This window comes from Anabrus simplex, chromosome 10 (assembly GCF_040414725.1).
Source record: "Anabrus simplex isolate iqAnaSimp1 chromosome 10, ASM4041472v1, whole genome shotgun sequence".
Classification (NCBI taxonomy): domain Eukaryota; kingdom Metazoa; phylum Arthropoda; class Insecta; order Orthoptera; family Tettigoniidae; genus Anabrus; species Anabrus simplex.
In genome coordinates, this window is record NC_090274.1 from 89055599 (window position 1) to 89199777 (window position 144179).

The window sequence follows — 144179 nt, forward strand, 5'->3', positions numbered from 1 at the left end:
TGCAAAGCCTGGATGGCACCGCAGAAAGTATGTACAACGCTGCCAACCTGAAATTGTAGCACTCGACAGCCGAGGATATGGAAGAGAATGATGAAGACGAGGCAGAAGAAGTGGCGGAAGGAGAAAGGGAAGAAGATGCTGAAGGAGATGAAGAAGCCATGGAATCAGACATCCAAATGATCCGGTCTGCATTAATAGCAAGGCCATGTGGAAACCCAAACAGCGATGTCCTAGAATTCATAGAAATGATTCGTCGATTAGAACAGGAGAACGAGGCACTTCAAAGAGAGGATCATCAACGACCGAACGAGATTGTTAAAGCCAAAGAACTCATAAAATTTAGAGGTATGTCAGAAAACAATTGATGACGCTATGGTGATTCCAATGTTATTAAAAATTTCATGTATGCACAAAATTTTTAAAGGCAGTGTGGAAAATAATGCACGCTGGTGGGGGTGTCAGCTGCGTCATTCAACTCTAATTATTTATTAAGGAATATGTGTTTCATATTCATTAGCAAGAATATCTTACAAACATATTGTAAGTACGGGCCAGTTCGGAAGGTATTGTGAAACTTAGCACACACTGCTGTCTCCAATGGAGATTATGAAATACAATGGCCAGCAGAATTACTTTTCTCAGAAATTGTTGCGGAGTGGGAAAGAGAAATGTTCGGTTATTTCCGAGTCATTGGAATGTCCCCCGGCCGCGGACAAAGTGATAGAACAACGAAAGGATGGGGAGCGGGATTCCTGGAAATGACGTCAGGGAAGTGCCAGAGTGGCAGCCGGGAAGGGAGCGAACAGTTGGTACCCACAGGGACAAGATATGAAACTTCGTATTCCCGCGTAGCTTGCACCAATAGTAAAATTCGCCGGGGAAAACACTCACGCCAACTTCGTATTGTGGGAAGCACTATCGAAGTTAATTCCACGGATTATTTTATAGAAGGAAATGGATCTTAATTTCGAGATAAAGTGAAATTTAGAAGCCTAACAATATATTAAAAATTATTAAAAGTTATTAATTAACGAAGATTGACTGTCCTAATTCTGAGAACTCAAGGACGCTATTCGCCGCTACAAAAGGCGCAAATTTTCCCGCCCAGATAATGGGGGCTAAATTCACAATTATATTAATTACCAGCGAACGAAATTAGTTGAGATTTGGCATAGAGAATATAATAATATACATCAGTGGATCCCCAGTTTAAGCCACTGGATGGCCCGCAAATAGTTGAGGATATTGGAACTGCTCACTCTAAGGTGACCTCTCGTGAACTCGGAGAAGGGGTGAGATTCAGATAAATAGAAAGTCCGGGCAACGGAAAAGACTCACTTCTAAACTTTTATTCGAGCTGTTACCACGCCAGTACGCATAGGCACTTGTAAAATCTGTTACTATGTTAGGCAGCACAGAGGTCCAGTAAGTGAATTATTTCGCGCTACGGAATTGAACATTCAATCATCAGTAGTTCGAACATTTACGGAAATAACTAAATCTAAACCTACAGCGAGGAGTGAGATATTCTTGTTCGGTACTTGTTACGCGAGAACGCTCGCGGTTGTTCGACATAATCAGACGCATGTGGACATTCAGATTTGGGATGATACCTGGTCAGTCTCGTGGACGTTAGCATACAAGGACGCAAACAATTACGGGAGTGTCAGTTTTGAAGAACGAGTGCGCGCCGGGCCGTTGATGGTGATGTCGAGGTGTCACAATTTCCTTAGTGCCTGAAAGGAATGAAGTATATATGTGTGAATTAGGCGGGTAAGGTAAAAGGCCAAAAGTGTAAATTTTCATTTAAATATTAGTGTGTGAAAAATTGTTAAAATATTAAATTTATAAAACTTAGAAAAAATATGTGAAAATATGAAAAGTGCATTGGATTACCTCTTCAAGCTGGCAGGAAAACCAGTAGGTTGCAGTGCTAAACTGGACGCGATCTATGCTCCTCATCAGGGTAGACAAACTACAAGGCAGAGATGAGTACCCGTTCAATTGAAATTTGTAGATTGCTAACGTTAACGGAAGGGGATCATATTCTTTCATTATGGTAACTTGATTGCTAAACGAGCTGCCTCCCGGCTCGTTAAATTCAGATATAGGTAGACAAAGGGACAAATTAATATGTAAAAAATGATATCAGGCACTCATTATATTTTGGTTATTTAGTAGAGTAGATTAGGGTTGATTTCCTTTGTTCAAGTGCTTGAAGTGTTCGTGATTGTATGGGAGCACGTTTCCCGTCGTGATAAATTGATATTCATTTAGAAGTGATCCAAAATATTTGTCTGACTTAAGGTCAGTTATCGTAAACTTTGTAGATGTTAAGGCATGTAAGACTATCCAGAGGTAGAGGGTTGCCAGTATATCGAAATGTTGTGGAACCGGAATGAGGTCCGTGTGCTTTTCTGTAAATACCAATGATTATTTGTGCCGTGAAGTTTCGCCAGTCGACAGAAATATAATAATCAGTAGAATTATCGCAGTGATAAATGAACACGGGTGATGTCTAAATGAGTGAATAATTATAATGCATTTTGAATAATGGCACGGGCCTGGTGTTATAGAATGATTACAGGTTAAAGTAAATAAAGTGTGGAGGTAACATGTGGCGTGGGAGACTTTAATTCCGGTAGTAAATTTGTTTTTAACATTAATTGTTGATTTAACGTTTTTGGACTCCATAATAATCATAAATATTTGTTTAGAAGCGATAGAGGCACTTGGATGTGATGGTCACGCTATGTTGAAGGCCCAGAGTGGATAAAGCCAATTTTTTATTTTTGAATTCCTGCGGGACAAAAATCTGGCCTGAGATGAAATTGAGTCGTACTTATGTTGATGAAGAAATATATGAATCCCGACGCCTACGTCGATATATATCTCTATTCCGGTGTTATGAGTGGCAGAAGAGTCCACGCACCAAGGATTAAATAGTGGATTAAATGTTTTGTAGAGTTCCAGTGGAATGAGTGGACTTCAAATGGAAAGGAAGGAATAACTTAGCAATCGCAAGGACTGGGAGTAAATTCCCAGCCGCGAGGTGCCAGGGGATTTGAGACTTGTCTTGGGAAGGCTTGGTGCTCCCATAGACTAACGACAGTACGAAATGAATGTTGCGGTTTCGAATACCGTTATTGCGTCCCTACCGATGTGAAATCGGATCTTGGTGCTTCATGTGGGATTTAACATATGTGACTAAATTCTAAAGATTGGAACTTAAAATATAAAATTAATAAATAATAATAATATTCCAAGTAAATCGTGTCTTAATTGATTGCTTAGTGCCAAACTAGACCAGAATTGTAAAGGGTTATGCATTAAACATCTTAATAGTTCAAGTGAAACTAATTCATCATAATAATAATTTGAAGGAGAATAAGAAGAATTATTTTATTTCTGAGAATAATAATGGTGAAAAATGAAATTGAAAAATTAAATTGATGATGATTAAGAGTTACGATAATGATGATCTCCTCTAATAATATTAATAATAATATTAACAAATATTTTTAAAAAATATTTCGAATGATGATGTTGACGGATTCTAGGGAAGTCAGATGGCGAAATAACGTAATAATGTCAAGTTTTTTGTAAATAATAAGTTAAGTTCGTGATGTATAATGTGATAGCAAATCCCTACACCTGGACCATTAGGTTAGAGTCCCTTTGTCGTTTCCTTCAGTTAACGGTAGTATATCTTGGTTAGGAACCCGGGGACGGTTTTGTATTACCCCGGGTTGGACTCATCTCTATAAAAGTGGAGGTGCTGACATGGTTCATGTGATCGCGCCCAACTGGCCAACAGGTAATTGGTCTATAACCATAAATGGTTGTTGTGTTGTTTCGAGGTTCGTATTGCAACCCTCAGAAAACCACGGTTCAACCACTCAAGTGGATGGATGGTCTACAGTGTAAAAATATTAATATGTGCATTTTTCGGGAATGATTTGCAAAATTATCGGCAATATAAGGGTCAGCGAAATTTGTGTGTGTTCAGTTTTTAATTTAAATAAAATGATCTTTTAGCATTTGCAAGAAAACACTTCCAGGTTATTGTACTTGAATAATAGTAAACCGTTGGCGACCGTTTAAAATATCTGTCCCCATTCCTAGGACGGATTCTCCCATTTTCTCCCTTTGATCTGATTTAATATATTTGTGTATGTTTTTATGATGATCCTTAGAGTAAATGATTAGTGTGTCCCGTTCAGCACTGTAGTACTGATTAGATGGAGCCCAGATATTTCATTGGAGATTTCGTATCTTGATATATTTTTTGACCATTAGTAGCGATAAATTCGGACCGTGACACACCCTGAGATAAATGCTGGTTGGGACTCAGGCTTTGAGCGGTACATCATATCACATATGTATACCTTCCAGTTTAAAATATTATAAATAAATGTACAAATTAAATAATAATAAATCAAATACTGACAATATTAATATCTCCTACTTTTGAATATATTGCGAGAGTGTGATATATGTACTATCACAAGACACACTGGATGGATATTGGTCACACTCTCATGTAGAATTATGTAGTGCGTTTTCCGCCAATATATTTTTCGGAAACATCTATCGCCCAAACTGTTGTAACTAATATGGTAAAGTGTTTCGTGAAAAAAACACACCTAATGAGCACCAGCTAAAAGACCTTTAAAATCCTCTGTACTCTTGTGGTGAAAGTTTCGCCTGATGTCACTTTGGTTATCGTAGCGCGTTGCCTGCAAATGTAGTTTTCGGAAACACCTGTTGATACATATTGATTTTCGCCTAATTTCCCGTAACTAATGAGGTGAAAAGTTTCGTGAAAAGTGCACGCTTAATGAGCAACTGCTTAAAGATTTTGTAGAGCTTCCGAACTCATGTGGTGAGCGTTATCTCTGATATCTCGTCTTCAATCGCACCTGCCCTCGTATATTGCTGGGCGCCTAACATTTTGTAAAGAATGTGACATTAAGTTATTCAGGAAATCTAATTTTCGAATGCACATTGTTAATAATAACGCAGAATGTTCACATTAGTGTAACGAATGAGGTCAGAGATTTAGAGAAAAGGCAACTTGGTAAACACCCGGTAATTCATCCCGGTCTACGATCACACTGTTGTTCTCAATGTGACGGTAAATTTTCTCACGTGTGCATTACAAATGCTGACTAGTGGTGTGGAACGGGAACATTCTTCTGAAGAACTTGGTGGAACTTCCCTCACTCCTGTGGCGATTGTGATAATTATTGTTAACACCTGTTCAATCAGTCTCCAGGATAGAACCTTCCGTGTTATAAGTGCGGTAGTAGGTTTCGTAGAAGTTTTGTCTAAAGAAGAACTCACCCGCTAACACTGCAGAAAGATTTTGTTGATAAAGGCAAAGGTGACCAACGAATGTGATCCAGTTGGAACTTGTCTAAGTGTCATATACATGTTACATTTTTCTTGCCATATTGAGAATCATTGTGTTCATTTTAGGACAATACTCTTAACAGGGAGATGTATTAAGTACATATTGCTTAACACAAATTTTCATATCCGTGTGTGTTTTGAACCCTAAATATTATACTAATTTTTCGTGGATATTTTATAGCTTTTTTGAGTCGACTATTCTAAGAATGTCTTCAGGGTAATGAAATGATATTTTATTGTAAAATATTTTTGGTGCAAAATTAATCACTAAAATGATTTACCTACTTGTTTTGATATCGGGTCTATCACACCTAGCTCGACCGTTCATGTTACGATTTTCATACTATTGTTCTAGGTTTAACATGGTTTGGGCTAACGCCCATCCATAGCGATGTATACGATATTAAATTTTCTCAGTGGTAAAATCGTCGATGTTACCAGTCCACTAACACACGATTCAGGCCTCACTTTTCTCATGCATACAGTTCCACGATTTTGTAACAGGTCCTTCCTTAAACAACAGCCGGGATGTGTGGCTTAGTAACATTAATTTTATTATTACATAACATTCTTATCTCTCTCTGGAGAAGTGTTGTGGAGTTTTACTGTGCCTGAAAGTTTGTTTGTCAAATAAGTTCCCCTTAATGCCCTTCTATCTACTTACTGTGGAGTATGGCTGATTAGATGTTCGATTTGTGGAAATATCCTTAAAATTGTAATTGTGTGAACACAACAGTGGAAGTAGATCTTTGCTTTCTTGTATGAATAGAATAATATTGTTGCCTCTCAGCAACCTATAGTTCCACACTTTGAGCTCGATGAAACTCCAAAATACTGTTATTCACGTGTATTTACTCTATAATAGTGCTCCGTGCTATAGTGTACAAATTATTAAGTGGTCTAATTAAATGTGTAGTCACCTCTATTATTTGCAATTGTGATGTGTAATATCATGAGGGGCGGAACAGGGGCACAAGCAGGTGATTCTTGTTTAAAATATTATTTTAGGAAACGACATAGAAATAGTATATACCCTCGTGCTAAAGTAAACGAGAATTTGAAATATTATAGAATTGGAATTCATGTGCACAAAAGCAACACAAATGCGTTCGCAACTTGAGATAAATGAGCAATAGAAATTATATACAAGGATATCATTATTTAATTGCCACTAGTTGTACACAATTCAGGTATACTACCAGTTACCGTGGACAGACCTTTTAAATGTAATTTCATGTCACATAAAATTTACATCATTACATCTGTAATTGATGGTAACTGGGAATATCAGAAGGTAAATTGTAATTCTCCTCAAAGATATCAAACTTATTTTACAGTTTGTACTTTTTTTATAAAGAAGTCGTGCAATGGCTGTTGAGAGTTTTATTACCTCCTACCAATTTAATAATTTATTATTTCCCATGCAGTGTTACATTAATTTTAGAATCTCGAATAATTTTGTCGTTGACAATTATTTTTGCATTTCCATTCCATATAACAATTTATTAGATTTCTACCGCCATTTTTCTTCAGAAATACCCTGCTTAATTGCAAGATGATGACTGTAGCTTTTAATAGTAAATTTCTTACTGTAGTGCAATGGGTTTTTGTAACACTTTACTGTAGTTTTTCTGGATAGCGTTCCTCTGAGGAAGAGCTAAAATTATTCATAAATATTTCAGTCTTAAAACATTCGTGTGTTTCTGAGATTCTTTCTTCCACTGACATTAAATTTTTCTGCCAGATTATTACGGAATGTTTGATTCGTTTAATGAACCTTGCTGATAGTTTTCCCATGATAGTGGAATCCTGAGACGTATATGATCAGGCAATGAATAGTCTATGACAACATATAAATAAATTTTTCTACATTAGTTATAAATATTCTAAACTAAAATAATTTCGTGTCGACTGAACATTAAGAAAATACACCTGTACGCTCGTGATTACTAATTTTTACACCGCAATAATTAATACTCACTTGGGAAATCCATCAACCATAAGAGGACATGCATTAAACCAATTATATACTAGGTAAGTAGGAGAATTAAAATCGCCACAATGAATCGTAAGTGACAGATATTTACAGGTTAATGTAGATGATCGTGTGCGGTTCGGTTACTACTCTCCTAAATAAAATAATATTGATTAGTACCTACCTGGTCTCTATCTTATGATGGACATGGGCCTCGTAGTGTCTTTCATTGGTGATTAGTGATTCATGGCGATAATATTGACTTCAAGGAAGTTTATGAGTCCGTTTGTGATATCGACCACCATACTTGTGAGGCTTTAATATTCATGGGTTGGAAATGCGTCATTGCTACATAAAACACTGGGCTATTTAGTAATTGTTCGCTTACACTTCTCTGAACTAGCGGGCCGCACGAACTTTAAGGTACACGTTTACCGCGTGCACACTGGAACTCAAATGCTCCATCTTTGAAAAAGTACCTGATAATGTTTGGTGTGCTTACTTGCCTCACTGGATACAGACCGTCCACTCATAAGCAGATATTAGTCGGGTCGATTACCTTAGATGTTCAGCCCCTTTTTATAACAAACATCATCATCATCATGGTATTAGTTCGTCCAACTCTAAGTACATATTCTTTAGTACGAATTTTACAAGCTAGTTCAGCGCCCACATTAACGGTTACAATTATTATTGAATATATTTACAAATCTACTGTTCCCACCTTAGGTCATCCATATTAATTCCTGTATTCTTTTCTCTAACCGCTCTGAACGAAGTGCAAAATGTACAACTCACAAGAACTCCGACTTCTCGACAAGCGACACGCACTTATAGCAACAGCTCTGGGCAAAAGAAAAGGGAAGCATCGCACCCTCATATTTTGAAGCCATGGTCCCCTCAACAGACACTAACAGACGTTTATTTATGAAATCAGCCGACTTCCTGTTATTTGTTCGCTGTAATTTCATAGCTTCTACCAGAATGATGAATTAAAGCTTGATTGGGCATGGATGCATAATTCGATGGCCGAGAGCGAAAGAGTTCAATTCAAAATCTATGCTTTTCAAGAGAAAAGTTTGGTGTTTTAGGAGTTTACATCAAAAATGTACTTGTTTCATATTGGTGGGTACGCGAAATTACGTGTTGTTATAATGTAGAAAAGACAGACTAGCCTCTTGAATGAAGAAAAACGAAGAATTTCTGGACAATGAAAAGAGTTTGAAGTGCCTGCTAAAGTGAATGCATTAGATGTTGTGTTGTTACAATTTCGGAGGTTGTAGAGGTCGGCATATTGTAAACATTGACAGAAAAATCACTTATTGAGTTTTTACTCTTTCGTTCTCAGCCACCGTGATAATATCTTGGCTGTTTTCCTTTTTATTTCACCCATATCGGGTACCCATGCTGGATTAGAGATCAGTTCGTTGGGTTTTCGAACGTTGAAGCATGAATAACTTCATTGTCTACATCGCTTGAGAAACGGAGCCTTCCCTCGTCGTGGGATACTAGTTCACGGACTGATGAACGTAATCGGCGCGATAAGAGCAATCCGTATTAGGTCCTGGGATCGTTGTCTGTTAGGGTTCAATAAATTCTTTACACTTTTATAAATCTGACGTTATATCTGTTGGTGAATAACGAAATATGCTCTTTGCTTCCATCAAATGTTTATGTTGCTTATTAGTAAGGGAATCCGTATTGAATTGGCCGCGTGGCATGGGGCTCTGGAATTGCTGATGCAGACACAGTCTGCTTCATCACAGCCATACGCCAAATACGGAGGTTCTCCCTCTGGGTGGTGCCATGGGGACATCCGGAGACCGGCCTTCTTGCGAGATTACCTTCTCGTGACCAATGCTGCCAGCACGCCTCCATACTGGAGACAATCCTGTCTAGTCGTTCTGCAATAGCGCGGAAGGAAAATCCACCTTCACGTAGACCTCTTATACGGCCTGCTTCAACCGCAGTGAGCTGTTCATGCTGGCCTCTTCGTCGCGGTAAAGGCATTCTTGAACCACTCATAGTCACTCTGTCCAATCTCACAGGTAACTAACGCTCTCGCACAGTACAGCACCTGATGTGCAAAGTCATATGGCAGCTACTAGCGCCACGCTAATGCGACTTGCGGGGAATTTGAATCAATTTCACTTTCAGATGTATGAACACGTCTACCAACGTTCGTTGATCTAACATAACTCCTTCTTGGTCTTTGGATATTTTAATTCCACCAATGCAGTAATAATAGTTTTACGCACTATTATCTGCTTGTAGTGTTTTTGGAGATACATCGAGTGCCAAAATTTCTCAGTTCTTTACCTTGAATAAAAATCTAATAAGCGAGACTGGTCGATTTGGCCTCCAGCAGACTAAAGAAGGAATGAACCTTTCAACTCTAGCTCAGAAGACCTACACTCTACTGTCTGAAGGACTTCGCCTGGCTCATCTTAAATCCCTTGAATTTCTAACAAAACTGTAAATAAACTTTCTTCATCATCTCGGCTGTTACTATTATTTAGATTGGAGACTGAAAGTTGTGGCACACATATGCGCGTGATGAAGTGAACTAGGATAGTAAGTAAGAAGTACACCGAAGTGCTGATAGAGGGTGAGACAGCAAACACATCCCTATACTTTGTACTAGTAATCGGCGGACATAGGGTTGGTTAATTGGGCACTTGTTATTGGGTACTTTTTACGACTTATTTAGGCTACATAAGAGATATATTTTCTTCAGGTTAACAAGGTATAAATGATAAACAAAAATTTTGCGTATTTTTAATATTGGTTTTGTCGTTCATATAGTATACAGTATTTCAATATAACAAGGAGTATTACAGTATAACCACAAAATATATATTTGAATGTAGGCCCTATTTTGCCTCAGATACCGTTATTATGATTATATTTTTTCTGTAAATGCTGCTGCAAACCTCAATTAATGGTGTATACGAGACTGATAACAATACAAGTTAGAGGAAACGGGATATACTTGTATTTTAGTGGTGATTTTTGTTTCTAAGAGGAATTTCAACTATGTTATCATCCTCTCTGAACAAATTAAGTTAGAAGAATGTGGTGGTGAGAAGGCTATCCCTAGGTTATCATAGAAGAGGTTATGTACATGTTATTCATTCACTTCCAGAGACAGATCCAACGGTGAGCTGATAATGAAGTGTATTTTTTCCTGCAAAGTATAACATTTTAGGCCTACTTGTCAACGGACTCAAATTTTCCTGCATCCTGAATTTCCACCAATATGACTCGTGATACGCTTCCAAAATATTGCCATATCCCTGTAATATATTTTAATAAATGTAAAACTTACCGGTATTTTTAAACTAGGAATGCCTATTCTCAAATAGTTAGTTATTCATTCGAGGAAACTGGATGCATTTTACAGTTGATTCTCATGAGAATAATTTGGGTAGAAGAAAGTAGTTCAGTAGTGAATCAGATTCACCTCATTATAGATAATCTCTCATCCTAAACAACCATTGGTACAGTATAGCTCTGTTCCAGTTGTAAAAATATCAAATCAGATGAATTTTTGAAAGAAATGTATTTTATGTTTTTAAATACTATTAAACTACTAATCTAATATATCCTGAATATCATAAAATACAAAGTCATGGATTAAGGAAGAAAAACTTCATCCAGCTCTTTACCAGGTGATAATGTCTCAAGAATGGATGTGAAATTACCACGCATTAGAGCTATGATTTTGCGCTAAATAAGATCAGCAGTTGATCGCGTATCGCCTGATATATGAGCGTTACATTGACAATTTCTTTGATAAAATTGAAAACCTTGTACCCCAGGTAGCATTCGTTTCAATGGCTACTGGCATGAAGAAGTATTTGTCCAACAAATCGCAGTATTTTCTTCTTTCAGCATATATCCTATCGCGGGTGCACCTCCAGCACTCAGTGATGAAAGGGGAAGATTGGACTGGGCGAATTTGTCGGCACAGGTAACATAACATAAGGGAGATTTACCCCTTTTCCATGGCACAAGTGTCATTCCGTGTGGCCTTTTACCGTCTGAACGGCAGCAGCTAGTGGGGTCTCATATAGGAGGAACGTCTGCTGAAATCAAAACCCGCAATATGACATCGCTTATAGTGGAGTGGCGTATGTGTCAGCCTTTACTATTCAAACACGAAAGGCCATGAAGGCCACGTCGATCAACATAGGCACAAAAGCTGAACACCGGTGAGGTACGCAGACGTCTGCTCCCAAACGTAAAGCCACAGCGATACGGAAACTCTCATTGGAAAGATAAAGACCAAGAGAAGGCGACGGTAATGCTTGGAACAATGCAGCAGATTCAGGAGAAGAAGCAGCGAGGAGACGGGCAATATCTTGAAGACTACTAGTTGGCTGCTGCAGAGGCGAGTGGGGATGACTGATAAGAGCAGCATCCCAAGCAGCTTGAATACTTCTTTTGCCAATATCAGGGGGAATTACGCCGACTAACCTTGACCACCAAGATGCGCTCTCTTGTAGTGCAACACCTGGGTCCAGGCATCCACCAGGTAGAATATTAGCCTCGATTTCCCGATGAACGCCTAGAAAACCCACTTCGCTCATAGAAAAATTAACAGTTGGCCAATGTTGGAACCTTGTGTGCGAATGTTATCCAGAGATAAAAGGACGAAGTCAGGTTCATCAGCAATGGTACCTACATCCAAATACCAAATGTTTAACTCGGTATTAATGGAGTTGACAATCGACTGAAGAGTAACTGCGAAAGAGCAGGATCGAGTGGGTCACCTTGTTGAACTGCACATTGAGAAAATATAATTTCTTCATCAAGGAAAATGTAACTTATTTGTTTGCTGCACTGATATACATACGGATATGTGGAAGGAAACAACATAGCATCACGATGGAACTCGTTGAAATATTACGAAATTCTCAGTTAACGAATGTTTTCGGACACAGATGAGGAGACGAGTAATAGTTATATGCGGCACGGACAGCAGATTCAGCTCTATTGGGAACTCACACTCCAAGTTGGTGGGAGATAAGAAGTCGATAGCAGGTATACAGCTAGTCGACCACAAACGGTACCGCGAGCTGCAGTGAGTGAGGAACCTCGAAAGGGACTTTGCCAGAAATCAGGTCAAGAAGACCTCAAGAAGATCTTATGAGTTGCTTCTTACAATCATGCTATTAACATTGGAGAAGGCATTTCAGGGCCAACGGACGAAGGCAATCCATTCCATCAGCAGATCCAGAAGTAAAAGTAGAGATGGTCGTCACTTCAGGAACAAATGTTGATGTCTTCGGATGATCCGGAAGGACGACTGGACCTATGTTGGTAGATTCTCACGAAGGTCTTCCGATACAGATGCAGTGTCAGTGTAATCAGAAATAAGCAACAGAACTGCTCCCCGAACGTCACCGTCGGGAAGTTTGTTCTCCACGCTCTTGACGTTGACTGAACTGAGAGAATAGTGAGACTTCCGATCATGTAAAGAAGAACAGGGTATGGCATCACGGTGGACCTCATTCCAACATCGAACTCTCAGTTCAACCCACGACGTAATGTTGGTCCCCTTTCTGCTTACTCAGGAACACGGAGAGTAGCAAAAGGAATAAAGAAGATCATTCCAGGTACTAGTATCGTTGGTATCCACCAAACGACGAACAACTTCACGCAAGGCATCGGCTACGGTTGAGCGAGCTCATCTAGACACACAGCGCAGAACAGGGACACCGGATTTTTAACTGCATAAGAAGCAGACCGATTTTTTAAGTGGCAATTTTTTCAGTTCCGGGCTGTTAATCGATATACATCTTGAGGTGCCGTGTCGATTATACTTCATGAAAAAAATGAAATGGCGTATGGCTTTTAGTGCCGGGAGTGTCCGAGGACAAGTTCGGCTCGCCAGATGCAGGTCTTTTGATTTGACACCCGTAGGCGACATGCGCGTCGTGATGAGGATGAAATGATGATGAAGATGACACATACACCCAGCCCCCGTGCCAGCGAAATTAACCAATTAAGGTTAAAATTCCCGACCCTGCCGGGAATCGAACCCGGGATCCCTGTGGCCAAAGGCCAGCACGCTAACCATTTAGCCATGGAGCCGGACTATTATACTTCATGATGTGGGGTGTCTCAGAATTTCCTCTAAGTACATCAATATGTGACTTACTAATATGGTTCATAAGACACCTGTGACCTACGAAGAATTTACGGCAATGCGGACAAGGCACTTCGTTTATACATCTTGACACAGTACTAACGCTACTTGCATTCCTTGACAAGCACTGCTAAAACAACTTCATAGTCCTTCATGTTGAAGGCGTAATAACATTCTCCTTTTGATGTTCTGATGGTCTTGAAATGCGGCACGATATGTGAATGTATCCTGACACAGCGCTATTCGTGTGCTAAAACAGAAATAAAATGGCGTGTCATGGATTGTGCAAGAGATGATCGCGACGATAACGGTCAGTAGTTCGGGTTCTTGCCAACTAGCTGATGCCGTTTTCTTCACTTCGGAGCGCGGCTTTGTAGATGATTATCTTCCAAGTGCGTGATCAATGTCAAAGAAAAGTTAAACAATACCGTATGTCTGCGCATCAGGACTCGAAACAATTGGAAGTAATTAACAGAAATCCCGTCACTAATGCCACAGGTAATTTAAATAACACGAATACACGTGAAAAACTAACTTATGCACCAGGAATTGGCAAATGCCTCTAAGTGTGCAACCATTGGTTAACTATGTCGTGTATCAGAGTGATGATATCGTTTATGACATGCCATGTACACCGGCGTGTTTATTATTTCCAATTCCATGAGCTGAGTGACTGATATGTGATAATTATCTCCTTGATAGCAACTGATAATAGCTAAATGTTTTCTCAGCGTTGCCGGTTTTCAGCTTCCCTCGTGACAGTTGAAAGTACCTGTCATTAGTGTGCAATGACTCAAATGAAGAGTTATGTAACGGTTAGACCATGATCGGAAATGTTACAGAAATTTGAGGTGTATAACTGAAATCTGGTTCCAGGGAATTCCTGTGCAAAGTAAATTTTACACATTTCTACAACCATACAAACTGTACATCTTAAATATATAATAGGGGTGAAGCCTCCACGGTGTGAAGAATTATTTAGTATATTTTCCGGGTTGAACCGTGTTGTTGTTGTCTGTACATCACTTAGATTTCGCCGACGTTTCGAATACTTTGCAGTCCTCTTTGTCCAGGCGACTGAAATACCCCTACTCAATCCGAGGTTATCAGTCTCCCAGCCGCCTTGACAAAGAATACTGCAATGAGTTCGAAGCGTCGGCAAACTGTACGTGATGTACCGACAACAACAAGACGGTTCAACCCCGAAAATAAACTAAATTACTGTAATTATATATTATAATCACAGGAATAGAACCAGCTTTTGGGTGGTTAGGCCGTGTGCATAATGCAGAGTTTCGTCCAGACGTGCCATTTGGACTCATCAGCTGGATTGGCACGCCCCTCCAGGACTCTGCATTATGCACACGGCCTAACCACCCAAAAGCTGGTTGTATTCCTGTGATTATAAGATCTGCGGCCGTGAAAGCCTCTTTTGATGTAATTATTTATTGTTAAGCCTTTTAGCATTCCGTCGGCAGGCCTTGTCACCTTGGTGGCGTGTTTTAGGCCCCTCCCACTATATTTTTGGACCGGCAATATCGCTGTAGAAATTGATGTCCATGGGAATTTATTTCCGTCTTGTATTCAAATACTACCTTCTGTGCGATTTCGTGTTGCTAAATTTTATTTTTATCCTCTCCGCCCTAGGAGATGTGTTTTATCTTTAATGTCTTATGTATTTAATTAACTCGCCACGAGTAATATTGTTGGGGCGAGTCTAACTTGGTTCTCGCTTTCTTTCCGAACAAATAGTACGCTGGGGCAGGCTTGGAGAGGCTTCTGTTTGGTGTGGGGTAGCCTGCCGAGTTGAGAGGACGATCAGCCATGATGCGAGTGAGATGTGTTTGGTGGGCACATAAGTGTCTGGCGTCAGTCTACATTATGAACCCTGGATAAAATCCGTTTGAGCGAGGGTTTTATACCCTCAGAACCATTTACTTTTTGGTTAGTTGGAAGGTGTCCTCCTTTTAATTCATTCTTACTGAATTCATTTCACCGGGTGTGTATTACGTTAGAGACGCCAAGGCGTTGCTACTAATCTGAAGACATCATGTAAGTTCACCGTCATTCCAATTTTATTCTTCCTTCTGGGACTGGTCAAATGTGACTTCTGGATATTTGTTTTCTCCTCCGAACTGTTTCCATCTTTAGGATATCAAGGAAGAAATTGTAGCCTTCGTTTTATCTGTAACTAAAATGTAAAACGGTTTATTATGATTAATGTAGTTAATACCTCCTATGGAGTTTTGATTGTAAAACATATGCTGGTAATGTTGCTACATCCACCTTGGTAATAATATGTTATTATTATTATTGTGCCCGTTAACATCTCGTAGACAGTTTTCAAAATGGCGCCGAATGAAGGTATGGCCCATCCGATCTATGCGATACAAGGAATATATATGTAGTGCAATGTTATAGAAGGCCATGCATGTCTGGGAACGGACAAATATTGAAGGCACTACGGGACAGTAGAGAGTCAAGTGAATTGTTTTACAAAAAAAATAGAAGCGAAGGGATTGTTAAAAAACCTCACTTAAAAATCTGCATCGCAAGAGTCAAGACGTAACCGGTAAACGACCTATATATTGAAAGAAGATACAAGAATTTAGAGGAGATTCTTGAAGAAAAGGGAGCGTCGTTGTAAAACAAATAATATAATTCACCGGCCGACGAACCACAGTTAATTAAAATATAAAAAATAAGCAAGATACGGTGATATACGCCTAGAAGGATCCCGAGAGCAATCGCGTCGCATTCTGTAAGGAGGGGACACTTGAAACCCAAGAGAAATACTTTCATACGGCAGGAAAACTACCTTGGTCTAATTCAAGAAAGAAGAAGAATAAATTTTCGAGATTTTCCCAGAAAGAGCCGATCTAGATATATATATACGGAGAACTTAATCCCGACGAGATCAAAGTTATATCCCAGAGAGCAAGAAAAAGGAATAACAACCGGAGAATTATTATTGTCAGATGGATCATATCATGACAATTTTCTGCTCCGAAATGAATATTTTTGTTATCAGCAGAAGTAATATGATGTGTGCCTGCTAAGCATGCATGATGGACCAAACTGGGGAGCGGTACATCCTAACCAGATGACAAATCCACAATGAGGAAGGCAACGGCCAACCAGATGACCAACCCATGATGAAGAAGGCAACGGCTAACCAGATGACCAACCCACAATGAGGAAGGCAACGGCTAACCAGATGACCAACCCATGATGATGAAGGCAACGGCCAACCAGATGACTAACCCACATCCTGACCGCAGAGCTAATGACATCCGAGTGGAGGCGGAACAACTGGACCAGATTTAACAACAAGCGAGCTAAGTCTTTACATTTTTAATTACGTAGTTTTTGATTTGCGTATACATTTACTTGTGGCATGTGCTGATAAGTTGGTGATAAAAACCACTTAATTAAGAGTGCAAGTGAATAATGGAAGTGAAGTGTGAGATATTTAAGTCTATAGTAATACGATCGAGCAGTGTAGAATAAGATTCTAGTACATTACATATACGCCACCGCATTTTTTTGGTCAGAATAACTAATGAGTTACGAGAATTTCAAGGAAGTGTCTTTTATAACAGCCGATAGCAATGATTTGACACATTGTGGAATTTTGATAAATCTGGTATTTGTTACACTAAATGTTTACGTCATGTTTGGTCCGCGCGTCTGAGATGAATGTGTAGAATCACGTACTCTTTGCTCCGCGACATAAGAGTACGTGATTCTACACATTAAAAACCATTTAACTCAGTTTGGGGTTATGATATATAACGTTATTGAGATGTGTTTATAAGAAAGGCAATTGTGACATATTTGGCATGGTAATATAAGAGTAATCGCGACATGTTTTAGTGGAGGTTATGATAATGAAGTTGTTAGTTGAATGTTGAAATCATGTTACAGTATTGGTAACTCGGCGAAATAAGTCAATGTATAATGAAATGCGGATGATTATTTATGCGTTACGGAGAGGGCAAGGATTGCCTGCATCTGAGGAAATGCCATGTCACATTTATAAGAGGTAAGGATTTGTGTGAAATGATACATGTACGTGAAACTGAGAACACCGTGGGAATGACCTAAACTAAGGTATGAGTGATATACATTGAAGTAGAATTGAGATTTTGATGGGATTATATGACAATAGTAGATGCTGTATTTCAAGTACGAGAATATTATGATATATTCTATAACGCTGTTCATGGCCAAATGCATATATTATATTTATAAATGCGGTTATATATTTCCGAGCATAAATGCGTAGTATTTACATTCTGACTGCCCAAATGAATTAAGTAACTTGCGAAGATGAGAAATGTTATGGAATATGACAAAGGGAGAGCACATAGAGCCTGAAATAGATGTGTATGTGAATAAAAAATTATGTGGAAAGCTAGATAGATTACTTATTTATGCTGACACAGAGTTTATTTGAATTTGCATTCTTTAAGAGAATAATGGATAGGGAAATGATAGGCTAGGAGCCAGATTTAACAGGCATTAGGGAAATATGCCTTAGCCCGTAAGTCGTTACCGCAGCGCATCATAGAAGAAAGACCAAATTAAATGAGTTCAGATTAATGTTCAAATTTATGTTCAAACTTATGTTCAGATTTATGAGCAGATTTATATTTATATTCATATTCAAACTTAGATCTATTTGTTTATTTTACGTTTTATTCTGCTAAACTATACATTTATTCAGACCTAATTAGCCTGATTTTGATGATAATGAGCAATCAAACATCATAACGATATTTGCGTCAACTTAAAGACTTGTTTTCAATGAAGACTGTGGATGTCCAGTGATCAATTGTAAATAGTGATATTCAGTTTTGACTTCATTTCGGAATTGGTGTAAATAGCTTAACATTGCATTTATTTTTATTTTCTACGAGCCACTGGTGACTCTGAATTATTATCTGTACATAGTAACAACGCGAATACTACCCTAAATCACATTACTTTTTCCTAGGGCAATCTTTTATTCAAATAAATAAATATTATTTTTTCTAAAATTTGTGTATGATGAATTCTTTCCCTCTTACGTAGTTGATAAGCTGGTTGGTAAGCCAAGAAAGTAATTGACTGAGTTGGTGCCTGATTTTAATTTATCAAGGACTTACATCGCTGGTACTTTAGTCAGGTGGATTAATTATTTGGTATTACATCCTCGGTGAACCGGCATTCTCTTCGAACTCGCGTTAAGCGAGACCTAATGTAAAATCTTCAGATTTAATTTGAGAGATGGATACTCTGAGAAGAAATTGAGCTGCTGGGGATTATCTGCTTACCCTCTTCCTACAAGGAGGCACATTATTATTATTATTATTATTATTATTATTATTATTATTATTATTATTATTATTATTATTATTATTATTATTATTAATTGAGAATACGGTACGTGAAAATTATTTAATCATTAATGGTATTGAGCAACATAATGGGTTTAATTTATTGAAAGTAAGGTTGGGTTTTGGATTCAGAGCTATTCTTTTCCAACATGTTTAATTTCATTTATTTGTTTTATGCATTTAACTTCTTGTTGTAATTCTCTCCTTCTTAGGGTTTATCCCCTTGTTATTTCTGCTTTCGTGATTGGTCATTTCTGGGCTTTATGGGCATGTTGTCGTTTCTGTGGTAACTGCGGTGTTGGTGACAGTGACTGTTTTCTTTGTTGATTCGAGTGGGTGTGACCTAGATGACTTGATATGTATTGATCTTGCTTCATCGTGGAGATTTGATAGTGATCCCTTCTTTAATGTTACTTGTTTGATTTTGCTTCCATTTCTTGTTCACATTTTTCTGTCTTTTGTGACAGGTTATACGTATTAATTTATTTTTAGTTTTCTGAAACGTGAGTTTGGGATCTGACCTCTGTGATCGCTATTTGCATCGTTCTGGTACATGAGGAAGAAAGATTAGTGCTGAAATCTTCGAATTAAACGTAACGTCGGGGTGATCTGTAAAGTAGAAAATACGTTTCTTTTATTTTACCAAAGATTTACTACTAGTTACCTGTTAAATCTTGTTTTCCTAAGGCGGTCCTCATTAAGTCTTTAGTTTATTAATTAGTTATTTGCATTTTAATTTAGAGGACGGCGTTTCCATTAATGTACTGTGGTTCACTTGTTTCGCTAAGTTAAGTTTTTAGTTTATTAATTAATTGATTTTAATTTGTTACTTGCATTTTAATTTAGAGGGCAACTTTCCCATTAATGCACTTCAGTTCACTTATGAAGTCGATACTAAGTTTTAATTTATAAATTGATTTTAATTATTTATTTGATTTTTAATGTATAGGACATATTTTCCATTTTCACTAATTAAATAATTACTTTATTACCAAGAAAAAACGTATATCTTTACTTTCGAGATATTTCAACTATTTTATACCGTACCAATGTTTTCTAATTTATCTTCGCATCTTTGTGCTCCCATCTCATCCACTTGCGGTGAGTATCGTGCTGTTTTATTAATTTTATATTTGACTTTGTGTATTTTTGGTATTTCTTCTCTACGTTTGACTTGTGCCAGCGAGCGACCGTACGGCTGGTGCAGCCTCTGTGAATACACTAAGCACCCCCAGAATCCTCTATTTGTAAACAGCCAACGAGCTAGAGCAACACAGAGGGACTGTATGCCTGACGTCATCGCTCACGGAGATATTTTCATCAAGGGCAGCCATGTTTTCAGTTGTACGTATGGCGACAGATAATGTTCCCTCTTTCCGACTTATCATAAATGATTATTTCTTGTTAGACTTATTATTTAAAATAATTATAATTAAATTAAAAGCTTTGAAAGAATGTTTTGGACCGGTACATTTTTCTCTTACACCGCTGGCGATAGTGCAGTCTTAGTCAATGTATGTACAAAGAAACCTGTGGAAGAGGTATGAAGTAAAGTAGTATAAAAATCAAGGTATTTAAAATTTCCATAAATGTTTGGGCCATTTTAACGATATTTTCATTGCTGTACCACGGGTACCCCTTAATTTATCAAAATATCCTTCCACCAAAACTTTCAATGAACTTACATGTGCATCTGCACAAAATTTATTTTATAGTCTCTGATAGTTTCTGAGAAAAATGTGCAGGAATGTGAAACTATCACGTTCCCAGAAAAATGCTTTTAAAGTTGCACACATATCACACTCCGATTTCTTCACTATAATTCTCCACAAGCGTATTCTGGGTCTCTTTTTTCAAGTAGTGGTTTCTTTTTCTTTGATTCCCTCATTTATTGAGCAAGTCTAGACATTGTTTCCATTGATGCATCTGCAGCAGCAACACGTTTGTTACCAATGTATTTTAAAATCCACAAAGTGAATTCACCTGGAGAGAAACCGAGATTACGAATTGTGTCAACTCTTCCAGAATTAATATTATTAAAATCTACTACTGCATCAAAAACTGCAATCTTTACAACATTTGCTGATACAAATGTGGATTTTGGGCACCTTTTCTAAACGAGACTATTCAGACTCCCATTTGGATTTTACGTCTTTCCATGTAAACATTTCTTCAGCAAGTCTGGGTGTCTAAAGACTCTAAAAGTAGGCTTTATTTCATTCATCACGGCTGCATGAAGTTTGTTTTTATGCTCAAATGGTTCTTCAATGATTTGTGCTTTTTTATATTTGCACCAGGATTCCAGACACAAATATGTATTGGGTGCTCATTTGCTGACAGCAAGTGGAAGTAAATAGCCCACACAGTTTTTCCATTGCTTTCACATCCTGTATGTTCTTAATTGTCATACCTTAATAGCACTGAATATCATTTATTGTCTTGGCAGTGAGTCTATTTTTACCACCAAATGGCTTCCCAACTTGCAGAGTTTTCCTGTTGAAACAGCTACCGCCCTCCTCAGCCTACTTTCCGGCTGTGTCTGGATGAGCATTATGCATTCAATATTTCAACCATACAGTCAGCTCCATACGATTGGCTTTCACACACGGCCTTGTAAGCACTGGAGTCGCCATCTCCGATATACTTTACGTAACGAACACCGTACTTTTGTACAGAACGACTAAATATTGATTTCATTCCAGCAGCCTCCATACCGCCACTTGAACCACTATAGATTTTATCACATTTCTCTTCATGTTTCTTACTCCACTCGATTTCCTCTTGCTTGTCATTATGTTTATTCATAACAGCACTCAAAAGAGTGCGCTTGCTAACTACTTTTATGTCCGACACTTTTTTTCACAGAAACTACCGTCGATACACCATGAAGGGACTGGTGGCCTCGTCCATCCATGTCCCATCACAAGATGCACACACATCAGTAGGTACACTATTCTCATTGTCACTCACAGCCTGTGTAGCTGCAGCAGTCATAAACAACACCGAGACTCTTCCAAATGACAGTATATAGGGCAGTGAACCTTGCAGGAGGTGGTGGCATATTCATAATGCCACAAAATAAGTTTATACCCTCTCCCCCTACTCCAATACATCTCATTCCGTACACAAATCGAATGCATACTTCATATTGCCAGTTAGCAGGCCTTGAAGTTCTCACAGACTTACTACCTACCTTTGCAGTTATCGCACACTATTTGGATATTACAAGCAAGACCTATTCGCTTTCCATCATCAATAAGATGTATACTCTGACTTCCACGCTGTGTAAAACAACATGCAATATTTATAGCAGCAGAGAGAAGTTCAATGTCAACTAACCTAAAACCACCATTTAGGCCTATGTCACATTTCACACGCTATTCAAGTAGTCCAAGTTTCAGTTTCTGACGGGAGGCATTTGGTGGTTTGGTTTTCACTGGGGGAACGATATTTCCAGCATTGTCTCCTGCAAAGTCACCCTTTATTGGTGAAGTAGGATTTCTAACCTCATTTGGGAAACGCGTCTTTTTTCTTGACGTTATATTCTCTATTTGAGTCTTCTAAACTTTCTTAAAAATCCTAGAGGATCATCCCATAGCTGATTAACAAATAGACAGAAAGCAAAAGACTTTATGTGCTTTACTTGATGTTTACATGGAAACAGTTCCATCAATAACAATTCACGTAAGGACAAACACACAGCCTTCTAGATCATTGCTCCAGTCTTGCCTACAAGAATAGTACAAAAAGTAACAGTTCTTGAAAGTACCTGCAACAAATGGGAATAAAATTTACAAGCAGGCAACTACTCTTTGTCAGGTGGGCGTGGCAGAAACGCACGTACGTGAATTTTCATTGTTTCATGGCAGGTAGGTACATTTTTTCCCCACGGAGCATTGGGAATATGTTAATGAGACTCTGTGCTATAATAAAATAATTTCTTTGAAAAGTGTATTTTCGTGTCATATTTTGCCTACATCTCCCCTAAAAGGCAAATGCGACGAAGGGCACGAAAATTAAAAACTCCCTTAGTATTCGCAAACCTTAATACCGTCGTGGACAGAAAAGAACAAGAGTTGACCGACGGATGTCAGATAGGATAGATGAAAGTAAGGATCCGCGCACAAGTAAGTGAAAGTAATACGTGGACTCGGCTAAGCGCCCTGTGGTGGCCAAACCACGCCCCAAGTGAAGATCACGTGGGGCACCTTATAGGCGGCTGTTACGACCGGCAGGGGATACCGTGGTTGTTATTCTACGACCCCAACACACAAGGGGTGCTATGAGCTTGCATTCGGGAGAAGGTGTTTTCGAATCGAACCGCCGGCAGTCCTAAAGTTGGTTTCCGTGTTTTCACATTTTCACACAAGGCTATACCTTAATTAAAGCCACGGCCACCCGTTTCCAATCCTAGCCCTTTTCCATCTCTCCGTCGCCGAAAACCTTCCATGTGTTAGTGCGAAGTTAAACAAGTAGCAAGTAGTCCGATACCGTGAGGAGTGTCCAACCATTATAGTGCTACCCATGTGTTAGTGCGAAGTTAAACAAGTACCAGGTAGTCCGATACCGTGAGGAGTGTCCAACCATTATAGTGCTACTCATGTGTTAGTGCGAAGTTAAACAAGTACCAGGTAGTCCGATACCGTGAGGAGTGTCCAACCATTATAGTGCTACTCATGTGTTAGTGCGAAGTTAAACAAGTAGCAGGTAGTCCGATACCGTGAGGAGTGTCCAACCAGTATAGTGCTACTCATGTGTTAGTGCGAAGTTAAACAAGTAGCAGGTAGTCAGATATCGTGAGGAGTGTCCAACCAGTATAGTGCTACTCATGTGTTAGTGCGAAGTTAAACAAGTAGCAAGTAGTCCGATACCGTGAGGAGTGTCCAACCATTAGAGTATTACTCATGTGTTAGTGCGAAGTTAAACAAGTAGCAAGTAGTCCGATACCGTGAGGAGTGTCCAACCATTAGAGTATTACTCATGTGTTAGTGCGAAGTTAAACAAGTAGCAAGTAGTCCGATACCGTGAGGAGTGTCCAACCATTAGAGTATTACTCATGTGTTAGTGCGAAGTTCAACAAGTAGCAAGTAGTCCGATACCGTGAGGAGTGTCCAGACTTTAAAATATTAGAGTGTTACTGCAGTGGTGCTGACTAAGGGGGCGAGGGGGGCAGTTGTCCCCTACTTTGTAGAGAAAACATTACATTTTATTCCATTTTAGCCGGCTGAAACTAGGAATTATAGGAATAAAAAACAATTTATGCCAAATTATTATCGAGAATACGCACAAAATGTCGTTCGTCGCGGCAAACCGATTTGTATAGCGCCACAGCAAGTAGTGAAGACTTCACAAATGCTACGAGAAAGGTAACAGGGGTAAGTTCTTGCCAAGGTCGTGGACACTGTGGTATGATTCACCTGCTTGCCGCGTGCATTCGCCAGTCTCTTTAATATCGTCTGTTAGTTTCTTAGAGTGTAGTCAAATACTAAATGACTTTTTAACGCCGTACTTCTGTTTAATTGTAATACGTGTGTAATATTGTATCTTTGGTGAAAGTATAGTATTGAATCAAAATCTCAAAAAACTATTATTGCCGGACTTAAGTTAGTAAACTATCGAAGTTCGCTCTAAGAGCATCAATAACTTACCTTTTTGTAGCTTTTTTGTTCAGTTTTGATGTGCATAACCCCCTCCCCGCCCGCTATATCCATCAACCCGGCTACTTTCTGTCGCCGGTATACTTCCCACCCCACGCATGCTCTTATGAACACCGCCAAAGAGAATATGTACCAAATTAGTCATCAGTTTCCTTTCTCAATGGTAATCTATCACATTTTAAACTCGATAAGTAATGAAATATTTAACAAAGTCTTCACTTAGTAAACATCGCCGCTTTGATGGAGTTTGAGACATGTTCTATGGTCCCAGACGTCACAGGACATCTGAAGTGTTTTATTCAGTGCAATGTTCATGCTATTTTTATTCATTATATCATGACAAAGTCTGTGTAAGCTCACTTCTAGATTATGAAGCAAATAAATCAAGAGCAAGGAAATTGAAATAAGCCTACTGTAACCGTAAAGGTTTGTTTCGATGGCTAGCTGAACACGAAACTCGACACAGGGGGGTGACTTGTTACAGAGGAGAGGGTAGTTAAATAAATGCAAGGGAATGCTAATTTTCGTTCAAAGTTGATTCATAAAATAAAGTCAGAATTTAACATCACCTCAGCACAGCAGTAAAATGAGTACTTCTCCTGGGATTGAACTGGTCCGGGTACATTGCGGGGTCGCAATGTCCACCATCTTCCGAGCCGTTCTCTAATATCTAGAAGGTCTAGAATACCCAGGAGATCTGGATGATCTAGGAGCACTACACTGGGATACGAAATGGATTCAAACTATTGATCTGAACAAATGAGATTATTGTTAGTAGCGATCAGTTGTCTTCACAGTGGAATAAGAAGAACACAGTCATTACTCATGGATTGAAATGAACTCATAATTAAACTTGTGATGTATCAATCACGTAAAATAAATGTCACCTGTGAGAACATTGTCCGAATAACGACGTAGAAAACAAGGTATCCCGTTTTAACAATTCACGCAACATCAAAGGAAAAACAGTAAGTTCCGTGAATTTAGTCCCGTTCACTATTGAAAATGGAAAAAGAAAATACTGTCCTTCCTGGAACCGTCCTGGGCTCGACACAAGTCTTAAAGGGATAATTAAGGAATGTAAAATGCACCAGATCGTTTTAATACAGTACTGAGTTTATGCTCACTTAAGAGTCTGGTCACTTGTAAAATGAAATATAAGTTCGACGACACTGTTAAATACGATAAATTGTATCAGTCGTTCGTAAGATAGACGTACAGTTTGAAAAAAATTTCCAACACCTTTCGTAGAATAACTATGCAATGTGATGCTTCACTACCGTAAATTCAATAACCTGAACAGTCTGAAAATATTGGATTATGTTTCACTACTAGCACAGTTTATCATTTGTCAAGATTAAATATAAAATCATGGACAGTTTTGACGTTTCACTAACGATCACGTTTCAACACTTTCAGTATTCAATGTTAAATAACTCTGTGAAGTTAATCTCTGTCGTTCAAATACGAACATCAGATTATATTAGCGTAACATCGTATTGGTTAGAAAATGTAAGTTTCAGTCGCACTGTTCTCGTAAATGGTAAAACTCCTCAACTGTTCACATTTCAACTTCGGTGCAGTTTCTATCACCACACGCACGACACTGAAATTAGTCTAAGTTTTATAATGCGTCGTAGTACGCGTAGTACGCAGAGGGTCGAACTGACGACTTACATTATGCAGCAGAATACCGAACAGCCGGCCTTCCGATCTCGGCTGTGGTACAAAGTGAACTGGCTTGACAAGTTTTTGTTTTTTTTTAATACGGGGGGCCCCCGTAGCCCGCTCCCCCGCCGTGACCATCGACTCAATCTACATGGCCTCCGACATGCTATTAATTTCTAAGAAGAAAGAGATAGCAGGGAAGAGTGGGAAAGTGATACAAGGAGTATCTGCCGGTTTCCGAGTTAGACTCGCTACCACGGCAAGAGTTTGTATTGGTAAGGTAGTGTTGAGGTGTGGTATTGAGGGGTCAGGGAAAAACCACGTAGGCAGAAAGAGAAAGAGCCTACATGTAAAACCTGACATTTTGTGATAGCACATGCAAGGATGTGGACTGGGAAAGGTCCAGTGGTAGTGTTAGTTGAGAAGAGGTATCATGCACCAGCTAGCCATGAACCATAGTCTCGCCGTTCCATCTGCCAGGGGATCAGTCCGTCTGGGCACTGCTGGGACTAGCGCGGTCCTTGCCGGCTGCGGAGCCATGCGTCGAGTACCACTAGGGCCTGCCGCACGGCTCCACCTCCTTGGGGTCCCTCGTACCCAGTCTCCGATCCCGGAGAATGAGGCCAAGCCCGCCGAGGCGGGGACCTCCTGGAAGAGGGTGGGTCACGACGCCGGGCCTCCTTCCTCTCTGCCCGCGCATGGCCCGGTAGACTGGGCAACTGCGATGGGAGGCCGGGTGGACCCCGCGCAGTTGGCGCAAACCGTCGCCTCCTTAAGTGTCGCGCAGGCCGTGTAGTGGTGATCACCCCCACAACGGTTGCACTTCACTTGGAGCCCACAGCTCTCCTGCCGGTGGCTCCACCTCAGACAGCGGAAACACTACAAGAGCTGCTGAGGGGGACGTTTCCATCTCACCTGGCTGCCGCTACCCGCTGAGGTCCTCTCCTGATTTGTTCCTCGGCAGACTGCTGTCCTGGGAGCAGTCCTGGGTTGCGGCTGGGCGGCCCTCTCCTGGTGGGCCGGCGTCGCCTTCTGCTTCCTGGTCCGGCGTCGTCGTCTTCTTTCCAGGGGTTGCTTCTCGGCAGGGGAAGAGGCCTCGTCCTGGTGACCCCGGGAAGAGAAATGCCTGCCTTTTTATTCAGTATCCCCAAGAAATTGTAACTGCTAATATCTTCCGTAATTTTCAACAGATCTCTTTGAAACTTGGGAGTCATAATTATAAAAATTTAGGCTAAACGGTAAAGTAGTTCGTTTCTTCATTTCTTAATTCACTGAGAGGAAATTAATGATAGAAAAGAATCGAACATTCCATCGGCTGATGCAAAATAGCCTTGACCAAGTTCCCCAGTTTGTGACGTCACACTTCCCCGCTGCTCTCAGCTGATATGCTTGCAGGAGAAGGGTGCTTGGCGGGTAACATAACTCCACACATCAGGGACCGTGTTACCAAGCACACCTGTAATGCGAAGAGACTCTCCATCAAAACTAAAATCAGGCACTACAAGACGGTAATTAAAGCAGAATGTCTTTAAGCACCAGAGTGTATATTCTTCATGAAAAGAGCAGAAATAGAAGAGCTGGAGGAAGATGTAAGAAGGATTCTAAGAAAAATGTGGGGCGCGTTAAAGACTGAAATGAGGAGTTTAGACACAGGAAGAATGAAGCACCTCAGGAAACTCAAAAAAAGTTTGATAGGACCAGGAACAGGAGAGTTAAGTTCTTTGGTCACATAATGCGGGTGGATAATGCCAACTTCTCGAAAAATGTTTAATCCTGTTTACAAGATTAAGAACGGCAGTCAGTGGATGTAAAGGGAGCGGATATAATAGAGACAGTAATCGGGCTGAGGAACGTCTCACTGAATTACAGCTACACTTAATTTACAGAGCGCTACTGACGTTAACAGTACCAAAGTTCGCTCGGAAAATATATTATTTTTAGCATAGTGCTCATCACAAGGTGAGACTGGAACATTCAAAATTATCTTTAGCTCCCATCATTTTCAATGTCCGTTTGCTTGAATGGTCAGTGTAGTCGTCGGTTCATAGTGCGCCGAGTTCGATTCCCGGGCGGATCGGTCATTTTAAACCTTGAATGTTCAATTTCCTCCTTTCGGGGACAATGCTACTCACACAATAACACGCAGTTTCCCAAACAGTAGCCACATTACAGTATAATTGTTAATGACTTGTAACCTTTCAAGTAATTGTGCCATTTACTTTTATAGAAAATAACTGGTTCTTAAAGATTCTCATCATCATTTGTTTTCCCCCCGTTTCTGCTTCCGTGCGACGTGTATCAGTTCCTCAGTAGCGTATCCGGGATCGGCCGATGGGGTTGGCAGGCCAGGGGTCTTATGGATACAAAATGCTAATAGCATTAGCGTTGCCAGTATTTCAGTTTGGAGGGGTGCCCATTAATGTAGGTTTCCATACAGAATTTTATTTTGATAGGTGTCCAAACTTCCTGAGAATCTATGTGGTATAGAATACCTAATAAGGAAATGAGTGTCCTTGGCTCCAAGTAAGAGCGGTGGATTGGGGCGGACTTCGGATGCTCAAAGTAATAATATGCGTTATATATAAAATGTTTAATAAAATTACACGCGTTAAAACTCCTGTGGTGTCTCGACTCCCAACTCTGGACACGTGCTTGTCTTCATCTGTTATTCCCAACCCTACATAACTGCAGCACTTAAAAATCGTATAACCCCATGATGGCTTTTCTTCATTCCAAATGTTCCGGAGTAAGTCTCCCAGTTGGATCTGCGGGGGAGACAGGATTACCCCTACTTAATCCGTCAAATAAATTCTCTATGAGAGTTATTGGGAGGAGTGCAACATGGAACGTCCATGGTGCCCTACAGCCAGGGAAACTTGTAATAATAAAAAGAGAAATGAGTTCACATGATGTGGCCTTAGTGAGACTCATTGGAAAGGGCATGACATTTTGTAACTCATGGAAGGAATACTGTATACTTTTCAGGAAGCGATGATTTGAGTCGAAATGGTGTTGCAATAGTTGATCCTGAAAACTGAACAATACTGCTCTAGGCTATGAACTCATCAGTGATGGAATCGTTATCATCAAACTGAATGCTTCCCCTTGCAGGCTTAATATTATCCGGGGCTATGCTTCCACAGCTACAGCATCAGATGCTGAAAGAGGTGAGTTCTATGAACTATTAGAACATGCCATCATCTGTTTGCAAAGAGGGAAATAGTAATAATCCGAGGTGACTTCAATGCTAAGATTGGGGACACTACTGGAGGCACTGACATCAGATCCGTGATTGGTCGTTATGGCCTAGGCGAAAGGAATGAACGAGGAAAACAGCTACTGGAGTTTTGTGTTGGCAATGACATGGTAGTTTGCAACACCTCTTCCAGCATCACCCAAGGCGTTTGTATACTGGATATCGCCTGGTGATAGAGGAAGGAATCAGATTGATTTCATCCTGGTGACACAACGTTGGAAGACATCTGTTCTAGATTGTAAGACCTTTCCTGTATCGGAATGTGGCAGTGACCATAATCTGTTGTCCATGAAATTACGGCTAAAACTAAAAATCACCAGGAAGATAAGAGCAAGACAGTTTAGAATCACCAACCAGGAATCTCTTGCACGCTTAGGGCAACTTGTACGGCCAGAGCTCTCAGATTTGCTACTAAAGGAAGAAGAATCACTTTGTCAGACGTGGGACAGAATAAATGAGTTTGTCCCTTCATCTCTTTTCTATTCTCTTGCGTCTACCTCCCACCTACCCTGTATGGTTATTTGTGTCACCGAGAGGCTTCACTCGCTCTGTACGAATCGCAATCTCGATGGGTTTTGATGTGAATGCGGGACATGCTGATCCCATTGCCAAATTTATGTTTATGTATGCACGTGACCCTAATAATTGGGAACCGCCTTCTACCGACCATGGTGTCGTGTTATTGAAGAATTTGAATCCTTGGTGGACACTCAAGACCGCTCTTCGCTCTTATTGTGTTGTTGCGTGTGTGTACGGACGTGAGTGTAAGTGGGTGGGGTATCAAGAAGGAATATCTTTATTTGAATTTTATTTCGTTCTCGTTTTTAATTGTATCTCTCTACCTGATTGTTGGTGCATTTTCCTTTCGGCCTTTGCACCTATCTTTACCTCTTGTATCGTTTCTGGCCGACATGGTTTATCTTTCTTTCGTGCTCCTTTTAAATCTACTCTGGAGGTTCTACGAATAATTATTTCCTTTAGTCTGTTCTTTGATGCGCAGGAGTATAGTTTTTTGAGGGTGACAGATTGTTGTAAAAATAAGACAAATTGAAGAAGACAGGTGTGATATACGGGAGTGGAGATAAGTTGAGCAGGTGAAATTAATAACTGTAAAAATGTAGACCACCTTTAATGAGCCGTGTGGATTGCGTTGTGTTTGTGTGGGGATAATCTGAATGTAATCGCACGCTTATAAGCGGTTCCACTGATTGTAATATAATTCGATTCTCAATGATGGTATACCGTCGCAGTGACACTTTTGCTACATCTCTGTAAAAGGGGAATTTATTATGTATAATTTTCATATTAATTATCTTCCCCCTATTTTCAAATTCATTTACTTTCTCCATTTTCATTTCATTAATTCAATAAATATTTTCATGTTATTTTTAATTTCTTGGTATTTTGTTTTGAAAATTAGTCTCTTGGTATTTTTTTCCGAAAGGCTCATCTCCAGCTCAAGGCTTGTAGCTTGTGGCCTTTCCCAGTCGCGACCCGGGTCTCACTTTTAGCTAATGATATATTGAGTAGGAGTTTGTGCTTTCAGGGTGTGTCTCAAATGGTAGCAGTCACGCGGTTAGACTGCGTAATCTCTTTCGAATGAAATTCAGAAGAAGTAGAGGTGGAAATGGAAATGTATTCAGAGCATGTTAAATCACTCCCGATCAAACCAAATCTCCATGTGTGGTATTATCAGGACCTAGATTTAATTTTGGGTGTGCCTGCTGAGTTACGTAATCCCGTTATCCTTTGCGTGTCCATTGCTGCTGACATTTCGTCCTAATTATGCAAGGAGATAATGGCCTGATTATGGGCAGTGAGAGTGAAATTTTTGGTGGAGATATCTCCACCAAAGGAAAATAAATGGGTCATGAATTAGATGAAATGAACACGTCTTCAGGATCTGGTAGTGAGAGTGCTAGAGATTTTGAAGCGAGGGATACGATTGCCGGTGGTGAAAATGCCTTCGTCGAAAGAGGCGTTAACTATGATTCACAAATTACTAGTTCAATTAGTGACCGTATTCCTAACATTAACCCGTTTTTTGATAATGTCCGTAAATGGGAACTGAAATTCTCGGGGGAAGGTAATAGTTCTAGCATTATTGAGTTCTTAGGACGGGTTGAAGATATTGCCGAATGTAGCTCCTTATCCCCTGATCTGTTCGTAACGGTCAGCCCTGGAATGCTGGAAGGGCCGGCGTTGAAATGGTTCAGATTAGCAAAACCGAATATCCAGTCCTGGGAAGATTTTGCTAGGCAAATAAATCTGAGATTTGGTTTGTCCAATAAGGACTACTGCTTGAAACAGGACATTTTCAGAAGAACTCAAGCAGTAGGAGAGCCCATTGACGACTATGCCACTGGAATGTTAACGCTATTCAACCGTTTGTTTATCAAGGCCTCCGAATCAGTAGTATTTGATCAGTTTCATCGAAACCTGGGCCCCGGTTTAAAGCTTTACATAAAACAATCGCAGGTTAAGAGCGTGAAATAAATCACTAGTTTGGGTCTCTGTCTCTTTTGGTGTGATTCCGATCGTAAGTTGAACATAGTCCTCCTACTCGTCGCACTATTAATGCCGTCCAAAATTCTACTTTAATTGTTGATAAGAAGACTCATGTAGCGGAATGTTGGAATTGTGTGAAATTATGTCACGTTTCTAAGTATAGTGGGTCTAAGTCTCCCTTAAAATGTTATAAATGTGGTCTAAATGGTGCTAAGCACAATCTATGTCCTAGGTGCAATTCTCAGCAGGGAAACTAAATCCGAGCAGGCGTAATGGCCCATCGTTAGTGACTGATAGGCATGTGTGTAAAACATTTGGGGTCTTCCCTCGTCTGCAACCTGGGCCAAATATTTTTGTGTATCGCGTTGTTAGGTACTGGATATTGTAGTTCCTTCATGAACCAATCAATTGTGAGTGGCAAGAATTTGAAATACCTCCGAGATAGTGAGGACTCAGGGCAATTTATGTCAGCTAATGTTCCTTACCTTTCCTTTTCCTTGTAGTTCGAATTCGTGCTCCTTTTAAATCTACTCCGGAAGTTCTACGAATAATTGTTTCCTTTAGTCTGCACTTTGATGCGTGGGAGTATAGTTTTATTTGGTAGGGGGTGACGGATTGTTGTACAAATAAGAGATATAAAAAAGACAGGGGTGATATACGGGTGTGGAGATAAGTTGAGTAGGTGAAATTAATAACAGTTGGAAAATTAGACCACCTTTTAATGGACTGTGTATTGCGTCGTGTTTGTTTGGGGATAATCTGATTGTAATCGCACGCTTATAAGCGGTTCAACTGATTGTAATATAATTCGATTCTGAATGATGGTATACCGTCACAGTGACACTGTTGCTGCATCACTGTAAAAGGGGAATTCGTACGTATGTATAAATTTCATTTTGATAATCTTTCCCTATTTTAAAATTCATTTACTTTCCCCATTTCTTCATTTTATTAATTCAATAAATGTTTCCTTGTTATTATTTGAATTTCTTAATATTTTGTTTTGAAAATTAGTCTCTTGGTATTTCCTGCCGAGAGGCTCATCGCCAGCTCAGGGCTTGTAGCTTGAGGCCTTTCCCAGTCGCGATCCGGGCCTCAGTTTTAGCTTATGATTTTTATATTATGCACGGTGAGCAGGATTTTGTGCGTGCGGGGTGTGACTCCAAACTCACTTGTTCATGATGAAAATTACACGTTTGAAGCTCTGACAAAACAAGGTCTTGAGTCCACTCATGAGGCACCTTATCCCAGATCTTCTTTACAGCATTCGCAGCTATATTAACCAAAAATGCCTTTGGTAATGTATTCAACTCTTCTTCGGTAAAAGTGTTTAGTTTCTTCTTGCATGCATAAAACTTTACGATTGTCTTTTCAACTGCATAACACTTAGTATCGGATGGAAATGACAGGATGTCTTTACAAATGTTTCTTTCACACTGACGTCATTTCGACACTGCAATTTACATATGTTGTTCACCTCCCGACAAGCACTGCAACGCAACCAATCAAAGAGCATGCACGCAATCTGTAAAGACTGTTTAATTGTTTCTCCACTATGCTCCTTGTAAAGAGTTTTAAATGATGGACATTCTAATTTATGCATGTCGATAATTTCACACGTTGATGGTAGATACTCACGCTACCAGTCCTTCTTTCATAACCCTCAATGAAACAAAATCTGCTCTTGACAAATAGGCATTCATGATCGAGGATAGGAAGCGATATGTTATTCCTTGATTTTCCCATTGCAGACCTAAATTTGGCGCCTACAACAGAGTGCAATCCAACACAGCCACCTCTTGAAACACAAATTTGTTGCCGTTTATTTTGAAGCCTTGTACATCAACTATGAATGTTCTCGTCATGATTGAATAATGCGCTCTACTCTCTATCACAGTATCTCAGAGACTTAAAAAAATTCACACTCATACTATCTATAAATGCTTGAGTTTACTAGAGAGTGACCTTGACAAAGAGTAAGTCTAAACATGCATAACCATGTCGACGTCATCGCTGCATGTTAAAAGCAGAATAAGCTTAGTATCGCACGAGCTCAGTCCCGTAGGAGACGTAAAGCCTTAAGCGCAAGATCACGTCGTCATGGTTATACATGTCTAGACTTGGTCGTTACTGTCAGATGGAGATATAATGCAATGACCTGACCTCTTAGGCCCCTCCAAGATGGTGTCGGGAAGGGTGTATATCGAGAAGGGCAGCTAGCCTTAAAACTATAATACTCTGAGGTTAGGCCCCTCTAAGGTAGTGTCGGGGAAGGGGATGTCGCGAATGGCACTTGTTCAAACTCTGCACCAAACAAGTGCACGTGGTCACGAGTTGTCGAGACGGCAGCTGTCATCGTGACAGCTGTTACTTATTCAAATTCCGCGCCCACATGGTTAAGATGGCAGCAGTAATGTTATGATCTGTCAAGATGGCAGAAGTGAGATTAGCGACGCTCACTTGTTCAAAATCCGCGCCAAAGAAGTGCACGTTGTTAGGACTCTCATGGTGGCAGCTGTCATCTTGACAGTTGTTTAAATACCGTGCACCACGTGGTTAAGAAGGCGGCAGTGAGGTACGTTCTCTTTTCCAAATGTCAGGTTAGCTTCGGTCAAGACGACAGCTGTCATCTTGGCATCTGTTCAAATTCCGCTCCCACGTTGTTATGATAGCAGCAATGAGGTCAGGACCGGTTAGGATAGCAGCAGTGAGGTCAGGCACGTTAAAAATTCCGCACCAAACAAGTGCACGTGGTTAGGACCTGTCAAGATTGCAGCTCACATCTTGACAGCTGTTTAAACCCGCGTCTCACGTAGTTAAGATTGCAGCAGTGAGGTTAGTTCCGTTCACTTGTTCACAAAAAGTAAGGTTAGGACCTATCAAGTTGGCAGCATTGAGGTTAGCGACGTTTTCTTGTCCAAAAAAGTGGGGTTAGGGTCTGTCAAGATAACAGCTATCAAAACCATCCCTTTTGTTTTCAAACAAGGCCACGTGCTCGTGATGTCACGGTCACATGATCATGACGTCATTGGGTCACTGACCTCGGTTGTTGACCCAGCAGAAATAATGCTGGCGCCAATGATTTAGAACATACATTTGCCTACAACTGCTGAATTCGTCAAGGTAAACATGGAGATATTGATAATGCCGTCACATCACTGGGCGCAGCAATGGACAAGAATTGAGAAGTGTCACATAAATATAACACACAGGCTTCCGATACGCAACTATGTGACACCACTACCTATGGTTTGTAAGTCTGGTATCAGATGGGAGGAAGATCAGGTTCTTCAAAGAAATAAGTTTTTCAAAGGCCATCAATTATAATATCTACATGATATAGACTTTGGGGTTTATGACGTGCCAAGAAAATAAGGCATAAGAATGAGCTACGGAGGCTGCTTGGAATGACATTAGTAGACGAATAACTTTGAGTGGTGTCTTTAAAAGTAGGAAAGAGAAAGTTGGAATTCAAAAGGACAAATTGGGGCAAATATTCGTTTATAGCAAGCGGAGATAGGAATTGGAATAACTTACCAAGAGAGATGTTCAATTAATTTCCAATGTCTTTGCAATAATTTAAGAAAAGACTAAGAAAAATACAGATAGGGAATCTGCCACCTGGACGACTGCCCTAACTGCAGATCAGTACCGGTAGTGAATGATTGATTACTTTAATTGATTGATCGAAACTGCATACACAAGTTTGACATCAATAATAAAACGTAACGGCCAACTTGTATGGTAGACAACCTATGAGTATAGTGGTAATTGATGGTGTACGCTTCTGATTCCCATTCGTCTCCCGTCTCTCGGTAATTACGCACACCGTGTATATTCTGTCTTATGGTCTGAGTGTAATGGTTGGTCTTCGTTGTCCCAGATGACTTTTGATTTCTATTCATGTGCTGTAGTTAGCTGGAGATAAGTGAATTTTACCGGTTGTGTATGTATACTGTCGAGGAACGACGCACTGGTTATAAATTTGTGAGGAGACCTATTCGCCTTTTCCGGTTTACTTTCGAAGTGCTTGGCTTGTCATTATTTAATGTTAGAATTAATTTGTTTTGTACTGTGCATCTGTGATATATTGCGGCTGCTTGTGCAGGTTTATTCTGTGGATTGTGTGTTTCTCTTAAGATTTTCTACATCAGGTAATTGCAGTTTCTTACGTTTTACGAAGTGTTCCAAGGATTCTTAGTCTTATACATCTCCATAAGGAACTTTATACTGTACTTTACAAGATAGGAAATAAGGTAAGCTTTCTTGTTCAGTTCGTATTTAAATATAAAAGATCAGCGGCAGATCAATCTGTTTTTCAACGGACTGTAGGCTGTCTACATTAAATATATCTCAGCTATCAGTAGTCTTAGTGGTAATACGTGCAAATTTGTTCCAACATGGTACCGAATTGATTCGGAATAGCTTGCTCATGCGCAGTAGTATACCAAAAAGTATTGGCACACCTGTCATTATATACAAATTCCTCACAAATAAAGGTGATGCTAAGAAACCAACATATTTATTGAAATGTACAGTAGTAAATATAAGGTTCTTCGAGTATAATTGGTTTCTCACAACAAAAATAATAGTTTACGAAACAAAATCAGTTGCTCTACACATCATAAAAGTATAGGCACACCTATACACATATGAAGTTAAAGTCTCTGTAATTCACGTAACTCAAGTCTAGTAGCCTGTGTGCATACCGTTGGCACTGATGACAAATTGTAGACGTCTTGGCATGGAGGGAACCATGTTGCGAGTTATCTCTCCTGAGATCTTTGACCATTCCTCCAACAACACGGCCTGAAATTTGTGCTTCCCTATAGAATGACACTTTGAAAGTTTTGTCTCCAAGTGATTTCACTGATGCTCTATTGGGTTAAGTCAGGATTCTGTGTGGAGTGAAAACTCTTCTTGGTGCATTATAATATGTGGTTCCTGCTTGCGTAGAGCGGTATGTTCGGGTCATCTTAATGAAAGTAAAAGATTCCATCAAGACCCAGTTTCTGTGCACTGCTACATAAGTGGCCTCGCAACACATCGGTATATATATGATTATCCATGACACCTTCAATAATTGCCAAGTCACCAACACCAAAAGTTCCCATGCATCCCCAAACCACTATGCTTCTTCCCTCCATGTTTTACTGTAGGTAGGGGATGTGATTGGAGCTCTGTAATTGGTTTGCACAACACTTTTACATTTCCATCAGATCCAAACAAGTTAAACTTGGATTTGTCAGAAAATATCTCAGAATTCTGAAATTCAATTGACATAATCTTTGGCGAACTGGAGGTGTTTCCTTTGGTCAACTTCCAAAATGGTTTATTTCTGGGAGATCTCCCATGAATATCAGCTGCGTTCAAAACATTCCTAATAGTTTGAGGACGGACCTGTTTGTTGGACGTTGACTGGATATCCAATACAATTGACACTGCATTTGAAAGGACTTTCTTGCGAGATGAACTATGCTTCGACGCTCCCTACATGTAAGACCACTTGAACATAAAGATCTGCGTTTATTGTCTGCTGTACCAATCTCTTGGAACTTCTTGATGATTTCCCGCACTGTTGAACAAGTAACAGAAAGTTCTTTACCAATTTCATGGTAGCTTTTGTCCTGCGAATGCAACAAAACAGCCTTGGTTTGGAACGACATGGAATGCTCCTTCATTCTCGTATTCATCGTGATAAGTGAATGAACCATACACTGGCGTCAGGCAAGCGACTGAACTGTTTGTCAACTCCGATTTCACAAATCTAGTAGACGCGGCGCTGTCTGTAAAGCTCAATAACGAATGACATACAGTGTGCCAATACATTTTTGAGCAGGTGGAAACCTAATTTAATAGATTACATGCTTTTATGTTCTGTTTAGGAAAGAGTTTATACAAATTATTTCCTTTATTGAGTAAGGGTTAGTGGTGAAATGAAATGGCGTACGGCTTTTAGTGCCGGGAGTGTCCGAGGACAAGTTCGGCTCACCAGATGCAGGGACCCCTGTGACCAAAGGCCGGCACACTAACCATTTAGCCATGGAGCCTGACAGGGTTAGTGTTATACATACAATGTTCCTAGTATTTACACGATTGTGTTATATGCCAAAAGGTTACTGTGCCAATACTTTTTTGGCTATGAACACAATACCAACAGTCACCTAAAACCACAGACTTGACTACAAAACAGCAATAATAGTGTTCGTTGCTCATGTTTCAGTGCAAGATCTGTGGAGGCAATCTGCATTCCAAAACCATCTAAACCTTCTCACGCTACTTAAAATGGACTTGGAAGTAAAGATAAAAGAGGAACCAATTTGCTTAGAGGAAACTTCAAATACTTCATGCGTAAGTATAATTCCAGGTAACTTTATAGTGATTACCATTAAACCCTTAGCAGTCATCTGAGTTTGACTGGTTACATAACTCTACTTTTATCTGATGTTCGGGAGATGTATGAGTATCTTGCTGTCTGTTTTTAAGGCACATATATATTTGTTTACTAATCTCAGATTGACTAAGTATATTTTTTATGAATAAATTAATAAAGAATTTACTGGTACGCACCTTTTACTTGGCACAGCATGTGTGAAAGCTGAAGAAGAAGTGGGTCTCTCTTCATCTCTCTTTGCTTTGTAGCTTATGTAAAAAAAAAAAAAGGCAATCTGAGTAGCTCAGGTTGTGGATGGCTTGCCTGTTGATTTCAGCTTGGCATATTAAGTCCTTTACCACCCTGATTGTATTAAAGGTGCTCAAATACATTAGTCTCTTGCGGGAACAATTTCTGTCATCTTATTATTCGAAACATTTTAGGCTAGTTTGCATGACGTAGAATTAATAAGTGTTTGGCTGATGAGCAGGTAGTCTTTGTTCGCTTTGATAATTTACAATAAGAAGAGCAAATAATAGCCATGAATTCAAGAACATGATGGGAGGTTTGATCTGCTCTGTCTAAATTCCAGCCCAACGCCAGCATAGAAAGATTCTATCTGACATGATATAATGAATTACACATTTAGATTTTAGGAAGTGAAATAATTCAACGGTAAACCAGTTCATTCTTGAAAGTGTTCTAAGAATAAAATGCACAAATTTAAACTTTGGTAGTATAATAGTTAATTTTTTAATAGGCCTACGCTTAAGTGGGCAACAGAAAAAAACAGTAGCAAGAAACATTTTATTACTGATCGATTTTTCTAAGGAAACAATCTGACATTTCAATACATGTTTTATAGTGTTACATAACATAAGAATAACCAGTTGAACTGTCTATATAAATGTTTTAAACCAGGTGAATTGGCCCTGCGGTTAGGGGCACACGGCTGTGAACTTGCATCTGGGAGATAGTGGGTTCGAATCCCACTGTCGGCATTCCTGAAGATGGTTCTCTCTGGTTTCCCATTTTCATACCTGGAAAATGCTGGGGTTGTACCTCAATTAAGGCCTTGGCCATTTCCTTCCAACTCCTAGCCATTTCCTATCCCTTTGTCGCCATAAGACCTATCTGTGTCGGTGCAATGTGAAGCCATTATAAAAAAAAACTCTAAAATGTTCCATTATAATTTTAAGTATTCCATTACGACAAACATTATCAAGAAATGGCCATTATGTGTGTGTGTGTTAAAATAGTGGCATATATTGATGACGTCTTTTGTATAGATGAATTATGTTAGACCTTAAGATATGGGGAATATTGATTTGTGTTTTAGAAATTGCTGATGAAGTGATTTGGGTATCTGGAAACATGTACTAGTGAAATAATTGTACAAAATTAGAAAGTGATTATATATTGATGGCGCAGACCAAGCCGTCATCCATAGTGTATTATATGCTGGATGTCATTCATTGTTATTGGAAATAGTGGATAGTTGTTGGCATTGGAACCTTGTATTCATTATTTATCCCCATAGATAGTTGAATGATTGGTTATGTAACAGTAATTATTTTCAGTATAAATTAATTGAACAAGTCATATTCTGTAAAGAATACAATACCTACAAGGCCCCAGTGAGATTTCCAATGAGTTTGAGATATGAGTACCTGAAACATAGTGCTGATTGTGGATCTATCAGTGGTACATACTTTTTCTCATTAGGTAAAACTACTGCAGTGACATTTAGGTTTCTGTTCATGATAAAATTACTGATTGTGACTAGTTGCTTCTTTTTTGCCTAAATCATGAGGGGATTGAGTCCATTAATGCACCAACAGATTTAAATTAACGTTTATATGGGGACATTGCTCATTATTGATTTTTACTCATCTTTTCTCCTGATTGAAAAGATATTATAACATTGATGGTCAACGTTGATAATTGGATTTTCCAATGTCACAATACTCTTAGGGCTTCCTAAAGTGTTGCTTTTGAGATTGCACAGATGGATAAATCTAGTGGAGTAGAATAATTATTCCCTGTTAGGGTAAGGAATTTACAGGGGTCCTGTGGATAGTGGGATTTTTAGGTACTCCATTGAAATGAAAAATCGCCTTAAACTGCACTGAAAGCCAATTAATGGCAAAATAGTTGACCACCTCTTTTTCGTCCTTGATTTTACAACACTGGTATCACCTGATCTGATTGTGTGGCTGTAGGTACTGCAACAAGTTTATTTATTATATTTTTTTAAAGCTATTTGTTTGGGCCATCGACCTATAGAGATCTTCTGCCCCTACTTGAAACATGTGATATGAACCTGCGTGTAATTGGAATGGAGGAAGTGTAGTGTTCAATGTGAGGGAAAGGAATGTTATGGATGACACAAGCACCCAGTCCCCTGGCCAGGGATACTAATCATTTACAATTAAAAACACCTAACCCAGCTGGGAATCGAATCCGGGGCCGCCGGTTGACAGGCGGGCACTTTGTCCCCTAAACCACGGGGCCAGCTATGTTAATGTTCTATGAAATCTAGCACAACTGAAGCAATGTTATAACAACCTTCTGATTGTTATCATTTGAGAAACAAATTCCTGCAGGATTTTATTAATTTACTTTGGGAGCAAGTCTAGAGGTTTATGTTCATGTGATAAAAGAATCGTAGTAAATATTAGTTCAACTAGAGTGCTATCCCTAAGACCTGTTGATGGCTGAAATGCCCTGCCATGGTTACAGAGCACCCAGCTAACATAACCTAGATATGCACTAATTACATACTGAAAAACTGTTTAGTTGAATGATCAATAATCATTTTCAGTATAATTACATCGGAGTTTAAATGTTTAGTGGTTTTGAATGATGTCACAAACCCGTATGGCACTCCACAGCAATGGAATAATAATCCCCGGTGTTGAATGGTTATGAATGAGAAGTAGAACACTAGAAGTTCAAAATCCTCTGTTGTCTTGTTTAGTTTAAAAATACTAAAATAGTTCAGTATTGCAGTTACTGTTACCCATCTGTTAATATGAATGCCATGAGGGGAATAAATTAAAAAAATTTCATATCCATTTTAGTGCATAGTATTCCCCACCTTGCCACTCATTCCTGATACCTGGCTGAGAAACTTTCTAGGAAAACACTGCACTACTTAGAGAAGAAGAGGCTGGTAGGACAGGATAAACTGACATGGAAAGTCACATAATTCTAGTCCATGGGCTGATAAACCATGCATATTAGTAATGGCTGTAATAGTAATAACTGTAATCTATATGAAAAAATTGTAACAACTGTGCATCTATACATTGATTGTTTGGGCAGCATTCTCTTTTAATTATCCATTTCAAGTGTAATAATGATCCCTAAATATTTTGTTTGCTTAGGGGTCTTGACTTTCTTTTTGGTGTTGTTTGAGCTCTTGTTACTGAAAAATTACCGAATGCTTTTGAACACACATTTATATTCTTCTAATCCAAGGATAGTTTTTCAGGTTCAATATCATTTCAACATCTGCAAAATGAATGGGGATTTATGTGAAGACTGAAACAGTGATTTTACACTCCCAAAAATATACGTGGCCAACCGTATTTCAAATCTACCAACCTTACTGGAAATCTATTTGTAAAACTTTCTGCTCATGTACACTATTTTGATAGGAGGATTAATGAGGGAGATATCTTTTTAGAATGCCTTACAGTCTTAATTCCTAAAGCACAGAGCCTGTGAGAAACTTCCTTTCTATCTGAGAGGAACTTCACATTTCATGTAAATCACTTAGATTTAATCAGTTTTTATATTAACATGAAGCAGTAGATGTACTGTCATAATACCACTTTGAGGAGTGATGAGTCACACTTTTCATGAGAGTGAAAGCTACTGGGACAGTCGGCAGCATTCTCCTTCGCAGTTTCAGAAGTCACTGATGTGGACTAGTCACCTCACCTGACAATGTTTTCAACCTCACAAATTTTCAAACTCTTTCCCACGATACACTTCCAGCACCCGTGTTAATGACCTGTCAATCCAGTTTTTCCCATCAGCTGCAACTAGCACCACATCCCCTTCTCCAGTGTTTATAGACATCTTATTCTGCATCTGGATCAACTGACTTAGGTAGGGGCCTACTCTTCTCAAAATCTTGTTGCAGCTGTAGTAGAAATTAAAATCTCCTTGTTAAGTTTACAGAATCCAGTTGATCTAAATCTGGTATTACCAAGCAGACATCGTCTTGCAAAATACTGGAAGGTGAAAGTTGGTTGAGATCATCTGGCTTCTCAGGAAACTAGGTAGGAGGACGGGAATTAACAACAGCTTCACACTCGCACAGTATTGTCATCATCTCTTCACAACACAGTATAGCTGTCCCAAGGACACATCTCAAATTTCTCTTTGCTATCTGAATCAGATTTTGCCACCAACCACCCCACCAGCCTGCTGCATTGTGGATTCTCTTTCTGTGTGGTTTTACTTGACACATCAAAACAAATTATATGTACCAGTGAAATTTGTTCCATTGTTTTTGTAAACACTTTTTGGTCTTTCTCATCCAGTGATGAACCATCGAAAACTCAGTAAAAACCCATTTGTTATGAAATTGATGCTCAGTTCCAAGTGCACTGCTCTATACACAGCAAATGTAAAGAGCATAATCCACCCCTTCCTCTTTACTTTCAGTATCAAGAGTCCAGCAAGGTCTACACCTGTCGCCTCAAATACCACAGCATCTTTTATTCTGTTTTCCGATAGAGTTCCAGAATCAGTATCCACCTTCTTGCATTGTGCCATTTTTCATCTCGCACATCTTGACAGCATGGTCTGGGTGCTCCTTCGTCCTTGTATAACCAAAAATCTTTTAGGCAAGTGCAACAGTAACATGCGAGTGCCAACGTGTAATATTCTATCACCCACTGGCCTCTCTCTGAACCTGAACAGAACAGAGGGAATAAGTTCAATTAAGTTTGGACCTTTGTCATACAGTCATTCAGTGCCAACTCCCTCTTCCTTTTACTGGATACGTCGAATATGGGCCTAATTCACATCGTTGCACTGTCCTTAAATACACACCGATGAGGTAGAATGAAACTCTTACCTGTAGCCCCTTCATAATGTCTCTCTTCAACAATACCATCTTTAGCCCATTCTGGCAGTACAGCATCATACTCATGAAATAAATTCTCATGAATAATTCAGACATAGAACACAGTCTTTTTTCTGCAACATCATTGTGTCATATATTACTTGCAATCCCTATTGTTCCTCAACCCTTGTGTCAAGAAGGCAATGATGTTGGTGAAATTATTCTTAAGAAATTGGAAAGGATGGTAGATAAACTCCATTGCCATAAAGCAGCAGGAATAAATGAAATTAGACCTGGCATGGTGAAGTTTAGTGGGGAGGAAGGGTTGAAATGCCTTCATAAAATAAGATTATCATGGAGTGTTAGTAAGGTACCTTCAGATTGGATGAAAGCTGTATTTGCACCCACCTATGAGCAAGCAAAGAAGAATGATTGCAACAATTATCTAGTATCTTAATAATCAGTACACAAGGTGTTCACTGGCATCTTGGAAGGGAGGTAAGGTTAGTGGTTCAGAAGAAGTAGGATGAAAAGCAGTGTGGTATCAGACCATAACGGGACTGTCAGGATTGGATTTTCTGTATTTGCCAGAATTCTGAAAAATCTTCGTTCATCGTAGTTTACATAGATCATCTGCTATAAAGTACAAAGTGGCAGGAAGGGATTCAGTAAGGTGAAAATTTAGTAAGCCACCTGACATATGCTGACAAATTTATCTTAATATCAGGTGTTGCCTAAAGCCTGCAGTCTACTCTCTTGGAACTTGAAAATAGGTGCAGTGAGTATGGTATTAATATTAGCCTTGCTAAGACTAAATTGATGTCAGTAGGTAAGGCATCCAAGATAAATGAATGTAAGATTAGTGGTATGAAGTTGGAGCAGGTAGATAACTTCAAATATTTAGGATGTGTGCACTCCCAGACTGGTAGTATAGTAAGTGAACTTTAATCAAGCTAATTCAGTCTGGTCACAGTTGCAATCAGCAGTATTCTGGAAGATTGAAGTCAGTTCCTGGACGAAACTATCTTTACATAGGTGTTTTTTCAGGCCAACTTTGCTATACGGGAGTGAAAGCTCGGTGGGCGCAATATAACTTATTTGCAACTTAGAAGTAACAGACATGAAAGTAGCATGAATGCTTGCTGGTAAAAACAGATGGGAACAATGGCAGGAGGGTACATGTTATGAAGATATAAAGGAACTCAATGGATTTAGAGCTGTGGTCATGAGCGAATCGTGGTGGGGTCATGTGAGGCGAATGGAGCAGGATAGGTTACCTAGGAGAAGAATGATGGAGTTGGTCATGGAGAGTAAGGGGAATACAGGGAGACCAAGGCATTGATGATTAGACTAAGTTTCTAATTATTTAAAGATAAGAGATATAGAATTTGTTAGAAATAGGGGATTGTTGTGGTGATTTGTAGATTCACAGAGGCTTGCAGACTGAACAACAAAAGGAATAATGGTTTATAATGAATATGAATGTATCTATTCCCTTAACAGGACATTGCATAATGTGCTCATGGATAACAATTGCATTAGCGTGGTATCCATGTTTGCCACTATTGGCAACATGGTCTGATGTTACTGGCAGATTCCTCTGCTCTTTATGCAGTACAATTTACTAAATGCATTCTTACATACAATCATCAGTTTATTGCCTTATTACATGATATACAAAAATGCTATCTGATCTGAGTGTTGGTTCACTTTTAGTTCACCTCCTTGATGGTGATTTTTAATCAGTGAGCTCCATTAAGGAAGAGTCTTGCTAATAGAGTAAGAATGAAACAAAGTTTTCAAGGAATGGTCCTTGTACTCTTAATTTAGCCATTCGGAATATTGATAATAATAATAATAATAATAATAATAATAATAATAATAATAATAATAATTGTGACCTGTTGCAAATTTTTTGAACTGACACCTATAGAAGAACATGAATGTCTAAGCACTGAGGCAAAGAACAATAAATGTGTCATATCTTCTATGCTTTGCACTTCAACCATGATGATAGGAAAAGGATGTGCTTCATGTAGACTCATTACACTGCACCAATCCACATGTGCCAGTGCTTGTGCACTACAAAGGAATTATACCTTTATAGGACTCTATTGGATCCTCATATACAATACAAGATACGAATTGCATTAGTGCAATGTCAATGTTTGCCACTATTGGTAACATGGCCTGAAGTTATCAGTGAAGTTACCCGGAAGTTAGTGTTTATTAGGAGGATGTAGTAAAGTCTTGTAGGTGTATAATTCAGTACTGCCAGTATGGAAATGAAGCTGATAGGTATTATTTAACACTGCAAAAGATGCAAATACTGCACATATTTAATTGATTTAGTGCTATATTTGCACACTGTTAAGTTAAAAGAAGATATATAATGGTCAACCTTTCAATGCTATTAAAATATGAAATGTAATTTTTACATTCCTATTTAATTATAATTGGTACCGTTTTCGACAATTATTCCTGGTCATCGTCAGCCGATCACAAAATTAAAAGGTAATGCACAGGTAAATAAAATGTGAAATTTAAATAAGTGCAGTGCCGATCTGCACATATGTCTTGCTACTATTCAAGAACTTGCTCCGTACTACATTTACATATTTGATCTTATTTCTTATTTTAATAGTAATGGAAGGTTAAACCATCATATATCTTCTTTGAACTTAATACTGAACTCACCGGAATATGGAACACTATGAAATCCTTATCTCTTAATATTTTAGACACTGCTTGCAATATAATCAACATACTCACTATATAAAGAAAGGTCTACATAATTGGTGACTTCATCTTGATCAAGTCTGTCATAATCAATATTCGTTGAATTGTCTGTACAAGACCATGGTTCAATAAAGCAGTACCTTTCAAAAACACTTATTAGAATTACAAGATGGGTCGATCTGACCAGTGAAAGAAAATAATAGTGTATGGCTTTTAGTGTTGGAAGTGTCCAAGGACAATTTTGGCTCACCAGATGGAGATCTTTTTATTTGACTCCCGTAGGTAACCTGCGCGCCTTGACGAGGTTGAAATTATGATGAAGACGACATATACACCCAGCCCCAGTGTCAGCGAAGTTAGCAATTATGGTTAAAATTCCTGACCCTGCCAGGAATCGAACCCATGACCCCTATGACCAAATGCCAGCACACGAACAATTTAACCATGGAGCCAGACAATCTGACCATAGGGACACTTCCGTTATGCAGCTTTATGTTGACCAGAAGTTTATATCCTACTCTGTTCCTCACACATGAGAGGATGAATTCCAGGTGATCTTGGGTTAAATTGCATGTGAGGAAGTATCTTAGTACAGAATCCTTTCGCCAGGCATATATTTCTGCAAGACCTTGCACACTTTAAAAATCAGAAATGATACCATACATTGCAGGGATTTTCATAGAGTTACAGAGGGACAAACCATCAATATCAGAAGAGATTTTTGCCTCATTGGAATATCTGTTTGCAGCCTTGGTATGCTTACATGTAAGATGGCATGAATTGATTAAATCAAACGCAAGATTTAGAAACACTGCAAACTGAATGGTACTTTCACAATCAATAAACACTTCAACACCCAGATCACTGTAAAATTTAAGAGTATTAGCCACAGAATTACTGAAGGTTTATGCACGTAAAGAAATGTTTGTCTTCTGTCTCACCCACCCTAAATTCTTTCTCTTTAATCTATAACCAGTGTGCAGGCCTTTTGCTCCCTGTAATAGTACCTAGTTCTCCCAGGTATTTCACCTTAGTAATATTTTCTTGATCTGAAGCATTACCATTTCTGAGAACCTGCTTTTCTGCTAGGGAATTAATTGCAAGGTTTATATTGTGAGTAGCATCAAGGAAACTCTGGTGGATGTGGAAAAGAACACAGGGAATGCAGTCCAACAAACTTCATTCCTAAGGCTATTAGTCGCAATCCCATCACACTGCTGACTATTTGAGCTCTCCATTCACGTGTATTTTTGAGCTCCTGTTCAGTGTTGCAACCATAAAGTCTAATACTTCCATGGCCACTTCATACTCATCAGTGTCTTAATATCCTTGACCTAAGTCAACATAGACACAAAACTGTTTACTGCCCGCACCAAGTTCTTCTTAACAGCCGTTTCATTAAACATCGAAGTTCCGAGGATTGTTTGTGAAAGAGCCCTAACTTTCTCTTTCTTTTAAAAACCCTACTCTGTAAAACCTGGACTGTCATCAATGGATGTGGCCCAGTGACAAAGATTGTGAATATGTGGTGGTGTAAATATTTCTTGAGGTACCGGTAACAATAGGGATACTGGGGATATCAATGCATGGTTGGGTTGGCCTGAAGCCTGACAAGGTCTTGGTTCACTTCTTTGGAATAGCTACCCAGAACTTTTTAATAATGTTAGTTTTTTATGTCCCACTAACTACTTCTTAGGTTTTCGGAGACGCCGAGGTACCGGAATTTAGTCCCGCAGGAGTTCTTTTACGTGCCAGTAAATCTACCGACAAGAGGCTGACGTATTTGAGCACATTCAAATACCACCGGACTGAGCCTGGATCAAAACTGCCAAGTTGGGGTCAGAAGGCCAGCGCCTCAACCGTCTGAGCCACTCAGCCCGGCACCCAGAACTTTGAGACTTGAATCATTATGTTTCTTGTTAAGGCCTAGCCTGACAAGGTCTTGGATCACCTCGTGGAAATAGCTACCCAGAACTTTGAGACCTGAATCATTATGTTTCTTGTGAAGACCTTCAATGATATCTTGCTGATGGAAGACTTTCCTCCTGTTCTTCTTTATATACTTTGCTATGATTTCAGCTGATTTTTTTCCTGGTAGCCTGCACCAATTGCTGCTTCAGTTTCTTAGGGATGGGACAAAAGTTGTAGTTTTGGTCATAGGTTTGGTGATTTATAAAATAAAATTAAAACAACTTTAAAACAATGTCGCCCAGATCACTGCAGCTTTAAATAGCATGATAAATAGGAGCAGAAAATTGTTGGGGAAAGATTACTGTGACCTTTCACGCATCTCTAAATTCAGGGTTCTTGGTGATAAAGTTATGCCTCGGCCGGTGTCACGCGGAGATACAAGAGATTCCACTCTAGGGACGTGAAAGGTCATTGAGTTGGGTCACAGAATCGTATCGTTGGCTCTAAGTTGATTCAACTGACGTAGGAAGACAATTCCTAATTAATATCCTTATTTGGGCTATTATGTTGACATACCTTATACTATCAAATGAGAACACCAAAAATATAACTTTTCATGGAAAGATTTTCCGTTTAATGACAAAAGAATGTTTAAAATAACAACTACAATGCTAAGAAAATTAAAAAAGCAACACAAATGGATGTTGGAAATGATTGAGTGTTACGTTAATTATAAGGAAACAATCTTACCTTCTGACTTTGTCAATATTTCGTTCACAACATCAATGATAACTTCAAATTAATGAGAAAAATCAAAAGAAAATCCATATCACAATGCTGAAGGCTTAAATTTTAACTAAGTCCATCCTTCACCACATTCTTCTTCAAACTGATGTATATAAAGTCATTAATTCTTATTGGCTTGGCACACCTATTCACTGAATCAAATAAATGTCTCAACATCCCATTATTATGTTTAAATCATTAAAAATCTATCTAACAATTTGATTGCACCGGTAACCTATGCTCATGATTATCATTCTAAACTAAAACTAAAAACTACTCTCTACTTTTTTTTTGAACTTACATCTTAAAACATCGAATTGCCAACAATCAAACCTGGCTTTCCCTTATTCCTTCTCTTTCTTCCGCTTATTACCGTTTCTAAACAGTCCAACAGTTCCTCTTACTCACATCCCTCGTTACTTTATTATTCTTTTTTTTCTAACATTAACTACCACCTCCGTTCTCTCACACATGCAATCCTCTCCAAATATATACAAATCTTCTTTTCATCATACAATCAGATTGTACTTCTAACTCCTCTTATTGTCTTCAATTTTTATATAACCTAGCAGTTTCGTCTACCTCCTTCCTCTCCTTCCTCTGTAACCCTCTTTTACCCCTTATTCTCTTAATTTCTTTTTAAATCTCATTCGAACCATATTTAAATATTTCGAAATATTTGTTCCTCTTCCCCATTCTCTGGCCAGCCAAACCGTCATCTTTTCAATTTTTTCTACTTTTTTACTCAACGCTTTCTTTTTCAACTCTTCTAACTCCCTACATTCGATGAATATATGTAGGTCCGACCATTTTTCTCCACACAGAATACATCTACCTGCATTTTGTGTACCTATCCACCCTCTGTTTGTAGGAGTTCCAAAAATCCACCTCTCTTGCCCTTCCGGTCCTCCACTTCGATTTTCGGGTTCATGATTTCTAACCATTTATTAAATACTGATAGTGAGGCTCTTTCCCTACATTCCATTATTAAACTCTGTCTCTCTATATCGGCAACTCTCCTTATAACCCTTCTCCATACCCATTCTTTCTTCTCTCTCCACCTCTCATATCCTATATCTCCTAACCCCAGTTTTCGTAATTTATTTTTGCACTTATTTACCCAATACCTCTCGTTCTCCATATTTTTCTGGAACCTATATGTGTCTTGTACTAAATCCCCTCCCTTCCCTTCTTCCAATCTCATCCAATACTTCATCACCCTCTTGGCTATAGTAGTGTCTATCGATTCTTTACATACTAATCTAGCCCCCACATTTGCAGTACAGTTCGGGACTCCCATAATAATCTTACTAAATTTCGCCACCACCTGGTTTAGTTCTTTTCTATTTTCCTCTAATCCCCATATTTCTACCCCATATAACATTTTTCCTTTGACCATTGATTGGAACACCAATCTCTGTATTTTGTACCTTATATCCGGAAATTTATTTTCTAATATCCCCACTACTGCCAGTGCTCCCCTCCCTTTATATCTGGCTCTTCTAATCTGATTTTCCCACGTGCCGTTACTACTAATTATAACTCCTAAATACTCCATTTTTTCTGGTCTGATTTCTTGCTGCTCGACTGTCCAGAATTTCTTCTCTTTTTTGGCTTTCCTCTTCCTACATATCATTATCTGCGTCTTCCGTACATTTATCTTGAGTGCCCATCTTCTAGTATATTCCATTACCTCATTTAGTCCTTCCTGCAACCCCTTTGCTCTTAATGCCAAGATCAATAAATCGTCTGCAAATAGCAGCCCCGGTATCTCCCTCTTCCCAATCCAAGGGCATTGCCATCTCTCGCCTCCATGTCTATCCAATATATTATTTATAAACAGTAGAAATAATATGGGTGATAGCTTACAACCCTGCCTCACACCCCTTTTCGATTCCATACACTTACTCAACCCACCCCCTTTTAGTTTAATCATCACCAATGCTTTCTCTTATATTCCTTCTATTGCCAGCCTCATTTTTTCCGATAACCCAACCTCTCTTAATCTAGTAAATAACGCCTCTATTCACTGCATCGAAGGCTTTCTCTAAATCTACTGCTGCTACATATAATCTCTTCCCTGCTATTTTCACATACTTCGTAATTAAAGTATCCAAAATCCATATATTATCCACAGTATTTTTCTCTTTACGAAATCCATTTTGATAGTCCGAAATCCTTCCATATTTCTCTGCCCAATTTATAATCCTATTAGCTAAAATTCCTGTATATACCTTCGACAGCGAGTCCAGGAGTGTTATTCCTCTATAGTTGTTTGGATCACTTCGACTTCCTTTGTTCTTATATATAGGACAAAGTACTCCTTTTCTCCACTCGCTAGGGAATTTATTCGTTTCCCATATCTTGTAAAAAAAATTTACCATCACTTTCAACATTACTTCATTTGCTCCTACTTCCTTCCATATCCTGTTAGTAATACCATTTGCCCCACCCGCTGTTTTGGTTTTTACTTTAGTTAACACCCTAACTATTTCCTGACTTCTTATCTCCTCATCTAGTAACTGTACTCCTGTTTGTACTTCCTTTACAATATACGTCTTTTCCATACCCCCCTGACCTTCTCCCCTCCCACCCAAAAGCTCTGCAAAATATCCTATCCACTCATTTTCTGTTATCATTGTTCCTCCCCCTGTCGATCTAGTTCTCTTTATCTTATTTATAGTTTCCCAAACCCTATCAAATCTTTTCTCTTTGCAATACCTGTTCACTCTCTCAGCTTCCGCCTCTTTCCAGCACTTTTTTTTCTCATTTAGTAACTTCTTGTAATCTCTTCTTAATTTACAATAATCCTCTCTTTTCCCTTGTTCCCATCTTTTCTTGAAGTCCGCTAGAGCTGTCATTACAACCATTCGTTTCCTCTTACACTCTTCATCAAACCACCCCGCGCCTATGCTTCTGTCTATCTCTTCCCTTATTCTCACTTTCTTACCCACCTTCCATACTGGGCGTTCTATTAGTTTTAAAACTTCATCCACATCCCCTCCTTCCAACATCCTTTCACTTTCAACCCTTATACTTTCTTCACTCTCTTTTAACTCTGTTCTCAATCTCTCGATCGTGGTATCATTCCAAATGTACTTCCATCCCTCCTTATACCTATCTCCTTTTCCTACCCTTCTCTTCACTCCATCATACTCCCACCTTAATTTTATCTTGATGGGCATATGTTCTGTTATCACACTTTCTGTCACCTCAAAACTTATTATCTTCTTTAGAGCTATTTCCGTGCTAACTCCTATATCTACTACACTCCCGCCCTTCGATGAGATGAATGTCAGTTCACCATTACTATCTCCCTTCATCCATCCATTTAAAATATATAATTTTTCTATAGCATATAACTCTAATAATCTTACCCCATAGCTATTTATATCTTTGTCTTTACTATTTCTTCTGTACTCACTCACTTCCTTATCCTCTCTCCCATAATCGGGTACCCTATTACTCACTCTTGCATTCCAATCCCCTAACAATAACATTCCATCTTCCACATATAATCCTTTCATTTTGTTTATTTCTTCAATGAGTTCTTCAAAAAATGTTTTATTAGCATAAGTTGAGTCTTTAGGATGGTTGTATAATACAGCCAGGCAAATTGCCTCCTTCGCATCATTTCCCATTTTAATTCTCAGCCATACCACCCCTTCTACCTCATTCTGTATTCTCTCTACTCTCTCTACTAACTCATTTTTTATTAAAACTGTTATCCCACCCGGATTTCTTCCCATTCTCCCCCTTTTTTCTTTTATCACGTTGACTACTCTATACCCATCCCAATCAATTTCTATCCTTTTTCCTAACCACGTCTCTACTAGGGCAATAATCTCATACTCCTTTACTGTTTTCTCCAATTCTTTATTCCCTCTCTTCCCCATCAACCCCTCAATATTCCACAACCCTATCGCCATCTCTAGTTATTTATTCCCTCCCACTCTTTGCACCTGTGCTTCTCCATTTCCACCTCTACTCCTTGTCACTCTTCCCTGTGAGTCCTCTCCAGATCTCTCCTCGTCCTCTTTTCTCCCGTCATCCTTCCCTTTCTCCATACCTACGCCTTTTTTCTTTCCTCACAGATCTTTCAAACTTTATGATCTTTCCTTATTTAGCGCCTGTCTTTTTTCCATTTTATTTTCTGTGTTCCTTTTACTCGGAGAGGATGCATTCTTACCCTGCCTACTGTTACCTTCATTCACAATTTTCACTGTACTGCTCACCAGTTATGGCACATTACTTGCTTCCTCCATCTCTGTGTTGTGATGACTCTTCAAGGACTCTCCATTTCCGCCCACCTGGTTGCTGGCACTGCTGTTCAGCACATCCCTACTTCCCGCACCTGACGTGATGTGGACTTCGCTCACTTCCGTAATATCACTCCTTTCTACGTCACTGACCTTCCTTGCTACTTCCACTGTTGCCAAGGACACGTTCTGCTGCTGTTGGTGTTCTTCATCAAGTTTTTTCAGCCTTCCCGCCCCCCACACTCGATTTCACCTTCCGTTTCCAACCACCAGCTGCTGCCCTCTAATATATGCCTTAAGACCTTGTTTTCTTGCCTCTCTTAAATGTTTATTCAGAATTCTGTTCTTCTCTATGGCTTCCCTATCCATCTCCCGTTTTATCCACACTTTCTCTCCTTTCAGATTACTCGAATTTCTTATTACAATGTCCGCCATCAGTGTCGATAGTAATTTCACTCTAATTGGTCTCTTACCTTTCACTCTCCCCACACGCTGTACATCGTCAATATCAACTTCACTGAAGTTGATCTTCATCCTGTTCTGGATAACTTATACCACTTTGTACACTAGTTCAACTTTAGACTCTCTTCTTCTTGGACACCGTATATGAAGATATTTTTTCTTACGTTGTCTTGAAAACTCTTCTCGACTGCTCTCTTCGTTTCTCTCAGGTCCCACTCCAGGCTTCTTACCTTCTGCTTCAATAGGTCTAATTCATCTTTATTACACCCTTCCTCTTCCAAAATCTTCTTTACATCTTCTTTGACACTCTGGATAACTCTCGGAACATTTCTTTTATTTGCTCCGTCCGACAAGCCTCTCTTATCATCTCTCTAATCGCCTCGTACTCTTCCCATCCAATGGAACCTACTGGACCTGGGCCGGGATTAATCTCTACTCCTCATATTATCAGCAACACCATCACCACCGCCGCCACCAGTAACGTAGCCACCATCTTCCTTTTTTCACCCTTTAACTCCATTCTTGTTTCCATCCTGCTTCCCTTTTTACAGTTCCATCTGCCGATCGCTATCCTATATTGTGTCAACGTGATACCCATTGCTCCGCGCTCCACTCAGCACATCCGCTCAGCTCACTGTCTCACAGACGACTGAGGATTATCATTCAGGCCAAGAAAATGATCGAATAACACAAGACAACATCGTAATCCGTCAAACAATAACATTGAACAAATAAGAAATGAAATTGACCTCTTCTGAGCTCCATTGGCATCTGCACCTAAATAATGAACTTTTGATACCATGCTAATCACCAACTACACTGGTTTCAAATCTACGATGACTCTGCAGCACTCTTGTCTTCCGCGAAATCAACTTGTAAAACTACATCAACTCTAAGCGTCAAGAAATTCAGCTAGCAAGAACAATTAATCCACTCACCAAATGTAAATGAAGATCATACATTCTATTTGTGATATGCTTCTCAACTATGTAGTGTCATTAACTCGTGAAAATCTTATATCACTCCAGCATTGTGCGCAATCACATATACTGTATTAAATATATTTTAGACGATCATACTACCAGTGTTCTCGAAATGTCGTAAATATCGCCTTATACCTAAGTTATTACCATTCATTACAGCAAAATCAAATCCGTACGCATGAGTAAATCAATCTCCACTACAACAAATCTCAGCAGGACCTCTACATTGTATCATTCTATAAAATGCATAATCCCAATAACTCATCCACGACATTCCATATAACGTTGATCATTTTCATATTTCGACGACCCTGTCACAATAACCTTTCATCATATTACACACAAGTCATGCTCAACGAATTCTCATTTAATTAAAAAATTTACTCAGGCACTTCACATTACGAAGACTATACATTTTAACACCGTTATTATCACAATATCATCGCAACAACAGCATAATTACATTCGCGAACACTACGCTTAACATAAAAGTATGATCTCAGATGACTCTAAATCACGCACATTTTATTACCGATTCCTTCTAATATATATTCGAACCATATATTAAACTGAAATTTCTTCGTAATGACACTATCATAACATTTACTAGCGACTCCTTAGATTCACACGACATAGCGTACGATATATTATAATTCAGGATCATTCACGACAGAACTTACAACATTCCTACCCATCGTAAGGCAATGATTAATGAATAAAACGGTTGCCTTCAGGTTGTGTAATTTGGCATGTCACAAATTTGACATTGCAGAACATACTACTCTACTTAAAAGCAGCTACAGCTAACTTATTCTGCGTCAGCTGACTTCGTTCTATTTCACTCCGCTACTTTCGTTTTGGTTTTATTTATTTTGGTCTTGTACTCCTTCCAGAGTGATAAGGAAAATTTAGAGAACTATCGTCCCGTGATTTTGTTATCACACCTCTACAAGCTCCTGCCTAAAATTGTAACCAACCGCCTCACAAGAGAACTGGACTTTTATCAACCTGCCGAGCAAGCGGGAATTCGTAAAGGTTTCTCAACTGTTGAACACATCCAGACTATTCGTCTTCTTCTTGAGGAAACCACTGAGTACAACATCAAGATTCATCTGGCCTTCATTGATTATAAAAAACAGCCTTTGACTCAGTGGAAATTTGGGCCATCATGAAGGCACTTCAAAATGCTATGATAAACTCAAGGTATATAAAGCTCCTGGAAAACATTTATGATCAAGCAACAATGGTAGTCAGAGTGGACGAAGACCTCATCACCAATAAAATCCCAGTTGGCAAAGGAGTTCGACAAGGTGACACAATATCTCCAAAGCTGTTTACCCTTGCCTTGGAGGATGTATTCAGAACCCTTCATTGGGATAATAAAGGAATAAAAATCAACGAGTTATATTTGAACCACCTGCGTTTTGCCGATGACATTGTGCTCATAAGTGAAAATCTAGATGAGCTAGAGAGCATGATCCAAGAATTAAAAACTGCCTGTACTAAGATTGGTTTGGGAACGAACGTTAATAAAACGAAAAACTAAGCCCAGACAGTCGATCACTTAAAATGGGAAACCAATATATAGAAGCTGTCGATGAGTACATCTATCTTGGACACAAGATAAAACTTGGAAAAGACAACCAGCGTGCAGGAATTCTTCGCAGAATAGGTATGAGTTGGACAGCATTCCGAAAACTAAGATTCATCCTCACCAACAAGGATGTTCCAATTAACCTGAAGACCAAGGTCTGGAAACGATGACTCTGACGAAGGAAAGTGCTCGCAAGCTTCAGCGAACACAACGAGCCATTGAGCGACAGATACTTGGGATCAGCCTTAGGGATGAGATCCATTCAGAGGACATCAGGAGAAGAACAAATGTAACAGACATCCTAAAATGGCAATGGGTAGGACACGTAGCTCGCCAAGACTAGAACAGGTGGACCTCTAGGATTGTTCATTGGAGACCATGGGAACACAAGAGAGGCATTGGAAGACCCCAGAAGAGATGGCTCGACGACATAAAGCTGCTGGCTGGAACACGTGGTTCCAAGTGGCCCAAGACCGAAGACGATGGAAGCATATGAAAGAGGCCTATATCCAGCAGCGGATTGAAATAGGCTAGAAAAGAAGAAGACTCCTTCCAGAAGACTCTGTCAGTACCATTCAACAATTTCTCCAGATCTTCTGTAGACTGAGATAAAATAACAATATCATGAGCAAACTTCAGAGATTTGATTTCCTCTCCTTTGATTGCGATACCCTTTCCAAATTCCTCTTTGATTTTTTTTACCGCCCCTTTCTTCTGTATGAATGTTGTAAAGGAGGGGGAACCTCCAGTCCTCCCTCGTTACCTTATGGAATACTTCTGCTTTCTCAAAGTCTTCGATTCTTATCACAGCAGACTGATTTTTGTGCAGATTGTAAATTATTATTCTTTCTTGGTATCTGATAATGAATTCCTTTTGTTGTGTGTATGTGTCAATACGGAGAGGATTAATCAACATGGTGAAAATAATCACTGCTAACAATATTCTCGCCATAAAATAGAAAGACAGAAAGTATGTGCATTTACTTTCAATTGATGATAAGGACTGGACATTGACGTAAAATTCAAAGAAAATGAGGTGGAGGAGGGGAAGTAGTGAAAAACCTTAAGGGTATTGGAAGATACAACTGGAAAATGAATGCAGTATATCGTCAAGACCAAGTCCTTGTATGTTTCCTCGTAACGCGATGGATTATCAGGGGTTATAAAAAGATACCATAATGCTGTATCTATTGGATATGGCTATCATCAATTTATACATTGTGTTCATGAAGGTTACTGGCAGGTGGGTGTTGTGTGTATATGTATGTGGGCTTGTCCATTTTAAATCAATCCTCTATGAACAGACGTAAAGACAGGATTGCTTCATGTGTTCTTGCATTTCTTCTGTAGCCAAATTGATGTCCTCCAACTCAGTGTCAAATTGTCTTTCTATGCTAAACTAATGGTGCAATAGTTTTCACACTTGTCAGCACCGGCTTTCATGGGAATTCTTCTTTTCCATGCCTCTTGCACACTAAATGGAATAACCTCACCATGCTGGTTTTCCTTATGGCAGTCAGTAATTCTGAGGGTATGTCATCAATTCCTGGTGCCTTGTTTATAATTAGGTCTTTCAAAACCTCTCAAATTCTGACCACAAAATTTGGACTTCCATTCCATCAGCATCAAGAACCTGTTATTTTTTCAGAACACTTCCATCTACATATTTACCTTGATACTAGTGTTGGATATGTTCCTACCATATTTTTGCATTGTCTTTTTTTCTAGAAGTTTTTTTTTTCCATCTGAGCTCTTGTTGAGGGGATTTGTTTGGATACAGTAGGACCATAAATCCTTGAACATCCTTGCACTTTCTTTCAGCCATTCTTCCAAATATGTTTTTCTGTGGTTTCCCACTTTTAAACCAAGCAAATTTTGAAATTATACTTCAGTTAACCCATTGGAACCTGACTAATAGTCTAACCTGCAGGGACAGAAAACCGTTTATTTTCAAAAATTATAACTTAATTTGTATAATGAGGATTCTTCAAAAATTGGCGTTTTCTCAAAGCCATATACATCACTGTTCATTAATTGTTTCTCAGTCTTCAGTGTTGGATCATCATGTGATAATTTTTGAAGCAGCTCTCCAGATGGAGTGGAATACCATATTTTTCACATAGCCACCTCACTTTGCACCTTATTTTATGACCCTTGCAATCTTTGCAGGGCTTAGAAGGATGTTTCTTCCTTTCTGTTGGAGGAATAGGCACTGGAAAATGTCCCCATACATTTGCCTGAAGCCTCAGGTGGCTTTGTTGACTGGGCGTTCTTCCTTTTTTGTCCTAGGCAGGAGAGCAACAATCTGCAACAATTGCTCGGCAAATGCTGTGAGAAATTCTGTATAATGCACCCACCTGCCAGTAACCTTCATGAACACAATGTATAAATTGATGATAGCCATATCCAATAGATACAGCATTATGGTATCTTTTTATAACCCCTGATAATCCATCGCGTTACGAGGAAACATGCAAGGACTTGGTCTTGACGATATACTGAATTCATTTTCCAGTTGTATCTTCCAATACCCTTAAGGTTTTTCACTACTTCCCCTCCTCCACCTCATTTTCTTTGAATTTTACGTCAATGTCCAGTCCTTATCATCAATGGAAAGTAAATGCACATCCTTTCTGTCTTTCTATTTTATGGCGAGAATATTGTTAGCAGTGATTATTTTCACCATGTTGATTAATCCTCTCCGTATTGACTTATATTTAAATTTTTATAGAACACTTTCCCACCTTGTCAATACTTTACACATTTTATTATACTTAACTACCGTACATGTTTCGAGAGCTAACTACTCTCTTCTTCAGCGGCGCCAAAACATCAGTAATCTTTGGAATTGGTACATTGGTACAAATATACTTATCAGCAGGACAATTATCTATAAATCTTGAAATTTTAAAAATATTTGTGTTTCAACTCTATTATTACAGACTTATTATTACAGACTTTAAAATAGAAATTTTCAAATCACAAATGCGAAAAATCTATTAAATTAGTCACTGTATGCGAAATTTTCAAATCACAAATGCGAAAAATCTATTAAATTAGTCACTGTATGCTGAAATTTTAAATCTGCTCTGCTCTTGGTACTCAAGTCCTTATTTACATCTAAAAATAATAAAATGTTTCTTTGTGTCTAAATTTACATTTGCTTTGTCATTTAATAAAACACTTGAAATAGAATAATTTTTATTCGTAAATAACTAAATAGCACCTATTATAGTAGTCAGTATGTTGAACTTAAAAATATTTTCTGCTCTCTTCTTGGGAGGTAAGAAGAAATTTTCAATAAGAGAGCAGAAAATATTAGCCCAAGAACAGCTTGCATCAGACAAAAATCTCAACCAATTAAGGCTAATGCGACGAAAACCAGGTACAAAATGGGAAACAGAAAATCATAACCTTTTAAACAACTTGATTGAGAAATCTCACCATCCCGTTGTAAATTTGTCAAAAACAGTACTAACAGAGCATGGAAAACAAGATACTAGAAGAAGGCCCGAAACACAATTGGCCAAACACGAATATAATCAATGCCAATGATTATTGAGTCGGAAGTATTTGTTAATAAAATGCTCCCGGAAATACAAGATGAGGTCGGGTTCGACATTAGGAGAAAACTGAACAAAATCCATGTATCAGAAAGAAGAACATTACCTACTAGTAACAGTTGAAAGCAAGTACATTTTGTAGAACGGGAACAGGTACTAAACATCAAAAAGAAAAATTAAAGATAAGAACCTTATTATCTCTAGGGCAGATAAAGGGAACATGACTAATAATGGAAAAAACAGATTATGTCGAAAAAACAAAGAATTTTTCAAGAAGAGCTATTTTACGTTGACTAAAAAAGATCCGACCCTAAAATCAGCCCTAAAAATACGTCCTTTTTTTAAAGAACACGAGAAGGCATAACTATGAACCCCGGACTGCCAGTAATGAAAGCTTTACCTAAGATCCATAAGGCGGGCGTCCCCATACGCGGCCAAGCCCATTGTATAAATTAACACAGAAATTTCTAAAAATGAATTATAATTTTCCGTTGAAAATGTTTGTGAAAAATACCATTGAGTTAATTATAATACTAGATAACTTTGTAATACAGCCTTTCCACTTGTTGCATTCTTTCGACATAACAAATATGTATCTGGGTATCAATACTAAGAAACTTTTTCGTATTATCTAATATAATTAAAATAAATATATTAATGTCAGTAAATTCGAGATCGAAGATTTCAAGGAAATTTTGAAAGTAGTAGTTAAAAATAATTTCTTCCGTTTTAATATTTGCATATATCAGCAGGATGGTTTGGCTATCGGGTCACTGGCCTCAGGGATATTAGTAGAAATATACATTGACTATTTAGAGCATATGGCAATAAATAACAATACTGACTTTGTGAATATGAAATTTTGGGCCAAGTTTGTAGTTGACACTCTCGTTATCCTTGACGAAAGAATTACTGGTACAGGCTCCACCCTTAGCAATATAAACAATATTGATCCGTAGATAAAGTTCATTCTGGAATCTGAGTCAAATGGAAGCATACATTTTCTAGATCTCACGTTAAACTGGCTTCCTGCTTCAGTAGAATGCAATATTTACGTAAAACTGGCACAGACAGCTACTACCATCAAAAAAGATTTTTCTCCATCCCTAAGCACACAAATGTGCTACCTACAGCGGTATGGTAGACCGGGCATTCAGTATACCGCTAAATAAAGAAAACTTAAGTAAATAATTTAGTACAATTCGCTCCATACCTAAATATAAGGGGTATGATAATGCATTTATAGTGCGCATTATCAATAAACACATGTATTGTTTAAAGTCAACTTTAACTATAGAGAAAACTAAACCTGATCATTATTTAACCTTTATTTTCAATGAAGATATTTACAGCATTACGAAAATTTTGATGAAACATAACAAAAAATCGCATATCGAACTGATAATAGAAATATGGGCATCATATAAAATACCAGCTCAATTAATAAAACTGACATTTATCAAAGAAAGGTGTCTGCAGATCCCAATGTCAAAACTGTGAGTCCTCGTATATTGGGCAGACTGGGAGGAGCTTCAAAATCAGATATATGGAGCATGTAAATGCCATAAAACATAATCGATACTCGGCAGTCAGACAACATGTTCAGGATTTCAAGCATAACTTCAGTAACATAAAACAGGATTTAGAGGTTCTTATGAATGTAAACAAAGGCGCTGTTCTAGACGTCACAGAGGAATGCTTGATTCACTTGGATCAGTTCTTTAACTCCAATTTGAACCCGATCAAAATCTCAGAAAAAACTAACATCCTCTTTGATTTCTCAATTAATGTCTTTAGATGTGTCGATCTTCCCAATAGATGGTCAATATTTAGCACGATAAACAACACCCTATCACGTAACAAACCCCTACCACACTGTTCAAAGGACCCGCCTTAATGCCCTCCTCATATCGTCCCCAACCCGCTCCTCCCCCTCCCCCTCTCCCCGCCAGATATAACCTACCTCACTACACTCCACTCATCAGTATTAGTCCGTACCTTCTCACAAACTGTAGCTTCTCAACACGCTGTCCAAGGTGAGCCACATATACCGTATATTACACATAAGCTTGTCCAGGCCCATTATATGTTAATACTTATAATTCCTTTGTTTTGATTTCGCTTCAGGCTGATTCAAATCCTTCCAATTGAATGGGGACATTTTAGTTCACCTGTATTATATCGGAAGAGAAGAAGGAAGGACAATCAATTACTAATAACCATTTCTTACTTTATAATTTTATTAATACATCATTGTATAATTTTAATGAACACAACAAGCCTCTTGAGACGAGTGTAATGAGATATACTAACGCATATTTCTACAAGTTCGTTACATGAACAAGGTGTTATCAACTAAAATGACTTTTTCACTTTGACAATATTTGAATAACAAGGGTCTTAATGGATGGACAAATTATCGCCAAAGATTCAAATGCAACAGTAAATATGACGTGATGATTTGCGTATTAGCAAATTAACAGATCAACAAAAACAGTGTGTCAAGTAATTGCTATAAGTTTTTTACTATTTTATTCAGCACACATTATAATAAGCGTTTCAAGAGACTTTTGTACGTCGATAACATGTCAGGACTCTGTAATCTTTTATTGTTAAAAAGCTATATATGTATTTATGTATCATAATGTCACTTTTAATTATCATGTCTTTTCTCAATTGTGTGATTAATGTATTTTATGGCTAATGATGACATTTAAATATCAAAACAGGTGCCATTATTAAATAAATGTTGTAAATAATATCTTATACAACTGGTAATTTGTATTGAAGGGGTTGAACCTTAAAAAAACTTATCTCTGTGATATGCTCCTGCCAACCTTACTTGTTCCCTCTGTAAGGGAAAGGAGTGATGCCAGCTTTGACTAGCGGCGTAACCGCAATATAAACATAGCCAGTGCCCACGTTCCATATTCCCTCAGTCGTGTTTGCCCTTTTATAATGTGCGGAGTGTAGTCTTGTGGTGAACGTGACGACACAATGATGGCGTTTGGACCCCGTTAGCAGGCTAGAATATTCGATCGCCTGGAAGCAGGCCAGACACAGACCAAAGTCGCCGTATCCTCGAATGTGCCACAGTGTGTCATTTCCAGGCTTTGGAGACGATTTCGTGACACAGGAGATGTTAGTCGTAGGCCAGTACAAGGCCGACCAAGGGTAACCACCCCACAGCAGGACCAATATCGGGCCTTAACCGCCTGACGAAATCGGAATGTGTCTGCAAGGTGATTGTCGCCGGAGCCTTCAGCTGTGTCGGGGGTTGCCGTTTCCCGGCAATCTGTGTACCGGGGCCTCAGAACAGCAGGGTTGTTTTCCTGATGTCCAGCGGTGTGCGTCCTGCTCCCTCCAGCACGGAGATGGGCCCGTTTACTGTCGAGCAGTCAACATCGGAACTGGACCATGAATGAATGGAGGCAAGTGCTCTTTACAGATGAATCCCACTTCAGTTTGCAGAACGATTCCCGTCACACATTAATGTGGAAAGAACCGGGTAGACGATACAACCACAGGAAAATCGTGGAACAGGTCTTTTGTGGTGGTGGTGGCGTCATGGTGTGGGGCGGCATCATGTTGAATGGCCACATGGACCTTTACATCTTCGTGGGTGGTCCAGGGAACACTGTTAATGCTCGGAGAGACAAGGATGACGTACTGAGAGCACATATTCGACTCTTCAGGGTTGCGGTTGGTCCAGACCTCCTCTTAATGGACGATAATGCTCGACCGCACCGCGTTGCCTGGTGGATGAATTTCCGGCTGGGAAAGACATTCATCACATGGACTGGCCAGCAAGGTCTGCAGATCTGAATCCTATAGTACATGGCTGGTATGCATTTGGGAGGTGAATTGCATCCTGTCAGCCTCCGCCAAGGACCCTCCAAAAGCTTCGCATTGCCCTCTCGGAGGAATGGGATTGACTTCTACAAGAGCTCTTGGACCATCTGATACAGAGCATGCCACGTCGCGTAGCATGTGTGGCCATTAGGGGTGGAAGACTTTGCCAAGGTTTTTTAGTTTTTGGCAAAAGTGTATCTTAGCTATCAGAACCTCAGTTGTGTGACATAGTGTGTGATTCAGCTTCCGTTTGTTCAGTAATCTGTCTGACATTCCTATCAGGCGATATGGCTTCGTTTAGTGGTTATGCTTAACTTTCGAACACTAGGGTAGAAGTTTCACTCAACTTCAAGGAGTAATCTGCATGCGGTGCAAGACTTATCAGTTGCTAGTAATTAAAACTACAAATGTTTATAGGTTGGTACAGAACAGTTCTGTCGACCCCACTCCCGACAGCCCTGAAAATGGTTTTCCATGGTTTCCCATTTTCACACCAGGCAAATGCTGGGGCAGTACCTTAATTAAGGTCATGGCTGCTTCCTTCCCACTCCTAGTCCTTTCCTGTCCCATCGTCGCAATAAGACCTATCTGTGTCGGTGCAACGTTAAGCAACTTGCAAAAAAAGAAAGGACAGTTCCGTATGACGATGATCGGTCCAAATTGGCGGCGTAAGGAACAGTTCCGTAAGTCAGCACCAATGAATTAATGGCAAGGTTGCTTCCTTCCCACTGCTAGCCCTTTCGTATTCCATCATTGCCATAAGACCTATCTGTGCCAGAGCACCATGAAGCAAGTTTGAAAATAGAAACTTATTTTACATATTCGAGGGTTGGAACTTTAATAGTAGCAAATATTCAATTACAACTCATACAAAAGATATGAATGTGATTTACTGTCATTCAGAGTAGTCACCAGCATTGTGTACATCTTGTTACCAACGATGTGGACATCATAGGATATCTGTTGCTGCACCTGATATGTTGATAGTTCGAATGGAGCAGTTTACTGCCTGACCAATCTCTGAAACAGTTCTGGAGCAAAGGCCCAGAAGTGGATCCTTCATCTTGTGAATCAAGTCAAATTCACAATGGCTTAAACTTGTGGATTATAGTATAGGGTACAGCAGTTCCCAGCCCCATCGACCGAACAAATCAGTCATGTTTGCACTGTATGGTACCGTGCGTTGTCGTGGAAAATGATGGGTAATACACATTGAAGGTATGCTGTGGGGGAACATAGTGCATTAGGATAAATCCATCACAGTCATATTTGAGTATAACAGTAAATTTCACATGGCTGGGGTTCTCACGAACTCTCAATCTTTGTGGTTTCCCATAATGATGCCATAATTTTGATCAGCATTTCAGCTGTGGCTCATACAATTCAGCCCATGTCTCATCCAGCATAACGATACTTCATAAGAAAGCCTCTTCTTTGTACTTACAGTACTCCAAATGGTTACAAGCAGCATCGTATCATAATCATTTCTGCATTTCTGTTGAATCATGCTGAACCCATTTTGCTGAAATTTTTCCCATGCCCAAGTGTTCCTTCTAATATGAAGCACCTTCATATTCGCAAAACTCGTATCTCGGGCCAGCTCACATATGACATGACATCAACCAGTGTTAATTAACACGGCAAGAACATGCACTTCACCTTCACTGACACTAGGATGACCTGGCTGACACACGTCTGGTTTCCCTCGTTAAAGGCTTTTTCCCGCCGTGCCACTGTCCTGTAAGGCTATGCAGTTTCGCTGCAAGCTTCTTGAAGATCTCGAGGACATTCTTGTGCCGTGCGACCTCTGGCACAATGAATGTTGATCCATGATGAATTCATTTGAATATTTCTCTGTTGATGAAATAATCGACATTTTACTCAATTGAATCCTTTCACCTTTGTTAGGACAGTGGAAGGTTCACTTGTGAGGAAGCAAAGTGTAAGGTTTCTCTCTTTCAAAAAAGCCGGGAGATAACATTAATCTAACATAGTATGCAAAGACAAGTGTAGACTACTTCAGATGAATGATAATTTTTAATTTTTTTAAAAAAAGTTAGGCTTTTCTGGTCATGTCTAAGAAACATACTAGGTAGTTTTAAACTCTCTGAACGTGTCCTTTTAATTACCCTGTCAAGTGACCCCTGCTCAGCCTGATGGCCTGCAATTTATAAGTCGGTGTGTGGTGAGCAAAACAAATTTTCTGGGACATTAGTCTTGGCTTTCTAGACTAAGAACTCTACCTCTCTATCAATTAACAATTTCTTTGCTCTCATACAGCCTGACTGGACCAGCAACTAGCCATCAGAGTCTGATAATAATCTCTTACTTCTCCTAGAATCAATCTGGGGCTTCCGGGAATGCGGTGTACTTGCCATCTGTAGAAAACACGGCTAGCATTGTCCTTTAAAATCTGAATGTAAATGTTGTAAGTCTATATTAATAAAGCCTTCAGATTGTCTAGAGTCAATGAAAAGTTCAACAACTGACTATTTTTTGTATGAACTTGAACATGGTACGCGAGAGATTGACCTTTCTCAGGTTAAGATCCAGTGTATGTCTATCTGACAATCAGAGTCATCTGTGGGAACACAAGAAACAAACAAGTGACCAGTCATTCAAGAACACATAATAAGGTGAATACGATGACAGGAAGTTGTAGGAAGAAAAGAAAAAATTTGAAGTGATTATTGTTGTCCAAGTTTTTCTTCTTCTTTTGCTCCCTCATCCATTGCTGTCCTCTTTATCTTATTATGAATTCCTTTTCTTGTTCATGTTCTTCATATAGTTTTGACTTGACACTTGTTTGCTTGTTTCTTTTTTACATTGGGACAATAAATTGATATTTTTATTGTGCAACTATGCAGTTTATTTTGTCAGCTATGTTATGTCTATTTATAAACTTTTACTCTAGTTATCTGTTTACTCTACATTTCTTACTTTGTTTTGCATATTTGTTCCTTACAGCCTTCCAGCGATATTAAGAATGAAATAACTGTAGATGAACACAAAGTAGATCAGTTGGTGACTTGCTTCAAAGAAGAAAACAAGTAAGTACTCTTCAGCTTAATTAGATTCTATACCCCTAACCCTTGACAATATGGAATTTGCTATTTATATGTTGAGTAGCTCCCTCTGCAGACAAGAGGTGGAGTGAATTCCTCGATATCCCAATATCTTGGGTTCAAGGTGAGCACAGGTCCATCCAGATCATTCTCGAATTCTGTCTCTTGTACTTCACTCATGGTCCGAACTTGTTGATTTGATCATGGCTCGTGAGAAAATTCCACAAAATTAATATAAGTCAGCCTGTAGTATCTTGTGATCACCTGGCTGCCTAGTTGGCACCACTCGGTATCGGAGCCAGTACAATGATTATTAATATTACCATCCCAGTTCTTTTCTCCATATTGTAATAGGTGTTCTTGGGGTGTCTGGTTGACCACGACTTGGCCATTCATGCAACATGACATGTCCAGAGAATTAACTTGGTGTGTATTAGGCACTTGATTCTTTCCCCTTTCATGCCTCTTTACATCTTTATGATTTTTCCTTCAATACCCCTATTTCTTTCATTAGTGATACTTCGCAAATACCTTCTTTCTGTGATATCGATATATTTACTGTCGCCTTCAATGGCTTGCTAAGTTTCAAAACCATTAACTATAATGGCTCGTATGATGGCAAAGTAGATTTTTATCTTGGTGTTATTAGGTACATATTTTTTTAATGTTGTTTCAGATGAAGAATAACATCAAGAGCCTGCCTGGAATCTTTCTCATATTTTAAGGCGTGATTATTAGCAGTTGGATGACCATGTTCTGATGTACTCAATATGCTTTCCATAGTCAGAAGTTATTGTGTCCTTTGAAAATTTTATTTTGGGATCCAGTGGCTGAAAATGCAGGAATGATCCACAGTGGCTGGTGTGTTATATTCCATCATCTGTATTTTGTTTATTCTTCTTCACCTCTATCACCTCATTATAAACACTGCTCCATGCAGTTTGGAGATATTTAAGTGTCTATATGTCAATTCTATTGCTCTCCAACATTTAACTTGGCCTCCTGTTGCTCTTCCACAGTCTTTCTTCTTACATCTGACAGTGTAAGTAGGAGCCGATTTCTGCACAATCACAGGCAATGTATGATAGAAATGCAAAACCTCACACGCTCATCACAGTGTTCCAAGAACTATCAAATCAATAAAACTCAAATATGTTCATGAGTAACAGCTAAGCAGCCTGTTTGAGAAATGCAACGTGGTACGGTTAAATAAAGTGAGTAAACAAAAGCAAAATTGGGGTTGATTCAGAGCGAGAGGTTGGCTTTCGTATCCTCGGTGTTCAGGCTGGTGGAAAGATTATTCTGGGATAGGAATGTTGGCAACACTGCCTTTAGTCTGGCTGTGTAGGATGAAAGTGAATGATTGAAATGTTTAATTTTGCAAGAATGCTGTTCTTGAATATTTATATCTGCAGCTCATCACAACAAAATAACCAGAAAATAGGTCAAGATGGTGGCAAGCAGCTCTGTGGTGATACAAGTTCTCCGAGTTTGTGTTGTGTTCTTAATGGTATTGTGCCAGGAAATGTTCGTGGGTTTTGTGCATGAGAAGGACTTCAGGTAGTGTACGGTGATTTTTGGAGCTGATACAGAGAAGGATACAATCGCAGGGCAAATTCTTCAGTCCTTTTCCATCTATTATTCTTAAGAAGAAGTTGCTGAAGTGGAGCTACAGTCTCAGTATAATCTGGACAATGTTGAGAGAAAAATTGACAGAGTCCTAGGAACTGTCTCACGTTTCTAATGCGCTGAGGTCTAGGAAAGTCAATGATGCTCTTAATCTTGGCAGGGTTGGGCTGAATTCCGTCACCACTAATTACATGTCCTAGGAATAATACTGATGTTTGGAAAAGCTGACTTTTCTGGGCATTTATTTTGAAGTTCTTCTTCTCCAATTCCTGTAGGGCTAGGTTGACATCTCTCACGTGCTCTTCGAAAGTTCTCGAGGCAATCAAAATATCATCAACATAAATCGTAGTTATGTCCTTCACTTCATCTGATGAGTGTTTTTCTAAGGCTCTTATCAGCACATCTCCAGAGTTCTTAATTCCAAAAAGGCATTTTGTTAAATCATAGGTCATATTCTCAAACAAGAGATCTGTAAAAAGTCTACTTTCAGCATCCAATTTTATATGATAATATGAAGAAATTCTGTCAAGGCAACTAAAGAAATTCATGCCATGGAATCTTCTGATTATATCCTTAAGAAATGGAGGACGGTCATATTCTAAGGTCAATCGGTCGTTGAGGACGCGCGCGTCGAGGCAAATCCTGATATTGCCGTTAGGCTTACGCACTATGACCAATGGATTCAAATACTTAGTTACGCAAGGCAAAATTATCCCATCATCTGTCATTTTGTGAATTAGATCACGAACTTCTTCCCTATATTTCTCGGGAATGGGATATCCTTTTTCTGGTAAGGGGACTAGTCATTTACGTTGAGATGATACTCATAACCAACTATCTCTCCAGGTTTATCATCGAACACACATGCAAATTTTTGTAAAACTTCATTCTTAGCCTCCTCCAATTTTAATTTTATTTCCATGTCTTCAACCACACTGGCTTTTGACATTACATAATCCGGACCTATTATGGAGTTCACATTGAATAGGGACTCTACACTGTCCTCACTCTGCTTACCCCTTCTACTCTCTGCTACGGCTGGCGCTCCCTCGCTCGCAGCGGGCTCAATATTGTCACCACCGGCTTCTTCGAAATGGGTTCTGTTCTCTTGAACTTCCAGGTCGCTTCGTCCTACTAGCTGCAGTCCTATGGAATTATTCTTTAATTTCACGAGGTTGGCATCATAGTCAATGGTTCCCTTGTATTTGATCATAAAATGTGATCCAAGTGTTAGGTTGAAGTTAAGGCGTGAAACTACCAAAAATATGTGTTCGAATGACTGGCTATTTATTTCAAATTCCAAAAATGCCTGGGATTTACACTTAACTACTTTATCAGGAATTATCCCTCTTACTTTAATCTGAGCTGCAGATAATAATAAAATATTGTTCTGATTTTTAAGTGACTGACTTGTCATCCGGTACTTTAATGAGGGTGGTTGTGCAGTGTACTTCCCTCGACGAACCAGGAATTGTGACGTCAGTCGTACGATCTCTGAGTTTAATTTGATTAACCTCTTCGGATAAGTTCTCAATTTTGGAATTAATTGAGGCGTCTAAATCTTTCATTTCATTTCTCAAGTCAGTTTTGATGACTTGTACGTCCTTACAGAAAGCAGCTATCTGGGTATGAGTGCTGTCTAGCTGTCCTGTCATACGCCTGTCGAGTTCTCCTTGCGTGCTTTTAATTAATACTATCTCGCTTCGTAATTTGCCCATGTCATTTTTAATGCATCTCGAAGGTTTTTCTGAACCTGAGCTAGCTTTACTTGACCTTGCGAGATGTTACCATGGGATTCTTGAAATTCAGTTCGTAAATCTTTGAGTTTGGTGGAAAATGCTTGAACAGAAGGAAGAACATTTCTAAGATCTTTGTCTAAAGACTTGACGACCTCTGTCTTTATTTCTTCCTTCAACGAACTGGTCCCGCATGTTTTTTAATGTGGCTTCAACTTGTGCGCTTGAGTCTGTAAGTTTCTTTTCGAGGCGAGTTCCAGCTTCACGGAATCGTTGCTCGATAGGGGCACTGGATTCAGTGAGCCTTTTATTAATAACTTTATTGGTCTCTGCAAACTTGGTGTCCAAGGTCCTGTCAATTTTAGAAGTTAAGTCTTCGACCCTGCTGTTTGACTCAGTTAACTGCGCTTGCAGTTGAGTGTTTTGAGCCTGCAATTGTGACTGCAATTGGTTATTAGACTAGAACATTTGCGTATTTAACGCGGTTATTTGCGTGTTCATTTGCACATTAGACTCTACCATTTGCGTGTTAATTCGATCTATTTTTGCATTCTGATCCTTAATACTAAGCCTGAGAGCTTCGATTGCTGCAAGTAAATTATCCATGTTTGCAGAATATTCGATTAAGTCAAATACAACAAGCTCTTCGTGTTCGTAGTAGCTCCGGTCGAACCCTGTACTCAAATTGAAATTCTTATGACTCCAATCGAACCCTGAATGTTGATCGTTGTCTATTACAACTGGCGTGGCTCCAAATCGAGCCCTGAATGTTGCGCGCCATCTGTTATATTATTCTATCGTCTCTCTGCCAGGAAATGTTCGTGGGTTTTGGGCATGAGAAGGATCTCAGGCAGTGTACGGTGATTTTGGAGCTGATACAGAGAAGGATAGAATCGCAGGTCGAATAATAGATGGTTATACTTTTTCCAAACAATTTATTAATATTCATAGATTCATCACCCTGCAATCTTAATATAGGACTCAAATCTTTCATCAAAATCTGTCAAAATCAAAAGGTTTAAACAGAGATCTTCTTGAAATCAGTTCGAAAAAAAATATCACTCCTCCATGGGACATTGATATCCTATAGTATTTATAACTCTTATGAAAACACTAAGTATCAATTTTGCACCTGGAGTCTTTCTAAGTCTTAAATCATAAAATGAACACACACACTTATTATTGAAAATTTGAAATAAAGATGTTTTTTTGCTAGGGGCTTTACGTCGCACCGACACAGATAGGTCTTATGGCGACGATGGGATAGGAAAGGCCTAGGGGTTGGAAGGAAGCGGCCGTGGCCTTAATTAAGGTACAGCACCAGCATTTGCCTGGTGGGAAATGGGAAACCACGGAAAAACCCATTTTCAGGGCTGCCGATAGTAGGATTCAAACCTATTATCTCCCGGATGCAAGCTCACAGCCGCGCGCCTCTACGCGCACGGCCAACTCGCCCGGTGAAATAAAGATTTAAATTCTTGTTGAATGTCTCTCAGTTTGTTAGAATTGAAATTAAGGATCATAAAGCACTTGAAAACCCTAAAGTTCTTCTACATAATGTGAATATGAATTAGTTATTAAATTGAAAAAAGTAAATTTATCACCAAATGTGAACTTCTTAGAAATGATGAAAAATTATGAAATATTATTCACACGTAGCACTGGAATATCATTGTTCTGGATTAATAGTTTTGCAAAAAGTCGGTCAGTTTGTGACTACTCACTCAGAAAAGAAATCAGCTTATGAATGTTGAAGTGGAGAATGGAAGTCTGGAACATTCCGCGGAGTGCGGACAGAGACTCGAACTCGGCGATGTTCCATGAAGAGACCACGTTGACGTCCCACGATGGGTACCGTAGATGAAATGATGTTTGATGTAACTGGATCTTGTAGTATTTCACCAAGATTTCCGCTGCTCTTGGAAGTGATATTAGCACACGGAAAGTTCAATTGGCACGATTTATATTAGTAATCACGGATGTTATTATCACTCACTGTCGTAAAACACAGTTCAGCTCATATTCTAATTTTATGATGTCATATGAATAATTACAGTCCTTGCTGCATAAGACACAGTTTAAAATCGTCACTGATAACGTCTGAAAATACGGTCGTGAAGTAGTAAGCACAGTTCAAACACTTGAAAATGCAATGTGTAATAATTTTTATCACAGTCTCTGAGCCGCTATCATAAGCAGATTAAGATGATTTTCTGGTCATGATTAGCATGAATTATCTAATAAAAAGTTCTTAATGTTCACCGAGTTTATTACTGGAAAAACAGTAAAGTCTTGTCCTAATGTGGCATGAACACTGAGAAAATAAAGTTACACACAGTTCAAGGATGTACTGTCTTAAAAGAAATGAGTCCTAGAATAATCAAAGTTGTCGTAAATGATGGTTTCTGTTTAATACACACGATAATTTGAGGTATCGTCGTAGTTCACTATTACGCAAAATTAACAAAGTCCACAATGCCATGTGTTAGTCTGTAAATATCAAATACTTGAATTCTCACTCCAATAATTTCACAAGTGTTATATTCCAGAAATGTCTAGTATTTTATCGTCGTCGCGGCACGTTAGAATAAGTACGGTGCGACGTTCTTTACAAGTTCAACGGCGTTCGATTATGGCCATAACTACGTACTCGCGAAACGCAACGAGACTGCACTGACAGAGTGTGCTCGCCACGAGGGTCAGACTGCTCTCTCCCTCTGTCTCTCTCTGCTGGCTGGCTTTGACATAGTGGCCTATATATGACGAAGAGTGCTCATTCTTTCCAAATTTTAAATTGTTATATTTCAAAAACTTCTGGACAGATCGACTTGAAATTTGCAGGGTTTTACTTTTATAATGTCAGCTACAATTTAGCGTTGGTCCTGTTTTAATCGGTGCAGGCGTTAAAAAGTTAAAAACTTCGAGAAACGTCTATAGGGGAGGCAAGTTACAAGCGGTAGTGACGTCACTTGACCTTGCCTGGCTTGCTCGTGAAGTCTGGTAGGTACTAGAATGTTCTTTCACTCAGCTGTTCACATATCGGAATGGAATTGTGTGCTGGAAATAAAGTTTTAAATCTATATGTGCCAGGATCTAAGCCTTCCTGGTAGAGTATAAAGTGTCCGACTCGCTGACTGAATGGTCAGCATATTGGCCTTCGGTCCAGAGGGTCCGGGGTTCGATTACCGGCTGGGTCGGGAATTTAAACCTTCCTTGGTTAATTCCAGTGGCTTAGGGTCTGGGTGTTTGTGCTGTCCCCAACATACCTGCAACTCACACGCCACACTTAACACTATCCTCCATTACAATAACACGCAGCTACCTACACATGGCAGATGCCGCCCACCCTGATCGGATTGTCTGCATTACAAGGGCTGCACCCGGCTAGAAATAGCCACACGAAATTTACAAATGGTATAAAGTGTAATATCATCTGCAAAGTAGTATTAAAGTACTCCTTGACAAACCGGGAATTATATAAAGATTTAGAAATTAATAAGCACTTATTAGTTATATCTAAATGTGAGATTAATTCTTGGTCATGGTGTAGACGTGAAGGTCTACAGTTCACGTAGGAATGGGTATCGGACGTCTGGGGGGTTGGAGGGTTGCCAGAGGGGAAAAAGTGGCCAAACAGCCCGTATCATTTCACCACCTTGTGATGTGTTCAATTGCTCTTAGTGGAGATGTGGAATTGAACCCAGGACCAAACTCAGAAGTCGCATTCAAATGCCTGTGTAACATGTGTAATTCTAAACATCATGTGAATCAGCTATTTGTGATATGTACATTTTTTTACTCACCAGTCCAGAGAACATGTGCTATGATTTTATATCGCTACTGTAGAAGATTAACTCAGGGATGCAGACATGGTCATGTTGGAAATGTAGTTCTCCTCAATCTCAGTTACATTTTTTAACATGACAGCAAGCAGTGTAAATAATGATGTTACCGAGCTCGGTAGCTGTAGTCAGTTAACTGCGGCCAGTATCCAGTATTCAGGAGATAGTGAGTTCGAACCCCCACTGTCGGCAGCCCTGAAGATGGTTTTCCGTTATTTCCCTTTTTCACACCAGGCAAATGCTGGGGCTGTACATTAATTAAGGCCATGGCTGCTTCCTTCCCCTTCCTAGCCCTTTCCTGTCCCATCATCGCTATGAGACCTATCTGTGTCGGTGCAACGTAAAGCAAGTTGCAAAAAAAGGTAATTATGTTAACAACTCAGAATATTGGACTGCACATAACAGGACAGTTACTGTGTTTTTATTTAGTGCTCACAGCCTGAAATATGTGAAGTGTAAACAGGCAGTTTTGGCCACTCTTGCTGCTTTAGACCCACCAATTGTGTGCATTAGCGAATCCTGGCTAAATTCATCATTCTATGACAGAAGTGGTACCTGAGTCATACACAGAATTTAGTTAATGCCATGAAACTTGAATTCAACTGTGTGCGCTTTGAGCTGCTGGAAACAAAGGCAGAATTTGTTTGGGTGGAATTCATGTGTGCTGGAAGCAAGTTCCTTTTGGGTTCTATGTACCGAGCTCTGAACTCTACCAGTGACATCAATGAGGAATTACTACTGTCTCTAAACCGTGTACAAATTTTAGAAAATTCATTCAAAGTATCTAGAAGGTTGGTGATTTTATATTGGAAATGTTCTGGCTGCATGACCGCACTCACCTCCTGCCTCTTCCCATCATTCCATTAGCAGCAGCATTCATTGTAAAATTCTATAACGTGTTCCTTGAACAATTAATTACTGAACCAACCTGTATAATGAAAACTCTTGTCCGTACTAACCCTCCAACCTCAGTAGTGGAAACAGCAGTAATCCCCTGTTCCTCTGAACACCTAGCAGTTACAGCTACCACAAAATACAAGCAGCCACCTGTAAAAAATATAATAGAGTAGTCGATTACTACAAAAAAGCTGGCTGGGAACTGCTATCATATCTTCTAAGAAGCCATCTACCCATCGTTACCAAGAAAAACTCTCCATAGATCACAAAAGACATAGTCAAAATGATACACAAAAGGAATATGCATTACAGGAAATAGAAACAGGATAAAAGCAATCTTATGTGGGACAAATATAAATGTGTGAGTAATACCACCAAGAAACTGATCCATAAAGCATACAAAAACTACATAAACAAGATAAGTAACAACAGCAAAGACATGTGTTAATATCTTAATAGTAAACACGGCAAATCAGCACAAAGTGCATTCTACTCTAATGACAATAGTTGTCTCCCCCGAGGCCATTGCCTCAACGTTCAGTGAGAAATTTATATTTGGCAATAATGAGCCATGGAAAAGTACAAGTATATACCCAAACACAGTTAAGACATTACCAGTCTCCCTCTCCATCCTTTACTTCACAGCGATCGAGGTAATTAACAGCCTTCAAAATGCTGTTTCCGACCTTGACAACGTAACTCCAATTATCTTTTGTGCAATGTGCAGAAGCATTAGCTCCCTTGGAGCGGACCTTCGAAAAAGAATTCGGCTATATTTTATACTAATGAGAGTAGGGACATGGTGTAAGGCTTATTACGTATGCTTTACTTGTAGAGGGAAACATTGGAGGGCGATCTTCGGGACTCGGTGCTGGACTTGGAACAACATGGTGGCTACGCATTTTGCTAATGGGACTAGGGAAATGGTGTAACGTGTAATACTGATAGGGGCATAATGGATGGCAACCTGAGGGAATCGGAGTTGAACTTGTAGTTCTGTACAAGATAGTGAGTATTCATTGTTTATATGGGGCTAGGGATGTGGTGCAAGGCCGAACACATTTGAATTGCTTATATGGACGTAATGGAGGTCGATCTCAGAGCCGAGCGACCACGGAGACAATCACTTGTTGATTTTAATTTTTTGAGGTTATAGATTTGAACTTTAGAGAGTTCTAATTGTATGCCATAATGTTTACATCACTTAGATATTGGCTTCAGAATTTAAAAAATGTGTTGGAAGACAGCTATCAAGTCTGTGTAGACGAACTTAGGCGGTGAGCACTCCACTGTCATCACCCTAAACGGCTGATCTAGGGATCACTGGACAGAGGTGATGATGATACACTGCAGACGAACTTAGGCAGTGAGTGCTCCACTGTCATCAGCTTAAAGGGCTGATCTAGGGATCACTGGACAGAGGTGATGATGATACATTGGAGACTAACTTAGGCGGCGAGTGCTCCACTGTCATCAGCTTAAAGGGCTGATCTAAAGATCACTGGACAGAGGTGATGTTGATATATTGCAGACTAAATTAGGCTGAGTTGCTCAGATGGCAGGTGCCTCGGCGTTTTTGACAAGTCTTTTCCATTTCTCTCGCTCCCAAATGGTGTTTTCAGTTAACTGCTTTCTGAGTCTTGAAATTCTGTGTGGCACTGAACTAAGAATGATAGTCAGAAGTGAACTTTAAAACTTAGTTGCATTTTATTTATTTATTTATTTATTTATTTATTTATTTATTTATTTATTTATTAAATGTGCCACTAAAGAGGCACACTCCAATTAAAGGTGACTTTTACAAATTATTTGAAAAAAATCACACAGAAATACCAAAAAGAAGAAAATATGAAACTGCTGTGTAAATGAAATGATGAAATGGATGAAACAGTATCTCATATACAGAAGTCTGTTACTACATTTAAAAAATAAATTGTAACAAAATCATGTAAATATTATACATATAAACAAATCACTTTCTTCTTCTTCGTCTTTTCCCGCTCATGCGGCGTCGACGTTTTAGACAAGTCTTTTCCATTTCCCTCGCTCCCAAATGTTGTTTTCAGTCTTCTCGCACGCAGTCCATCCATCTTCTTCTAGGTCTGCCTGTCTCCCTCCTGCCCTTCACCTCCAAGTCTTCTTACTACATAGTTCTCATCCCTGCACTTAATGTGACCATACCAGAGCAACTGCCTTTCTTGAACTTTCTGTGATGCTTGAGTAACCTTAACACTGCCTCGTATGAAGCTGTTCATGATGTGGTCTTTCCTAGTAACACCACACATCCATCGCAGCATTTTCATTTCGGCTACATCCAGCCGTTTATTTTGTTATTGTACTATTGGCCAAGTTTCTGCTCCGTATATCATGGCAGGTCTCACCACAGCTCTGTAGGCTCTCCCCTTCTCTTGGATATTTAGTCTCCTGTCATAGAGGACACCAAACAGCCTTTTCCAGTTTAACCAGGCAGCCTGAATTCGGTGTGTAATTTCCAGATCTAGACTGCCATCATCAGATACAGATCTAAGGTACTTGGAACTATTACTTGTGTGGAGTCGATTTCCATCCATTTTCACACTATAATTTTCCTTTCCACCGAGGCACAAGTATTCTGTCTTATTTTGACTGATTTTAAGACCCCTATCCTCCTGTGCTTTTCTGCAGTGTTCTAGTTTAATTTCAAGTTGTTCTCTATTAGTGCTGCATAGTATGATGTCATCTGCAAAAAAGCATGCACCAAGGAGCTGGTTCTCTAAGGCTTACAGAGAGAACATCCATTATCAGATCAAAGATATGGCGACTCAGTGCAGATCCTTGATGGAGACCAACTTCAACTGGTACGGTTTCCATTAGCCCTACACTGCTTCTAACTTGCGTATTTGCCCCATGGTACATATCCTGAATGATGCGCACATACATCTCTAGTACTCCCTTGGATCTTATGCATTTCCATACTTCTTGGCGGGGAACACGATCATAAGCCTTCTCGAGATCAATGAACACCATATTTAATTCTTTCTTCTTTTCTCTGTGTCTTTCCAGCTGTCTTAGAGAAAAAATGGCACTTATAGTTCCTTTCCCTGGCATAAATCCAAACTGTTCTTCTCCTATTATTGCCTCCTGCCTAAGCCTAATTTTAAGGACTTTTTCCCAGATCTTCATAGTGTGCGACGTGAGTTTTATTCCTCTGTAATTTGCACAATCCTGAACGTCCCCCTTTTCGTTGAAAATGGGAATTATGGTACTCTTCCGCCATTCATTGGGCATTATTTCCTCTTGCAATATTTGTTGGAATAGGTTTAGCAACATATCTGTTCCCTCTTCTCCCAGGCATTTCCAGGCCTGTACAGGAATTTCATCGGGGCCCATTGCTTTTCCACTTCTAAATTTCTTCATAGCAGTTACAACCCCTATCCTGCATATGTCAGTTGTTACATTATAATTTGGAATACCATCTTCAAACACAAGCCATTCATTCTCCTCATTAAGCAGTTTTTTAAAATACTGCTCCCATCTCTTCTTAATTAGGTTCTCATCTTAAATTACCATTCCCTTGTTCATTCTTCATTTGCTTGATGTATGCAAGATCTTTTAATGCTCTGTCCCATGCCTTTGCAATTCTAAAGAGCTTTGTCTCGCCCTCTTTGGTCTCTAAATTTTTGTAGACTTCATTCCATGCCATTGCATTTGCTCTTCCAACAGCTCTTTTTGCAGTTTTATTTGCTTGTCTGTAGTGTTCTCTATCTTCGGCCATTTCAGATACTTCCCAGGCTTTCTTGGCTTGTTTTTTCATCTTCATCGCATTCTGGACCTCATCCTTCCACCACCATGTTTCTTTATCAAGTGGAGTGCCTTTCCCATATGTCATACCCAGCACTTCCATACCAACTTTCCTGATAGCTTCACCGTTTACTGACCACCATTTCTGAACACCTTTCATTAACCGTGTTTCTTGATCACCTTTTTCTTGAATTCACTTCCCAAAATTGGATCATTTATCCTCCACCATTTGATTCTTGGAGTCATTTTCCTTACTGCTCTTTTCCTCATCACTGTGCATTCATAGTCAAGCACTACCACTATGTGTTGTAGAGCCACGTCTTCCCCTAGTATGGGTCTGCACTTCTTTACCTCCCTCAGATGCATTCTTCTACACAAGAGGAAATCTATTCGGCTTTCCCGTCCTCCACTTTTGTATGTCCATAGATGCCTCTCGCTTTTCTGCAAGAAGGTGTTACAAATTGCCAGATCTGAAGCCAAGGCAAAATTTATCAATCTTTCACCCTCTTCCTCTCTCGTATCAAATCCCCTACCTCCATGCACTCTTCTCAATGCTTCTCCTTCCATACTGGTTACCACATGACCATTCAGATCTCCACCCAAGAATACTTTTTCATTTGCTGGTATGCTGTAAAGTTCTTCTTCCAGGTCTCTCCAAAAATCATGCTCTTCTTCCAGTTCACAACCAACTTGTGGAGGATAAGCAGTTATAATTGTGAACTCTTCCCCAAGGCACAGCTTCACTTCACACTCCTTATTCTATCATTTCTTCTGTTTACACTGACCAGGCAGGTTGCAAAGTCATTTGAAAGAATAATTCCAACACCATTTCTACCTCCACTGTACAGCAACTTAAAACCACGGCCAAGCACTCTTGCTTTATTACCCTTCCACCTCGTTTCTTGAACACACAGAATACCAGTCCTTCTCCTCATCATTAGGTCCACAACCTCTCTACCCTTCCCCATCATAGATCGAATATTCAGGGTTCCAATTCTCACTTGAACTTGCTTGCTTAGCCAGGCCCGCCCATGATCCGATATCCTCCGCTCATTTCTCACAAGGGGCAGTCGGAATCCTTGTGCGTCGCTTCTGGGGCACTCCCTAGCAGTTTCCGAGTCTAATCTTGTAGAACTTGTCATATTTGTATGGTTTTGGCTCTTTGGTTTTAAAGCCGGATGCCCCTCCTGTCGCCAACCCGTTTCCACTTTTCCGGGATAAATTATGTATCCTCTGTGTCCTAGGCAACACCGTGAAGAACATACAATGTGCCTGTCTTCTTCATGGTTTCCATGGCAGTCTCAACAAATCGATTATTATGTCTGACAATTTAGGTAAGATTGTAAATATGATATCAAGTGCCTTTCTTCGGACTGTTATCTATGGATAAAACGAAATGGCTGCCAGTTATGACCAAAAGTGGTGCAATGTTTGTGTCTATTAAACGATGATATACTTACGAGATAACATTAACCCTCCTTATTGTGTTGAACACTGCCAGGAAACTATAAATGAAGTAACGTTCTTTCTTAAAGATGTAAATATGGCGCACCCAAGTTACACATGATCAGATGTCAAGGAGTTCATAAAGACATTGACGAGTACAATTCCTTTAATATATTTATAAGTGTCATATTCATACACAAAGTCAAGATGTATATGATATTTATTAATGAAGTTATTGTATGTTTCACACATATTGATAAATGGAGAGTTATTAAAACATACAGTTTTGAAGACTGGAGTTATGAACAATGGCCGAAATCTTGAATTTCCTTTTCTAACATTAAAGCATAACTCGTGAAGCAAACTATTATCGTCTATTAATGCATTAACAATCTTACAGAGATAAATTCGTTGAGCTATTAAACGCCTACTGGCTAGTGATACATATTTAAATTCTTTCAACAAGAATTCATATGAAACATAATTTCTAAAAGTGAATATCTTTCATTTTCATGATAAAGATATCTTAAAAAGTGTTTCTGCACTCTTTCAACTTGATTTCAATAATATTTCTAACACGGATACTCAAGTTTAGAATGGACAATACTCTTGAACAATAAGATGAGTGCATACGTGTAAGTGAAATCTCTTGAATTTCAAATTTTAAAATCCAATTTCTTATAGGAATCATTCTTCTTCTTATGACGCCATCTCCCTTCGAAAGTTGGCGATCCAATTGATTTATGATTACACGCGAAACGGCAGCACAGAAGATTTCTATCAACTATGTCCATACCACTGCCGCAAGTCTTTCAGCCAGGATAGGAATCATTAACCATGGTATTAATATGCTCCTTGAAAATTAAATTTCTTGTAACAATTACTCCTAAGTTATGAACAGATTGAACAACTTTGAATTATTCGTTATGAATTTTATATTTATAATTCAATTTATTTTTCTTATTTGAAATCTGAAGAAAACAGCATTTATTTGTATTAAGTCGCAAACAGTTTTCAATACTCTATGCGTATAAGTAATCCAAATCATATTGTAATTTCAACATATCATCAAAATGTTTAATCTCTTTATAAATTTGACATCATCAGCATATAATAAACACCGAGGAAATCAAATTCTAGTGGGTAAATAGTTAATATATAAAGTAAAGGATAAAGGCGAATGTTAGACCCTTGTGGTACACCAGAAGTAACATTGTATGCACAAGACTCATGTTGATGATAGCAAACATTTAGTTTCCGTGCACTAAGATAAGATGCAAGCAGTTTTATCCAAGGATGGGTCAGACCAAAACACTACAATTTTCTCATTAAAATGCCATGATCTAATTTACAAAGGAAAAAATTAAATGTATCCTCCTAATACAATACAATACATAATTCCATCAGTAGATGGAGTAATAAAATTCAAACATGTTTCGGCTCATTTGAGCCATCTTCAGTGAAAGAAGGGCGGGGTTTAAGGTAATCTACATAATACAAGCTAAAATGTGCTAAAAAACGTAATGAAGGAACAAATGAAAGGCAAAGGAGACAAGACGGAAATAAAAACAATCACAATATTCCGTACAATATTTACATTTAGAAGGTGTAATAAATAACTCGCTGAGACAAATTCAGTGAAAAAAGGTTAATATAAAACATAATTGAGTACAAAAAGTGTGCTAGCCTAAGAAGAAAATAAAAGAAAACAAATCATACAGACGGAAACGAACAGTAAGTGCTTGTGGTGAGGTTGCGCCCCTCCTAGTCTAAAATTTTTAGTTTGATTTTAATCCAAAAACAGGTTGAAAACACTGTGTTGAAAATTCAGGCTGATAACTATCCTCCTTAACTAAGGGGCACTCATCTCTATATACTGTTAATGTGTTAACGTTCATAATAATAATATCAAGTGTATTTCCATTTGCATTAGTAATATTATTGACCAAAGTGCAACTGATAGAATGACATAAACTCAGCTGAGGATCTATGTGCAGGTCCAAAATTTACAAGATTACTTTGCTCACCAGTAATTAATGTCATATTAAAGTCACCAGCTATAATAAGATCTAAATTTAAAAGGATCCTTATTAACTTCAAATGATGTATGGAAGTACAAATATGTTTCCAGTTGGGTTGCATGTGGAAAATGCACTGACATTATTACATAACTGTGACCATTAAATATAATTTTTACACAAACTGCTTCACTATCACCCAAATATAACGTTATTTGTCTTGATACTATAGAACCTTTAACAGCTGCACTGCAAGGTTCTTCATGATGTTTGCTGTTTGGAAGGGTTGTAGAGCAGACTTTTACAGTGTTTGCACCAAAAAATTGCACTACACGACATCTTATGGCACTCTTGTTGTACCCACAGAGGAAGTTCTTCCACGATCTTTGCACATGTAACCCGGAGTTGGTAGGTTGTTTCATGGTAGATATTTTCCTAAAGACAGAGAGAGGCAAAGAGGGATGAACCAATCTTTTTAGTTTAATAGCTATTTCATTCTCCACACTACGGGAGCGAGCCATTAGTCTAACAAATGGACTACCGGGCGAGTTGGCCGTGCGCGTAGAGGCGCGCGGCTGTGAGCTTGCATCCGGGAGATAGTAGGTTCGAATCCCACTATCGGCAGCCCTGAAAATGGTTTTCCGTGGTTTCCCATTTTCACACCAGGCAAATGCTGGGGCTGTACCTTAATTAAGGCCACGGCCGCTTCCTTCCAACTCCTAGGCCTTTCCTATCCCATCGTCGCCATAAGACCTATCTGTGTCGGTGCGACGTAAAGCCCATAGCAAAAAAAAAAAAAAAAAAACAAATGGACTCTTTGGCCAATTACTTTACAGATATTTGTTTCATTTATGGTTGTGTGCTAATTTCACATGTTTTATGGAAGTAAATTAAAAAACTTTTCTTCTGCTTTTGTAAAACACGTTGTCAGAAATTAAAATAGTTTTCTTGTTAAAGTATTGAATCACTACAATTATAACAGAACAGAAGACATTGTTTTTCTCGAAGTGAAACAATGTTAAATATATTTATGTTATATTTTTACTGAGATACATTTATATATATTTGAAATATCAGTATACAATCAATGGCAAAGTTATTAATGGATTCTTCTCCATGTGAATAAGCCAAGTTGTCATAATATCTGAGGGAAAAAAACAAGGAGAACCTTGCCCACAGATGTGCAATCTGTATTTGACCATAATTCCATTTTGAGTTTAAATTTATCTATGTTCTGTCGCGGAAGCGGGATGTGGTGCTTGGTAGGAGGTGTGATTTGAATGGCTTTTTATCCCCAGGTTTGACCTAACAGCCAGGGAAGGAGGTGAATCCTGTGGGATGCCTTTTTATAAATTTGGTCCAAATGTACATTCCACTGAAAATTGTTTTGAAAAGTTATGCCTAGGTAGGTAAGTGTGGTCGTTACAGCAAGGGGTTGATTATTTAATGTTAGAAAGGGTTTGTTAGTGGGACGCCATCTACATATACGATTAGGAAAAAGTTATACCTTATTTTACTAACATTAAATTTGATTTGTCAGAGATTGAACCATTGTTCGGGTTCATTAAAATTTTTTGGTGACAGGATTGCAGGAATCAGTTAGTGGATTCCACAGCCAGTATTGCTGTGTTTACAGCAAACTGACAGTGAAGATGGGAGTACAGGTTGGGTAATATTGAATCAAACAGGACATACAAAAGTGGTGAGAGTGGGATTCCTTGTGATACTCCTGCTTTAATTGGAGAGGTGTAGGTAAATGTGTTTTGGATACTGATTTTGGCTAGGAAATTCATGATTTTCATTGGAACTGGAAGATGATAGATTTTATATATCAATCCGTTGAAAGGCATTCTCATCATCAAGACTGGTAAGGGCTGTGCGTATTTTTGTAGGTAAATATTTTGTGATGGATACAGAGATATGAAAGGCATGGTAATGTATGGAGTGCTGAGGACAGAAAGTGGTGTGTTACTGAGGTATGAGATGGAGGGAGCCAAGATAGGTGTATATAGAGTGAGCTAATGTGATTTCTAAGATTTTGGAACACTCTGTTATGAGATTAATGGGACAATATGAAGTTAAGTAGGATGGTAGTTTTTGGGGTTTACAAAATGACACAATTTTGGCATGTACCCAATTTTGGGGAAGGGCTGGGGAAGAATCCAGTATGCAGAATTATGTTGTTCACTTTATTTTGGAGTTGTAGGAAGAGATGTGGAGCTTCTTTTATGTGTCGGTAAGTAATTTGATCTAGTCCGGGGCAGTGTTCTTTTTAGTCCTGAGTGCATCTTTTATATCTTAGACTGCAATAGGAGTATTTAGGGGATGTTGGGAGTCAAAAGCTGGAGCAGATTCAAAGGTAAGGCAAAGAGGATTTTGTGCGACACCTGAATATTCCGATATTGCACCGTGGTCAGGATGGTAGATATTCTGATCGGAAGATGGTGACAAAATTACTTTATAATTATCTGCAAAAGTGTCAGTCATTGTTTTATCACTGAGTGCAGATTTGTTATGCATTATTAAATAATAGGGGTAGGATGGCTTTATGTTCGTCAGTGAATTAAAGGTATTTTGGGCCCTCCTTTTCAATGCTGATTTATTGATGTGAATTATATCACATGCGGTTCATAAAAGAGTGGTACTAGATTTGACACTAATTACCTGTCATCATCAGCCAGTGATACAATTAAACAAAATACAAACTTCCAAAAACAGTATCAGACACATGGCACACATACAGTAGTGATTAAAAGTAAGTTAAAATTTTGGTACAAAAATATGGAATGAGATTATGGTGCGTCAGACCATGAAGTAAAATTCTTTAATATCTAAGGTGAGAAAATCAATTGTTAAGTCCGTACACACTTGAGAGATGATCCAGTTTGAAGCATATAAGTCATAAAATGTTCATATCTTTGTCTTGTTAAACAAAATTGCAAAACATATGTCATTCATGCGAAGAATAATCCTTGTTCGTATAAGGTGTGGCATTCGACGGTTTTAACTCAGGTGGTTCTAGAGAAAATAGTATGGTCATATGAAGATCTTATTTTGAAACCATGCTTTATTACCAGTTCGATATGGGACCATGGAAATCTGATGAAAAAATTAAAAAATGATGAAAGCCAAATTATTCATGTTGGAATTACAAACGCAGAAGGAAGAGTAGAAAAAGGTTCGCACTCTTCTCTTCCTGAATATTTGGGTCACAGTTTCGAAGGTATGCCTTGTAATGTTCATGGGAATATTTTAATATTTGGAGTGCTTAGGTAGGCAGGGGAGGTTTGCATAGATGGGAGGTGTGGTGAAGAATGTGGAGTTGGTTGACAATGGTTAGTTTGGATTCTAATTTCTTAACTTTATCTTGTAATTCATGCTGTGAAGTAGGTGGTTCAGTATTGCATATTATGTCTTATAGTGTTTGTATGCTACACAGTAGGTTCGTGGGTACCGTATGACTGTTTAGGGATGTTGGTTATGTTGCTATGGGTTTGTTTGTACATTTTTATGATTAGAAAGGCAGGGACATGGTTATTTCCCATTGAAGGTAGCATGGTGATGTCACAGTTCATTGCTAGGTTAGGGCTGGGGATCAGACATTCAGGGCCCGTATTTGATGTAGGGCGGGTCGGGGGAAGGGAAGGGTAAGTATATCATGTAATAGTTGATCGTAAATAGCTTGTTGTTGTTGTGTATATGAAGAATTTTAAAATCTGTGATCGTGATGGAAGTACTGAATTTACGATCAGTATTTTCTATAACTTTCTGAGGTGGAAAATAGCCAAGAGATATATGCATTATTGCTAAAGTTATAGTTATTTGATTTCCAATAGTGATTACAATTTTTAAGTTTTCAGATAGATATTTATTTAAGGAATGATAATGTTGTTCTGAACAGATGGATTTATGAATACTAATTGCTACCCCTCCGTGACATCTATTGGGGCAGCAGTCACTTGACCCCTAAGGAACACATATCAATGTAATAAACATTTATTTACTACAGCAGTGGACTAGGATCAAGGAGAAATAATGCACAGTTCATTCACGTCCCAGAGAATGTTCCGTCAAAGTGAGTCTGTAAGATCAATCGCGGTGCTAGCTGGATCTGATACAGAACATCAGGATGTTGGAATGGGCAATATTCTGGAGCTCCATAATGATGGTTTTCGGAATGGTCTCAATGGAAGGAGGGGAAGAGTGGTAGGGGAGGGTGGGGCAGGGATGTCAATTAGTGTGATAGGTGATACTTTTTACGGCTGAGTGATAGAAGTTAATGTTTACCCCTACATTTAACAGAGAAAGGTGGATGATCTCTGCAAGTTTTGCATTTTGAGTGGTCTCTATCTCGTGCAAGCTCTTGAGGTGTGTTGACCACTACAAATGGCACATGCATATTGAAGAGAGCAATATAAGTATGATCATAGAATTGGCAGCGATAGCAGTGTCTGCGCTGTGGTCAAGATGACCAAGAGGACTCCACATGAGGTCGCTTCACGTAGATCAGCAAACCATCGCTCAGAAGCTGGTTCATGGTTGCCATAATCCGGGACAGGATACGCATCAGCTTGGTGTGCCCGTTCGAATTCCGGATCCGAATGGCCCTGAATGTTTGATGTCCCTGTTTCTGAAGATGGATAGTGATAACGTCCTCTGTGTGGCTGCTATCAACCCCATGTACCACCACTGACCAGGTGGAGGCTGGACGCAAAGGCGGTCAGTTATGCCACATTGTTGAGCCAGGTTCTGTGCTACAGCATGTGTCCAATATGTGCCAGTCCTATTTTGTTGACTAGGACTGTGTAAAAATTTCTAGAAGTTTTGATGGGGTGGCCATCTTTGCTGTACTGAATGTCTAGGAGATAATCTCGTATGGCATTGGGCAGAAGCTTGGTGATTATATTGTAGATTAGGAGCGAGTGGTTGATATCTGCATTCAGATTTCTCATCTTCACTAAGTAGAATGGGACAGGAAGACCAGTGTATGTTGTTGTGCCACTGCGTTGTACTTTGTGTGAGCAGTGCAGGTTTTTGGCTGCCTCTGCCTAGCTGCTTATATTTAATGGCATAAATACCAATGAGCGGTTCGCAGCTGGTAAATGGAACTGTGCCAGAATATCACTGATGTTGAGATGTGATGTGCCGCCTCACTGAGAGTGGAGTGTGTGTTCTGCCCGTCAATGCAAGTGGGATTTATTCCTATGGAGCAATAGCAAACTACGTGCAATGATTTGGGCTTGGAGAATCACTGTCTTCCAGGCTCCTAGCCCGCTTCCCTGCATTCTTCTCTATCGCAATTTATTTTCCTCATGGTGGTGGTGATGGTGTAAAATTTCCAGACACTGTGGAAGAAGCTTCATGGTTTTGATCCGTACTGAATTGTGATCACAATAATAATTAATCTTGCGTTTTAATGGTCCACCTTTCCAATACTATATAGTCTATACACATTGCATAATATAGGATTGAAAAGGTGGACAATTTAACAAGTTAAATTATAATAGTGATATTACTCAATAGTCGAATCTCATGATGAACCGATTCTCTGTAAAAAGATTACATCAATACCAGTTTGCTAAGTGAATACGAGTGTAGTTTTTTTGTAGTTTTTGGGGTTCAATTTTCTATATCACAACTCAGAGATTCAGCGTTTGTTTCTTAATAGTGGTGGTGAGGAAGGCATTTATTTTAATCTGAACGGATGAAGTATAAATGTTAACAGCAATTCATTTAGGTCTATTCGATAAAGGTGTTTGATTGTCTGTTAAGAGGTCCGAGAGATAAATCTTAGATTTACTCTATTTTGTAACAGAAATGAGTACTCAGTAGGTAGAGGTCATACACTACTCTGTCCATAAGGAGAAGGTCAAGCGCTACTACATCTTTGAGGGAAGGAGTTTCACACTACAGTGACGTTATGTTAACCAGCTCGGTATGAAAATGTGAAACCACTTTAAAACTATCTTCGTAACTGCGGATTCGAACTTACATCCCTCGAGTGGAAATTCTTGGCTGTAGGACCTAAAAACATGTAGCAAACTCGCTCTGTGGAGGAGGAAATCACGCAAACAGGCTGATGCAGCATTGAGCGTTGAGACTCCAGGCTAAGTTGTATGTTTTATCCTGAAGTTCTTTCCAATCCTACTCTGCATAGTGAAGTCAGTAAAGCATTGTCAATCGGATCCACTGATTGTTTTGAATTCATGCTAATTTTTCTTCGTAATTTACTTTAGATTCTTGTTTTAATTACCATTTCACTTTGTTGCACCTTGTACCAATAGTGGGTAGGCCCCTTTAAACCAGAATTATGATCATCATCAGCAGTCAGTGACTGTGTTTAGTCCCACTATGTGAGGAACACCATCGGTCTCCATTGCTTCTGAGTAGTACCCTAATGTGGGGAACACCATGGATCTAAATTACCTGTGATTAGTACCACCATGAATGGAACCCCGTGAGTACGATACCTGTGATTAGTACCACCATAGGTGGAAAACCGTGGTTCTGCTTTACCAGTAATTGCAAGGTTCATTGACATGGATTTTGGACCCTTTTGGACAACAAGCATTATATCAGAATATAAGGCATTGTTTATTGGATCCACTGATTGTCTTTTATTCATGGCCATTTGGTCATTTTCATTTGTTTTAGATTTTATTTCACAATACCAACAAGAGCATTTCCTTTAATTGTATCTGTTGATAACTTGAATATCTTAGCAATTCTGGTTGTAGAAAGTTCAACAAACATTATCACCGCAAGTTTATGAGGGAAAATGAGCTTAGGTATCTATATTTTTTGCTTCTCATTTATCTAAACAGTGTTAGCGACACAATTGCCCCCGGTACAATGGACCCCACACCTTGTTTGTTTGTAAAGATCAAACAATTCCCAATAATGATACAAATGTTAGAAGTTTTGCAATTGTGCCACACACTCAAATATTTAATTAAGCACAGCTTGTGTAGCAGTGAAAACAGTTCAGGAGAGGTTGTATTAGTTAAGGATGATTTTGGGACTGGTGGAGTCATTTATCCTTAGTGTCTTGTAGCCTTGTCACGAAGCTTGGCATTTGTACTAAGATTTGTTGGCTACCTATATTTGGTATAGGCAATACTGATGTATCGCCTGGATGATCCACATGCAACCTTGTTTCGTTCTGTAATATGTCAGATTATACAATGCCATTGGGCTGTGCAGTTGTGAATACATCCACAAGCCAACTACCTGCACAGCAAATTGATTGTTCCAGTTGGTATATTGGTCGTGAGATCATTTTAAGTTAGTATATTTAAGCATCGTTCTGTTCTTCATATCTTGCTGAGAGCTGAAGTCTACTATGATACTTTATCTTCATATACCTTGCATAAGTAAGGTCACCTCACCTTGTTAGATGACCAAATTTGCTTGGGGATTGTCAGGCACCATCCCCGAGTTTTGTGTTCAGAATAACGCCAAGGTTCGTTGTGCCAGGCTTGTAAATCTTGATTCTCTTTACACAAATTTGCGAAGGTTTTGGAAGCTTGAAGAACTCCATCAACTATTTCTTATTCCTGAAGAAAGGGCATGAGAGGAACATTTTGTTGAATAATGATCGAATGGATAATTCTGGCAGGTTTAATAGCAAATCTCCTATACGTCCTGAAGTGTCACCTGTAGCTCAGTCGAAGCATAATGCTGTTAAAATGCTCCAACACATTGAAAATAAGTTTTTTAGATGTTCAGGTTTGAAACAGCTGTATTTAATTTTCATGCTATGAATACAGTGAAATGCGACATATGGAAAATCAACCCCTTGTGACTTCTAACTCATTAAGATTTAATATGCCCCATCATTGTGTGCTTAAAGATTCTAGCATGACAACTAAGCCAAGAGTTCAGTTTGACAGATGCGAATTTTGAAATAGGATAGCTTTGAACTCTTTGTAAATGGTTGACCCTGAAATTTAGCCTGACTCCCTGTCTGTTGTTTTAAGGTTCATAACTTATCTTGTTACTTATTCAGGTGATATTCCTAAGATATACAAATTTGTGTTAATACATCCCGATCACAGGAGTCTTCAGAATATTGCGTGACATGAATCCTGTGATGAACAGAGCAAGGACTACCACCTTACAACTGTAACCCTACTGCATATTCTTGTTTTTATGTTGATGTCGTCATGAGAGGTACTAGCTCAGTTGAAGTAGCTGAGGAGCTTCAGTCAGAAGTTTCTTCCCGGCTTTATAGTACACATGTGAATCTCAGAAATTTGACGCCAAATTGTCCAAAAGCCCTTGCCAATGTCCTTGTAGAAGATAGATAAATCGTGTCAACATGTAACCTCACTAAGGATGAAACTATTAAAACATTAGGCATTATTCGGCATCCTAAATATGTTGAGTCTCAGTGAAAATAAAGATGAAGAATGTACGTAAGGAAATCACTAAGGGAAGCATTCTCACAGTAATTGCTTCCATATTGGACCCTCTTGAATTGTTTGGATGTGCTGTGGTTAAGTGCAAACTTATTATATATTCTATTTGGGAATTGGAAATTATATGGGCTTATATGTTAGAGCCTTTATTTGAAATTATTGAAATCTGGAGTGCTATGTAATGTGATATCTTGGTACATATATTGTGTTTGCTTCTGGATATTGTATTTGATTTTGTTATCTTAATCATAAAATGGAGAAACCTTTTTTTTCTATTTTGTAGTTATTGGGACGTTGCATTATTGACCGGAGGTCCAGTGGATACATGTAACAGTAGGTGCAAGATATTGAATGAAGCAAATGAGGTAATATGCATTTTGCCCACCCGTAAAGAATACAGCCTACACAACTGTCATCAAACGCCAATCCATCCCACTAGCCAGGGGGCACACTGTTGTAATGAATGCGGTTCTGTGTTTTCTCGGAAGTCTCATCTCAAGCGTCACCTGATAACACATACTGGAGAGCGACCATATTCCTGTGATCAATGTGGCTCTACGTTTACTCAGAAGTCCAATCTTAGGCAACACCTGCTTAGACATACTGGGGTGCGTCGCATTTCTTGTGCACAATGTGGAAGGAAATTTTCTCGAAAGTCTTCTCTCCAGATACACCTGGTTACACATACTAGTGACTGTCAATTTTTCTGCGAACATTGTGGGAGGAAGTTTTCTCAGAATGCGAATCTTCTGCGTCACCTGCAATTACATACTGGGGTGCGTCTATATTCTTGTGATCAATGTAGTAAGAAGTTTTCTGAAAAGTCAACACTTCGGAAACACCTGGTTACACACACTCGAGTGCGTCCGCTATACTGTGATCAAAAGTTCACTCAGAAGTCGAGTCTTCTTCGTCACCTGCTTACACATACTAGTTAGCGTCCACATTTTTTGTAAACAACAGTGATGGGGAAAATAGTTCTTTCTGGCGATCAAGTAAAAGTGATTAGTTTATTGCCACGTATAGTTCGTAATACTAGTTCGTTTAGTTCACTAGTTCTCATCTCCATATCTTCACCCAACTTCGCGCATGCGTATGTATACATATTGTAGACATGATATTGGCTTTAGGGCTTATGCCGTCTCATGTATGTACTTGATCGACTGTGTATCTTTATATATACACAGCAGTTAAAATAATTGTTTTTTCACAATACACATTGATGGCTTTCAATGCATGTAATAAGATGAACAACTAAGTGTCCATCACGTTTTTTCCACCAACCGTACCGGCATATTCTCATTTCCGTATTTCCTAGCTTTCTCGCCAGATAGTTGCACAACAAGATTGCCAACTAATGTCAGACAAACTTCAGCAAATTTCTAAATTAAGTCGAATTAATATCCATAATCCAGTTTCAGTTTATTTATATGATATGTAATAATTTAAATAATATATCCACGTGCCTAGCAAAAAATCTTACTTTTACAGCTCTCTCATATCAGATGACGAAGGTTGCACGAGATCTGCACCGGGCCGTGTATACGCTGATATTTACCAATTTTACTAACCTACAAGAATAGACAGAGATAAATCACTCACAAATAACAGTACAATGAAAAAAAATGAAAATGAAATAGCGTATGGCTTTTAGTGCCGGGAGTGTCCGAGGACATGTTCGGCTCGCCAGGTGCAGGTCTTTCGATTTGACACCCGTAGGTGACCTGCGCGTCCGGATGAGGATGAAATGATGATGAAGACGACACATACACCCAGTGCCAGTGAAATTAACCAATGATGGTTAAAATTCCCGACCCTGCCGGGAATCGAACCCGGGACCTCTGGGACCAAAGGCCAGCATGCTAACCATTTAGCCATGGAGAGTACAATGAAAGTAATTTGTGTATAACTTACGCAGTCTCATTATTCGTCTTCTGGCAGTGTCTCGATTCTCTCAATATCCGTGTAAGTGTCGTCGCTTTCACTTTATTATGTTGCATTTACATTTACCGGTCATCACAGACTCCGTATTCCCGTCTAACTCCCATAGTTATCATTTTCCTTCCACCACATGATTGAAATACGCCTACGGTGCGTTTTCTCAGCTGTTACATGAGCAAGTCCCTTAATCTAAAAGTTGTGTGTGCTTTCCTTCATAACATTTAACATGGCTCCAAACTGGTTCTATGGGATTCAACTCGCAGTGATAAGGACATAATGTCTAGTGTTCTCTGCTAAGTCATCTATAACATATTTGTCATCGTTTTTCAGTAACATGACTATTTGACTGCCCCAGGCGCTATTCGTAATAAAAGAAAAATGACTATGCTCAGTTAGATTTGGTGCAATAATTGCCATACGAAACGATTTCTCATAACGAAATATAATAATTAAGTTGACAATAAAAAGGTACGGTAATATTCTTGATTGAATTTACGTTAAGTGATGCCGGCAGTCAATCAGAACGCGAGTTAGGCACTTGTATTTTTCATAGCGTTAGCTACCCTACTTGACTCACCAAATTTATCAAACAATAAATTATAATTCGCCAGAATTGTCTCTAAATGATTACTAAAATCTCTCATCTTCGAAATTCTCTCGCTAAATGTCTTTAAAGAGTCTTGCCGCTGTCACTGGAGTTGGCAACACTGATGCACAGGTCGACTATTCTTGCAATTGTCAATTTTTTAGTAGTTCATTTCATAAAAGAAGTTCCTACAGTTCATTTAGTTCAACTAGTTCGTGTATTTCCGATCTTGTGTGAGTATATGTTTCAAGTGATATTATAACACTTATAATTATGCCGCCACGGAGAAGAAGTCAAGTGTGGAACCATTTCAGTGAAGTGGAAGAGGGTAAAAGGGCGAAGTGTGTCTATTGTTCACAAATTATAAGCGTTGTCTGTGGTTCATTAGGTAATTTACAGAGACACATAAAAATAAAACGCCCGACCGTTTTTACCTCAAGAAATGAACCATACCCACAACAAGAAAATAGTTCTGAAGCATCAGATATTTATTACAGACAATATCACTGAAATGCGACATGCTGATAAGCCTTCCTCAAGCGCAAATGCTACTCAGACAAGCATGGGTGACTATATTAGAGTAAAGAAACAGGCTACTGTACATAAATAAGAAATAATTGACAATTAATTAATGAAACTGGTAGTCAGAGGCTACCATCCTTTCAGTATGGTGGAGGAGCCCGAATTTAAGTATTTTGTAAATGTTCTGTGTCCAGGATATAATCTCCGAACTAGAAAAACTGTTTCCACCAGTTTATTACCACAATATTACTGTAACTCTGTCGAAAAGGTGCCGAAACTCATAGAAGATGTACAAGCTGTTTGTCTGACAACCGATTCTTGTACATCCATAAATAATCAAAGTTTCTTGGCCGTCACAGCCCATTATATCAATACTGATTACCAGCTGAGTACCGTTTTATTAGGATGTGTTGAATTTTGGGATGGACACACCGCTAAAAATTTGTTAGGGCGCTTGAAAGAGACAGTGCGTGAGTGGAGGTTAGAGAATAAAGTTGTTGCTGTCGTCACTGATAACGCCAGTAACATTATTGCTGCAATTAGATTATGTAACTAGCGGCACTTGTTATGTTTCGCGAACTCAGTAAACCTCGTGGTACAGACACGACTGCGCAGTAGTGAAATAAATGTTGTCATACAAAAAGTAAAGGCAATAGTAGAATATTTCAAAAGGAGCTCGCATGCCCTCGCTAAACTGCAGTCTGTTCAAAAACATATTGGACTACCCGAGCTCAGATGAAGCAAGACGTAGTGACGAGGTGGAGTTCTGCGCATGATGTGTTAAAGGGGATTGTTCAAGCAAAGGATGCTGTAGTTTCCACATTAGCTATTTTACAAAGCAGTGTGGAAGTGTTGACCCAACATGAGTGGAATATGAAACTGTAGTACTTCAGGTGTTACAAGAAATAACAGTTGAGTTAAGCTCGGAAAAGTTAAGGTGATACTGTTTCTTCGGGCAATGAACAGAAGGCTTATTGCGTACGAACAGGATAAGAGATTTCCTATTGAAGTAGTTTGTTTGGTAAAGACTTAGGAGAACAATTGTTGAAGCGTTTCAAAGACGTTGAAGACAACGAATAGACTGCACATGCGGCAATGCTGGATCCAAGATTCAAAAAGTATGGTTTCAGCAATGTGTCTATATTTACCGCAGCTAACGATTCGTTGAAGAAGAAAGTTTGTGCAGTAAATCTGCGGCTGGATCACGAGCCAGCAATTACGTTATCTGTGGAAGAACCTGCATCTTCTAGCCTCACGTCGTCACTTTGGGAAGAATTTGATTCGAGGTAAAAGAAGTGATAGCCTCTCAAAACCCGACTTCAGCAGGAATTGTTGAATTAAATACTTGCAGGAACCTCTACTGGACAGAAGGGAAGATCCCTTGAAGTAGTCGAAGTAAAGGAGAGCCGTCTTTCCCCGCTTGCACGAGCTTGTAAAAAGAAGACTGTGCGTAGGGCAACATCTGTCCCCTTGGAAAGGATCTTCTCTAAGATAGGGCAGATAATTACGTAGAAAACAAATAGACTTACCACAGCGAAGGCATCCCAAATTGTATTTTTGCACCATAATTCGTAACTTTTAGAATGCATTCAATATTCTCCAAATTAACGGTTCAGGTAATTCATTCTTGTTCATGAGTATTTTTAAATAATTGAAGTTTCTAATCGCTTAACTTTAAATAGCGTGTATATTGTATATTTCTTTACCAAATTTTCTTAAGTTTATTCATATTTTGCAAACTTTGGCTGTATATATTTGATTTATTTTTTAAACTATAATTTTTGTATGTTATATTAAAACTACCAAAAAGTGTCCTATAATATTGTGTTATACATACTGAAATAAGCATACTGTCTTATCTTATAGAAACATACCAAAGAATTAATTGTACTATACGTATGTGGTTTAGTAATTCTTTGCCATGTTTATCATAAATTTAGCTGCAATTTTTATACTTATTCTTAATTTTGTAAATATTTTCTGTATGTAATTTATAAAAACTCTTTAAAAGTGACCTTAGTATTCTTTTCCAAGTTTTTAAATAAGCATACTGTTTGATTTAATGGCAACCTATCCACATGTTAATTGTACTGCATTATTTTATTTTATGAACTAAAGTAAATAATTTGGGAAACAGGTTGGAGGACCTAAACTGCATACGAAATAGTTATTTAAGAATTGTGTCATTATAGTTCGTATACTGTACAGAAGCATCCACATAATGCATTATATTCCCAACCGGTTCAAAGACCTGAACTGCGAACAAGTTCTTTACAAACTGTATCATAACAGTTTGATTATGTCTCAACTCACGGAATTAACCGACTGCAGAGCATCCATATGTACTGCAAGTCTTTAGAAAATATATGAGCTTCTGTGTATGTAGCAAACATAATTTGTGGATTCTGGCTTTATTTCCTCTTGTCCGACTGTAGGTGTAGACGCCACATACAAACTATGATGTAATGCAGAATTGTACCATCTATTATTCTCTTGCTTTTAGCAACGAATTATGTAGACCAAGTTCCGACATTCAGCCGCTATTAGGCGCTGCAGTCACAACGTGGAATGTCGTTCGTTTGTTATTTACCTTGGAGAGAACGAGCAGTCGGCAGGAACTTAAGTTCATTTCGAACTGCTGCCAAATGTAATTGCGACCTAGTTCAATAGTTCACTTTAGGGAGTAGTTCAATTTAAACTACTCGTTCACGAACAACCCATCTCGGGTAAACAATGTGGTAAGAAGTTTTCTCCACAGTCGCATTTTCGGTGTCACCTCCTTACACGTACTGATGAGCGTCCACATTCCAGTGATCTATATAGTAATTAGTTTTTTAAGAAGTCGCATCTTCGGGAACGCCTATGTACGCATGCTGGTGAGCCTCCAGACAAGGCGACTATTCAGCAACACGTGCTTATGCGTACTACAGACGTGCCAAGTCTCCCGATTTGAGCGGGAGACTCCCGATTTTTCATCGTTCCTCCCGATCTCCCGATCGCCGGTCCCGATCTCCTGATTTTCAGAGCAATATCCGTAATATTCGTATTATTTTGAACTCCCGCGGACTTCCTCCTCCTATTGATGTATGGCTGAGTATGGCTGGTCGACAGTAGTTCTAATAATGATACCAGATGACAGTACGGGGCACGTTGGCGAGTCATGTGCTGCTCTGTGGTCTATAATACAATCATTCTCTTTGCAAGCGAGTAACATTCCCTTTGGAGGAACCTAACTGCACAAACATAGAAGTGCTCGTGTTGTGCTTTAATATTTGTTTTGGCCAAAATGTCAAAAAAAAAAGAAATATGATGCAGTGTTTAAAAGTGCTTATAGGGAAGAGTTTCCGTGTTTGAGTGAATGCTACTGGAGCTAACATTGCCAAAATTTTGCTCTCAACTTGTCAGGAATTCTGCATTCCATTAAAACTGCCTAGCTCTTGGTGCTGATAATGCTCCAGTAATGGTAGGATTAAAGAATGGTGTGGCAGGATGTTTGAAGCGGGAAAATAGTAACATAATCATCGTACGCTGCTCTTATCACCTAATTCATCTTGCTGCCGAGAAGGGTGCGGCATGCTTGCCCGTAAATGTAGATGAAAGTATAATTGATATATTTTATTATCTAGAAAGGTGTGCAAAGAGGAAAGAAAAGTTCAGAGAATTTCAGACTTTACACAACACAGGGATCAGGAAAATTCTGAAGCATGGGCCTACTCGATGGTTATCACTAAGGTGTTTAGATAGGATTTTGCTTCAGTGGGTAGTTACATTATTTAGGAGCGAAATTGTGAGTAAGGATTCTCAGATGGGAACTTCGAAGACTTACAAAATTCCTAAGCACAGTTTAAGTGCAGATGTGTCTTGTTTGTCTGAAAACATTAACGATTGTCATAACATTTCACCTCACTCCTCAGTTAAAAGGAAAACCCAGTCATCAGTTACATTTAAAAAATTAAACTACTTATGACACTAAGAGCTATGCATTGTCACGTGAAGAGCGACTTTTCATGTTCCTTTCATCAACTTTACATAAATCTTTTTGCTTTTTTCTCTCAAGTTTAATGGATATTTTTGAGAATTCAAACGTAGCTCTTCAGTTAAGTATGACGCACATCCTCTTATTGAGGTCAGTTTTGGAGGAACTATTGAAGAATGTGATGACAAGGTTTGTGAAACCTGACGTTATTAAAAGATCCTCCTCTCTCCTTGATGTAGATTACCATACTCCAGCAAATCAAAAGGATGATTGTGATCTGATGATAGGGAACTCTCCGTTTGTTTTAGTGAAGTCTGAGGAAAAGTTAATATTCTTTAAGTCTGTTAGAAAGTGTTTCTCTTCATCGTGTGACTACATGGTACACACATTTTTATTCAAAGATGAAGTTTTAATTAATGCAGAAGTTGCAAATATTTCTTCTATAAATAAGGCATAATTTTCTAGCCTTAGATTTTTCATAAACAAGTGTCCGAACATTTTGACTAGTGAAACGGAACATTTGAATAAAGAAACTGATATTCTGCACTCCCAGTTCTGTAACTTTCAGCTCGAAGAAAGAGACGTGGCAAAAGGAAGAATTGATGTTCAATGAGCATTGGTAGGTCAGATGAAATCAGCTGATGGTGTACTTAAATATGACAGATTCTCTAAGGTGATGCTTGCTATTTTATCAATTCCACATAGCAGTGCAGAATGTGAAAGGATTTTCAGCAGAGTCACAAAGACAAAGACACTGTTCAGATCCTTGCTGTCTGAACAAACTTTGGAGAAACTTTTGACCTTGAAATCAGTTCAGCAATTGCTTTGAACAAAAATTTAGTTCCGAGTTTCTGAAGAAGGCTAAGTCAGCTACTGGTGTTTTGAACAACAATTAGTCGTAATGTGATGACGTGTTGAAGAATGAGAAGTCACATGTTCCTACAGTTCAGGTATGTCCAGTATTTAGTATTCACATGTAAATGATGGAAAAAATATATATGGGCAAATAGAATTGTTAATGTATTGAATTATAATGTATTTGTACATGTTCTGCCATCAGTGATGTGTCGTAATACGTCGCGATTCGCTACGAAATTTCTCCTGATTTTTCACTTTTGAAAGTTGGCATGTCTGATACTAGTTTTAGTCCACGTTCTGGTAATGACTCTGCGAGGACGTTTTCTGAAAAGGAAGTTCTTCAACAACAGACGCTGTCCCATGCTGAGGCGCGTCTACATTCAAGTAATCAATGTCTATTGACAAGGATGTTTTGTCATCTAGCCGTTCTCTGCGGTTATAGGGACTGGTGGTACCTAAGTCGCCCAACTGTTGGAATATTGGATCTGTCTGTCGTGTTCCTTTATTCTTCATTGTTTGTGAAGATTTTGTAACGTCCTGCCATCTTTTCTGCCGTTTATATTTTATTTACCTATTTACCTTGTTTCCTGGGAGAATGGAGAAGGTACCTGTTTAACGGTATTGCGACAGAGTGAATCTGCGGATGTCACATATCTTTAATCCGGTTTATTTACCGAGGCCTTCTATAGGAAAGTGGTAGATTATGTTGGGTGGGTCACTGCTCTGAATCTCACGATGGTCATCTGGTTTGAGGTGGATTCTACCGCCTTTTCTTCCTTAATCGTGTGTCCTGTGTGAAGCCATGCTGTTGTTAATTCAATGAAGTTGGAGGTTATGTGACTTTGGATTGGTTTTCCCTCCTGAATATCTTTAATCCATTTTCTGTTCCTTTATTCCTATTGTGCTAATGAAGGAATCATTATGTATTTATTCTTTTCCATCCTAGTATTATTCTTGGCTTGGTATTGTTGTTGTTAGTTCGGTTGTTGATGACAAACCTTAAGCGCACCACTCCATCTCATTGTATTTGAGGTCTCCTACTGTAACGGCCAACGTCATCTTGTCTCGAATATCTTTGCCTCTAACCCTGGGTCATTTTCATTTTTCTAAAACTTGTAGTAGGTGTGTGATATCGTTGAATTGAGGTACCATTTCCTGTTCAAATAGGTGGTGTATTGTGATGGGGAATGTTGAACCAGAATTGATGCCTCTGATAAGATTGTGGGAAATTTTTATTTCGTTATTTGCTAACCGACCTGTAGTATTGAGATGATTTTGTTCTAAAAATTTGAAATTATGTGTACTTTCCGAATGTCGGCAAGTGTAATATGTTCTGGTCAGGAAATAGTATATTTTGATCGACTTCGGGTTATGCTATTTTCGTCGTGTTGTGGTTGGTCTTGACCTGGTTTTGTAGGTACATGTGATGAATGCCTTAACCTTGCGTGTTACCTAGTTAAGCTTTCTGCTGGGGCTGTTATTTCAATTCGTGTTTGTGGTACGTGGGAGTAGTGTTTGATGCTAACGTGCGATAGATTTCTGTTGTGTGGTGAATCTGAACTTGATTATTGCATTGCTGATTGAAACTGGAGTTAGAATTTCTGTTTTCTTAAAACCTTTGGACGTGTGCACTTATTTTTGTTCTCCATTCTGTGTTGGTGGTATATTTATGCGTTACTTATGCTTTTACTCATTGCTCTTGTAAACGCACATCCTGTTAGCCCTAACTTATTATGTGGTATGCTCTGGCCCTGGTTCAGTCGATTGCTCCTTAAAAATGTAAATTTAATTCTGATATTTGGACCTTAGTTATCCGTTGAATGTATTCACCAATTTAGCCTGTTTTTCTTTGTTTCTCTTCTTTGCTCTTTAGCGGTCTTGATTTTGCGGTTATGCCAATTTAATTTTGAGATGAAACAAGAGGCTGCATTTCTTGATACTTGAAACCCGATAAATTAGATCTGCACTGAAACTCAATGTTTAAAAGTTAATTGTACTGCCGAAGAGTATTAATTCTGTTAATCCTATTTGTCGTAAACATTCGGTAATTTGAACTCTACTGGATCTAGGGTGAATTTAACTTATGCATCTGCGTGCGTATTGTGTTAAGATGAACTAATTACAGAAAATTTAAGCTGCAGTTACAATGAATTGAGAAATTAATGTAATGTTGAAGAGACTCTGGTCTGGTATTCGGAAGTGATGTGTCAAAGGTATTGGTGGTCGTATCTAGCGTGGACTTCGTTTAATATTTAGACTGTTTCTTGACCACTAATCTAAGTGAACATGTTGGAATATATGGTCAGCTTCGAGAGGGGAGGACTGAGACAGTATTACTGATTTAGTACCTCCTTCCTAAGGAACGGTTTCGAACTAGATATTCGGCTGTGGAAGTTCGTATTTTAACTCAGTAACTGAAGTGTTTTGTCACGTACTATCTGTAATTGTTCAAGTACTCGTCCCTCATTATGTGTTCTTCCGGTCTGTGGGCAGGAAAGAACTATTTTAAAGTTCAATACATTTATTCGCTAAAGAATGTGATTTTATTTTTACAATTCCTGATATGTACTGCACTCTTGTGGCCACACGCCACGTCGAACGCTCCTCCCACCGTTGTCTCGTCCAATCAGTTTGGTTCAACAAAGCTGGAAGCCATGATGAGAGGAGTTCGTTGCAGGAGCTAATGGCGAGAGGAAGCGCTTGGATATCTACCAACATGTTTGAGCTTGGGAGGAATTTTGACCCAGGCTAAAGCCTGCTGTAGTGGGTTTTACACCCTTATGTTTTCTTCTTCAATTTGGTGACATCATTCTCGTAATATTCCTTATTTATATAGCTATGTAACCTGCAAGATAACTTCTGTGAGTATCATGCTTACTGAGATTTTGGATGTACACAAGTAAGTACTGGAAGCAATATAAGCTTCATCTTCTGTGATATTGAAAATATTCTGCGTTTCTAATGTTCTTCGTGCAACTGTAATCTGCAGCTGTAACCTTCTTGCGGCGCCTACTGTATGTTTAATCCGTTCGAAAGAAACGATAATGTGGACGAAAAAGTATCTCAGGAAATTCTAAGAATTGAGCTTCGGTGTTTGTAAAAACTGTGTGTAAATTTATGGAATTGTTTTTCACCCGTGAATAGGCTTAGCCTGTGTATCTGCCTAGTGTGGCTTTAATCTACATGGGATGAGCATGAGCATAAAATCTTAATTCAATTTAAATTTCCCCTTGATATTTCATTTTTCTTGGTATTTCTTTTCTGTCTGGATGGGTTGATTTTCTTTAGTTTCATTTTTTCCTGATCCTTCGTTGCAGCTTAATGCCGCCATTGGCCGTTTACTGTTTACTTGTGTTGTCGTTGTTGCCATGGTAATGTGAAGCGAGATATTTATTATTATTATTATTATTTCTTCTTTGGGTGTGGGCGTGGTTCGGTTGATGTAATGTTGGTGGTGTAACGAATTTTCTCTCCTCTTGCTTCTGGGAAGTTTTCGTCGAGCGCATTCTTGTGTATTTACTTATTTTCTGCCTATTTTGGGTTTCCTGATTTGAGGAAAGTATCTGTCTTACCGAAATTAAATTTATTGAACTGGATTTTCATGCTGATGTGAAATCCTACTGGCACAAGGCATAGACTTTATAGGCGTTTTTTCAAGGCTACTGTTTTATGAAATTCTTGGAGTCTTTGGGTTAATTTAATTTAGAAAATTGGATCCGCAATTTAAGTGTTAATTCTATAATTCTGATAACTTCAAACTTTAATTTTCTTGTTGGTTAATATTTCTTAAGGACGATGTTACTGAGTTACCATTTGATTTTATGAAGTTTTTATATTTTCTTAAAGTATATGTGTTTTTTCTTTCACTCATTTTACGGCATGTGTTTTGATGCCCAGTACAGTGGTTGGTTTTAAATATCCACGGTTTGTCGTGACACCTCTCCACTAGTTAAGATAAGTTCTTGTTTATTTGTTGTTTTGTGTGGAGTGAATATTGTCTGTTGTTACTTGTTACTGATGAACTGGAGCGGTAGTGTAACTGCTAGTTCATATATCTTTGGCAGCCGTTAACGTAGTTGTGATGGTTTTTGACTACGTAACGGGTCAGTTATTGGTAGCAGAGCGTGGTTATTTGACTTGTGTACTGTTTGCTCGTATCTTTCCGAAGGTCTGTTGTATCCTTCCTTAAATTTATTTTGCACTGTACTGTATCAGAATGTTAACTGAGTGAAAGAAAGACATGGTATTAGAAAGGTGTAGGACATTCCTGTAAAAGAAATGCATTCATCTTGTTTAAACGTATTACCTTCTGTTTCATGTGAATATTTTCATGGAGTTGCGTGTTTTTCGCCTTCGTGCTGTTTTGGTGTGACTGTTTCGGGTCAAGTGTATGAGGTTGGTAGCCCTCTCACCAGCTATTACGTACCTGTGTGAGCTGCGTCCTTGCTTTCCTGTTCTCAGGTGCCCTGTATTTTTCTCTCTTTTTTCTTCATAAATTGGTGAATACTGAATGTTTTCTGGTATTCGGAATTTTGTTGTAATATTGTGGATCTTGAAACTGTACTAAGTATTTATATTTGGACACAAATCGATTAGAAATCTGGCGAGAACACTGGAAATGTATGATGTGGTATATGATAGTAGGAACAGAGAGGTGGAACCTGGTGCTGGCAAATAGCATCAAGGTTTCTGCTCAAGCCTTAACATCCGTATCATTCAAAACTAATCTTGAACAAATAAATTTATAAACTCTCGGCAAATAAAACATAAGGCAACACAATTATACCTGAAGAAGTTGTCACTCTAACTTGTACCAGTACACCACATTATCCCACTGCATTGAACCTGCTGGTACATTCTGTTGTTGACTGTTTTCCATGTTTAATGTAATGTAAAAAATGAGTTGTAACATGGAAATAAGTTAATATTGATGTTTTCACAGCCTGTAAATGTAGACATGAAATAGGCTTGTGCCATGTCAAAAAGTTAACTTGAAACTCTTCACGTTTTGCAGAGAACTTTGCTCAACGTCTTCAGAAGAAAATCTCAGCTGTTTACGAGGAAGACTTCTACAATAATGAGGGTTTGAATATGAGATTGTTTTACTATCGGAGCTGCAGTTGTGCGCTCGTTCGTCACCAGGTGGCTTGCTGTACGCTGGCGCAGCGCTCCAAGAAGGAGCCGATGATGTTCATTACACCGTGTGTGTGTGTGTGAGGACTAACGGATGGAGAGGACATCAGATGAATCAGGGATGAATGTGGTAGAAGAAATAGATAGCAACTAATAAAAAATGCAACGAAAGACACCAGGAGAGAATAGAACACAGCTGAAAAATGGAAAGGAAGTTTGTGAATAAAACCTGAGGATGGTAATATTGTGAGACGGTGTGAGAGTGGGGAGCAGAACTGGTGTATACACGTTAACACATTACACATAGCTTGAAATGAACCATCTGGTGATGATTGTACGAATTTGGAAAACACCGAAACGAAATAACAATATAGAAAGGACATGGAAGAGAACTCTCTACGTAAATCCTTAATGGCTGGCAAACACGTATTACTTGAAACTGTTATGATTTTTGTGTATTTTCACAGCTTCCCGTATAATCCTAGACCTGTAGTGTTTAGTGTGGATACGGGATTGAATTTCTTGGAACAGGACATCATGACCCAACAATAGGGCATGCTCAGCTATTTGCTGACTTGCCTGGCTGGTTGAGATGGATTTTTCTTTGGTGTTGCTTGATGCGAGTCCCAATGGACTGACATGTTTAATCTCTGTATACCTTGCCACAAGTACAGGACATTTTGTACACCCCGGGTCAAACAGTGGGGACCTAAACTGAGAGCAATTTTTAGTGACGGTGCCAAACACAGTTTTTATATTGTGCTTGCGGAGGAACTTGGCAATTCAATGTGTACTCTTGTGAATGTACGGCAGGTAGGCACTTCCCCTCAATTCTTCATTCTGTGAGCTTTGCTTAGCTGTCCTTCTGGGATGCAGAGCTCTATGAATAAGTACACCGCTGCAATACGGCTTTAGCCCAAAAGCCGACATGATGGAAATAAGTGTTTCCAGATGGATGTCGATATAATATACTATAGTTCCATGTGTGAGACGAATGTCCTGGAGGTGTGGGTGCACCTTATTGTCACACAATCTCTTCTACAGACATTCATACGTTACGTTACTTAGTCGACTACTTACTCGTATACTGGAACATCACTCGTGTCACACTGCTGTTCATCCATATCCTGAAAAGTGATATTTATTTATTTATTCATGTCATCAGCAACATAATGCACAGCACAAATATTTTCGAGAGGAAATAATGCAAGAGAGAACAAAAACATGCAACTGGATATAAGAAACAGATACTGGACAAGATACTTATCACGTTTATGTAGTATGAAAGAGGCTAAGTATTACAAATAGTTCTGATATTCTGCCATCTGGTAGAAGAAAAGAGAACGTCAAAACTGATGTGCAGGCAGCCCATATGGCATACACTTAAAATACCTGCACAAATGCTGAGGCTATGAGTGATATTATTGCAGGGTCCTAAAAGCCCAAATGACTACAGTCAATCCCCAATACATTGCCGACGATGAGCAACACACAGATGTTCCTGATGAAAGTAGCATTTAATGCAAACCCCGCCACCGGTAGCACAGGTACAAAAGTGTCATGCAGTGTTAAAAGTGTACTCGACATATCACCAACTGTTGATTTTAAATCTTCAGCAGGAACCTGGACAATTTATCTTCAAATAGAAAAATTGTAGCATGATATAGTGACTGAGGTTCTCATGGCTGGGTCTACAAATCATGTCAGTGTAGGCTGTGTTCCAGGAGTTTCAGAGAGCTTTGCTGCTATCGAGGACAGTTGCAACCCGTGACAATAATGAACGTAGTCTTCGGTGAAACGTAAGGACCACGTCCACAAGCCCGAAAAACACTGGCATGATTTATAACTCTTATGGAGATGATCAGGCCAAACCTGAAAGCTCTTTCTTCAAACGGAGACTTAAGCCCAGCTCAGCTAAAACTGAGGTATCTTGTTTCCATCTGAATAAGAAGATGGCAAACAATGTAATTCAATCCTCAGTGACAGTAAATTTTCTAAATATTTGGGAAATAACCCTACATCACACCCTTTCTTTCAGAAAAAACGTGAGAATACAGCGGTAATATAAAAAGTTGCAACATCTTCGACAAACTTTGTGGTATATCTTGTAGAGCCTCTGCAAGAACACTACGAATCTGTGCTATGATTCTTGTCTTTTCCGTGGCTGAACACTGTGCTCCAGTGTAGAAATTGCTTAGGTGATTTTTTTTAGAAAGAATTATAATCTTCATTGAAAACCATCAAATAGTGTACCTTAATTATACTTAAAATACAACAAAGAAGGGAAGGAGAGGAGAACAGGTACTAAAATTTGATACTTTCATACTTATTTTTCTACATAATCACCAAAATGATTTAGGTATTTGTCATACCCTGACACCAGCTTTCCTATTTCCTCTGCAAAGAAGTTTGCCGCTAGTGAGGTAAGGTGCGTCTGGATATCCTCTGGAAGTTCTTCATTGGTGGCGAAACATTCTCCTCCCAACCATGCTTCCAATTCTAGAAAGAGGTGAAAATCGCCAGGTGCAAGGTCTGGACTATACGGTGGACGGTCGAAAACTTCCTACTTGAAACTTTTGAGAAGTTCTTTCATCATTTTGGCACAGTGCTGTCCATCATTGCCATGGATCAAAACCACGCCAGTTGAGAGTATGCCTCTTTGTTTGTTTTGAATCACTCTGCAGAGGCAACCTAAAGTTTCACAATAAATTTCCTTTGTTACTGTTGTCCCCTTCTCCATATTGTCCACCAACAGGACAGCCAAAAAACGGTAGCCATTATTTTCCTGTTGTTCAGTGTCAGTTTAATCTATTTTGGCTTTTTTGGAGAAGAAGGATGCATCCACTATTTAGACGGTTCTTTAGTTTCTGAAGTGTCATACAGGACCCAGTAACGATAGACTTCAAAAACACTTCCCCCTCACTATGGTGACACGTGATGCCATTCGCTGAGTTTTGTGACCGTCAGTCAACATTCTTGGGACCCAGCATGAACAAAGTTCCCGTTATCCTACGTGTCGAGTCACAACAGTCTATAGAGAAGACCTTGAAATGTCTGGGATTGCTGGAGAAAGTTAACTGATTGTAAACTTCCGTTGGTCGCGGACAAACTCATCAATACTCTCAACCATGGGTACGGTAGCGACAGACTTGCGTCCTTGTCCACCTTCGCCACGGATGACTGCTCACCATTCTTTAAATCTTGGACACAATTACCATATACTTCCATCCCACATACAGTTTTCACCATACATTGCACTCATTCTGTCTGCGATGGATTTCAGCAGCGCTACATTTTGGGGAAAGAATAAGGCCAAAACTCCAGCAAGTACAAGAGGAAGGATCAGCCTCCCAAACATGGGATAACCTCAAGTCGATAATTAACTCTTCTCTCCCTGAACCATTTACTAAGTCTCCCCAAGCTAAGCACCCCTCGATATCGAACAGCACTCTACTGCTGATGGAAGAGAGGAGCTTACTGAAGAAATGTGGCATTCAAACCAAGCAAGACGAAGAAGCATACAGTGAACTTTGCCGTGAAATACAGAGCAATTGCAGAACTGACAAGACATGGTATCTCACCAGTATTTGTGATGAAATAGACCAACATCATAGGCTGAATCAAACACGTGATCTTCTTAAAAAAGTCAACAGCATTACCCGGGAGTTCAAAACGCACATGAGTGATTGAAGAAGATGGCAACCTTATTACTGATAAGAACGAAGCAATAGAGAGGTGGAAACAATACTGTGAAATGCTGTATTGCAAAGGAAATAATTCTGGCGAACAGGAAATTTCTATGAGGTTTGACAAAGAACCTGATATTTTATTCACTGAAATTGTGAGTGCTGTCAATCATTTGAAGAACAACAAAGCCCCAAATATGGATGGTATTTCGGGAGAAATGCTGAAAGTGATGGGGGGGTGGAGGGCATGCGTGTTTTATATTCGGTATGTAATATGGTGTGGAAAACTGGTGAATGGCCCACGGACAGGACAACATCAATACTAATCCCTCTTCACTATCGCATTAATATCCCATGCAAGCAAAGTTCTGCTCTGCATAATAAATCAACACCTAAAACCATTCCTGCAACCTCAGATATCCGCAGAACAAGCAGGCTTTGTTGCAGGTAAAGGAACACGACAGTCTATCCTGAACATGAGACAGATAATTGAGAAATGTCGCGAGTTTTGTGTGCCTGCCTTTATTTGCTTCCTGGACTACAAAAAGGCATTTGATTGTGTTATGTGGGACAAGTTGTGGCAGGTGCTATAGGAATTTGGTGTTCCACTGCACTTAATATCGTTACTGAAAAGCCTGTAAAAAGCACGCAGCAACCATAGAGGTAGATGGTGATCTCTCAGTCATTTTCAATGTGACAAATGGAGTAAGGCATCCGACATGACGAAACATGTTGACAATTAGCATTCAGATCAGAAAACTTATAATGCAAAACATTATAAGAATCGTACTCTGTTTCCTACGTGCATAATGGAATTAATCTCTCTGTTGATACAAACGCACTTCTATGCAATCAGCGCGCACACATGGAATTGCAAATGTCGTATATCTCCATCCGTCATACTTCTTCTTAATCACTGCAGATAGAATCATTTTACTACTCAGCAGGTGATACCTATGTCCTACATCGTATTGTGTTAAGGAGAAGAATCATGGATTTAAACACTGTTCTAACACCATAGTTAGAATACAAAATAATGGGATTCAAACTTTGTTCACAATAGAGAGGAATAGAAGTGTACTTCCTCTTAAATCAATAATCACTACCACCATGCAGATGCTGACGTACAGTTGTACTTCTTCTTAATCACTGCATATAAAATTATTTTAGTTACTACTTAGCAGGGGATACCATGAAATAGCTTTGTCCTATGGAGATGGATTTTGCGGGATTCGAACACACGTAACACCTGTATACTGATTTACCGCAACAGAATAAAAAATCATACCACTGTGCAGATGAAATGATTTTACTACTTAGCAGGTGATACCTATGTCCTACATTATGACCTTCCAATGACGTGTAATTACATGTCAGGGAGTCATTGAAGGTCATAATTATGATAAATGCATATGGACGGCATAGATGTAAGATAAACTGTTGATGCACGGCAAATTTATATATATTCGTAATATATGAGCCGACACAACTCGCGAATTGATGGTAGATCTTATGGAAGAGAATCGGTAGATCAATCTCAGAACCCCGTGGTATACATCGGACCGCATGAAAACAGCGTAGTCTCAAGCGGGTATCAATAAATGTTTGCAGTAACAGCTGAGAAGAAGAAAGGCCAGACATCACATCTAGTATTACAGACGTCAAGGAGGCCATGGATTGAGCCGGAATCACATACAGTTAATCATCTAACAGGCGTGTGGTGTGACGTACTTCAAGTGGAGAAGAATAAACAATAGTAGTGTGTGTTCCTTTGTGAATCTCCGTGATAACGTTTCCTCAAATGTCAAAATCATTTGTAAAGAAGTTAGGATCATAATTAAGTGGTTCATTGAAAGCAGCCTCATTATTATTATTGTAAATAATGAAGTTAGAATTTATTTTCAATATTAATTTTTGAGTAGCAGAAAAAGATCGGAAAGCCAATAGTGAGCACGGCTCTTGTATGCGAGTTAAAGTCCTTTGAATTTAAGAAGTTGAGGCCTAAATAACGTTTGATAAACTAAATATAGCATTGAGCGACACTAATTTATACAGGCCAGTATTAATCGATAACAGTGGACTTGTAAATCTGTATGAATTCGCTCTAATTATTTTGTTCAAGTTTCAGATTGAACCCAAGATGTTGCCTATATTTGTGAATAAGAAAATCCATATAGAGGAGATGTTCGAGTAAACCAGTAGGATCCTGGTGGATCCGCACCCTGCCGAGATGAATGAGATGGCTGAAGAAATAACTTGACGACCAATACCTGTGGAGAAGCGAGGAAGTCAGATGAGTAGTTGAACCTTGCCCTTCTTGTTTACTTGTAGATGCTTGTAGTAGAAGTAGATCTTTTTAAATGTCACACAGGTGATATAAAGTGAATAACTTGAATGTTCTAACGTGCTAACGGTGTTGGTTTAACGTCATATAATGCTACTGCGTATATTAGAATAATGTTTCCCGTTGGTGTATATTAGGGTTAGGCGATATTTTTCTGCGTTGTTTTCCGTGTTAATGGAACAGCTGTGAAGCGAGTGTGGTCTTAAATGTTACAGGTAAGTTTGAAGTACCGAAGTGTGAGATATTTGATGTGGTGATCTTACAATACGTATAATTCCGTGGAGTGTTGTGATATGTTTGTGGATCGATTCAGTGATGGTTGTATGAATAGTAGTGAAGCTCTTCAAAGATATTTTAGCTCATTTATGTAGGAAATGATGAGTATTTTCGTTATGTGGTGGACATTGTGCGGCGTAAATATGTAGGGTCATCTAAAGGTATAGTTGACGGTATAATTAGAGAATGATTTATTGAGTGGAGAATTGCGGCAGTAATTTAATTTTTTGAGATGGCCAATGGTTAGGATAGTGTTATTGAGAGGTATTTCCGCCGCGTGTGTTTGAGTTTATTAGATGAGCGAGTTTCGTAGCGTTGATTGAATGCTTTTCGAAGAGTTGGTTAGACATTCAAGCAGACCTGAGTTTAATTTGGTATCACATGGATAGCGGAATGTATTTTACGAATACACGAGTAGGGTTTTCGACAAGCTACTCGAACGATAATTAGACTGTGGGAGTATTGTCACCTGTACTGTAGATCAACTTGTAGCATTGCTAGATGTAGTAAGTTGGCGCTGTAGAAGTATTTTCCAGCAGGATGGAGTGGAGCCGAGGCAACGCAGATCGTCTGCCATTTGATCGTTCACTTATTTATGACAGTAGTTAGTGCTTTATTTCAGGTGCAGCCATATGATGCCGTTGGTTGGATGGAGACATGCAGTTATTTATTTATGGAGCAATGATACTATTATTATATATTTGAATGATTTTCTGTGTTTATCATGCGCCGTTAGAAAATTCAAGTTATTATTCTAGTTAGAAGGTTATAATGAAATAATAGGAAAAGTAGAGCAGGGAGGACAGGTTACTTTATAAAATACGTTAGCAAATGAACAAACAAGATGAATGAATAGAAACTGAAATTGCTGATTTTCCATTATATTAATTTACATTTATTTAAGTGAATCAGTGTTGTATAATGATGAGATTTTAATTTAATGACTGACAATTATTTTTTCCAAGATGGACTTGATTCTTTTAATGCAGTGCGATAAGAGATGCATAAGGATAATTTTATTTTACGTTGCATATTCAGTTGTTCAATTGTAGTCAGTTAATTTCATTTTATTAAAATTATTATACTTCCAATTTCTCATTGCAACTTTCATTTATGCCTAATTTAAGTGAACTCATTATTTTGAGACTGATGTTGGATCATTGCCGGGTTAATTATTGATAGGATGTGACCGCTTTCTTTCCGAAGGGCCATGCCCTGAGTGGAGGATCTTGTAAACCACTGAATTCTAGTCGAGCACATTATGAAATTTATTATCATCTTCGAACTAGGCGTCCCACGAACGGTCACAACATCGTATTGTGTTAAGGAGAAAAATCATGGATTCAAACCCTGTTCTAACCCCATAGTTAGAATAATAAATCATGGGATTCGAACTTTATTCCAAAGGGTGAGGAATAGAAGTTTACTTCATCTTAAATCAATAATCAGTACCATCATGCTGATAAAATGAGCCGTGATAGGTATCGGAAATGTATATTATTAACTTACCTTCTGGCTCAGTGAGGAATGCAACGGCAAACTACCTCACTCCTTATTTTCCAATTAAGCCTCTTCAGTGACACCTAGGCTGTCTATGACAGCTGTTGATGGAGCTGTGGGGGATCAAACCAGCCTTTGGGCTGAATACCCAACATTCACCTTGCTCATGATTTTAGGGACGGCTACTCACGCGAAAGCCCTTTTTTTTTAGTCGACAGGTGTTTTGAATTGATGTCACCTCGAAATATTTACTTCTACGAATCGAACCTTCAGCCTCATGAAATAGCTCATAGTAGGACTGTATCGACTGGATGCCGACACTTACAAAAGGTTTGTTGTCTGATTGAAACATTTTATGATTACAGATTTCTTTTGCTACTTGCTTTACGTCGCACAGACACAGATAGGTCTTATGGCGACGATGGGATAGGAAAAGCCTAGGAATGGGAAGGAAGCGGCCACGGCCTTAATTAAGGTACAGCCCTAGCATTTGCCTTGTGTGAAAACAGGAAACCACGGAAAACCATCTTCAGGGCTGCCGACAATGGGGTTCGAACCCACTATCTCCCGATTACTGGATACTGGCCGCACTTAAGCTACTGCAGCTATTGAGCTCGGTGACTATAGATTTAAACACTAGAGTGATTTCATTATGCCTGGCGCGAAAATGAGAAACCATAGAAACACATGCCCTAACCGCGCAGCCAATTCGCTCGGTGTTGCAATACCAACGCTACCTTACAAAATATTAATACAGCTAATATAAAACTTCCATCATTTGGCTGATGCGAAAATGAGAAACCACGGAAACACTCGCCCTAACCGCGCAGACAATTCGCTCGGTGATGCAATCGCAACGCTACTTTACAAAATATGAATGCAGCTAAGATACAACTTCCATCATTTGCCTGGCATTAACCTCACTGCTGCCATCTTGACGGCGCTAAACCTCATTGTTGCCAACTTATGCATGTGGTGGTGCGGAATTTAAAATCCACGTGCATTTTTGACACCCGTCAAGATTACCGCTAACTACGTGAGCGCGGAATTTTAAACAACAGAACATCGCTAACCTTACTGCTGCCATCTTGACTTGGCTAAACCTCACTGTTGCCACCTTATGCATGTGGTGGCGGGCAATTTACAATCCACGTGCTTCTTAACAAAATTCCGTTACTATGAAAGTAGTAGGGTCGTAGCCATAGTTAAGGTACATCCCAACGTTTGCTTGTAAAACCGAGTGGGGGAGGGTGTACCTTCGTTCGAACCCGCTAACCTACAAGCTCAGCTATGTGTCCCGTTGTCGCAAGTTGCATCTTACAGTACCTGTAATCATATAATGTTAAGTAGCGTTGCCTCATTAGGACAAAGATTATTTATGGTATCCCCTGCTAAGTAGTAAGTAAAATCATTTTATCTGCAGTGATTAAGAAGAAGTACAACTGTACGTCGGCATATCTGCATGGTGGTAGTGATTATTGATTTAAGAGGAAGTACACTTCTGTTCCTCTCCATTGTGAACAAAGTTCGAATCCCATGATTTTTTCTAAATACGGTGTTAGAACAGGGTTTGAATTCATGATCATTCTCCTTAACACAATATGAAGTAGGACAAAGGTATACCCTGCTAAGAAGTAAAATAATTTTATCTGCTCAATGGTATGATTTTTATCCTGTTCAGGTAACTAAATCACTATACAGATGTTGCAAGTGCTCGAACCCCAAAATCCATCTCCTTAGGACAAAGGTATCCCCTGTTAAGTAGTAATCATTTTATCTGCAGTGATTAAGAAGAAGTATGTCGGATGGAGATATGCAACATTTGCAATTCCATGTGTGCGCGCTGATTGCATAGAAGTGCGTTTGTATCAACAGAGAGATTAATCCCATATTGCACGTAGGGAACAGAGTTCGAATCTCATAATGTTTTGCGTTATAAGTTTCTCTGTTCTGGACTCTAATTGTCAACATGTTTTGTCATGTCGGATGATGACATACAACATTAGCTGGTTCTACAATCAATTGTAGTGTATGCTAATTGTAACAGGATTGAACTTGTCTTGTACAATAGAGTCATACAGCACAGTAACTATTGTGTTTGCGTTATAAGTTTTTCTTTTCAGTAGTCTACATGTTTTCTCTTGTTGGATGAAGACATACAGCATTAGCTTGTTCTACAATCAATTCTAGTTGCGCTAATTGCAACAGGATTGAACTTGTCTTGTCGTGTAGAGACATGCAGCACAGTAACTATTGTGTTATAAGTTTTCTCCTCAATAGTCAACATGTTTTCTCTTGTTGGGTGAAGATATACAGCATTAGCTTGTTCTTCAATCATTTCTAGTGTGTGCTAATTGTAACAGGATTGAACTTGTCTTGTAGAGTAGAGACATCCAGCACAGTAACTATTGTGTTATAAGTTTTCTCTTCAATAGTCAATATGTTTTCTCTTGTTGGATGAAGATATACAGCATTAGCTTGTTCTACAATCATTTCTAGTGTATGCTAATTGTAAAAGGATTGAACTTGTCTTGTCCAATAGAAACATACAATACAGTAACTATAGTGTTTGCGTTATACGTTTTTCTGTTCTAAACACTATTATTCAACATGTTTTCTCTTGTTCTACAATCAATTCTAGTGTGTGCTAATTGTAACAGGACTGAACTTGTCTTGTCGAGTAGAGACATCCAGCACAGTAACTATTGAGTTATAAGTTTTCTCTTCAATAGTCAACATGTTTTCTCTTGTAGGATGATGACATACAGCATTTGCTTACACTACGTTCATTTCGATATTTTTGCGTGCTGATTGCAATCGAAAAAAGTATTACATTCTACTTACCCCATCCTCCTCCTACCGCTCACTACTCAACCGAAAAGTGTAAAACTTATGCGACGAGAACAAGAGGATAACGGTACACCAGTTAAATAACGTAAGTATATCTGCATTAATTTTTTGTGATGTGACGTTCAATTCTATTTGCGCAGGAAGGCATTTGTCCGTAGGAGGAGGGATTGAACTAACCTCAGTAACTGTGAGGAGGAAGAGAATGAGGAGGATGTAGGCAAATAAGGAGGAGCCATTTTGTCGTACGGTTGAGCAGGAGGATTTGCCCTTTTACTAGGAGGAGGAGGTCTTTTGCCCTTTTGCTAGGAGAATGAAGTCCTTTGCTTAATCCTCTCTCGAAAATAGTGTCGGGAAAGGCAGCTTGCCTGAAGAAGAGGAGGAGTTCGGCGGTGTGTCGTGCCCGTTTGCCCTTTTACTATACGGATGAGGAGGAAGAGGGCGGCTGTGTCCCGTCGGAGTAGAACGTGGCCATATGAGCCTATGTATAGCCGCCATCTTGCGCAGTAGCCTCTGGGCAAGCTTTCTCCGTAAGAGCTTGTGTATAGCCGCTATCCTGCGCAGGCGCCCTTAGGCCGTCTCCTAAAATCCTATGTCTCCTCTAGACCACCTTTCTCCATAAGAGTCTATGTATAGCCGCCATCTTGCGCAGTAGCCTCTGGGCTAGCTTTCTCCATAAGAGTATATGTATAGCCGCCATCTTTCGCAAGCTCCCCTAGGCCGTCTCATAAGAGCTTATGTATAGCCGCGATCTTGCACAGTAAAATCAGACCCAGGTTCTAGGAGTTACTCTCATAAGAGCCTGTGTATAGCCGCCATCTTGTGCAATCACCCATAGCTGTCATCCTTCTCCAAATGAGCCCGTATATATCCACCATCTTCTGCAAATGACCATGGCCGTCACCTTTCTCTATAAGAGTCTATGTATAGCCGCAATCTTGCGCAATCGCCCATGGCCGTCATCTTTCTCCAAAAGAGCCCATATATAGCCGCCATCATGTGCAATCGCCCATAGCCGTCATCTTTCTCCATATGAGTCTATGTATAGCGCCATATTGGAAAATCGCCCATGGCCGGCAACTTTCTCCATAAAAGGCCGTGTATAGTCGCCATCTTCTGCAATCGCTATGGCCGTCTCATAAGAGCCTATGTATAGCCGCCAACTTGCACAGTACGCCTTGAACCAGGTTCCAGAAGTTAGTCTCATAAGAGAATGTGTATAGCCGCCATCTTGTGCAATTCACGCCGGGAAGGGAATCTGGCCGTAAAACTAGAGCCCTGTGTAGTTAGGATTCCTCCATGTGGTTAGGTGTGCTCTCTTATGCGAATCCCCATTGCCCAACTACTTAAGATGACGTTGCGAGAATCCCTATTAGCTTACTACTCAAGATGGCGTCAGGAAGGGCATATAACCGTTAAAGTGAGGTTAGGACCATCCAAGAAAGCGACTGTCCACGTGCGGAATTTAAACAGCTGTCAACACGACAGCTATCATCATGACAGGTCCTAACGACGTGCACTTATTTGGCGCCGATTTTGAACATATGAACGTTGCTAACCTCAATGCTGCCATCTTGACAGGTCCTAACCTCACTGCTGCCATCTTAACCACGTGGGAGAGAAATTGAATAAGAAACAGCTGTCAAAATGACAACTGCCATCTTGACAGGTCCTAACCGCGTGCACTTTGTGGCACACCAACAATCGCAGAAGAGGGCATTCAAACAACAGGCGGCACAACACCGCAGCCCAAGTCCACGATTGCTAGCGCAACCACCAAAGAGAAAAGAGGCTCATCCCAGCGTGAATCACGTCAGCTTTTTAGAGAAGGGCCTCAATAGGACACAATCACAGGAAATGGGAAGCGATGGGAATCTGGGAGAAGCCAATAGGTTAACAACCATAACAGAGGGTGGAAGGAGTATGAGGTAGAGCAATTCACAGTAAAGACACACTTTAAGGGCCAAATTTTAATATAAACTAAGAAGAAAAGCAAAGGGGTGGGTGGACTAAGACTAGAGTACATAATTGACAGAAAATCAACTACCAATTTATCAAGTACGTCTCCAAGAAACTGCTCAAATACATGACCATTAGCTGAAGGTCCCCAAACACACTGGAAACAACATGGCTTAAAGACCGTTTTTTAAATCCACACTTGGTTGCAATTAGAAAAAAATTCTATAATGTTACCTTCCGAGCTCGGTATTAAAATAAAATTTAGAATAATGAGTACTCTTAAAATGTATAAATAAGGTGCACCATTCCTGGGTACGGCCGTCCGTAAATGTACCTAATTAAGAAAATTGTTGTTAGTTATATTACTTACAAATATTAAAATACTCCCAAATTATTTTTCAAAAAACAGTAAATTGCCAACAGGCCACTACGACCACACATACTCGGTTTCAAAAGATACCTTAGTGAACACAGAAGGGCTTTAAAGTAACAACTATCCGCGTTCCCAAATCAGAATGACAATGTCTGGAAGTAACATAAGATAGGCTCAAATAAAATTAAGGGAAAACCCACTTCAAAAGAGAATCAATAAATGTTGAAAGAAATCAATAACAGTGCGGAAATCTATAAACACTGCATACAGCTTTCCTTTCTGCAACCTGAGTGCTTCTTGTGTATCTCAAAGCAAGCGATTGATTGCCTGTATTGCTGATCTGCCTCTTCTAAATCCGAATTGTTCTTCCGGTATTTTGTCATCTACTATATCCCTCAATCGATTTTTCAGCGTTTTTGTAAGAAACTTCAGTAATATGCACTCAAGTGCGATTCCACGGCATGTGTTCGGGTCATTCGCATCTCCTTTACCCTTGTACATCATTTTTAAAGTTGATTCTCGCCATTTGTCTGGTATTTTTCCTTGTTTGAGACATTGGTTCACAAGTTCCGTGACAGATTCTTTTAGTGTTGCACAACTGTCTTTGATATGCTCTTAGAGTATGTTATCTGGACTTCTTGCTCTCCTAGTCTTACTCTCACGGACAACTTCTTCTAATTCGTCAACTGTGAAAAATTCAATTGGTGCTGTATCCCAGTCGCTATCTTCAGTCAAGTCTCGGGTTTCCTTTGCTTGTAGTAGTTTAGTGAAATGATCTTCCCAGATTTCTAGTGAGATCTGCCTCGTATATTTTGATTGTCTCTGCTTCAGGATTGAAAATGGTTCCTCTTCTGCTTTCTTGATCATATTTTCTTCTTACGTTTTCTGGAATTTTTTCTTGGCGTCTTTAATTATTGCTTTATATCCTTCTTTTGGAATATTCTGCAAGTGTTTCTGGTGTTTGAAATTCCAGGGCTTTATGACGGGCATCTAACGCTTCTTTCCTGGATTTGTAGCAGATATGGTTAAACCATGGTTTAGACTTCTTTTCTTTGTTATCTCGTTGAACTAACGTTTGCTTTATTATATCTCCTATGTGTTGAAGGGATCCATTTAAGTCACCACTGTGTATTTAGTTCAAGATCGTTTGTACTAATACAGAACAGGCCTCTAATTTATCCTCATCGACTTTCCGCAGCGGTGGCTTCTAGTGGTTGGTTTTGATTAACGAATCGAAGTTTCCTATTATGACAATTTCTACAGGTAGGTGTTTCCTTATTGCTATTTCATTTAGTACCGATGGCCTCTCTTCTTTGGGATCTATCTTATTGCTGAATATAAGATCAATAGTGTTGCTTCCATTTTGGCCTATGTATGTCTTCTCATTTTTCTTGTTTAATAATGAAAATCCTTCTGTCTCCAGGTAATTTACTACCATCTCCGTATTTTTGTCTGCAACATCTATCCGGCAGTTTAGGTCCCCAGCTATTATAAGATGATCTGTATTTCCCAGTTTACAGATAAGTAACATCAGTTCATTTATAATGTCTTATTCTTTCCATTCAGATTGAAAATAGGCACGCATCACGGATAAGGATGCTGTTTTGAACATTAAAATATTGTCTGTCTTATACACGAAACTGAAAGGTGACATTCTAGCTGATAATAGACATGATAGCCCTCCCTTTGGTCTCCCAGAGTCACCTTGAGTTGCTGACACATGGTTTGCATATATATTATTCATGCGAGGTTCCTTCAATGAGAATGTTTCTGTAAACACTCCTATATCATAATAAGATAATTTATCGCAAGGTAATGCGCCAAGTACATTTGCCAAACCTTCTACGTCCCATATTAAATATTTAATATCAGTTCCTATGTTAACTATGTTTCTTTGTTCGCAGGGTTCCTTATTAGAGTTTCGTCATGTTTATTACATACATTATCATTATAGACTGTTATGCCTTTCAGCGTTCAGTCTGCAAGCCTCTGTGAATTTACTAATCGTCGCCACAATCCTCTATTTGCAACTAGTGCTGTGGCCGCATTTAGTTCTATACCACATCTTTAAATCGTTAAAAACTGAGTCTAACCATCGTCGTCTTGATCTCACTCTACTTCTCTTACCCTCCACAGCAGAGTCCATTATTCTCCTAGGTAGTCTATCCTCCTCCATTCGCCTCACATGACCCCATCACCGAAGCCGGTTTATGCGTACAGTTTCATCCATCGACTTCATTCCTAAATTAGCCTTTATTTCCTCATTCTGAGTACCCTCCTGCCATTGTTTCCACCTGTTTGTACCAGTAATCATTCTCGCTACTTTCATGTCTGTTACTTCTAACTTATGAATAAGATATCCTGAGTCCACCCAGCTTTCTTGTTAAATCTATAGGGGCGAAAAGTCACACCTTCTGGCCAGAAGTCTTCTTTGTCAACGTTATCCCTGTCTGAATACACAATACCTATTATAAAAGCCTTTGTCAATGTGGATCTAGAGTTCAGGAGTGTCATCTGTTATTCCGTTTTCTTTTAAGTAGGCTATTAGCTCCACTTCCGTTGCAGAGGTGTTCAATTCTACAACATAAAACCACGCGAGACGTTCTGCCACACATAGTTTTCCCGCTTCTTTCTTTGTTTCTGTACAGTGTCTACTTACCCTCGACTGTCGACGCTCTGTGACAGCCTCGTTTCTTCTCTCATACTGTCGACTCTTCTATGATGTGTCACAGGTTTGTATTCTCTGTTTTTGGCGGTGTCTTCTGTATACTGTACTCGGCCGGATTCATTATTCGTTACTCCTTGGTTAACTGACATTTTACTCGTATGCGCTTCTGGCTCTTTCCTTGTATGCGCTTGTGGGTCTCTGTTTCGAAGTTGATTTTGTAGGTTAGTGGCATTTTTGTGGAGGTTATATTCGCGTAAGGTATTTCCTTTCTGTTGTTTGCCAGGCATTCGGATTGTTGTGGCTGTGCTTCAAGAATAAGTGACATGTTTTTCATTAGAACCTCACTCATTTCTTCCAATTTTCCTTTCGGAATTTCACAGGATCTCTTATTTTCTAACACAATCTGCTTCGTGTCTTGATCCGAAGGTGGGGACGTATTTACTCCGTAATTCTCGAGTTGATTTCTACATTTAATGCACATCCATAGGATGTTGGACCATTTTACCTTAAGTGCATAATATTCTGTTGTAGTCAGTTGTGTGCATTCTTTATGGAACCATTTCCTGCAGTTCCCTTCACAGCCGACCGCGTTACCTTCATTGTCAATGTCTCCATATCATTTCCCGCAGCGCAGGGTGATATCATTTCCATTTCTTTCAATGTTGTTCGTAGCCATGGTATCTGTTTGATTGAAGCTTCTTTGATGTTATTAGATGTTGTTATTCTATGCAGTTTGCTACTCGCAATGAGCTTATATCACTTGCAAACTCTTGGTGAACCTGCGTGAAGATGGCACCGAAGATTCTTACCATGTTCGATGATTATAGCACACGCAATTCGTAAAATGCACTGCACATTTAACGACATCTCTCACTAGATATAGGTGAACACTTATTAAAACAAATTTCAAATTGCGTTATTATATACTGCACTTTCTATAAGGCACTAAGCATTATTTTTTACGCGGAGCTATACTTTCTCGAATATGCTGCCGCCATGTTTTTGAATATAAATATATGCAATTTACATATTTATGTCGCCCCAAACTAAGGTATGCACGCGTAACGTTTTGATGTCCTGTTGTGACATCGTCAAAGATAATAAGAGAATTGGGAAGCACTTCATCCGGTGATGGTACTTACTCACGTGAATTAAATTGCAAATATCTTTAACTAGATCGTGTGTTACAATTTGTAGAATAGTATATAATGGTTGATAGAGAGACTTCGCGAAAACATAAATATTCTCGAAGCGTATGCCATTTAAAGAGGTAATGAGTGTAAGTAAATGATTTGTCTTTACACATCCCGATGGGCCTGATATAATACATCAAGTAGTAAAAGGAAACAACGTTCCATGGCATCTCCTTGTAATTGTACTAGAAGTAGGTAAGAGATATGGCAACTTCATGGTAACTGAATATTAAATTAGGCAATATTAATATATATATTCCAACCGAAACAACAAGTAACTGTCAGTTTATAATTTGCTCTTCACGAGTAAAGTCGTGTACAGAATGGCTTAACAACGATATACAAACGAAATGAAGAAGGAAACTAAAACTGTTGGATGGAAAGATGTTGTAAATCCTGCAGGAAAATCTATTCGTGGGGAATAAAATCCGCGTGTGGTTATTACTAAGGCACTTCGCGCAGCAAGACCGAAAATTTCTCCAAAGTGCAGAGCAATGTTTTGTGGATGTGCACGAATTATTCCTGTAACAAAACGAGGAGGATTCCTTCCTGCGGTGTTTGCTGGACCAGCAGCTTTAGGGCCTTTGCTGGGTGGTGTTAGTGCTGTAGCAAGAACTGTTAAGGCAGTAGAAGAAGCGAAGCAACAGTCGAAAGAGAGTAAACTTCATAACAAGACTATGGAGGCAATTGCGTTACGAGGCAAAGACGTACACGAGAATCTAGCGCCATACAAAAAAGGGTTTGGCGTATACTTATCTCCAAATTCATCTACTGAATGCACTGCTACATTGAGCTCTAACCCACGAAGAAGCTTTTACGTTTACTAAACAACCTAGAATTCTTTATTTTCGAGGTGTGTATATGCGCGATCAACTACCAACACGTCCACGTGAATTTGAGAGTGCTGTAATTGTTGCACAAAGCTTATTAAAAATATATTACCAGAAAACTATGTAAGAATATGCGATGATTTAGCATAGTCAAAACCAATTCTTCAGACGGTACGGGTCCTTCAAAGGGATCCTCTGAGTCCACTTCTTTTTAATATAATAACACATGATGTTACAGAAGTAATTGCTACGATTCGTGCAAAAATGTATCTATACGCGGATGACATGGTTATCGCCATATCGAGATGAACTTCAAGAAGCAGTCACCAATCTGACAAATTGGTCAAAGGAAAACAATTTAGAAATTAATGATCAGAAGACAGAAGGGAAGGAAGACGAGCAGCATCAGATATCATAAGCCACCAAGGTTCTCCTTTAAGGATTGTCAATACATTCAAGTTACTCGGAATTACTTTTCAGACAACTGGAACCACATTTGCAGGTTACATAAAGGAAAGGACTCTGGCTGCAACAATAGCAATAAATGACATAGATCACCTCAGTCAACTGTCAATCAAAACAGCCTTGAAACTCTTCCGCCCTAAAGTTACTCCAACTTCTCTTACGGCATTGAAACAATTTGGACCTTCATGAAAAAAGAACTAAAGAAACAGTAAGGGTGAAAGCAACTTTCCTTAAAAGAGCCCTATGCTTATCTAAATACACCCTCTAGACTTGTGTATGAACGAACCCGAGAAAGTTTCTTTTATGAAAACTTGCGACATACAATGACTCTACAATCAACAAAGGCATATCAGGAGCTCTTGCATGAATTGAAATTAAAGAAGACGAAAATTTGGAGTGATTCTTATATAACGGATGCAATGAAAACAGTCAATTGGTGTCAGAGTTGCAGCTGTCTATGGCTTTCATCATAAGGCATGTGTTGTGCCTAGATTTTACGATACGAACCATGACTGTGCAGGTCGATGGTGTGAGAAGTTGTGAGGTCGTTACTACGCACTGGAGTGCGCGAAGAGACCGTGTTCTCTGACGAAATTTATACACCTGCACATTGTACGCTTTTCTGTATAAATAAGTATATTTATATCACACCTATTCTCATGTGTCTAAGGAGTTGATACGCGACAACGCAAATATTACTGTGCAAGATGAGTGCAACATGCGGCATGTGTATGATGATCATGTTAAACCTGATATGACATTTAATGATTTTAAACATATGTGTACTACATGAGGGTCATCACATCGTTACGGCTTTTTAGTTATTGATAAAGAATGTGATGTTCAGTATGGACGATATCCCATAGGTTTTGATCACTTTATATGCATTAACACAGCGTTACGGTCACCACTTGATGAAAAACCATCATCATGTCTACATCCAGCAAAGTGATTACAAAACATATATTCCGTGCTCGAAACAATATTCGACGGAAATTTATAGAGCTTAAAGGTATTCAAGCAGAGACTGATTTATTTTTGAAAACGCAACTAGGTACACAACTGAAAGAAATTTTTAATTCTAATTCATTGCCCCGGTCTACTAGAGGTTTTGTTTCTCTGCTAACATCATATGATAAAGAGAAGCATTAAAAAGAAGAACATGAAGAAGAAAAGCATAAACAAGAAAAGAATAACAAATTATAGAAGCAGGATGAGGAAGAGGAGAAGCAGGATAATGAAGAAGAGGATGAGGAAGAAGAACTGAACGATATTTCACAATCTAAGCGTGTTAAATTTTTAACTACAGATGTTATTGCTGAAACACCTACTACATCATCACTATATCTACCTTCCTTGTCTGAGGAGATGATCACGCCGGTGTATCGTAATCAGTTTAAGACTTTTATTCGAAATACCTATGTTCTCTTAGAAAATCTTTTCTCACGAATACCTGACAAGGATATAATTTTACAAGATGTTTTTTAAAAGTATAAAGCTATATATTTAGCTAAAGACGCAACACGTCGTAATTGCAATAGAACAGAAGCTGTAAATGCAAATAAGAGTTACAAGTATCGAGAGTTTATTTCTAAGCTCTTTCCGTCACATCAAACAACTGCACGTGGAATTAATGTTATCCACAAACCATTCTTGCTGTATGTAGACGTAAGATACTGTAATGACCCTAACTTACTCGTTGAACGATTACAACTTCTAAGAACTTCGCAAGATGCTGGTCACACAGGTCATGAATCGGAAATTCTAGATAGAGAGAGAATTACGACATGCGGGTATTATTCAGTAATGGCTCGTCAAGATAAGATCTCGCCTGTAAAGATAAGCATCGCAAATGAGTACATAAACCAGCACCTCGCAGCTACTGTCGCAGATGCGTTATTATACATGGAAAGAATAATCTCTGGCATGCAGACTTAGTAGAAATGATTGCATATGCCTCTAGCAATAATGGGTATCTGTGTCGACTTACTATTATCCATTAGTACTCTAAATTTGCTTTTGCAAAACCGGTGCGTTATAAGACAGCACCTCAAGTCAAAGACGCATTTAAACATATTGTTGGACAATTGAAACGCTGCCCAAGGCTTTTTCAAACTGATCAAAGTAAGGAGTTTTAAAACAGGGATTTTTCTCCTTGCCTCAAGTTACTTGGCATTCATCACTACTCTACGTGCAGCAATCTCAAGGCATGTGTTGTAGAACGCTTTAATCGTACACTCAAAACAATGATGTGGAGAGAATTTACAGCTCAAGGATCATATCGTTGGACTGAACTGCTACCTAGACTCGTGTCTACTTACAACGATACACCTCATCGCACTATCAGGACAAAGCCACGTCTTGTTACAAAGGATACACTGCGCTTAGAAGCTATTCATCTTGTAATAAAAACTGCTGATCCGCGCCACAATCGCTTTAAGAAAGGTGATTTCGTTCGCATCAACAAACACAAGTCTATTTTCAAAAGTATAGACCCCTAATAGGAGCACAGATATTCTTCAAATCAGCAGTCATAAGCTTACTACTAGAGTTACATATTTATTCGCGATCTCAGAGAACAGCCTATTGAAGGAAGATTCGTCATCAAAGAACCGCAGAAAACAAAATATCCTAATCAGTATTTAATCGAACGTGTTATTCGTCGTTGTGGAAATAAACTATATGTTATATGGCTAGGTTTTAATGACAACTTTAATTCATGGATTAATAAAGAGGATGAACGTTAAAACTTGTTTTTTATTCTCGAACCTATACCTCTCCTTCTACGTACGTCATAAGAAAGGATTAAACATTCAAGTCAACATTGTCTCTACTACATAATTTAGTACATGCTGAAGGGTAGGATTAATATTAAAAAATTAAAACAGTACCTGCAAATATGTTTTAAAATTCGTATTTATTATTGGAATGTATAACATTTTTTCAAGCAAACCTGTTCTGATCTTTCGTACATAGATTATTTTAGTCTTCGCCGTTTAATGCCACTATCTAGTAATAGTTTCCCTTTTATTGCACCGGCAATGGCGAGTGCTGCTATCTTCTCAGCAGCTGAAGCACTAGGTGACGACAAACGCTGCATAGCTTTACGATACGTATTCTTATCAGCTACACGTTTTAGTTTAGGATTGTTTTGACCATAAGCAATGTCATTCTCTTTGCAGACAACATCCAACGTATTAATACCAGATCACTACGTGCCAAGTGGACGTAAATACGAGCTCCAGGGCCACAGTACTGGTAACTAGGACGATGAAGCTCAAAGGGAAGGAGATCACTCACCTTATTGATGAGTCCATGCCCAGCATGCTTATTCACCTTTTTACCAACACAGTAGTATAATACAGAGATTCGGCCGCCACCGCCACCGCGGGCTCCCAGAGGCCACCTCCACCACCACCACCACAGCCAGAGGCCTCCCAGATGCCTCCTCCACCACCACCACCACAGCCAGAGGCCTCCCAGAGGCCTCCTCCACCACCACCACAGCCAGAGGCCTCCCAGAGGTCTCCTCCACCACCCGCGGGAAATTTGAATTTGTAAACAAAGCCACGTGCTTTTTGACAGCTGTCATCGACAACAACGCATCGCTAACCTCACTGCTGCCATCTTGACGGGCCTAAACCTCAGTGGTACCAACTAAACCTAACTAGCGCGAGATAAACAAATCCACGTGTTTTTTGACAGCCACGTGCTTTTTGACAGACAACAACGCATCGCTAACCTCAGTACTGCCATCTTGACGGGCCTAAACCTCAGTAGTACCAACTTAACCTAACTAGCGCGTAGTAAACAAAGTCACGTGCTTTTTTGACAGCTGTCATCCGCCATCATTAAACTACAGAGCACTGTGCTGCCCTCTTTATTGCAGTAGCTGCAAATTCGTCACCTGTCATCGGCAGTGCTGCCATCTTGGCGGGCCTAAACCTTAGTGCTACCAACTTAACCTCACTAGCGCGAGATTTGAATCGGTAAACAAATCCACGTGCTTTTTTGACAGCTGTCATCCACCATCTTTAATCTATAGAGCACAGTGCTGCCCTCTTTAGCTACTTACCTTTGAAATGTGGTGGCGGATAATTTGAAAAATGCTTTTTGACAGCAGCCATCCTTGAGCACCGTGCTGCCCTCTTTAGCTAGATACCTTTTAAATGTGGTGGCAGACAATTCCACGTGACAGCAGCCATCTTTAATCAAGAGAGCACCGTGCTGCCGTCTATGTGGTGGCGGCAATTTGAAAAATTCCACATGCTCTTGTTTGGAAACAAAGCCATGTGCTTTTTTGACAGCTGTCATCCGCCATCTTTAATCAACAGAGCACCGTGCTGCTATCATGCGGGCAATTTCGTCAGCTGTCATCCGCCATCTTTAATCCACAGAACACCGTGCTGCCCTCTTTATGGCTACTACCTTAAGCACGCAGTAGCGGGCAATTTGAAAAGTTCTGTTAGCTATCATCCGCCATCTTTAATCAAGAGAGCACCGTGCTGCCATCTTTAGCTAGATACCTTTGAAATGTGGTGGCGGCAAATTGAAAAATTTCACGTGCTCTTGTTTGGAAATAAACTTACGTGCTTTTTTTAACATCTACCATCCGCCATCTTTAATCAACAGAGCACCGTGCTGCTATCATGCGGGTAATTTCGTCAGCTGTCATACACCATCTTTAATCTACAGAGCACCGTGCTGCACTCTTTAGTTGAAATGTGGTGGCGGAAAATTCCTTAAATTCTATGTGTTCTCCAGCTGTCATCCACCATCTTTAATCAAGAGAGCACCGTACTGCCCTCTTTGTGGTGGCGGATAATTTGAAAAATTCTTTTTGACAAGCAGCCATCTGTAATCCAGAGGGAACAGTGCTGCCCTCTTTAGCTACTTACCTTTCGGGCGGTTAATTTGAAAAATTCTATTTGACAAGCTGTCATCTTTAATTAAAAGAGCATCGTGCCGCTATCTTGCGGGTAATTTTTACGTCACAGCTGTCATCCACCATCTTGCATTGCTAACCTTAGTGTTGCCCTCATTAGCTACTTACCATTGAGGCGGACTATTTGAAAGAAAAAATGTATTTGACAAGCCGTCACCCACCATCTTGTATCGCAAATCTCAGTGCTGCACTCATTAGTTGAAATGTGGTAGCGGATAATTTGAAAAAATCTTTATTCTACAAGCACCCATCTTTGAGCACCGTGCTGCTATCTTTATCGTAGTAGCGAGCAATTTAAAATCTAGATGCTTTTTCCAACAGTTGTCATACGCCATCTTTAATCTAGAGAGCACCGTGCTGCCCTCTTTGTGGTGGTGGTAAATTCCACGTGCTTTACAAACCCACGTGATTTTTGTCATCCGCCATCTTTAAACAAGAGAGCGCAGTACCGCACTCTATGTAGTAGCGGATAATTTGAAAAAATTCTTTTTGACAAACGGCCATCTTTATTCAACACAGTTACCGCTATCTTACATCGCTTACCTCGGTGCTGCACTCTTTAGTTGAAATGTGGTGGCGGTAAATTCGAACAAGTTTAATCACGCATCGGGAAAGCTAGAGTAAGCACGTGCTGCAGTAATGACGTCATCATGCATGTTTAGACTTGTCCGTTTTCTTAAGAGTAAGTCGGTGTAAAAGAATGTCGTGGTGGTAAATTCGAACAAGTTTAAACATGCATCGGGAAAGCTAGAGTAAGCACGTGCTGTTGTGATGACGTCATTGTGCATGTTTAGACCTGATCGTTTTTCTTAAGAGTAAGTCGGTGTAAAGCAATGCAATAAGTACAACAGTTTTTGAATGCGATCAAATATTTATTTACAAATATACTACAACAGTGTTCGTTTTTGCTGCTTACAAGGTTGGTGTGCTTCTTAACAACGTATGCTTCTGAGATGCCTCCTGCAACATTCAAATTAAACAAAACATTTAGAAATATATTATACTAAGTATGTTATGCTTTACAGAGAAGATCATATACTCCTTACCTTGTTGTTATTCCTTTTCGGAATCATCATCATCATGAGGTATTAGAGAAAGTTCATTCATACACCGTGTACAGTGTTCAATCCTCGGATTTGGTCCATCCCAATCATCATCACCATTTTTTCCTCGATGCTTGTAAAGTCGTTCACAAGTTCTGCATAAAGCTACTTCGATCGGCATCTTACTGTGTAGAGGAAGGATGTCCCAAAAATTATGTACGTAAGAGGCAGCGTACGTATATAAAAATCCTGGTGGTAAGTATTGAATAAGATGTTTCGGCATCGACGATCTATGTTTATAGAACATCTTAATAGCCTCACTCACTCGTGTAAGATAAATAAGATATTGCGTATGAGCATGCAAACAGCATGCACATTTACAGTTTTGTTCCATAGCATACGATGTCGAAGCACACACTAATGAAAATGATAAAGATCTATTCTTATTTATAGTCTCGTAACAATATTCGTTAGCGGATGGTAAGTAACATCACTCATATGAATAATAAGACAATAGGCTGCTGTGTTAGCAGGAATGTTTTCAGATGTTTCAAATTCTAAACGAATATCAACTGAGATTCTTTTATAGATTCTTCATGATAAGAGCAGTCTATAACTACAATCGGTGCTTTATTTTTAAATTCTTGAGGTGTAAATAGCGGACGATCTTCTTTCTGATAATACGATGATTGAAATTTACAATACATGTCATAGAGCATCCCAAACTTATTTTTCTCAAAGTTAGTGTCTATGTTTTCGTAGGGATACGTAATTCCGTTGAGATATAGTCTAACGTGTCTTAATTTACAGTGCTCAAACAGTGAGCTATCTTTTTCGTGATTGAATTTACGATTAGTTTGAAATCCAAAAATAATGTACAAGGGCTTCTCAGTAAAACGTGATGTTTTAACAGCCCAGCTATGCTTCTTTGTAGGTGGTAACACAGGATATTCATGCAGCTCCCAACTTCTAAAACGTATAGGTAATGGTGTATCATTTTCTACAATCTTGAGCAATCGAAGTTTTTCACGATCAGATAAGGTTACATGTGGAATCCTCCACAGTATACGATGCAGCGTTATTTTCGATTCTACTGGTGTTTCTACTGCTTTAAGAGAATTGTAATCACTTCGAACACGGATTAGAATAAGCTCTTGTTTTGCGTTGATTAAAATACGTGTAAAGTCTTCTGCGAATCCAAAAATATGTTTCAGTGATAACATACCCGTAAAAGTACCATCCTCATTAATCATCCAGTTGTTAGTAGCTTTTGGACACCATCCAGCCATCCGCAAAAGATTACTTTCTTCATCACAGAAAGAAGGGTAGAGTTTCATTGCACTTGTAATACCAACATTCTTCGTTCGATCTATTTCAACATTATTTACTTCATATCGCGCTTCAGAAAAGAGAAAAGCTAGAGCATGGTTGTTTAGTTGTGAAGTGCTTGGTCCACTTACATCAGAATTTTCTAGTCGTCCTTCAATATAGAGGTAGCTTTCGTGTGGTAAGGTGTAAACATCTTGTTGATTAATAATAAAATGATTTTCATCATTGTTATTTAATCCAAACGTAAAAGGTTGATAAGAATGAAGCTGACTTTGTACTACACCTTCACGACTTTCTACTGTATTCGTAATGTCTAGCATTTCTTCCATTCTGTTGTAGTAGTGTATATCCTAAATCTTGGAGTATCTGCTTATGTGTATCTGTTAACTCGTTGAGTCTCTGCACACATGTAGTATGTCTTCGGAATGTACACCGTGTTTTATAGATAGTTTTCATACTGGTTTAAGATGTAGTTTGTAAGCTACGTACGCGTGCTGATCTAAATGAATAAACTGATTATGTTTATTTACAAGTCCAGGAGTAATGTTGCTAATGTGTTTTACAGACACAGGATGATAAAGAACTACTGCTGGTTTCTCACAAATAGTATATCCACGTTCCTCTGTAACAATAAAGTCGTGCAGGACGTGCGAAGGTTGTAGATTACTATTCAAGTCTGTATAATATTACAAGTAATGTTCACATTATAATCATCGAAGAGTTTTATAGGTTGATCAGACTCGTAACGTACGTTCGGTAGGAGCTCTCTCGATGAAAATCCAAGCAGTGGTCCAATCGAATCAGGTTGTGATTTGAAGTCAATCTTAAATGATGATTCAATAACACATTTATGTGTATTGTTGCTTATAGTGATAGAGAACTTGTAATTATGATTACTAAAATTATCTTCCCCAAACTGATCAATTAACGTACTTTCAATATAGTCGTGAATATCATCTACTGTATAACTACCTGAAGGTATTGTTAGCACATACTCATCGTAATAGAACTTGTTTAGACAATCACGCACATTATAGATTTTATTGTAGCTTTCAAACGATACTAGTCCAAGACTATGCGGCTGATAACCAAGTTCGATTGGTGGATTAAAATAGACGGTTGTTTCAGGTCCTTCTCCACGTACAGCAAACGTTCTTTCACTGTTCGTCATCACGTAGACACTAATGCACTTTCTCTACTGTCTGGGTTTGATATAAGAACATAAGACATAATCGTCCGCACATGCGTGTATTAAAGTTTTGCACACGGTTTTTATTGTAAACAATGTCTGCACTGCTTCCGAAATAACGTATGAGCTCAAAAGGAGGAGGTAAGTCTCCATAGCTATCAAAATACCATACTTTAGATTTACGTTTTACATAAGCAACGTAATGAGTTCCAGGTCCACGACTGTCGTCTAAGTTAATTACGGCACTTTCACGTTCACGTGGTCGCGCTGGTAGTTCATCGCGCATATACACTCCTCGAAAATAATGAATTCCTAGTTGTTTAGCAAACGTAAAAACTTCATCATGCGTTAGAGCTCGATATGGCAGTGCATTCAGTAGACGTTTTTTGGAGAAATGTAGATACCAAGCCCTTTCTTGTACGGCGCTAGCTTCATGTTCACACTTTGCCTCGTAACGCAATTGCCTCCATCGTCTTGTTATGACGTTCACTCTCTTTCAACTGTTGTTTCGCTTCTTCTACAGCTTTGACAGTTCTCGCTACAGCACTAGCACCACCTAGCAATGACCCTGAAGCTGCTAAGCCAGCAAACAGCGCAGGAAGAAATCCTCTTCGTTTTGGTACAGGAATAATTCGTGCACGTTTACTAAATATTGCTCTGCACTTTGGAGAAATTCTCGCTCTTGCTGCGCGTAACGCTTTAGTAATAGCCACACGAGGATTGTATTCCCCTCGAATAGCTTTTTGCGCAGCCTTTATAACATCTTTCCATCCAACAGTTTTTACTTTCTTCTTCTTCTTCATGTCGTTTGGATATCGTTGTTTCACCATGCTGTACACGACTTAACTAGTCAAGAGCAAATCATAAACTAACCGTTGCCTCTTGTTTCGTTTAATATATATATATATATATATTACTATTACGTACTTTATGATTCAGTTATCATGAAGATTATAAAGCAGCAAGACACACTACCTGTCACCGACATTGTACCACATATCTTACCTAGTTCTAGTACAACTACAAGAAAACGTCATTGAACGTTGTTTCCTTTCACTGTTCGATGTATTATATCAGGTCCGTCGGGATGCGGTAAAACAAATCTTTTACTCACACTTATTACTTCTGTAAATGGTGTACGCTTCGAGAATATTTACGTTTTCGCAAAGTCACTCTATCAGCCGCTATATACTATTCTACAAACTGTAATGCATGGTCTAGTTAAAGATGGAATAAGATATTTTAAATTTAATTCACATGAGCAAGTACCATCACCAGACGATGTGCTTCCTAATTCTCTTATGATCTTTGATGATGTCGCAACAGAACAGCAAAACGTTATTCGTGCATTCTTTAGTATGGGTCGGCATAAATATGTTGATTGCATCTATTTGTGCCAAACCTATTCTCGTGTGCCTAAGCAGTTGATACGTGACAACGCAAATGTTATTGTGCTTTTTCGGCAAGATGAGCGCAACATGCGACATGTGTATAACGATCATACAAGAGGGAGGGGAAGGAAAGGGAGGAGTTGTAGAAGACAGGTGGTCTAATGTTCTAAGGGGAAGGAGATTGCAGGCCAAGGGCTCTATTCAGGATCAGAATTCAGGACAGGTGTCTGTGCGAAATCGGTACGAGACACTCCAGGTAGAACAACAGAGGGAAGATGAGGGACAGGGAACTGTTGCTGAGATGCGTGGAAGTAGGAGGAAGGGAAAAGGTAGGAAAGGGAAATGTAGAGTAGAGGATAGGAAAAGACAGGTGGAACAGGGTCATGGGAAGGAGAAAAGGGAGGAGGAAGTAGCTTCTGCAGCTATCAGGAAAGATAGGGCTGACCAGGAGGGGAGGGGATCAAATGAGGTGGGTAGGGTTGAGGCTCTGGTCATGGGGGATTCCATCGTTAGACACGTGGGGAAAGTGTGTGGAGGAAAGGGAACCAGGGTAGAATGTTATCCAGGAATTAGGTTGAGGCAGATGTTGAGGAAAGTAGAAGAGAGGGAGGAGGGGTAGGAGAAGGTGGTAGTGTTTCACGTTGGTACCAACAACGTAAGGCAAGCTGATATAAGTACCAACATAGTTGGAGATGTGTGGGATCTGGTAAATGCAGCACGGGTGAAGTTTAAGAAAGCGGAGATTGTTATTAGTGGAATACTGTGTAGGAGGGATGCTGACTGGAGGGTGATTGGGGATTTAAATGAGACTATGGAGTGGGTATGTGGGAAACTGGGAGTGAAATTTCTAGATCCTAATGGGTGGGTAGGAGAAAGGGATCTGCGCTCGGATGGCCTTCATTTAAACCGCAGTGGTACGTATAAGTTAGGAAATTTGTTTGGAAGGGTAATAGGGAGGTACATTCAGGGAAACGGGATGGCCTAGAGAGCGGTGATAAGGGAACAGGGAACTGGAAATCAAGTAGGGATGACATAAAATTGTTAGTGTTGAACTGTAGAAGTATTGTAAAGAAAGGAATAGAATTAAGTAATTTAATAGATATATATTTACCAGATATTGTAATAGGAGTTGAATCATGGCTGAGAAATGATATAATGGATGCAGAAATTTTCTCACGGCACTGGAGTGTGTATCGTAGAGATAGGATAGGAAAGGTGGGAGGGGGAGTTTTCATTCTGGTGAAAGAAGAATTTGTAAGTTACGAAAAAGTTAAAGATGAGACACATGAAATTCTAGGTGTAAGGCTCGTTTCTAAAGATAATAGGCAACTTGATATATTTGGAGTGTACAGATCGGGAAAGGGTAGCACTGATGCGGATTCGGAATTATTTGATAGGATAGTCAGCTATGTGGGAAACGACATGGAAAGAAATGTGATTGTAGCGGGAGATCTGAATTTGCCAGATGTCAATTGGGAAGGAAATGCGAACGACAGGAAGCATGACCAACAAATGGCAAATAAGTTAATATGGGAAGGACAGCTGATTCAGAAAGTGATGGAACCAACCAGAGGGAAAAATATCCTGGATGTGGTGCTGATAAAACCAGATGAGCTCTATAGGGAAACTGAAGTAATAGATGGTATTAGTGATCATGAAGCTGTTCTTGTGGTAGTTAAAAATAAATGTGATAGATAGGAAGGTCTTAAAAGTAGGACTGTTAGGCAGTACCATATGGCTGATAAAGCAGGTATGAGGCAGTTTCTAAAAAGTAACTATGATCGGTGGAAAACGGTAAATAAAAATGTAAACAGACTCTGGGATGGGTTTAAAGAAATTGTTGAGGAATGCGAAAACAGGTTTGTACCTTTAAGGGTGGTAAGGAATGGTAAAGACCCACCTTATTATAATAGAGAAATAAAGAGACTAAGAAGGAGGTGCAGACTGGAAAGAAATAGAGTTAGAAATGGCTGTGGAAGTAAGGAGAAATTGAAGGAACTTACTAGAAAATTGAATCTAGCAAAGAAGGCAGCTAAGGATAACATGATGGCAAGCATAATTGGCAGTCATACAAATTTTAGTGAAAAATGGAAGGGTATGTATAGGTATTTTAAGGCAGAAACAGGTTCCAAGAAGGACATTCCAGGAATAATTAATGAACAAGGGGAGTGTGTATGTGAGGATCTTCAAAAGGCAGAAGTATTCAGTCAGCAGTATGTAAAGATTGTTGGTTACAAGGATAATGTCGAGATAGAGGAAGAGACTAAGGCCAAAGAAGTAATGAAATTTACGTATGATAACAATGACATTTACAATAAGATACAAAAGTTGAAAACTAGAAAAGCGGCTGGAATTGATCAGATTTCTGGGGATATACTAAAGACAATGGGTTGGGATATAGTACCATATCTGAAGTACTTATTTGATTATTGTTTGGCCGAAGGAGCTATACCAGATGAATGGAGAGTTGCTATAGTAGCCCCTGTGTATAAAGGAAAGGGTGATAGACATAAAGCTGAAAATTACAGGCCAGTAAGTTTGACATGCATTGTATGTAAGCTTTGGGAAGGCATTCTTTCTGATTATATTAGACATGTTTGTGAAATTAATAACTGGTTCGATAGAAGGCAATTCGGTTTTAGGAAAGGTTATTCCACTGAAGCTCAACTTGTAGGATTCCAGCAAGATATAGCAGATATCTTGGATTCTGGAGGTCAAATGGACTGTATCGCGATTGACATGTCTAAAGCATTTGATAGGGTGGATCATGGGAGACTACTGGCAAAAATGAGTGCAATTGGACTAGACAAAAGAGTGACTGAATGGGTTGCTATATTTCTAGAAAATAGATCTCAGAGAGTTAGAGTAGGTGAAGCTTTGTCTGACCCTGTAATAGTTGAGAGGGGAGTTCCTCAGGGCAGTGTTATCGGACCTTTATGTTTTCTTATATATATAAATGATATGAGTAAAGGAGTGGAATCGGAGGTAAGGCTTTTTGCGGATGATGTTATTCTCTATAGAGTGATAAATAAGTTACAAGATTGTGAGCAACTGCAACGTGACCTCGAAAATATTGTGAGATGGACAGCAGGCAATGGTATGTTGATAAACGGGGCTAAAAGTCAGGTTGTGAGTTTCACAAATAGGAAAAGTCCTCTCAGTTTTAATTACTGCGTTGATGGGGTGAAAGTTCCTTTTGGGGATCATTGTAAGTATCTAGGTGTTAATATAAGGAAAGATCTTCACTGGGGTAATCACATAAATGGGATTGTAAATAAAGGGTACCGATCTCTGCACATGGTTATGAGGGTGTTTAGGGGTTGTAGTAAGGATGTAAAGGAGAGTGCATATAAGTCTCTGGTAAGACCCCAACTAGAGTATGGTTCCAGTGTATGGGACCCTCACCAGGATTACCTGATTCAAGAACTGGAAAAAATCCAAAGAAAAGCAGCTCGATTTGTTCTGGGTGATTTCCGACAAAAGAGTAGCGTTACAAAAATGTTGCAATGTTTGGGTTGGGAAGAATTGAGAGAAAGAAGAAGAGCTGCTCGACTAAGTGGTATGTTCCGAGCTGTCAGCGGAGAGATGGCGTGGAATGACATTAGTAGACGAATAGGTTTGAATGGCGTCTATAAAAGTAGGAAAGATCACAATATGAAGATAAAGTTGGAATTCAAGAGGACAAACTGGGGCAAATATTCATTTATAGGAAGGGGAGTTAGGGATTGGAATAACTTACCAAGGGAGATGTTCAATAAATTTCCAATTTCTTTGAAATCATTTCGGAAAAGGCTAGGAAAGCAACAGATAGGGAATCTGCCACCTGGGCGACTGCCCTAAATGCAGATCAGTATTGATTGATTGATTGATCATGTTAACACTGATATGACATTCGATGACTTTAAACGTATGTGTGCTAAATGTTGGTCATTAAACCGTTAAAGCTTTTTAGTTATTAATAAAGAAAGTGATGTACAGAATGGACGATATCGCATGGGTTTCGATCATTTTATATGCATTAACACAGAATTACAGTAACTACTTGATTAAAAACCACCATCATGTTAACATCTAGCAAGGAGATCACAAAACATATCATCCAAGCTCGAAACAATATTCGACGGAAATTTAAAGAGCTTAAACGTATTCAAGCAGACACGGATTTATTTTTAAAAACACAACTAAGTACACCACTCAAAGAAATTTTTAATTCTACTTCATTACCGCAGTCTACTTCAAGTTTTGCTTCTATGCAAACATCATATCATAAAGAGAAGCATGAAGAAGAAAAGCATGAACAAGATAAGGAAGAGAAGAAGCAGGATGTAGATCAAGAAGAGGATGAGGAAGATAAGGAAGAAGGAGAAGAAGAACTTAATAATACATCACCATCTAAGCGTGTTGAGTTTTTAACTACAGATGTTATTGCTGAAACACCTACTACATCGACGCAAAATCTACCATCTTTGTCTGAGGTTATGATTACACCAGAGTATCGCAATCAGTTTAGAACTTTTATTCAAGATACCTATGGATCTCTCTTTGCACCTTACATAGAAAAACTTTTTACAGGTCAAACTGACACTACCTACGGTATTCGCTACGAAGATGACTGTTTCCGGATAGGAAATTCATATGTTAAGATTAATAACAATAAACTCATTGTAAAAGGTGTTACCTATAAACCTACGAAAGGACTCTTAGAACTTCTTTTCTCACGAATACCTGACAAGGATATAATTTTACAAGATGATCTTAAAAAATATAAAGCAATATTTTTTGCTACTGACGCAACACGACGTAATTACAAGAGAACAGAAGCTGTAAATGCGAATAAGAGTTACAAGTATCGTGAGTTTATTTCTAAGCTGTTTCCGACTGCACGTAGTCTTGAAGTTATCTACAAGCCTTTGTTGCCGTATGTGGATGTAAGGTACTGGAATGACCCAAACTTACTCGTTGAACGATTACAACTTTTAAGAGCATCGCAAGAGGCTGGTCACACTGGTCACGGATCAGAAATTCTAGAAATAGAAAGAGAACTACGTTATGCCGGTATTATTTTGTAATGGCTCGTCAAGAGAAGATCTCATCTGTAAAGGTAAACATCGCACATGAGTTACATAAACCAGCACGTCGCATCTACTGTCGCAGACGCGTTATTACACGAGGAAAAGATGATCTCTGGCAAGCAGACTTAGTAGAAATGATTCCATATGCCTCTAGTAATAAGGGGTATAAGTATCTACTTACTGTTATCGATGTGTACTCGAAGTTTGCTTTTGCACAACCCGTGCGTTCTAAAACAGCAGCTCAAGTTAACGAAGCATTTAAACATATTGTTGAAGAATCGAAACGCTGCCCAAGGCTTCTTCAAACTGATCATGGTAAAGAGTTTTACAACAAGGATTTTTCTTCTTACCTCAAGTTACTTGGCATTCAACACTACTCTACGTTCAGCAATCTCAAGGCAAGTGTTGTAGAACGCTTTAATCGTACACTCAAAACAATGATGTGGCGAGAATTTACAGCGCAAGGTTCATATCGTTGGATTGATCTGCTACCTAGACTTTTATCTACCTACAACGATACACCTCATCGCACTATCGGAACAAAGCCACGTCTTGTTACAAAGAATACACCTCGTATAAATGCTATTCATCTTGTAATTAAAACAGCTGATCCACGTCGCCATCGCTTTAAAGAAGGTGATTTTGTTCGCATCAGCAAACACAAGTCTATCTTTGCAAAAGGATACACACATAACTGGAGCACTGAAATTTTTCAAATCAGAAGAGTTAAGCTTACTAATCCAGTTACGTATTTACTTCGCTATCTCAGAGGACAGCCTATTGAAGGAGGATTCTACATCGAAGAACTGCAGAAAACAACATATCCTGATCACTATTTAGTTAAACGTGTTATTCGACGTCGTGGCAATAAACTGTATGTTAAATGGCTTGGTTTTAATAACAGCTTTAATTCATGGATTAATAAAGAGGATGTACTTTAAATCTTATGTGTGTTTTCTTTTAATCCTCTACGTTTCCTTTCTTCTAAGTCACTAGGATATGCTGTAGGATTAAACAACACCTGTAATATGTTTTGACAATTCATATTTATTTTAGACTATATATACATTTTTATCCTTTGTTTATTTTACGGTCTTTGTTAGTTAGTTTTCGTTTTATTGCACCAACAACGACAAGTGCTGCTATCTTCTGAGCAGCTAAAGCACTAGGTAATAACACACACACACACACAGCATAACTTTACGAAGCAGATTTTAACAGCTACACGACATACTCTATGCAGGCAGCATGTAACTACGTGTCAGGCGAAAGTGTTCTAGGGCCGCAGGGGAGATGAACCACGAAGAAAAGAAGATCAATCACTCTATTGATGAGTCCACGCCCAACATGCTTCCTCATCTCTTTCCCAGCACGTTTCTTCACCTTTTCCTTGTTTACTCTCTCCACAGCCATGATAAGTGTTTATAAGCGAAGACAACTCGTTAGTTTTAGGTCCGTGATACAGTTTAATTAGTTGACATGTACGGCACTGTCTCACAGAAGGTCTTCTACCTAAACTCACGTGTTCATGATATAAACTACACGTTTGAAGCTCCGACAAATCAGGATCTTAAGTCCACTCACGAGGCACCTTATCCCAAACCTTCTTTACAGCATTCGCAGCTACATTAACCGAAAATACCTTTGGTAATGCATTTAACTCTTCTTCAGTAAAAGTGTTTAGTTTCTTTTTGCATGCATAAAACTTTACGATCGCCTTTTCAACTGCGTTACACTTAGTATCTGTTAGAAATGACATGATGTCTTTACTCTACAAATGTTTCTTTTACACTAAGGTTATTTCGACACTGCAGTTTACATATGTTGTTCACTTCCCGGCATGCACTGCAACACAACCAATCAAAGAGCATACCTACATGTTGTAAAGACTGTTTACTTGTTTCTCTACTATGCTCTTTCGGAAGAGTTTTAAATGACGGGCACCCCAATTCATGCATGTCGATAACTTCACACGATGATGGTAGAAAATCACGCAACCATTCTTTCTTTTCACAACCCTTTAAAAGAACAACATCTGCTCTTGACAAATGTGCATTCATCATTAAACGATAAGGTATTCCTTTTTCTTCCCACTTCAAACCTAAATTGTTTTCAATCCACTGAGTCTGCTTTTTATCTTCATCTGTTTGCAAGCAGTAAGGGAACGGTGGACTAAATACTAAACTAACACGTTTTGGTGCCCACAACACACTGCAATCTAACACAGCCACCTCTTTAAACACAAATTTGTTTCCGTTTACTTTAAAGCCTTGCACATCAACTATTAATGTTTTCGTCATGTTTGCACTCCACTCTCTATCACTGTTTCTCGAAGACTAAAGCTTTTAGTCAACGAACGGGTTTAAACATGCACAATAACGTCATCACAGCAGCACATGCAAACTCTTGTTTTTATGATGCATACTTATTGCATTCCTTTACACCGAATTACTCTTAAGAAAACGGACAAGTCAAAACATGCATGATGACGTCATCACTGCAGCACGTGCTTACACTAGCTCCCCCGATGTATGATTAAAGTTGTTCGAATTTACCGCCACCACATTTCAACTAAAGAGTGCAGCACCGAGGTAAGCGATGTAAGATAGCGGTAACTGTGTTGAATAAAGATGGCTGTTTGTCAAAAAGAATTTTTTCAAATTATCCGCTACTACATAGAGTGCGGCACTGCGCTCTCTTGATTAAAGATGGCGGATGACAAAAAGCACGTGGGTTTGTAAAGCACGTGGAATTTACCACCACCACAAAGAGGGCAGCACGGTGCTCTCTGGATTAAAGATGGCGGATGACAACTGTTAGAAAAAAGCATCTAGATTTTAAATTGCTCGCTACTACGATAAAGATAGCAGCACGGTGCTCAAAGATGGGTGCTTGTCAAAAAAAGATTTTTTCAAATTATCCGCTACCACATTTCAACTAAAGAGTGCAGCACTGAGGTTTGCGATGCAAGATGGTGGGTGACGGCTTATCAAATAGATTTTTTTCTTTCAAATAGTCCGCCTCAAAGGTAAGTAGATAAAGAGGGCAACACTAAGGTTAGCAATGCAAGATGGTGGATGACAGCTGTGACGTAAAAATTACCCGCAAGATAGCGGCACGATGCTCTTTTCATTAAAGATGACAGCTTGTCAAGTAGAATTTTTCAAATTAACCGCCTGAAAGGTAAGTAGCTAAAGAGGGCAGCACTGTTCTCTCTGGATTAAAGATGGCTGCTTGTCAAAAAGAATTTTTCAAATTATCCGCCACCACAAAGAGGGCAGCACGGTGCTCTCTTGATTAAAGATGGTGGATGACAGCTGGAGAACACATAGAATTTGTTTCCAAACAAGAGTACGTGGAATTTGCCGCCACCACATTTCAACTAAAGAGTGCAGCACGGTGCTCTGTAGATTAAAGATGGTGTATGACAGCTGACGAAATTACCCGCATGATAGCAGCACGGTGCTCTGTTGATTAAAGATGGCGGATGGTAGCTGTCAAAAAAAGCACGTGAGTTTGTTTCCAAACAAGAGCACGTGAAATTTTTAAATTTGCCGCCACCACATTTCAAAGGTATCTAGCTAAAGATGGCAGCACGGTGCTCTCTTGATTAAAGATGGCGGATTATAGCTAACAGAAATTTTCAAATTGCCCGCTACTACGTGCTTAAGGTAGTAGCCATAAAGAGGGCAGCACGGTGTTCTGTGGATTAAAGATGGCGGATGACAGCTGACGAACGTGCCCGCAATATAGCAGCACGGTGCTCTGTTGATTAAAGATGGCGGATGACAGCTGTCAAAAAAGCACATGGCTTTGTTTCCAAACAAGAGCACGTGGAATTTGCCGCCACCACATTTCAAAGGTATCTAGCTAAAGAGGGCAGCACTGTGCTCTGTTGGTTAATGATGGCGGATGACGGCTGTCAAAAAAGCGCGTGAGTTTGCTTCCAAAGAAGAGCATGTAGAATTTTTCAAATTGCCGCCACCACATAGAGGGCAGCACGGTGCTCTCTTGATTAAAGATGGCTGCTGTCACGTGGAATTGTCTGCCACCACATTTCAAAGGTATCTAGCTAAAGGGGGCAGCACGGTGCTCAAAGATGGCTGCTGTCAAAAAGCATTTTTCAAATTATCCGCCACCACATTTCAAAGGTAAGTAGCTAAAGAGGGCAGCACTGTGCTCTATAGATTAAAGATGGTGGATGACAGCTGTCAAAAAAGCACGTGGATTTGTTTACCGATTCAAATCTCTCGCTAGTGAGGTTAAGTTGGTAGCACTAAGGTTTAGGCCCGCCAAGATGGCAGCACTGCCGATGACAGGTGACGAATTTGCAGCTACTGCAATAAAGAGGGCAGCACAGTGCTCTGTAGTTTAAAGATGGCGGATGACAGCTGTCAAAAAAGCACGTGACTTTGTTTACTACGCGCTAGTTAGGTTAAGTTGGTACTACTGAGGTTTAGGCCCGTCAAGATGGCAGTACTGAGGTTAGCGATGCGTTGTTGTCTGTCAAAAAGCACGTGGCTGTCAAAAAACACGTGGATTTGTTTATCTCGCGCTAGTTAGGTTTAGTTGGTACCACTGAGGTTTAGGCCCGTCAAGATGGCAGCAGTGAGGTTAGCGATGCGTTGTTGTCGATGACAGCTGTCAAAAAGCACGTGGCTTTGTTTACAATTTCAAATTTCCCGCGGGTGGTGGAGGAGACCTCTGGGAGGCCTCTGGCTGTGGTGGTGGTGGAGGAGGCCTCTGGGAGGCCTCTGGCTATGGTGGTGGTGGAGGAGGCATCTGGGAGTCCTCTGGCTGTGGTGGTGGTGGAGGTGGCCTCTGGGAGCCCGCGGTGGCGGTGGCGGCCGAATCCCTGTATTGTACTACTCAACACGTTTCTTCCCTTTTCATTGCGACGACATGTTTACTATTTTCGCAGCCATGATAAGTGTATAGAAGCGAAGACAATTCGTCAGTTTTAGGTCCATGATACAGTTGAATGAGTTGGCATGTACGACACTGTCTATCTAAAGGTCTCCTAGCTAAACTAAGATGAGCCATTTTTATTCTTTTCAGCTTGCTTTCGTCCCGAGCTGGGTGTATCTGGCAAAACGGCTCGTTACTGCTTCACGTGGAACGATACCGTAACTTCCGTGATGGTCCGAAAGCTGGCAGTCATTGAGTTTTCTGACAAGGATAGCGTAACTTTCCAACGGAATGTATTCGTCTCATCTCTTAGAGTTGAGGAACATGTGGCGAGCTTTAGTAAGATATAAAATGGACTCCATGCATCTAGATGCCGCATTTTTAATGTACCCAATCGTTATTAAACGTTTCAAATGGATATTCTATTACCATTCGCCTCCTTTCATTGCACGTTGATATTACTTCAAGCAACGATATCGTTTATTCACGTTTTTCTTTATGTTATTTTGGTTGTTGATATCCATTATTTACCCCACAGTATGAATGAAACATCATTCTCTGTGCTTAATGTGTTTATGTTTATTCTCAACGTTATGGTTCTCAAATTACTACGTGCGTGTATTCTTTTGCGTCTAACTCCCATCTACACTGTATGGCTTCACTCGCTCTGTATGAATCGCAATCTCGATGGGTTTTGATGTGAATACGGGACCTGCTGATCCCATTGCCAAATTTATCATCATGTACACACGTGACCCTAACAATTGGGAACTGCCTTCTACCGGCCTTGGTGTCGTGATATTGAAGAATTTGAATCCTTGATGGACACTCAGGACCGCTCTTTGCTCTTTTTGTTTTATTGCCTGACTGTAGGTGTGTACGGATGTGAGTGTAAATGGGTGGGGTATAAATACATTTATCTTTGTTTGAATTTTATTTGCTTCTTCTTTTTTATTTTATTTCTTTGATTGTTGGTGCATTTTTCTTTCGGCCTTTGCACCAATCATTGCCTCTTGTATCGTTTGCGGCCGACATGTTTTATATTTATTTCATGTATGCACTGCGCATGCTTTTGGCCCTTACCATTATTTTTCGTAGTTAGCGTTCGTGCTCATTTTAAATATACTCCGGAGATTCTACGAATAATTATTTCCTTTAGTCTGCTCTTTGATGCGTAGGAGTATAGTTTCACATAGGCTCTTATGGTGAAAACTGGCTCAGGGGAGACATAGGTTTTAAGGAGACGGCCTAGGGCGATTGCGCAAGTTGGCTGCTGCGTCCAACTTTGTAGTGCTTGGGCCCCCAGGCAAGGTGGATACTATACATTGGTAATATGTAACGAAATTTAAGGAGATGGAGTAGGAGCTAATGTCGATACATTGTTCTTATAGGCCGATCTTTATAGAGCTGCCTCAGGGGCTAACAACTTGTAACTTATGACCTATTAGTTTGATCAGCCTGTCATTCGAGAACTGAGGCAAGGGGTTCTATGCAAGATAACTGCTATACTGTATTCGTATAGACCTTACCTAGACAGCTGCCTCAGGGTCTCACAAATAGTAACTTATGACCCATTAGTTTTATTGCCTATTTTTTGCGAACTGGGCAGACGCTACTAGGAAATGTAGCCGCTGTACATTGAAATGAAATGGCGTATGGCTTTTAGTGCCGGGAGTGTCCGAGGACATGTTCGGCTCGCCAGGTGCAAGTCTTTTGATTTGACACCCGTAGACCGCTGTACATTGGTTATATTAGTCTAACTTTGAGTAGCTGGGCTATCACTCATCATTCTCACCAGCTGCCCTTCATAAATTTTGTCTAGCACAGGAGCTAGTGGTGGTACATGTGCTTTATGGCACTAACTTGGAGAGAGCTGTGCTAGAGCTTTTCGAGTATTGGGCTAATGCGGTGGAGTTTCATCATCCTAACCGGATACCCTTCTTAACATCAGTCTAGCGCAGGGGCTCTTGCGTACACATAGGCTCCGATGTGACTAACCTTGGAGGGGAGAGCTGCACTATGGCCCTCGAGGTAGGATAGTCGCTTAAAGCTAAACACATAATCAGAATGATGAGATGTAGATAAACATAGAATGTTGTTATAACCTTTGTAATCTGTTAGAAGTGATAAAGTTGATTCAAGTGTAGGATTGGGAAATGTTGAACCGAAAAATTTCGTGCTGCACATATGATACGGAATGGAACCTCTGGGTCACGTCTCATCAGAAGGGCAAAATGACTCTTCATCCTCCTCCTCCTCACTACGCCCTCTGCCCAGGTATAAAGGTCTAACGGGTAAATGGGTTAAAGAGATAAAGGGCTAAAGGGCAAACGGGCTAAAGAGCTAATGAGCTAAAGGGTAAAATGGCAAAAGGGCTTGCATTTTTGTAGTACTTAAGGGCTCTCCTCACCTTATCCGGGCTTGAGACCGGCTCTACATTTAGAGGCGGAGTTAGCACTCTAAGGAAGGGAAAATTTTGGAAAATAATCTGTCCCAATATAGCTACTCGATCCACTATATACTGCAGAAGAAGGATGACTTAGGTGAGGGCGAGGGCTTTGAATGTAGGAAGGTGTTTAGTTTGTTATACTGTCGAGAGAGAGAGCTTACAGGTAAGGTCTTTACTTTGAAGAACTATTACTCAATAATACCCACACGACGTAATTCTTGCTGTATTTCAAACATATCTTCTT